The 133,578-nt window shown below is 36.5% G+C and overlaps 3 protein-coding genes and 1 long non-coding RNA gene across 12 annotated transcripts; 3 read left to right on the forward strand and 1 right to left on the reverse strand.

Moving 5' to 3' along the window:
* Window positions 1-2,643: 2,643 nt before the first annotated feature.
* Window positions 2,644-19,337, forward strand: LOC131165737 (uncharacterized). Of its 3 annotated transcripts, XR_009139637.1 has the most exons (5): window positions 2,644-3,328; window positions 15,237-16,089; window positions 17,194-17,563; window positions 18,556-18,949; window positions 19,055-19,337. XR_009139637.1 is itself a non-coding variant. In XM_058123759.1 (4 exons), exons 1-4 carry the CDS (start codon window positions 3,034-3,036, stop codon window positions 18,604-18,606), a joined length of 1,569 nt encoding a protein of 522 aa, XP_057979742.1. In that variant the 5' UTR covers window positions 2,802-3,033; the 3' UTR covers window positions 18,607-19,337. The 3 variants fall into 3 exon arrangements, 2 of the variants coding, with proteins under 2 accessions (XP_057979741.1, XP_057979742.1); XM_058123759.1 differs by having other exon boundaries at window positions 2,802-3,328; window positions 18,556-19,337; XM_058123758.1 differs by lacking the exons at window positions 18,556-18,949; window positions 19,055-19,337 and having other exon boundaries at window positions 17,194-17,847.
* Window positions 19,338-39,302: 19,965 nt separating this feature from the next.
* On the forward strand, window positions 39,303-40,463 carry LOC131166384 (uncharacterized). The gene is made up of 2 exons (XR_009139826.1): window positions 39,303-39,485; window positions 40,061-40,463. It is a non-coding gene; the product is annotated as an uncharacterized LOC131166384 (long non-coding RNA).
* LOC131166383 (probable aspartyl aminopeptidase) lies at window positions 39,935-90,776 on the reverse strand. 7 transcript variants are annotated; one of them, XM_058124889.1, is made up of 10 exons: window positions 90,515-90,776; window positions 90,328-90,415; window positions 78,880-79,015; window positions 78,184-78,456; window positions 68,664-68,811; window positions 60,668-60,907; window positions 58,418-58,550; window positions 57,148-57,329; window positions 50,402-50,514; window positions 39,935-40,637 (listed from the first exon to the last, which is right to left on the reverse strand). In XM_058124889.1, the coding sequence occupies exons 1-10, from the start codon at window positions 90,686-90,688 to the stop codon at window positions 40,532-40,534; spliced, it is 1,593 nt and encodes a 530-aa protein (XP_057980872.1). In that variant the 5' UTR covers window positions 90,689-90,776; the 3' UTR covers window positions 39,935-40,531. The 7 variants fall into 7 exon arrangements, with proteins under 7 accessions (XP_057980872.1, XP_057980876.1, XP_057980873.1 ...); XM_058124893.1 differs by having other exon boundaries at window positions 57,148-57,320; window positions 58,460-58,550; window positions 90,515-90,753; XM_058124890.1 differs by having other exon boundaries at window positions 57,148-57,320; window positions 90,515-90,753.
* Window positions 90,777-124,445: 33,669 nt separating this feature from the next.
* LOC131165943 (uncharacterized) lies at window positions 124,446-125,801 on the forward strand. The gene has a single exon (XM_058124122.1). It carries the CDS (start codon window positions 124,825-124,827, stop codon window positions 125,578-125,580), a length of 756 nt encoding a protein of 251 aa, XP_057980105.1. The 5' UTR covers window positions 124,446-124,824; the 3' UTR covers window positions 125,581-125,801.
* Window positions 125,802-133,578: the final 7,777 nt, after the last annotated feature.

Consider the following 133,578-nt stretch of genomic DNA (forward strand, 5'->3'; position numbering starts at 1 on the left):
ACTATTTTCTTTTAAAAACAAATAACTAGGTGAATGATCAATAGATAACCACCAATGGTTAGCCTCATTTTTAAATAGAAAACTTGCAATAATGACTCATACTCATCAAGGACCATACTTGCCGGGACACGCCAGACTAGGATGTGTAGTCATTAGCCTATGAGATGAAATGCATAAAAGCACTTTAAACTCTCATCATAACTTGTGATTCATTTGAGTAAAAATTATATAAGCTTCTAAACATTCTCTTAAATTCTAATTACCTAATTCCCTTTTAATGTCAAACTAATACATAGGCTTGCACTTTTAAATCAGAGCAACGTATCATTTTCCTACTAAATTGGTTTCTAAATTTTTCTTGCTTCCAACAGTTTTAAGATTTAACTTTTAGCCTATGTTGGCAAACATTGAATATCAAAGTATAGTTGGAAAATTTCCTCAATGAAAAGTAAGGATTGCAATTATGGTAAGTCTAAGTCCTGGTATACTGACTTCAAGTCAACCATTACCTCGTTCTATTGATTGGACAAATATGCAATAAACACGTACCTTGGTTTTTGGTACAAAATACAATACTAATGAAGTTGTTTAGTCAACTATGATTAGTGATCGGACATTGTCTGACAGCATAAATCTCGTGTGAAATAGACTAGGAAGGATAAGGTGATATTCATTTGTATTAGAGAGTTGCTAATGGTAGAAGGATTAGATTATGAAAATGGCTTCAAAAGCCACAATCAATTGTAGGCAACAATAGAAGATTTCACATTAGACTGTATACGAATAAAATCCCAACCAGACCAATGCCTAAATGGTTAAATTGGTGTTCCATTTCCAAGTAGGATCCGCATAGGATAGAGTGAAAAGATAAAGCTCTAGGTCCTAGTATGTATGGTTTTCCTTTTGGATAATAAATTGCTAAAGGTCCGAGTATCAGCATGATTTTTTTCTAGGTAAGTTGCTAAAGATGATTATGTTAGGTGTTATTTGATTCACAGGATCTTTCGGAAGACTTGGCAATGTGATGCCCATGACATCTTGTTCTCATAGTTGGTTTCAGGTTATTATGATAACCCCACTTCCCAGGGAATAAAGAATTTCCACAGAACATAGGAGTCCAATTGTTGTCCACTTAGTATCTTACATTCTCATGGGCATCTTAATTTTAGGATTAAACTGTCCCTACTATTTTGGCCGACTTATGGAAATATGAAAATATGTAGCCGATGCACATTCTCATCTACCCATATTTCTCTTCCCTAAACAATACCGGCGCTCCTCAGGCGACACATTGGCCGAATAAACTCCTTATCCAACAGTTTCTATAACTGTTCCTTCAACTCTTTTAGTGCTGTTGGTGCCATTCTATACGGCGCTTTAGAAATTAGTGTTGTCCTCATAACTACATCAATAACAAATTCTACCTCACGATCAGGAGGTAGTTCCGACAAATCCTCAGGGAATACATCAGGAAAATCTCTCACTACTGGAATATCCTAAATTTCCCCTTCTAATACTTGATTTTCTTGCTTAACAAGTTGCACGTTATGTAAAAGTCTACATGTTTGGTCGATGGTTGTAGAAGTAATCTTTCAAGATATATATATACACATAAATAAATAAATAAATAAAAATATATATATATATATATATATATATATATATATATATATGTACACATATTTGTCATGGGCATGAATTATGTGAAATAATGAATACTTGCCACGATTTTTAAAAAGTCGCAAACAAGTGCCAAATTTATGTGATCTTTTATTTTTTCAATCTTTGGCCATAATTTTTTGGACTTGTCAGACAACTATCGTCTTTTTCTTACTATATATTTAAAGGAGTGATGAAAAAAAAAATTGTGTCATTATTTTGTAATGTCATTGAAAATTGTGATAAAACGTATTTAATATATTTAATAATTTCACATGTTTAATTATTAGTTTATATGGCAATGCAAGAAGTGGTCCTGTTGCCCCTTCTGGTCAAAAATCCCAAACCACTCACCCCTCTTTGTTTTTTGTAAGCCAAATAATATCCCAATCTCTCTCTCTCTCTCTCTCTCTCTCTCACACACACACACACACACACAAATACAAATGGCAAAAGATCCATGAAATAAATGGGATATGCTTTCTTATTTAGGATTTTTGATTTTCTATAAGACTAAAATTTATAATCAAGAAAGATCTGTTATCTTTCAAAAACTCATGCACGATTCTTCCATATAAGAAAATAATTATCTAATTCAAAATAAAATGTCCATTTTAGACGCATATAAATCACGTGCATAAGTAATCAACGCTCAAAAAGTAATATGTTTAAATTGCGAGCATATTTGACTGGAAAGTTATTGACAATTAATGCTATATTTATAAATATTGTTGTTATAATTTGCCGTTACGATTGAATTTTTTTATTTGAAAAAATGTTAGAATTCAAATTTGTTAGACTATTACTAATTAATGAATCTTTACCATTTCAAATCATAACCATTTTTTCAATAGTAATGATTTCATATTTACTTAAAAATCACTAAACACTCAAAACTAATAAAATCCAAATCATATCCTACAAAAACTTTTCAAAAATAAGTGATAAATCGGCTACAAATAGCATTATAGCAGCTTCTCATGTAAGCTCTCCACCCGGATCCTCCCCACTGGTTCACCTGCCCGGTTCAGCCTTCACCGACCCACCCGTTTCCCCTGTACCCGATTACCCAAAAAGGATATCAGAATCAGAATAGCTTAAACAGCGAAGTGCTTCCGCACGTGTGACAGCAACGCCACACGCTTTAACGCCTCTCCTTGTCAAACCCTATCTCTCACTCTCTCATCCCTTCCGTGCCCTAATCAATCTCTCCCCCGTCTCTCTCCTCCCTTCGCCCCAAACCCCTAACCCTCCGATTCACGTCTCCTCGTCTCCGATGAAAATTGAGCTATGCACACCTAGGGTTTTGATCGCAGGCACAAGCTTTCGTGGATGATCTCCTCTTAACGCAAACCCTAGAACTTTCCCCTTGCCATGGAGGGCTCTGCGGAGGACATCGGAGCCCCCGAGTCGTGGGAGGTGGCTGACCTTGACGAGAGCATGAACCGGCTTATGCTCAAGGCCTCGAAGCCCCCTTCGTCTTCGTCTTCGTCTTCTTCTTCCGACCGCGTCGATGCTTCGGTTTCAGCTTCGGCTCCAGCTTCCGGCTCGTCGTCTTCATCTTCTTCTGTTGGTGGTGAGAAGGGTGGGAGTGTTTCCGAGGACGCTCTTAGCCAGGTTGATCTGTTTCTTCGTGAAGCTTTGCAGAACCCTCGCGAGCGGCTTTCGAGTATGCTTTTTTCCTTCTAATTTTTGGTTTTTTTGTTTGCTTTAAATATTTTTAGATAACAAAAATTTCATTGATGCAAGAAGGAAGCGAAAATTTATTTGCTTTTGATTTTGGTTTATTAATTTCTTTTTTCTTTGTTCAAGGATTTGTGACGATAGGTTTATTTTATTTTATTTTTTGTTTATTAAGTTGGATGAATGGATAATCTTGTGATGAAATAAGGAAAATATATCTCTATTGTGAATCCTGGGAAAAAATAATTTTAGAATTTTTATTTTTGCCTCAACAGTGAGTGTTCATTTTATTTCTACAGTCTTCGTTATTTTTTTTTTTTCTAAAAAAGAAAATAGTTGCACACGTTAAAAGGTTGTGTCTGAATAAGCCTACAGGCCTACAACTCATCCTGAAAACCTTGAGGTGCCTCCTTTGACAATGATACTTGGTATCTTTCAACTTGGCACTATACAGTTGCAACTTGTATGAATCTATGCTGTTAAATTCTCACTAAAATTATGCCCTCTAATGGGTTTTTATCGGGAACATAAATGTGCCTAAAATAAGCTTGCTTGTTGCTGACTGCTTGTAAAAAAATCTACTTTGTTTTCTTATTATAGTATTTAATTTTAGCTAAATTTTGAAAAAAATGATGACTGCTGGAAACCATGTTACAATTCACAATGTTTTGAGAAATAATATGGATATAGGATTGTTAAATCTGAGAGCAAATGTTTGTTTCGTTTGGTTCAGTTTGTTGAATTTGGTTCTCATTACTATTTGGATGAAGTTCTTTGATCTACTTCCATTTCCAACAATTTTTTTTTTGTTTTATACTTACACTTGTTACTGTGTCCCCAATCACAAGCTGGCATAAACTATTTTTCCTCAGGATCAGGCTCTTTATCTTCTTTGTCTATTTCTTTTAGGGTGATAAATAGATATTGGTTGGTTGATAATTTTTTGTGATACTAACTGTTTCTGGTTTATTTATCTTTTCTATTTGGTGAACTAAATAACTGATCCAGATGAACCTGGGGATTGCTTCAGTTCCATGTAGGTTTACTTAGCAGTATTTTTAATTTTTGTGGGACAGTATTGATTGGTCCAGTTTTGGGCTATCAATCCAAGCAAATCCTAACTTTGTGCACCAATATTCAAACTTTATCAAATGAAGTTCTCCTCCTCCATGATGCACATCATGTTCTAAGGCAGGCTTGTTACTTGATGAGTTCAAATTTTTATCTTTTCATGCTGTTATTGTATGGATATCTAATGAAAGTGTTAGATAGAAATTTATGCAAGGTGTAGTTGTTTTAAGTGGGCATAACCTAGGACAATTCTAAGGGGAAAGACAAAATGTGCTGCATTATGGGGACTGTCAAACAATTATCAGGATTGACAACCCATTGCATGCCTCATATTTATATTGAAAACAACGGTGTGGACATCCATTTACCGAGGTGTCAACATGTATGGACCATGGATCTGGTGTTTTGATGAGGGGAATAATGAATTGATTATGGTGAGTAATGGGTCACAATCCATTACTCATCATATGTATGGTTAGGTCACTTAATTGCTGCCGTTTTAAGCGAACCTAGATTAGGCCTAAAGTGAATGTATAAAAGGTAGATGGTGTGGTTTATGAGTTGAGTTTGGGAGTACATTTATGTGCGGGGAAGACCTATGCACCCATTTCATGAATGGTACCTAGTACCTACTTAATCATATCCAATCACCCAAATCAAACTAACAGTTCTTAGCTTCTTTTATCCTCTATTTTATCATTGAATCCCCTTGCGCCTTTTCACGGTAGTCTTGATTAGGTATGCAAAGGAGCATCTCACCTTAGGACCTTGGGATAGCTCTAGTGCACCCAAATATAGCATATAAGGATCAATGTTTCAGTCGCCCCTGTAGAATTACCCTCCAATTAATATTGAGGCACCTTATGCTCTTCATGGTAGTGCTATTTGTGGTAGTATTATCTTGCAAGCAAGGATTCGGAGAGCACTAGTGCCCTCTCTTTGCGTATTCGATGCCGGATTGATTTGGTCAAGAGTTTTCAATAAATCTACTTCTAAAAAAAAAGGAGATGAAGTAATAAATCATAGAGCACATGACAAAAATCTAACGCAGAGTTAAAAGTGCCAAATTGCCAATCAAGAAATGAAGATTTAACAAACAAGCCATTCTCTTATTTTTTAATTTTTATTTGATTCATTTTTTATTATTTTTCAAAAATGTCACCTGAGCAAAAATAAACAAAAAAAATTAGGAGTTGATTTTATTAAAGAACAAGAAATATAATAAATATAATAGGAAAGGAAATAAATGAATAATTATAAAAGGTTTGAACCAGGCTGAACTTGCTCAGTAGGTCAGATTGGCAGAACTGGTCTTAAAAAAGGGAATCAAAGGTTCCGATCATGACAAGTTAACAGCCTCCCCACCTGATAGATCTAAACGCATTCACTCAGGGGGTGTCAAAGGCTTATTTTGCTTCCAAAGGAGACATATAGGAGGATGAGAACTCCCTGTTTGATGCACAAAGAAGCCGAGCCTCCAGGGGAGGCTCCTATTGCCAGCGATCGTATCAGATGCAATCTGTTTCTTGCTTTCTGATGGATTTAGGTTCTTCCCTTGTATATTTTCTCCTTTTTTTAACTATTTTACAATGAAACTAATGGGGTTACACCTCCAAAATCATTATTATATGAAATTCATTGCATTTCTTGATTTGGGTATGGGCTAATTCGAATTCAAATATTCTCAACCAGGTCATCCCGTACTCCACAGAATCTACAAACTTGTTCATGTTGATCCTGGTCTAGATACCTTAACCTTGTCAAATGGGATCTCAATACTGAGTTGGGTAGACCTAGATACAAATTTCTCAACTGGAATAGTAGTAACAGAGCAGTCAGAGGCGCGAGGTGAGTTGAGGCGCAAAGGGTCTTTGAAGCCGAGGCACGAGGCGAAGGCGCGCGCCTCATGAAGGTGAGGTGCACAAATATTAAAATGGTGTAAGATGTCTATTTGGGGTAATTGATATATGAACATATGAATATCTAGTAATATTAGAATTTAAAATGCCAAAACATTCAATAACAAAATTGAAAATTTAATAAAATTGCTAGGACGAAGCCCAAAAGCATAAACAATTCAACATTGTTCAACATCAAAGGAAAAGAGTACAATAAAAGATTTCTAAGTATAAAATCTAAAAATCCTCCTCAATCATCAGTCATCACATCCAAAATCCATTTAAGATTTTAGACTTGGTATCCTAACTAAAAAAACAATGTATCAATGTATCATATATTTCAGGAAAATTAGGCAATAACTTATTTTGTATTAGTAGCTAATAGCGTAATACAAGCAATAACCCATTTAAAATTTAAGACTTATATAATGCATTTCCAAACAAATTAAAAAATAGTAGCTAAATTTCAGTAAAAAGAATATTATGTATTAGTTATAAACTGATAATATATAAACTTACATTAAACTAAATATTTAATTAGTAATTACATATAATATTATAACAAGCAGGCAGCGGATGAATTTTCATTTCATTTCACTCTCATCTCATGGCAATTCAGTGTACTAAATATTGAATAAATTTAATGAGATGTGTGAGTGTGACTACTAAAACTTATTTTGGTTGAATTTAACCACTTACAAACTGAAAAATAAAAAAGTTATAGCAAAAGGAATTGAGTGTTTTGTATTTCTATTAATGCCAAAAGGTTAGGAACTTTGGCTTGTATTTCAACTGACCCATTTATGCAGCACCAAAATCTTATATGTTTCCTTTGATATAGAACCATAAAGATTTTCATGAAATAGTATTTATGAAACCTCCATTTCAAGGTTTTGCTCTGTTTCTTCATGTGTACAACTTCCATTAGAAGAGAAAATTTGATGAATAATAAATGAGATCAACAGTAGGCAGCGGAAAGAATAAGAAGAAGAAGGAGGAGGAGGCGGAGGAAGAAGAAGAAGAACTGAAAAATAAGAAGAAGAAGAAGAGAAGCAGCAGGCAGCAGGACGCAAGCAGCAGGATGCAGCATGCAGGCAGCAGAAAGAAGAAGAAGAAGACTTACAAAGGTTTGAAGGCTCAAAGATGAGCTCGCTGCTGGTTCGAAATGTCAAAGACGATGTAATGAACTCACGGCTGGTTCGAAGGCTGGAAGATGAACTCGAGAGGCCCCTTGCTGGTTTGAAATGAAGTCGCGAAGGATCGTGCTTCTTCGAAATGTCGAAGACGAACTCATGATCCTGGTTCAAAGCTTGAAGACGAGGTCGCGAAGGCCTCTGGCTGGTTTGAAGGCTCGCAGATGAACCCACGCTGCTGGTTCGAAGGATCACGAAGGCTCCTGTGTTGGTTCGAATGTGCAAGACGAACTCGCGAAGGTCGTGGGGCTTCGAAGGGCCGAAAGGGGCTAGGGCTCCTGTTCGTTCTAGTCGAATGAGTGCTACGACTTTGGCCGTGGCTATTTCTCTCATTTAAAAGGCTAAAAATTTACAAGGTGCGACTCACTGCCCCTCGCATCGCCTCTTGCTGGTCGCCTCGCCCCTCATGGTTTGAGGCGCAATCCTCTTTACCTCACTGCACCTTGTGCCTAGGAGGCACGCTTTTAACTACTATGAGTAGTAGTCAAAGGCGCAAGGCACACCAAGGCGCAAAGGGTACTTGGAGCTGAGGCGTCAGGCGACCTTGCGAAGGTGAGGCGCACAATTATTAGAATTGTGTACAATGCCTATTTGGTGGGTAATTGATATAAAAACACATCAATAGTTATATTAGAATTTAAAAGGCCAAAACATTCAATAGTAATTATGACAAGTACCAAGTTCCAAGTGAAACAAACATAGTTCAACATAAGTAATTATGCATGCACGAGTTCAAGCTTCAAATTAGAAATGAAATGAAATTGCCAGGCCGAAGACCCAAAAGCATCTTCAATATCAAAAGAAAAGAGTACAATAAAACAGCTGCTAAATTCAGTAAAAAATTTTATATATTAATATATTTCAGGAAAAATGTATAGTTTGTGTACTGCATTTCCCAACAAACTACAAAACAGCAGCTAAATTCAGGAAAAATGTTATATGTTAATTATAAAGTATAAACATGCATTAAACAACATAATTCATTACACATTATATAATATTAATTTAGAGGCTTAATGCAAGTTAATATAAGAAGAAGCAGCCACAGGCGGCAGCAGAACTGAATAAGAACTGAAAAAAAAAGAAGCAGAAGAACTGAAAAAGAAGCAGAAGCAGAAGCAGAAGCTGAAGAAGAATGTTTGAAGGGTCGAAGACGAAAGTATCGTGCTGGTTCAAACTTCAAAGGGTTAAAGATGAAGGGCTCCTTCTGGTTTCATACTGATTCGAATAGTCAATTGGTCGAAGACGAACGGCTCTTGCTGGTTTCGTGCTGCTTCAAAGGGTCAAGACGAAGGGCTACAGCTGGTGCGAGTTTATTGTTGAAGACTGGATTGTTGGAAGAAGGCTAGGGCTGGTCGTGGCTACATTTTATTTCTTAACAGCTTAAAAAATTTCAAGGTGCAACTCGCTGCGCCTGGAGAATCAGTGTGCTTCAGTGCGCCTATCTGCAGCTCTTAAAGGTCGCATCGCCTGAAGAGGAATGAGGTGCTAGCTTGGTCGCCTCACTGTGCCTCATGCCTAGGTGCGCCTCAGACATGCTTTTAACTACCATGTCAACTGAGTCAACTCTGATTCATAAATGGTTTGGGTAGGCCCAGTTCCAAACAGCTCAACTGGGCCAACCAGTATTTACAATTTACAAATCAGTTCAGGTAGACCCATACCTGAAAAATCCCCTAGATGTAAAAATTTTGTATAACACAACCCTAATTTCTCAGGAAGCAAACAGCAGTCTTGTCTCATGGGGTTTGATTATAACAACTGGTTCTTGTACTCTTTGTGACATCACCCCATCAATACCTTTCCTCTGTGTCTCCATCTCGAGCATTTTAACTTCCTGTGTTGATAACTCAGATTTTGAGATCAATTTGCAAATTGAGGCTTGAAAATTGGCGTGTAAGTCTCCATGAGCAGATTGTGGACACTTGAATATCAATAGTAGATTCCAATTTTGAGAGTAATGAGACTGACAACTAGAATTGAGAGAAATCAGGTGGTGAGTTTGATTGAAGCAAGGTGTTTTTGTGGGCAGATGGGTTGTGAGGGTAGCTTTTCATTGAAGGAAAGAAATTGGATGATGAATTGGGGGAGAGTGAGTCAAATAATGAGTTGTGTGTGATGACGACTTATTATTAGACGAGTTTTGTGAACATAGTTTGGGTCTGGACTCTTTGGAAGTTGTAGATGATGTCTTCCTTGTGTGGTACTCTGACTCCTACATTGCCTTGGGTTCCTGGAATGACGTTGAGGTTGGAATGGAGTCAAAACAGGAAAGGGGATCAAGGTAAGAATGGGATTGAAGTTCAAATTCAATTGCTATGTTTGGATGAAACACTTGGAGTAGCTATAAGTTTATTTGGAAGACATCCCTAAATAAAAAACATGAATTACACATATTTTTATATTGCCAAACAGAATTTATAAAATTAAATTTATTTTGTATTACATAGCATGACTTGGGGTGAGTGTTGATGCTGCTGTTGTAAAATAATGAATGATGGAAAAAGAAGGAAAAATGGACCATGAGGCACATGTCTAGCGACTGCAGCTGTTAGCATCACATGATCGTCTTCCAATTACTTAACAACTTTAATTTGAACATGTAAAAGAAAAAAAATATATGGTGAAACAGTTTCTGGTTATGGAGGATCAGATCACTAATGGTGAAAACAAGTTTTTACAGATTAGCAAGGTTACAGATTCCTCTCTTGCCTGAAACAATTTCTGGTGGAGGAGGAGGAGATCACTAATGGTGAAAACAAATTTGCACAGATTAGCAAGGTTACAAATTCTCTTGCCCTTGTATTTCAGATTTCACATTTAAGATTTTCCTCTTACATACATCAGCAGATAATTTTTCAGATCTGGAAAAAAAGGCAATCGCCATAGATGCCGGCTTCCATGTCCAGTAATCCCATGGTTCGTGACGACCGTAAGTCAGTTCGAAGATGGAGATTCATTTAGCAGCTTTGGAAGAAATCAGTGAGCAGCTGGGAGAGATGGAGTGGAAGAGGTAGGGGTATCAAGTCTATTTTTGTCATGTAAAAAATAGGCTGGAATGGAATGGGATTTCTCTATGTGAGAGGCGGAATTGGAATCCATTAAATGGGTGAATCAGCATTCCTGGTGGTATGTGACTCTGCTGTCATTTATGAAAACCAAGCAATGGAACGGGAATCATGGCTTGAATTTTCATTCGATTCTGGCCCTCATTCTGCAAATCAAATGCCATGCTAACATTGGTTTGGGAGGGGTATATACTTCTAGGTAGGATGAAATCAATAAATCATGTAGTGGTTTAGTTGAGAAGCAGGTGGCTGAATCAAAAGCCAATGATATTTTACCTTTGCCTGTTTTTCAGAGGCTATGGAAAGGTTATGAAAGCTTAAGAAGTCCTAGGTAAGATGGGCATGTGGTTGTCAGCTCCAATAGCAAAGGAGTTAGGATGTATTGCAAGAAAAGCGTCAAAGAGAATCAGCAAATTTGAAGTGTTCTAATTTTGATAGATACCGTTTGAACATAATATCCAAAAAGTAAAAGTTGCCGAGATGAGGATGCTTAGATGGATGAGTGGTATAACATTGAAAGATAAATTAAGGAATGAACATATTCGTGGTAAGTTAGGTGTAGCTCCTATAGAAGATAAGATAAGGGAAGGATGACTCAGATGGTATGGACACTTGCAACGTAGGCCTTATAGTGCACCTATGAGGAAGAGTGACTTAGTTACTGTGGGGGACAATAGAAGGGGTAGGGGTAGACCTAAAATAACTTGGGAGGAGATAGTAAGAATTTAATATCTTTGAATCTATCAAAAGAAATGGTCCATGATCGCATAAATTGGCGGAAAAGGATTCATATAGCCGACCCCACTTAGTGGGACTAAGGCTTGGTTTTGTTGTTGTTGTTGTACCGTTTGAAAAAAAAAGGTTTCTTGTATTAGTTTCTTTAGGAATTCCTTTTAGAATTGTTTCGCTTTCTTTTTCATTTTTTGAGGTTGTCATGACTCCTTACCTCCCTTATCTTGTTCTTCTTTCCTCAATGAAATTCGTTTTCTACCTATTTTTGGTGATTTGAAGGATGAATTATAGTCAATTGTTATTTGATTTAAGGATCAAATTTGTTCAAGTAGATTTTTGATTTGTTTTTGTTTTGGAAATGTAATCAAATAGGTTACCGATTTTTACTTTTCTTTTTATTTTTTTTAGTTGTCCTTTCTGGTTTCTTCGTTTTCATAATTTTGAATGTCCCTCCAAATGAAACCATTTCTTAGCTTTTCACTTTGAATTTATTGAGAGGTAAGGTTACTTGAAATGTGGGACAAGGATGTAACTAGCGAGAGGGCTAGCAAAGGTAAGGAGAAGAAGAAAGGTGGGATTTCTCAGATAATGATAGTGACATCCTTAATGATTTTGATTGTGATGAGGGGTTGCTGTTGGATGAGATTTGGGAACAATATTGATATGATTTTGACCATTCAGATTTACTTGTGGATTTATCATATGTGCCTCCATCTCTGATGAAAGGGTTGGAAGGGGTTTCTATTTTTGAGGGGGTGGATCGGTTAAATAAGCAAGTATAGGGATGGAATTCTGCCAATTCCTGTGAATTAGGTTAGAAGCTTAGCAATTAATAAATAAGATGGGTTACAGCAAAGTGTGTTTGATGAAGGTAACAGTAAGGTGGAGAAGTGCTGAAGAGAACTTGCTAATTTGAAGTGCTTGGCAAACTATGATGGAACAGGATCAAAGAGGGGGATTAAAGAGAGGGTTTCTTTTGAGAGCCATTGAAAGTGCATTTCTCAGATTTACCCCGTAACACCAACTTTATTGTGGGTAATGGGAACCTGTTAATATTTGGGAAGACATTTGGGTGGGTTTTGTTGCACTTTGCTATTCATTTCCTTGTTTGTATGGGCTGTTCCCTTTGCATAAAGGAACTATTTCTTCCTTTTATATTTCAATGGGGTATGAGTTTTCTTGGGACTTTATTGTGTTGGTCCCTTGATGATAGGGAGGTGTTGGAGCTCTCTTTGTTGTGCTCATTGAAGGGTAGCAGTCCTTCCAGGAGGATGGACCATTGGTCATGGGTTCTTGATTCTTCGGATGAGTAGTCATTTGTAGGTCATTTTTTGAGTTTTTGATCCAAGTAATTCTGTCTTTTTTGCTTCATTGTTCTATTTGGAAGGCCAAAGTCTCCTCTGAGATTAAGGCTAAGGTTTTTATTGGGTTAGTTGTTCTTAATTGTCTACAAACTGTCTGTTGCAGAATAGGAGGGCACTCAAGGCCTTATCTTTGGATTTTTGTTGTTTATATTATGAAAGCTGAGGATCTGCTTCTCACCTGATTTTTCATTTTTTTTTTTTCATGACTTGTCTTGTGCAAAATATTTGGAATATTTGGATAGAATTGTGTCTGTCCAGAGTCCATGGAGGATTTTAACTTTTTGTTTTGGAGGTTTTGGAAGAAGTAGAGATAGAATTCACTGTATGCATTGTCGTGGGCGTTCACAGTTAGTTGTTTGAGGGGTTGTATTTTTCTGAATTTCAGTGTGATTGAATGGCAGATTGGCAGTATTGTTTTGATGTTTTCTCTCTCTTTTCTTTTTGGTCCCCCCCCCTTTTTTGTCTAAGGAGGATCCCTTAAGACCCTTCTTGCATTCTCTTCTCTTAAAATTTTTTTTCCTCTATAATTTTTTTTAAAAAATTTGAAGACTTGTTGTCCTTGCGATTAGGGCGAGAAGCCTGTATTTAGATGGAGCATTTCTACCCAGTTTGGAGGCCTATGTCAAAGAAGAATATCAATGGATTATTGGGTCCTAAACCCAACTGTGCTTAGTTAATTAGTTGTTTATTATGTGTTTTTAGTTTGCTTATAGTCGGATTATGTCTTAGGGCCTTGTTCTTAACATATGTATTTAGGGGTGTGTTTGCAATTTCTTGTAGTTTTAGGGGATTTTTTTCATTTCATGTGTTATTAGCTTTCTTATAAGTACTAAATAGCACGGGAAAGCTATGTAGAAGGTAGTTACTATTAAATTTTGTATTAAAAAGTGAAGGTGTGATTCCCCCCTTGTATTTTTTTCTTCCTTCATCCATCCTCTTCCCTTCTCTCCTACATTCTGTCATGGCTGCAAATTGTTGATGCTGTCCCACATCACCTTACTTAGGTTGGAATGACTCTTTTTGCTAACTAATGTATCTTCTTTTATTATTAAAAAAAGAAAAATTTGAACCAGAGTGCGAACATAGAAAAGCATGGAATGTTACACTATGGCGGTAGGCTTCCTTCAGTGTGCATTGTCTAAATTTGTAAACTGAATCTGCTATAAAGTGTAAAAAAGAGGCAATTACAGTGTAATGATGTTAGATAATTACTAAAATTAAGAATTTTATATTTCCACTCTTTATCTTATTTAATTGGTCAATGAACAATGTTATATATTTGGCATTTGTTGATGGCAATTATGGCACTCTTAATTGTGTATTTAATGTTGAATAAAATTGAGGATTTTCTTTTTGCACTCTTTACCTTATTTAATTGGTCAGCCATCCACAGACCAATGTTATGTATCATGCATTTGTATACAGTTGATGGTGATATTTGCACATCTTAATTGTATATTTAATGTCTTAAGGGCCTTGGCCCATTTACATGGTATAAAGCTGGCCGTCCTCCCCATGGGCTAGGACTAGGCACAGTAAAAGGATTAGACTGACTTCCCTTTTTTTTTTTTTTGGTTGTATTCTTTTCATTAATGGTGTTTTGAATGATTAGCTTATCCTTCAAAGCCAGCTCATTCCAGTAATATTTAGTTCAATCCAGTCCCTAAACGTTGGTCATCGACATGAACTCACCCTCGATGATAACAAATTATGGCAACTCTGTTGAAAAGAAAAGATGTTGCATATCTAGCAGGGAGAAATTTCACTCAAGTGATTCTCTTATGCTTCTTGGTTCTCACTAACCATCGACTCCCATATAATTCATATGCAGCAGTAAAAATATAAAACTACCCACACTTCTTATCAGTTTTTGGATGGTAAGTTCTATAATATGAAAAGCCTTTTTTTTTTCCCTTTTAATAATAGTAATAATTATTATTTATCTTTAAAATTTAAACACTTTTATTCATAGAAGAACAGTGCAGCTCTGGGCACCTAACTGTCTGCTACTGTTTTATCTAGTTTCTAGTATGCTTAGTGTCATATTTGTCATAATTAGCTACTTAAGGAATTAAAATACAATGCATGTGTTAAGATTTTGTGTTATTTATTGTTATTTTTAAAGCTTGATATACATTGTTGGCCCACAACCTAACAACTTAAGCTATTAGGTAAAGTGGTAATCTAACATGGTATCAGGGCTGGTTGCTAGGAGGTCTTGGGTTCTAGTCGTGTTGCCTGTGTTTATTGTGTGGTGTTAAAAAAAATAGTGTTCCCTATCATGGGTGTTATTTATCATGTGTTTATCTCTACACGTGCTGCCAGGCTGCATGTGCAGGGGAGTTTTAAATCTTTATATACATTGTTGGCCCACAACCTAACAACTTAAGTTTTTAAGTGAAGTGGTAATCTAACAGTTATTTTGGGTATTATAATTATTGCCTTTTAACACGATAATCAGCGTTATGCTATTTTTAATATGGTTCATATGTGATATAAGTATATTAATCTGTTAGTTATCTTTTGTTTCTTTTTGTGCAAATGAAAATTGTTGTCTCTTTTATTTAGTTTTACGAATGGAGCAAGACGTTGAGAAATTCATCCGTGATCCTACTCAACAGCAACTTGAGTTTCAGCAGCTGCCTACTTCCTATTTACGGTTGGCTGCCCACCGCGTAGCTCAGCATTACTCACTCCAGTCAATGGTTTTGTTAGACAATAGTTTGCCTGATGGTTCTGGTTCCAGAATTATTGTTCGCAAGACTTCTGATTGCCGTCTTCCTCTGATTCGCCTGGCGGACATTCCTGTGAACTTACCAATGGAAGATGGTGGTAGTGTCAAGTTTGCAATTAAACAGAGGCCACCGAAACGGTCACAGATTGTGAATAATTCAACTTCACATTCTTTAAGGGCAAATATTTCCAAGACTGTTGAGGAAAGAAAGGAGGAGTATAACAGGGCTCGAGCGAGGATATTTAACTCTAGTAGTTCTAGTTCTAGTGCTAGTGCTAGTGCCAGTGCCAGTGCCAGTGCCAGTGCTAGTGCGAGTGCTAGTGCTAGTGCTAGTGTTAGTGCCAGTGCCAGTGCCATTGCCAATGCCAGTGCTAGTGCTAGTGCTAGTGCTAGTGTTATTGCAATTGCTAGTGCAGGTGGGAAACCAGAGAGTGAACCAAGATTGCAGGATGCCATACAGCATGGTTCATTGGGGATATCAAAAATAGAAGAGAAATCTGTTTCAGGGGGGTCTGATATGATTGCTCCTAGGGGTTTCGTCGATTCTGCTATGAGTAGCAGTAGATCAGCTAGAAATAGAATAGAGAAAGAGCCAGTTGGTAGATACAAAGCCAATAATAGAGTGGCTATCTTTCGAGACCGTGAGGTTGACCGTAAGGACCCTGATTATGACAGGAGCTATGAAAGGTATGCTATTTGCCTTATTCATCTCCTACTATTCCTATTGTTGTGTTTATCCCTTGAGATATTTTAGGATGTTTCTTTTACTTCTTTTTCACATCTTTTTCAGAAGGGGGAGATAGTATCCCTCTTCGTTTGGAACAATTTTTTGGATGCAGTATTCTAGCTTAACAAATGCCTCTAAATTTCATCTTTTGTATTTATTATGAAGGCTAATTCTGAATTACACAGCCTGTCGGCCTTCAAGCACCTATTATTCTTGCTTTCCCTCTTTAAGTTTTTAAAATAAATTTTAGAATAAAAGACACCGATCTCCCCTAAGGTTAGGCAAAAAGATGGACCTCCCCCAAAAACTAAAAATTTCTTGAGATTTCAAAAAATCCAGTACTTCTGAGATTTGAGAAAAAACGCCAACCTCCCCTCAGGTTTCTGAAAACCCCACGGAACTCCCTTGACATTTGATTTTTTCAGACACTTATACACACTCACCTGGCTTGTCTTTTTGCCAAAAATTAAGGGAGGTCTTTGTTTTTTGCCAAACCTCAGGGCTGATCCTTGATATTTTCAAAACTTTAGGGGATGTCCTGTGTCTTTTTTTCAAGCTTGAAGCAAGATTCGTGGGGTATTTGAAACCTCAAGGGAGGTCTGCATCTTTTCACCAAGCCTCAAGGGAAATCGGTGCCTTTTGCCCTCAATTTGATTTCCATATGTACATTTTTTCTTGCTGGTTATCTTGCTGCATTCATTTCTGCTATAATTAATGAAATATTTGGGGTCATTGATCAGGTTTAGTCCTTTTAAGTTTTATGCAAGCCCTAATTGATTTGACTAATGACTTCCTATGCAAGTGGTAGTAAGATGTAGTGTCTCGTTGCACTATGAGTTTTTTCTTTGATAATTGTGACTAGACAGTTCTGAATTTGATGGTTCGAAATTGCACACTAAAGATTGATTGCTTTTTAACTATACAATCTAGTCTGGATTTTCAAATGTTTTATTGTCTTGCTTGTTTGGAATGTTGACTGGCCCATTATGCAACTATTTGCCTCCCTCCCCCCCCCCCCCCCTTTTTTTCCTCTTTAGTAAGCATTGATGATAAATTTTGTTTAGGTACATGCAACGGTTTGATCCTGGGTTTGGGTTCAATGGAGGACCGTACACCATGCAGCCTTTGTATTCACCTGCATTGAACTACAACACTGAATTCCCACAACTGGGATCAGCTCACAGGCCTCAGATTTCTACAGAGCATCAACCTCGGCCAATCCCTCAGCATCTACCTGGTCCATGGGCCGCACCATCGACTGCTCCAGGGATTGGGTACGGTCATCCTGAGACCATAATGACACCATTTAATCCCAATCATGTTGGTGCACGCTCCACCTCGTCCATATACCTGCATTCCTCTCAGTATCCTTGTCAGCGACCTGGAATGCCTTTCATCCATTCTCATGAACATGTTCACCAACCTTTTTCACAGGTATGGCAACTTAATAGGTTTCCTACCCTAATCTATTATTTTTATGAGTTAAGTGTGTGTTTTGGCTTCACACTGCAAACATTAAACAAGGTCAGTGAGTACCTTTTGTTAAGTCTTGAGTAAATTCTTACTCAACGTTGAGACTTTATTGGGTTTAAAGCTGTAATTTGAAGAGTTACAGTAAATCTCTTTCCCTAAAATCTCTATGGAGCTCATGAATGTTATAACATTTCTTTTCCTAAGTCTGTTAATGGAATCCATGAATGCTAACATCTCTCTCTCTCTCTCTCTCATGCAAGCACAAATAAATTGAGACCTTTGTCGAAGGCCTTCTTAGAATCATGGGCTTTACCTTCTTTTATTTTTTTATTTATTAATTTTTTTTTATAAAAAATTTTCTTTGAATTGGGAAGAAATTTTTTATTTTATTTTATTTTATTTATTTATTTTTGTGGTTTTTAAAGCAATTGGTTTGGCAATATCAATGTTCTCCGATGTTAATAAATTATCAACTAGTCATGTTAAGCAAACAATGGACATTGTTCAGCCTGCCTTTTTTAGCCTCCAATTTGGCATGTTTCTAGCATGTCTGCTTTATTCAAACTTGACTGTTGACAAAAGCTGCTCCCTTAAGAAGTTCTAATCTATATTTTTCTTCTCCTGCCTGAGGTTTTTTGTATAGGCTGGAATCACACTAATCTCTATGGTAAACAAATATATTTTCCTAGATGAGTGCATGGAATGCGCAAGAATTTCTTCTCATTTGCATTATGGTGAAACAAACTCATCTCCCCCCCCCCCCCCACATCTCTCTCAAAAAGCAAAAAGAAAAGGTATACCACATTTTTAACCCTCGACCAAAAAAAAAAAAAATAGAAGTGCACCTTGATGACATAGAGACACCAGTTAGCAGGTTTTTCTTCTGCATGTCTCGTCTTATTTTGCTGTTTGAATTGCTATGTGACTGTGATTTGTTGTATGTGTTTATGCAGTCTCACCAGCAGCAACCTGAACCGAGTTTTGGATTAGCCCGGCCCCGGTAAGGGGCCTGGGCCATGCCTGCACCCTGCCAGCCGGAGTCGAAGTTTTAAATACAGCAGGCTGCTACAGCAGCATATGTTGTCTCAAATGGCAGGTGTGCAGGCATAAAAGCCAGGGGTGGACTGGAGTGCAAAATTTGGTCTTTATGGGTAATCTTTGGATTCATTCCCCCACCCTCGGTTTCAGTTAAAGCTTCTTGCGTCTTTGAAGAAGCTTGCTGGTTTTTAATGGTGTTCTGATGTTGGACGAGCTCTCTGAGAGTTATGTTTTGCCACTGATGATGAAGAATGGAAATAGGAGAAGAATTAGCAGAGCTGGGAATGCTTGTTCGTGGGTCAGATGAAGGTATGCTGAACATTCAAGTCCAATTTTATGTACTTTGTTGCATAGGCATATTGCTGGCCTTTAGTATATCTGACCGAGAAGTAATCTTCGCTTGTTCTTGTCCAGCACCTTATGCAGCCAGCCAAGGAAGACAAGGATTGAAAGGATGTATATGTAGGGGTCTGGTATGGCCTGTGGAGTATTTGGTGTTGACCAACCTCGTTTGACAGCTCTGGTTTTTATGCTTTTAGGGACACTTTTGTCTGCAGAGACGAGATAACAAGATGTAACATATGACCTTTCCTTTTGGTCCGCAATTTCTTCTCTCTTTTTTACATCTCATTTCAAATACTGCAATTAACATTTTCTTTGGACAAAGTACACTCATATGCACTGCAGTTGCATGAAATGCTTTGCACATACTCAAAACGTGTTTTTGAGCTAAGTTGGTACACTAAAATCTAAGTTGGTAGAGTGGAATGTACCAGGAAGCTTCACGATCAATTTTAAACAGATATTGGAAATAGGCTGGGCTGGTGGTGCTGTGAACCTTTCAACCCAAATCCATTGTGGACTGTTTAAACTGTTCCAAGTGAGGATTGCCAAACAAGCCCTTAGGGGGTGGGCGTGGAGGTCTGGCTTCTGTTTGTTTGCACGCCCAAGTCCTAAATGGTTGCTTCCCTCAGAAATCCTATTACAATCACATTGGCAATAAAATTTTCCCACCCATATAAAAGCTTACTTTCCTTTAGGTTTCAAAAACTTTGTGAATCTTATATGAAGTCTTAAGATTTTTGTAGGCCTCTCCTAACATTCTTTGAAAGGGCACAAATAACTTTTATTTTATTTTATCTTTTTATTTCTTACAAATAGATTTTTTGTTTTGGGGGGGGGGGGGGTTGGGGTTTGTAAATATTTTAATAATTAAATGTTGAGGGGTAGTTGAAATTTCTGTGTTTCTTTTATGTTAGTGGCTTTTACTTCAAAAAATAAATGAAAAATGGTTATTCATTTCTCCTTGCTAGAAAAGAAAATGAGGGGAAGGGTAATTGATATGTGGGAGCCCTCCTTCAAGTTTGGACCATCCAAGTTAATATTTAGTTGGGAACTGTTGCCAAGAGGGACCTAGATGGTTGTGGTGGGTGAAGAGTGTAAATTTTTTAGAATTTACATACTTTTAAACAGAGGTAATAGCATATTCTCGATCTATGCAAATAATTTAGATCAATGTTTTTGAATTACTCATTATTCAACGTGTTAAGAAAAGTTAGTAAATCTTTTCAATGGCATCTTGTTTGCCTTGAGAGAGAGATTAAATTAAGAGCCCAAGTTAAATAAAGTTTTTCTTAATTCCACTTAAGTTCTGTTTTTGTAGCTTAACAAAGTAATTATTATTTCCTTAGTAAGTTACATAGCTAAGTATCTTATATTTTATTATGTTTGTAATTACTTGATTAGTAATTATGGTTCAGGGGCCTAAAAAAGAGAATGATGATTAATAGAAGCATTTCTAGTTGTAATATTTTTTTAATAAATATTTTTAAAAATGAATTAGTGATTACTCTTATTTTCTTCTCTTTTTGGTTGTGTTTAATTTTGAAAGTTTTTCTTCTTGCACCTTTTCCCTCCCATTTCACTTGTTACTGAAGCTAGTGTTATTGTCTTGGTTTGTTCCTTTATTTTTTTTCACATTAAGGCAAGATATAAAGAAATTTAAGTTACGATTAGTTAAACAACTTATCATTCAAGAAGCTCAAAATAAGTATCATTTAAACCATGTTTACTCTAGTGATAAGGTTGAAAACAAAAATTCCTTTAACCATCATCAAGCTAAAGGGGAGTGGATGGGCATTTTTCTTTGGCTGAATGCATTAGAATTGATTTCTTAGAATTTCATGGTTTGCACGCAAAAGAGTTCCTTAAATGATTTGATACCAAAAATTCTTTGACTATAAGAAAAACCAAAAATTAGCAAGTGAAATTAGTTGCAATAAGAATGGTTGTTATGCCTCATCATGGTACAACAAGGTGTGAGAGATGGGTCTTCTCAAGAGAAAGTTAGTCACTGAGCAAAGACAAAAGTTCGCCTGAAAAAGAAATTTCTTCTTTTAAATTTTTCTCATAATGTATTTTCTTAATTCAACAATCTTTGCAAATATGATAAGAATGCAAACAACAATTATATTATGATATCCAAGAGTGTGAGGGATAATGTGCGGCCCAATATATCAATGGGTTGAAGTTTCTAATTTAAGATGAGGTTGAGATGCATTATTTATGGAAATTGAGTTATGCTTACCAACTAGCCTTAAAGGCCAGAGCAAAGATCTCCAAGCTTGGTGTTAAGAAATATGTTGATGTTTGAAATCTCTAACCTTCTTCTAAGGGAGAGACTTATCATGGTGATCAACTCAAAAGTTCTAACAAAGGAGTAAATAAGTCACCTTTTATAGTTGAAGTTGAAACCCACAATAATCACTAGTCCACTTATTTCAAGTGAAATAAATTCAGTCACCCAATGAATGGCCAAAGGATGAACTTTACTAAATATCATAAAGAAAAATTCTTTGACGACTTTTATGAATATATTTGGTGATGAGGAGAGTGATCAAATTCAAAGAATATGAAATCTTGACAAGTCAAAGACACCTCTATCTACTTACAAAGTTAATTCACAGACTCCAACACATTTGTAACTTGTTGTAAATTTCATGAAAGTTTGCATACTTGTCATGGATGGTGGGAGTCATGGGAGTATTGATTCTTAAGAGATGGTGAAGTTATCATGTGTGACATACTTATGAGAAGACCTTGATCATATGGTAAGCATGTAATTCATGATAATCATGGGAATACTTGCACCTTAAAAATACATAGTGTGACAACCCGAATAAAATGGAATTTGAATAATTAAGAGGGAGAGAAATAGAAACAGAAACAGAAGGAGGCCGTAAACTTCGTCGACGACATTGCATTTGGGGGATAAAAATGATTTCAAGAGATTGCCTGGGTTCGTCGACGAATACAGGGGTTCGTCGATGAGTACAGAAGATAATTCGTCGACGAATACAGGGCCTCGTCGATGAGAAAATACTGAAAGGGATTCTGAGACAGCCTGAATTTCGTCGACGAATACAAGGTCTCGTCGACGAATTTGACCCTATATATATATATATATATCAAAAATCCGATTTTTATCTTCATTCTTAAGCCATCTTCGCCCTCTCTCTCTCTCTCTCTCTCTCTCTCTCTATATATATATATATATATACATCATTTTTGGGTCGGATATACGTCGAATCGACAATTCGAAGTCACCATGACGCTCCTGGCGAAGTTCTCTCCAAATCTATTGGAGCGGATCGCTGGTGAAAACTAGTTGGAAATCATCCCTAAGTTGAGGTAAGGCTTTTTAAGCCAAATTAGACTTTATGGTAGTTATAGGAAATGATATACGCATGAAAATACTGATGTTTAATATTGTGAGTTTTGAGTTTCAGGGTATTGATTAGGATATCATACGGGAGTTAGCCTAAGATATTTTGGGGGCTTTCTCAGTAGTCAGGTAAGGGAATAAAATAAAACAGTTAATTTTCATGTAAATTATGATTAATTATGAGTAAATTTATTTTCAGAAAAGTATATGCTATATTTGTATATCACATATGAAATGTATGTTTGGAAAATACTACCAATATGATTAAAATGTATATGTATGTATGAGATGCCATAAATGATGATTTTAGAACATGAAGTATGACTTTAACGACACATGTGTGGCATGAACATTATTTTTATGTGAAGCGAATCATGATATGAATGATTTTACAAGCAAAGCATATTTTCAGGTATTTTGAAAGACGAGTAATGTTATTTTGAGTTTGCCGAATATATGATAAATGAGTTATTTTCAGAATGTAAACACCTGAACGATTCTGGCGCGAGACCATATTTACGTTATCGGCGCGAGGCCGTATTTATTATTTCGGCACAAGGCCGTATTTACTATGAGTTCGACACGAGGTTGTATTTATGAAATTATGTACTATATGTTATCAGAACCCGGATGTTAGTTTAGTTCAGTTCAGGAGCTCGATACCGTAACTATATGTGTAGATCAGATATCTACGTCAGATTGGTGCTAACCATCCCACGAGGGGATGAGATATGGATAGTCGATGTGGCTTTTAGTAGAGTGTGGACGTCCACTTGACAGTCCGGACCAGGGTGTGGCGGGTCCATCGTACTTACAGACATATTTGACTCGATAGTGGTCGGCCAACCATTATCGGGTCCCGCCTTCAGGCTGCACAACCCGTCATGGGGGGTAATACATGACACCAGTTAGCTATTCATCCTGAGTATATTTTCAGTACTATTCAGTTATAACAGATATTTTATGTATGATATGACTTATTAGAAAATATGAAAGCATGTGATTATTCAGTATGATATGATGAATTTTTATGAAAATATGAAATGTACTGTATATGTAGAATTGTCTTAAATGTTCATGTTGCCACACGGCTGTATTTAGTTTATTTTCCCTTATTGAGAAGTGTCTCACCCCCAAACTTAATTCATTTTTCAGGAGCCCCTGAGAGATCGGTGGGTCAAGGCCGCCATTGAGCTAGTAAGATTACCCTGTGAGGATGGTAAGATTTTGTAATAGGGTTAGTGTTATTTTGTGTTTGACCCTAGAGACATTTTGACGTGTAATGTTATAGAAAGCTCTGGTATTATGCTTTATTGATGGATGTTTGGATTTTATGTTTACTGCTGCTTAGGTTTCCGCTATGATTGACAGGTGTCCTCGTTACCCATGGGTTCGGGTCGACTTTTCATTCATTATATTGCATTTTATGTTAAGAAATTTAGGGTCGCTACATTTGGTATCAAAGCCTAGGTTGCTAGGTTTTGTAGACTTTAGAATGTAGTAGAAATAATACCATAGTATAGGATAAGGGGATTTGAGGTCTAGTTTTGTAGTCTAGATGGAGGACTTGGTTTGTGTGATTTTCCTGGGGTGACGATTTTAGGAAATTCATTGTAAACTATCGTCGGGTTGGGTATCTAGGTTGCAAGATTGAACCTTGAATTAAGATCAGGAGAGATGAATTCAATAGGAGAATATACCATATGAGTTGAGTGATATGTATAGTGAAGAGGGTTTTGAGTTAAGTTACATGTTTTTCAGGATGGACCTAGACTTGGAAGGGAGTAGTTAACACGATTAGTGTAGATCATTGTGTTAACTGTATATGTTGGAGGGATATTGATAGATTCCTATTGTGTTGCAGAATGGAGTCCAAGGGTAATGACTTGGGAAGTGGCTTCGAGGAGACTGCGAGTGATAAGTCTCCTTCTGTGCCTTGAGGTTTGATAAGGCAAGTATTACGGGAGATCGGGCGGAGTGTGAGGAGACGTGAGCGCTCTCCTATTGGTGCAGGGTGCACCATTGAGAGGTTCACACGCATGCATCATCTGACATTCTCTTGAGGACCCCTGACCCAACGACAGTAGAGGATTGGATGGATAAGACTGAAAGAATTTTGGAAGTCTTGCATTGCACGGATAGGCAACGAGTCCTCTATGCTACTTTCCAGCTGTCTGGGGAGGCGGGTCTGTAACGCCCCAACCTAGGTCTGCCAAGGAGCACTGCGTCTCTCCTCCTCCACTTGGACCAGACAATAGGGGGCGGACCTTATCGGACTAATGACTGGCCCCACAAACCAATACGTGTTCTTTTTTGTGTGTTTTGTCCTCACTCACACACTTCCTGAGAAAACTTCCCAGGTGGTCATCCATCCCAAGATTGCTCCAGGCCAAGCACGCTTAACTATGGAGTTCTTATGGGAAAGCTCCCGAAAAGAAAGGTGCACCTTGTTGATATGGGTAGTAACATCTAATATTTTAAGTCTTCCATCCATGGGGTATCATAGAGTCGATGGTGGACTGCGGTGAGTCTGCTGGAGAAGTAGAGAGCCGGTCTTGAGGAGTTGACGTGGAGCCGTTTCAAGGAAGTATTCTTCGACAGATACTTTTCGGCTTCCGTACGTGATGCGAAGGCAGATGAGTTTTCTGCTTTGACTCAGGGGAGTTTGACGGTGCAGGGGTATGCGGCTCGGTACATGGAGCTGTCCTGCTTTGCACCATGTATGATCTCGAGCGAGTATGAGAAAACTGGGAGGTTCGAGAAGGGTTTGAGGAAGGATATCTGCAAACTAGTGGGTATGCTTCAGATCCGTGAGTTCTCGGTATTGGTGGATAAAGCTACAGTAATCGAGACTGGTATCCGAGAGGACGAGGTGGATCAGGAATCAAGGAAGAGGACAGTACCTTCTAGTTCTCAGACAGGATCTTGTTAGGGATAGTGGAAGAAGAGGAGTAAGGGCTCGGGTTATCGTCAGAATACCGAACACTAGGATTCTCAGATGAGCCAGACTGGTGGTTGTTGTACCAGGTGCTTTAGATGACATGAGGGTGAGTGTCGGTCTTTTGATGGTAACTGCTATAACTGTGGTAGACTTGGTCACATGGCTCGTGATTGTCATGCACCGAGGTGAGACGTGCCTACATTCAGTGGGGATCGGGGAAGCAATCAGATAGCTCGGGGAACCGTTCAGACGAATACAGCTCCGACCAGAGTATACTCTTTTACTCCAGCAGACGCTAAGCATGCAGGTAACGTGGTGACAGGTACCTTATTATTGCTTTCGAATAAAGCTTCTGTTTTGTTTGATTCGGGTGCAACCCATTCCTTTGTGTCTGTGAATTTTGTGGGACGGTGTGGGGTTGAGACTTGAGACATGAATGAGGTGTTATTTGTTACTACACCATCTGGGAGTGTATCTTCCTGTAGGAAGATATTGGGTAGACTGCCCAGTGGAAATTCAGGAAAAGCTACTGCGGGTGAATCTTGTGGTATACGACATGTCGGGGTTTGATGTCATTCTGGGGATGGATTGGTTGTTCTCTAGTTATGTTGTGATTGAATCTCGTAGGAAGGTGGTAGTTTTCAGACCTCTTAGAGAGCAGGAGTATGAATTCGTGGGATCGTGTGTGCGTTCAGCGCCACAGATTCTGTCGGCACTACAGGCGAGGAGGCTACTCTTGAACGGATGTCAAGGGTACCTAGTTTGTATGAAGGAACCACCGCAGGATGAGTTGAGACTCGAGGACATTCGGGTAGTCAACGAATTTTCGGATGTGTTTTCAGATGATTTACCTGGTTTACCTCCAGATCGTGAGGTAGAGTTTGCGATAGAGTTGCTTCCTGGTAAGGCACCGATCTCTAAAGCTCTGTACCGGATGACTCTAGCAAAACTTCGAGAGTTGAAGGAGCAGTTACAGGAATTATTGGATAGGGGATTCATTCGAACTATTGTTTCGCCTTGGGGAGCTCCACTACTGTTTGTGAAGAAAAAGGACGGGTCGGTGCGAATGTGCATTGATTACCGTGAGATTAACAAGGCAACTGTGAAAAATCGCTATCCTTTACCTTGTATAGATGATCTTTTTGACCAGTTATAGGAAACGCGGGTCTTTTCGAAGATCGACTTGCGGCCAGGATATCATCAGGTGAGGGTTAGAATGAAGGATGTAGCGAAGACTGCTTTCCGAACTAGATATGGCCATTATGAGTTCTTAGTCATGCCTTTTGGGTTGACGAATGCTCCGGCGGTGTTCATGGATATGATGAATAGGGTTTTCCATGAGTACCTAGATCGGTTTGTGGTGGTGTTTATTGATGACATTCTGGTATACTCGAGGAGTACGGAAGAGCATGTGGAACATTTGAGGTTAGTGCTATAGATTCTGCGGGAGAAGAAGTTGTATGCTAGATTGAAGAAATGTGAATTCTGGTTGGGTCATATTGCGTTCTTAGGCCATGTGGTTATTGGGGATGGTATATCAGTTGATCCTAGTAAGATTGAAGTTGTGGTAAATTGGGTAAGGCCGAAGAATGTGCAGGAGGTTTGGAGTTTTCTGGGATTGGCGAGTTACTATCGTCGATTCGTATAGGGTTTCTTTAAACTGTCTAGACCTCTTAATCGATTGACCAGGAAAGGAGTACAGTTTGAGTGGACTAGTGATTGCGAGCAGTGCTTTCAGGAGTTGAAGCATCGGTTGGTTACTGCTTTAGTGTTAACCATTCCTTTGGGGGATGGTAGGTTTGTGATTTATAGCGACGCGTCTCTGAAAGGTCTGGGATGTGTGCTCATGCAGCAAGGTAAGATAGTGACGTATGCTTCTCGGCAATTGAAAGAGTATGAGAAGAACTACCCTATGCATGATTTGGAATTGGTTGCTGTGGTATATGCATTGAAGATCTGACGAAACTATCTGTACGGGATCCAGTGTGAGATCTTTACTGACCATAAGAGCCTCAAGTATTTCTTCACACAGAAGGAGTTGAACATAAGGTAAAGGCGGTGGCTAGAGTTGATTAAGGACTACGATTGCACGATCAGTTATCACCAAGGGAAGGCTAATGTGGTAGCTGATGCGTTGAGTCGAAAGTCAGGGCCTACGGCTGTATCTGCGATTGTAACTTAGTGTCACATCAGACAGGATTTGGAGAGCTTGGGTGTAGAGTTTGTGTTTGGTGATCATCAGGATTTCATTGCTAGTTTGTTGATCCAATCGACCTTGTTTAAGCGTGTAAAAGCCGCACAAGTTAGTGATGCAGAGTTGGTAGAGGTTAGGGAAAATGTACAGCAAGGACTGACTATGAAGTTTACCATCTCTGAAGGAGGTGTGTTGAGGTTTGGGACTAGACTATGTGTTCCGAACGATGATGAGATCAGAAGGACGATTCTAGAGGAGGCGCATCATTCTATGTATATGGTACATCTTGGTAGTACAAAGATGTATCAGGACTTGCGCGAGACCTTATGATGGTTTGGTATGAAGAAGCAGATTACTCAGTTCGTGGAGCAGTGTCTGACGTGTCAGCAGGTGAAAGCTGAACATCAGAGGCCGGCAAGGCCGTTGCAGCCTTTGCCTATTTCAGTGTGGAAATGAGAGCATATTTCCATGGATTTTGTGACTGGATTACCGCCAGCGTTTCACAGGTAGAATGCTATTTAGGTGATCGTGGATAGATTGACGAAATTTGCTCATTTCATACCGATGAAAGTTGGCTATCCTTTGAGTAGGCTAACAGATTTGTATGTGCAGGAGATTGTGAGAATGCACAGGGTACCCATGTCCATTGTGTCAGATCGAGATCCGAGGTTTACTTCTCGATTCTGGACGAGTTTACAGGAGGCACTGGGGACGAAGCTTACTTTTAGTACAACGTTCCACCCCCAGACTGATGGAAAGTCGGAAAGGATGATACAAATATTGGAAGATATGCTGCGAGCTTGTGTGTTAGACTTCGGGGGTAGCTGGATATAGTTTATGCCACTTGTAGAGTTCGCTTATAATAACAGCTTCCAGTCTAGTATCGGGATGACATCGTTCGAGGCTTTGTATGGTCGGAGGTGTCAATTTCCTTTGTGTTGGGATGAGGTTGGTGAACGTCAGGTTTTAGGACCTGAACTTGTGCAGCAGGCGTCTAAGAAGGTGGGTTTGATCCAGGAGAGGATTAGATCAGCTCAGAGTTGGCAGAAGAGTTATGCAGATGTTCGCCGCCGTGATTTAGAGTTCGAAGTGGGAGGTAAGGTATTTTTGCGTATTGCTTCGATGAAAGGGTGATGAGATTTGGGAAGAACGGTAAGTTGAGTTCGAGGTATATCGGACCATTTACGATACTTAAGCGAGTAGGTCCGGTAGTCTACAGGATTGCATTACCTCCAGCACTTTCAAGGGTCCACGATGTGTTTCACGTATCCATGTTGAGAGGTACGTGTTGGATCCTTTACATGTTATTAGTTATGATGAGTTGGAAATTGGGGATACTTTAGCGTATGAGGAGATACCTGTTCAGGTTCTGGACCGTAAAGTTTAGAAGCTTCATACCAAAGAGATATCGTTAGTGAAGGTATTGTGGCGAAATCACGAGGTTGAGGAAGCTTCTTGGGAACTGAAAACGGAAATACGCCGGAAGTATCCACAGTTGTTTTGAGCATTTGTACATGATCCAACTGTGGGTTAGGATAGGTGGTTAGTCGTCTGGAGTGCGTGAGTATTGTGAACTCCTAAGACAGTGGTATATGTAACCACGCTATTCCTTCGCCATAAGTGAGGGTATGTATGTGTATGTGTATGATGGGATTGCACTGTAGTAGTCGCCAGTTTCTTGTTGGTAGTTCGTATATGTGTATTCTGGGTATGACTTTGTAAATGAGAGATGGCTTCGAGGACGAAATTTTTGTAAGGAGGGGAGATTGTAAGAACCCGAATTGTGATAACTGGGTTTAAATAAACAAGAGAGGGACATTTTGGTAAAAGAGCAAGCCTCGTCGACGAGGCCAGATTTTGTCGACGAAGCCTTTGTTCTTCTCGTCGATGAAATTCAGAGACTCATCGACGAGGAGAAGCCGAGGAGTCTCGGAAAAATCGGAGATCCCAGATTCGTCGACGAGGCCACCGATTCATCGACGAAGGTAGTGAAAGATTCGTCGACGAGAACACCATTTCGTCGACGAGTTGGACCGGGTCAAAGGGGTATAAATAGGGATTTTCATTACTTCCTCACTAAGAAAACTCAAATTTTATCTCTCTCTCTCTCTCTCTCTCTCTCTCTCTCTCTCTCTCTTTCCCTACTCTCTCTTTCAAGATTTCTTTGCCGATCGTTGATGGAATCGGAAATATGAAATTACCAAAAGGATCGTGGAAGGATTCTCTATAATTTCTATGGATCGAAATCTCGTTTTGGAGATTTTCGGGTTGGTGAAAAATCGAGGTAAGGCTCAGTTTTCATTTCTGATCTTGTAGTTTTGTAGGAAACTGTCTTGTGAGCATATTTTGTACTATGACTTGTAAGTTTTGGAACGTGGTTCGCTGTTTAGGGACCTTGGAGTTCGGGATTTGCTATTCAGGGAAAAGGTAAGGGGAACTATGTTTATATTGGTTATTTTTGAAATCGGACTTGGTGGAACTGTGGTTCACGGTCCTGTGTGTGTTTTGTCTACTTATTTGGGGGGGATCTAACGGATAAAATTATGGGTTTTTCATTATTACAGTTTTGGGAAAAAGGGGGCGACGGGCTGCATCCCTGGTTTTGTTAAAAACCGAGCGTATATGGTGATTTATACTGTGTTATTGGGATGGTCGTGCCTTGACTTGTTTAAAATGTATTTGTTTGGAAAAACATGATTTAGATTACCAAATGGGTGTGGTTTGTTTGGTTATATGAGCATGCATGTGTGTGTGATATGTTGAAATGCTAGTAGGAACAGGGTTCCGAAATTATTCCAGGTACTGAGAGTGTCCGGCTCTATATCCGAGGGAGTGTGTTTATCGCCTGCCATGTAGGCAAGAGTGTCCGGCTCTATATCTGAGGGCGTGAGCCTATACCAGTAGATCAGGGCAAAGGGTGTGGATCCACCAGTTTAGCGCTGGTACGATGCCATGGGAGTCGGGGACTAGCTGTAACGACCCGCACAATAATGGTATTTAAATAATAAAAGAAAAGGAAATGGAAACTGGAAATAGAAGGAGGCAGGCGTTTGTCAATAACATTACATTTTGGAAAGGATAAATCCCGAAGAATTTTTTAGCTCCTTGTCAACGAATATAGTGGACTCATCGACAAGGTTATAACAGGAGCTCGTCGACGAGGGTTGGAGTTCATTGACGAACTTTCTACAGGACTCGTCAACGAGGTGACGTGGCTCGTCGACGAGGAAATACTGAGAGGGTGATTTTAGGGTTTCTGAATTTCATCGATGAAGGGGAGAGTTCGTCGATGAATTTTGTATTGACCTCGTCGACAAGATGACGTGGCTCATCGACGAAGGCCACAGTTTAAATAGGCCTAAAGTTCATTTTTGGACAAATTTTCTACGCAAATCTTCTCTCTCTCCTACCCTTCGGTCCTTCCTCTTTCTCTCTTCGATTTCGGGCCGAATTTCTGTCGATTTGACGATCTGAAGCCACCACGACGCTCCTGGGAAAGTTCTCTACAAGTCTGCCGGAGCAGGTCGTCGGTGGGGCTGAAGTGGAAACCATCCCAAATCCAGGGTAAGGCTTTCTACTCAATATTTGGATTTTTGACAGTTGTAGAAAGTGTTATACGCATAGAAATACTGAATTTTAGTTCTAGAGAATGTTGTTTTTAGGGTGTTGAGTTGGGAACTCTGCGGGTGTGGGGTAGATTTTCTTAGAAGCTTTTCAGGAATCAGGTAAGGGGATAAATTAAGTTAGTTCTTTTTAAGAAAATGTATGCATATATAGAATTTGATTTCAGGAAAATAAGTATGTTCATATATATGATTTATATTTGAGAAAATACTGTTAAAAATGATCGTATGTTGAATATGTGGAAAATCTGTTCGTGTGGCATGAGTATAAAATGTTATGAAATACTGTTTTCTAGAAATGTGATTATGATTCGAATTTATATAATGGAAAACCGGTGTACGGACCGAGATTTTTATATATATTCGCCGGCGTACGGGTCGAGTTATGTGTATGATTTGCCAGCGTACAGGCTGAGCTATGTATATGATTTGCCGGCGTACAGGCCGAGCTATGGATGTGATTTGCCAGCGTACGGGTTGTGCTATGATATGATTTTTCGGTGTACGGGCCGAGCTATGGATGTGATTTGCCAGTGTACGGGCTGTGCTGTGATTTGCCGGCGTATGGGCTGAGCTATGATAAAATATGTAATACCGGCGTACGAGCCGATGATTTTCATGACATACATATATATGCAAAATGATATGATTAATTTGATAATTAATGATATGAGATATCCATGTATCACAGTTTCAGTATATGTTATATAATATCAGAACCTGGTTGGCTTGGTCTAGGCTAGCACTTGCATGGTACCGTTGCTATGTGTCCATGGTCTTCGTGATCATGATATTTGTGTTAAAACCGTTGTACGGAGTGGTGTGAGATTGGATGGTCGATGTGGTTTTTAAGAAGTGTGTGAGCGCTCCTGGTGTACGGACCAGGTCTGGCAGACCCATTAGACATATAGACTATACTTTTGACTTGGCAGTGGTCGGCCAATCATTGTCAGGTCCCGCCTTCGGGCCAGACAACCCAATCATGTGGGGGTAATACATGACAACAATCAGCTAACCTACCGAAAATGTTTTTGTGTTATTATTATTACATGAGATAAGATATGTTTATGAAAATGCAATATGTTCTGCCATGTTTTGATGATATATATATGTTTTCCCAGATTTGATATAACAGCTACTGAATATGTTCTGTATGATGTATATATAACACGGAATACTCATGTTGCCACACACTAGTATTAGTTTATTTTCCTTACTGAGAGGTGCCTCACCCCAAATTTTTGTAAACTTTTCAGGAGCCCCAGATAGGAGAGCGGGAAAAGCCCCGTTGATCTAAAGCTGTTGTCTGCCCTTTTTGAAGGGTAAGTTTTAGTAGGGACAGTTGGATTTTGTGGGAAATGTCCCTAGATTTTGTTTTTGGGATGTATATACTGGAATACAGTGGATGTAGTGACTTTGGTATTTATAGTAATGTAATGGATGTTTTGTATTTATAATATTGTGATTATATGTTTCCTGCTACTTAAGCTTCCGTTATGTGTTCTGATGTATCCCTGGTACCTACGGGTCTAGGTGGATTATGATCTGCTGATATAGAATTTGTGATATTGATTTTATAAAAAAAAATTGTGGAAATTAAGTAGGTCGTCACACTAGCCATGTGCCGGTGGCGCCGTGTTCGCGGGTTGGCTACGGGCCAATGCCGTATATCACGAGTCGACTTCGGGCCAAAGGGTGTGACGACACCAGGATTGCTGATCATGTGTATGTGTATGCGTGCGTGTATGCACTGTGGAAACTAGTACTGGATTGCATTTAACTGCATGTATGTTGTATCATGATAATACTCAAATACCACACACCGATATAACCTGTGTTCTTCCTTACTGAGAGGTGTCACCGGTTCTTCGAGTAACCGAAACTAGCGACCTGGTGTAGGAGCGTAGTGGCTGGTGTACTTCGTTTAGCCCTTGGGTAAGTGCTAGGACTGTATTTTGATGGGTTGCCATTTTGGGATGTGTTGGGCACCTAGTTTGTACTTTTTTTATAGAGCCATGTTCTGCTCTTGTATAGACTCTAGTATGGTACTGTATACGTTGATGTAGAATGACCTTTTTTGCTGCATATATGATTGTAATTGGATGTGTTTAGGGTGCCTGGGAACCCCACGGGGTCGGACCCTCATCCATTGTACTGTATCTTTGGATGTTTTATCAGATACAGGGATAGGTTAGATTATATTTTCACCCTTGGGTCCCATTTTGGGGTTCGGGGCGTGACAAGAAGGCCATCTACTTGACTTCTCGTAAGAAAAAGATAAGAAAATACTGCAAATTAGAAAATGTTTCAAGGCATGTTACAATGTCGTTTTCCTTAAAACGTTATTTGCACTCACTAGATTAATGTGTATTGACTCAGCAAATACGTTTTTAGGATACAATGAAACCTAAAATATAATCTAATATCAATTTGCATTATACACAAATGAAAACTGATCACAAACACCCTTAAAATAATCTGAACAAATTTTATGGAATTTATTTCTGTAGAAAATAGAATCCAGATTTGAAAAAAATATAATTTGTGGAAACTTTATGTAAGAAAGAGAAGGAGAGAATGACAAATTTTCTATATAATTTGTGGAGTTAATTCTGTCTTTAAATATAGAGAATTGTACCTTTTTTTGAAAGGTTGCATCTGTTCAAGTCACGAAGCAGATTCGACTTGATCACACCCTGGTCGAGACACTCTGAAAAATCAATTATTCATTCATGTTCAGTCGATGGTATCGTTGACCAAGTCGCACCTAGTCTTTTGGTCGCACCACTTGATCTTAAAAAATATAAGATTAATTTTAAGTCATCCGATCATGATCAATGGTCACGATCTCGTGACGATGCACACGTGCTAAGTGCTTGTGCGCCAACTAAATGCGCTATTAGCACCTTATAGCCTATGCCGCGCGCACGCAAGTGCGTGTGCGGACGGTGGTGCACTAGAGTACACACTAGCATTTTCTCATAACCAACTTTAAGAGATTATTCCACCTAATCATTTATTAATGACTTTTCCTTTTCCACTCTTTCTAATGTGGGACAAACCCACATAGCTTTAAATGCTTATTTTAGAAAATATTTCAACACTTCTTTAGTGAGAAGCTTTATAAAGTTGGGAAGTAGTACATAACCTATGATGCGAAGTTTATGCAATTAGCTAAGTTTTACAATTTTTCAGTCTTATCTCGCTCAAAGAGAATTCTTCCTACACTCTAATCATAAAGCTCTCAAGCACATAATTGAAGAAACATAAGATGATAACATATTAAATTGACGCTTGGCTCTTTTCTAATACCATAAGTGTTCAACTTGAAAAATTTTATATTAAGAATCTTTTGAAATGGTCATGAAGACTTCGGTGAAATTTGTAATCGTTGCAAAAAAGGGTGTCATAGAGAGTATCTCGTCTAAAAAGACCTTTTTAATGGGAATCCCTTGTGCATCCCTAAACATTGTCTTAGAGAGCACATCATCAAGAACTTCATTCCCCGGGCTTTGGTAAAGATTTCAAAAGGGACAAGACCATCATACTTGTGACAACCTGACTATTTTAACAATTTTTTTTACATTTAATATAATGATCTTCATAAAACATAATCAACCTGGACCCATGGGTACCAGAGATATACCTGAAATACAACACTGCTACCTAAGCAGCGGAAAACGTAAAATCATATACATTTCAAGTCATTCAACCAAGACAATACCAGAGTTTTATTACAACTGTTATATACATACACACATCCTAAAATAACCAAAAGTGCCCTAGGGTCACAACCCAAAAATCCATCAAACCCTAGCAAAATGACTTACCCTTCAGACAGGGTAGAACAATTGAACTCTAATGCTGCGGAGATCTATCCGCTCTTCTATCTGGAGCTCCTGAAATGTTTATATAGCTGAGGTAAGACATCTCTCAGTAAGGGAAATAAACTAATATTAGTATGTGGCAATATGAGTATTTTCGTGTTTATACATATAACAGTACATAAAACATATTTGACAAAACCGTCAGTATCATATCTAGATAAAACATAATTTATAATAAGATGGAATAGCATATTGAGTTTCTATACATGAAATCATCATATATAATTGTACATGAAATAACACCCTGGATGGATAACTGGCTGATGTCATGTCTTACCCCCATATGATTAGGTTGTGCGGCCCGAAGGTGGGATGTAGCAATGGCTGGCCGACCACACTAGATCAACATAAGTCTATAAGTATGATGGGTCTACCCCTCCTGGTCCGGATGCCAGGGGGACGCCTGCACTACCATAAAACCACATCGACTGCCGATCTCCCACTGCCCCTTACGACAAGTGTTTGTACTAACATATACATGATGTGATCATATAGCTACGGTATCGTGCTTCATGAAAGCCTAAACCAAGTCATTCGGGTTCTGATAACATATAGTATATTTCTAAATAATGATACATGACTATTTCATAATAATAATTGTCATGATAATATTTTCATAAAATTTTGCATAACATATCATATAAAATTCATAACCCTTACGCCGGCATAGCATGTCATATAAAAGCCACGACCCTTATGTCAACATATCATATAAAACCACGGCCCTTATGCCGACATATCATATAAAATCATGGCCTTTACGCCGGCATATCATATAAAATTTATAGTTTGAAATCTCTGTACCATTTTAAATATCTTCCTGAAAAACAGTAATAACATGCTTATTCTGAAAACATAATATTATGATATTACATAAAATCATATAATTTCATACTCATACCACACAAAATGAATATTATTCTATTCATACGCATGAAATCATATTCCCTGCTGAACTGTAAAAATCATTTTCCTGTTAACATCGGTATTTCCAAACTCAGTTATATAACATACATAATTTCCTTGAAAATAAAAGCCAAATATTAACAAATAATTTCATGGAAATACTGACTTAGTTTTTCCCTTTACTTGATTTATGAAAAAACCTACAAATTACTCCAAAATCACACTCGTGTGTTCCCCAGTTCAACACCCTGAAATTTGCATTTTCCTCAGCAAAACTTCAGTATAAATTCATCTAATACCTTCTTCAACCAGAAATACCAAATACGTTAATAAATATTAAAATAATCAACTTACCCAAATTTTGGGATGGTTCCCAAGTTAGCCTGACCTACAAATCACTCCAACAAATGTGAAAAGAATCTTCGCAGGAGTGATGTGGTAGCTTCGGATCTTCGAATCGGTGAAGAACTAGCCCAAAATCCTAGAGAGAAGGTGTGGAGACCGAAGTGAGAGAGAGAAGAGAGATTTGCATGCTATTTTCTCGCTGAAAAACTGAGTTAGTGCTATTATACACCTGCTTTCGTCAACGAGACACGTCACTTCATCAACAAGACCAAGTAAAGTGTTCATCGACGAACACTTATTCATTGCCGACGAACTTCAGGCCCTGCAAAATAGCCCTCTCGGTAGTTTCTTGTCGACGAGACACATGTCCTCGTCGTCGATCCCAATAAGCCGCTTTGTCGATGAATGCGATCCTGCTGTGATCCCCTTTAAAATTTCCTTTTCTCCCTCTTTATTATTTAAATACTACAATTCTTCAGGTCTTTACAATACTTGTGAAAGAAATATATTGTTGGCTTACTATCTTTCAAGATTAACGTTATCATTTTATTATAAGGTCCATGATTTGTCAAACTTCTAAAGAAAAAACTCAAAGGTATTGGATCCTTTTACCCATTCCTAAAGCTTGAGAGGGATGTTTGTATATTTTATGGTTGGCCTACTAAGAACTATTAGGTGTTGATTCTATTTTTGATTGTTAGGGAAAAATGGCTCACTTTATTTCGTATAGAAAGACTTTGGATGCTTCTTATTTAGTTAACAATTATTTCAATGAATTGTTAAGCATCGCGATGTTCTGAAGTCCATTGTTGGGACCAAAATATCAAAATTCTAGGCATTTTTTGGAGAGTTTGGAGAAGAGAATTGGAAGTTTGTTTTATTTTATTGCCTATAACCCTCAATTAGATGGATGAACTAAAGTAGTTAATTGAATGTTAGGAAACTCTAGAACTTTGCAGAAAATAGGCCTAAACATGTAATTCCTTCTGAAACTCATTCTAAATTTGCTTGTAATTATGTGGGGAATCATTCAATCGAGAAAAACCATTTTAGAAAAAATTATGAGCATAGTATGAGGCACTATTAACTCCAATTCCAAAATTGCCTTATCCAGTAGAAAAACAGAGGAATTTTCTTAAATAATGACAAAAATTTGATGAAACAATGAGAGAATTAAAACTTGAAGAAAGCTATGAGAAATACAAATTAGCTATGAATTTTAGGGGAAAATGAAGACATTCAAAGGAGATGACCATGTGTGTGTAGTTAGAAGTGTATTCGAGTTGAGCCGAGTTGATATAGTTAGATACTTGAACTCAACTCAATTCGAAAATGTTAAGCTTGAAACTTGACTAGAGATGGATCAATCCAAAAATTGTGAAACTCAAACTCGACTCGAATACAAGTTCTTAAAAGTCAAGCTCGGTTTGATTAAGTTCGGCTCAATTATAAATTAATATTTAAACATGTATAAATATATATAATGTACATATAATATAAATTATATTTATAAATTCTAAGTCATATAAAGATAGTAAATTTAAAAGCTCGATTAGGCTTGAGATTCCAATCGAGCTCGATTGATCTCAAAACTATTAAAGTCAAACTCGACTTGGCTTCAAGTTCTTAAAACTCAAGCTCGATTCGATTAAGCTCAACTTGATTATAAATTGATATTAAACACATCAAGAAATATATATAATGTAACTAATTACACTTATAAATATATATTATATGACTTATATAATATAAAGATAATAAAATTTAAAAGCCCAAGTCGAGTGGTATTACCAAACTCGAACTTGAGTAGTGGAGTTAGTGGGTGAGTTGAGTACGGATAACTTGTGAGTAGACTTGACTCATTTACACCCGTGTGTGTATTGAATAAAGAAATTTGATTCCTAATTTGCTTTTATGGTAGGCTTAAGAAAAAAGGAGATTGGACTGTATCGAACGATGAAGAAAATCAATGGTCGTACAAAGTTTATCTTCACACTCGTCCTACTCTGAATTTTTGAGATTTATCAGAATCTCAAAAAGAGCTGTAAGAAGAAAAGTCGTGGGCAAGCTCATTCACCCATGGGGAAAATGATCAAAATTTCAACCAGCTATGACTTTCAAGATGAGTATCAACACGTTTTGGGTTTTTGCTTCTATGTATTTGCCAATTTACTCGTTTACTCTTTGGCTGAAAATTTTATTTTATTTTTCTGATATCGGGAGAAAAGAAAAAGGAAATAAGATGAGGCGCGACATAACATATGAAGTGCTACGTCAATGGCGAGCAAACCTTCCAATGGATTAAGAAAAATATTTTGATTATAAATTTTTTTTTTAAAAAGGAATCATTTTTCAAATGAATCTGTGCTGCAGATAGAAATGAACTACCTTGTGTCTTGTAGCTTATTATTATTTAATTTTTTTTTCACTGTAGATTCTTTGAAAGAATAAAAAAATGATTAAGACTGGAACCGAGCCCTCTTTAATTAAAAAAAAAATACCAAAAAAGTCATGAATTACATGGAAATCTATTCTAACGAATCCCGGAAGTTTACATTTACAGAATTCACACCCAAAATGCATATCTTCTTCCTACTCGCCCCAAAAAAGCAAAGCACACGCAGTTTTATTTCTCATCTCACTCCGTTGCTTTGCTTTTCTTTTCTTTTCTTTCTTTTTGATTGAAGCTGTAGGAAGGGAATGCATGACAAGCAAGGCGCATGCAGTGCCATCATTGCCCCCAACACCAAGAACTCGCCACCACCACCTTGCCGTCCTCCGTGCTCACTGCTCAGTGCTCACAGCCCTGACCCCTGCCATGCCATCATCATTGTTTCTGCCAAAACCCACAATCAAACCTGTCCTGTCTGCCTTTATTTTTTATTTGCTTTTTTTTCTCTTCTCTCTCTTCACAATTCCAGCGGCTCTGCCATGCTCCCTGGCACGTATCTCTTTCTGCTGTCTTTTGCTAACCTGCCCTCACGTGCAAAGACCTACCAATATTCTAAGTTGCCCTGAAAACAATACAATAAAGCCACAAAATCTCTCTCTCTCTCTCTCTCTCTCTCTCTCTCTCTCTCTCTCTCGTTTTTGACGGTTAAAGTTATGTACAATCAAGTACGTGCACAAGGGAAGACAAGGCTGAACAAACCATATAAATCTGGCCATTGCGAGCCAATTCACTGTACCCTCAACCGCAAGCACAAGCTCGGCTTAATTACAAACGTACACCTCTCTCTCTCTCTCTCTCAATTTTTTTTTTGGGGTTCAGTGTAGGTTAAACTTCCAGTTTATGGCCATTCCCTTGTTGCACTGAGAAAACCTGGCAATTGTTTTGCTGGGTTTTTAAAGCTTTTCTATTACTAATTTTGTCTGTTGCAGATTCTATAAGAAATCATTAGAGTTCCTTCTTTTGATGTAAACTAGAACAGCAATCTATATCTAAACTCCATTAATGGCAAGCGTTAGAAGAAGTGTATTGACCTGGCACACACACACACATATATATATATATATATATGCACAGAATTTTTCTGCTTTCTTGCCCTCGTCCAATTGCATTAAAGCTCCCTCTCCCTCTCTCTCTCTCTCTCTCTCTCTCTCTCTCATGGTTATCATGCTGCCTATCCTGCATGATCCTCATACTTCATACACTTGATTTTATAGTATTCGCATTCAAAAAATTATTTTTTTTTCAGCTGGGAATACTTCCCATATTTATTATTTAATAAGTTCCTTCATAGCAATGAAGATGAAATGATATGAAGTTCTGATGCGGTCTGTGTCAAGTTTGATTGCAGGGGCAACAGAGGTACAAAGTATGGATAAGGAAAACACACACCTGTACTACAAAAACTGCAAAATAATGCAAGAGAACGAGAGGCTGAGGAAGATAGCTGAGCAACTCCAGAAGGAGAATGAGGAACTGTACTCTGAGCTGCAGCAGAGACGCATGAAAAGATCAGCGTCCAACCCAAACCCTAAAGCTGACCCCGATGGTGGCTCCTCTTCAACCTCCAATCCCAGCAAACCCTGATTATATCGATATGGTTATCTCAATGAGCCCTTCTGCCTATTGCCTCTCTGGTATACAGATAAAATTTACCAGCGTATGTTCTTTCACCACCGCACTTGTTACCCACTAGTACTTATCTTTCAGAAATCCCAACTTTCAAAGCAAAAGGAACTTATTAATTATATAAACATCTCTCTCTCTCTCTCTCTCTCTCTAGACAAAAAGATAATCATGAATGGGTTTAAGTTGAGCCTCATTAATCTACATTTAGCCTTCTGTCTATGCTTGAGAATGTTTGGTAGAATGCCTTAAAATGCTTGTAAGCAATGTCCACATCTTCCTTCCCGCATATTTCTCTTACACTGCAATTTAAGAGTAGAGAAAAATAATCATAACAGTTAATATGCTATATCACTGTGAACTAGATCGCTTGCTGAATATTAAAAAGGAAGCAGCAATAAAAAATAAAAAATAAAAAATAAAAAAACACATGCAAATAACAAGTTCCTCTTAATGTATGGCATATTGGAATAGTGTTCAAACAAGAAGAGAAAATTAATGAGGCTGTGAGTAATCCTGAATGCATTAATGTAATTGACTGGGAGAAATAGAATCACAATAGCGTTCCCTGAACATTAAAAAACCTAACTTTGAAGCTTGCAAGTGAGTGAACAATGGTTGCAGCAATCATTTTTTTCAGTGAACAAAACTGCATGGAATATCACGAGTAGATTAACCTCAGCCTTGCAGGGAGGCTTCTAGTGCTGTAACTCTAGATAATGAGTTGATAGCAGTTGTCACTTGTCAGATATAAAAAAATAGGAAGCAGCTTTACATTCACGGGTACATCAATCACTAAGATCCAAGAATCAAGGAATTCTTGCCGCTAAAGGTCATGAGAAGTTAAAAAAATTCCTCCATCAATCATGTTAGAATGTTTAAACATATAGAATGCGATGCTTGCATAGAGGGGACATCTTTACCCAAAAACACACATAGAGCTGACTTAATTTGGCCACTAGAGTTCAAACGTACCTAGTCGGGCAGAGTGGCCAGAAAAGAAACATACCTAAATTCAAAACTGGCGTCCCCAGTTGTCTTCTGGACATTGGTAGAACAAATTAAACCCAAGTTGAATAGTAAAAAACCCATAACCAAGGTCTGCCCTTCAAGAGAATTTTTTTTACATGTCCTGCAAATCTGTAACGTATAAATCACTTGGATTCAAACTGATGATAAGTATTAGACCCTCAAGGTGCTCCTCATCCCATTAAACAGTTAGATTCACCAATTTACAATTTCCCCATAATCTCCAATTAATCCCAATTCAGGCTTACTTTGAGGCAATTATTCTGTGTTAAAAGTTTAATATAAATAGTTGAACAGCTTCAGTTTTTAGGTAAAGTGGTGGTCCAGCATTCTTACTTTATAAAAAAGAAGAACACTTAATAAATTTCAAGAGTGGGCATAATAAAAAAAAGGCAAATAGATTTCTTCTTAATTAGGAACAAGGATCGTCTATCTTGTAAAGATTGTAAAATTATCTCAAGTGAAAGTTTGGCTACACAACATAGAGTCCTAGTATTAGATATACAAATTAAAAACTGGAAGAAAAAAAGTAACATAAATCAACACAAGAGGACTAGATGGTACAGCTTGAAGGGAGATAATCCAGTAAAATTCAAAGATAAATTGATTAAAGAGTGTAATTGGACTGTAGGAGATAAGATAGATGCAAATACTATTTGAAATAAAATGGCCAATTTTATTATAAGAATAAAAAAATATGTTTTAGGTGAGTCCAAAGGAAGACACTTGGGTAGTAAAGAAAGTTTGTGGTGGGATCAAGAAGTCTAAAAAACCGTTTAAGACAAAAAGAAATCGGAATAAAATATGAAAAAATTGTAGAAATATAGAAAATTTTGAAAAATATAAAGAGACGATAAAAAATGCAAATATATATATATATATATATATATATATATATATATTAGTGAAGCTAACAAAGAGCTTATGATACTTTATATACTAGACAAGATACAAAAGAAGAAAAGAAAGACATTTATAAACTTTCTAAAGTTAGAGAAAGAAAATGCAAAAATTTAGGTGATGTAAAATGTATAAAGGACGAGAATAATAATGTCTTAATTAAAGAAGAAGACATAAAAAAAAAGGTGGCAAAGATACTTTGGCAAGTTGTTTAACAAAAACTAAAATGAAATATTGTACTTGGAAGTGACAAATGAGGAGAAGATTAAAAATAGGAGATTTATTCACAAAATTAGAGTTCTTGAAAATGAAAAGCGGGAAATCAGTAGGACCAGATAAAATACCAACTGAAGTTTGGAAATGTTTAGAGGATAAAAGAAATATTTGGTTAACTAATTTATTCAACATTATTATAAAAACCAAGAAAATGCCAGAAGAATGGAGGAAAGGTGCGTTAGTACCTTCATACAAAAACAAAGGCGATATTCAAAACTATAATAACTATCATGGAATTAAGATTATGCATCATATGATAAAATTATAGGATAGGATAATTGAACATATAATAAGACTAGAAACAAGGATTTCAGAAAATCAATTTGATTTTATGCGGAGATCAACAACGAAAGCTATTTATCCTTTAAGAAGTTTAATGGAAAAGTTTAGGGAGAAGAAAAGGGACTTGCATATGGTTTTATTGACCTAGAGAAAGTTTATGATAGCTTATGATAGAGTACTTAGGCCCGTTCTTTGATAGGTCTTAGAAAACAAAGAGGTTTGCAATAGGCATACTGAGGTCATTAAGGATATTATGATAGAGTAGTGACTAGCGTTAGCATTGTAGGAGGGGAATCTAGGGATTTTCCAATCCAAATAGGTGTACATCAAAATTCTACTTTGAGTCCTTATATTTTTACTTTGGTGATTGATGAACTTTATCCAAAATGAGATCCCTTGGTGTGTGTTGTTTGCAGATGATATGGTGCTGATTTATGACAATAGGAATGAAGTGGAATCTAAAGTAGAACTTTGGAAAGCCACATTAGAGTCTAAAGGATTTAGGATAAGTAAGAATAATACAAAATATATGAAATATAATTTCAATAATGTAAGGAGTAGTAGTGGAGAGAAGATTAAATTTGATAATCAAGAGATTATAGCACTAATAGATGTAGATACCTAGGATCTATTATGCAAGCGGAAGGGGAAATTGAAGAAGATATAGTAAATAGAATTAAAACAAGTTGGGTAAAATGGAGGAGTGCATTAGGTGTGTTGTATGACCATAGAATACCTTTAAAGTTAAAAGGAAAGTTTTATAAGAAGTCTATAAGGCTGACTATGAGAAAAAAATATGTACCAAAAGTATAAGTTGCTGAAATGTGAATGTTAAGGTGGAGTTGTATAACATTAAAAAATAAATTAAAAAATGAGCATATATGCAATAATTTAGGCATAGCATCAATTGTAGACAAGATAAGGGAGGGGCGGCTTATATGGTTTGGGCATTTGAAACGCAGACCTAGTAGAGCACGTGAGAAGAAGTGAGTTAGTTATTGTTTTTGGCATAAAAGGGGTAGAGGTAGGCCTAAAATAACTTGGAATAAGGTAGTGACGAAGGATCAAATAGCCCTTAATCTAATAGAGAGAAAAAACTATCGATTGGGTGAATTGGCAAAAAAGGTTTCATGTAACCGACCCACCTAGTGGGACTTAAGGCCTGTTAGTTTTTTTTTTTTTGTTGTTTGTGGTGCAATTACCTCTTTTTTATGCCCCTGAAAGAAGCCAGACCCACTCAATGTGCACCCAAGATTGATCATAGAATACAATGGTAGGTTGCTCCTTGTATGTCTTAAGAGTTTCAGTTTGGTGGGCTTGAACCTACATGCGTCAAAAGAGGCCCAACCCCCTTAACCTTTCTTTAGGTTGCTCAAGCCTTCGCCATGTGACATGTGCAACGTAAGTCCCCCACTCCCTTGCTCTTCTAGAACCCAGCCATGTGCCATAACTAATTGGGCTTACAAATCCTCTTTTCTCATTGGTCATACCAATAATGGGGCACCCTCTTATAGGATGATGACACGCTCCTTGACTATAAATAGGAACATATTTTATCGACACCATTCACTATCACATTGTACAGAATCTTCACACATACCCTTTTTCTTAAAATTGCATTTAGTTGGTTGTGTCAAGATTCCAGATGGTGGAGAGAACTGGTAATATATGGTGGCAATAGATTGCAGTGATATAACATTGTTGCTGTAAGTACCCCTTCCCTTGCTGCCCTTGGTTAACCTTTTAAATTTCAAGAGCTAATGTAATATTCTCTCTCTAGAAACCACAAAAACTTTCCCTAGAATCCAGAATCCCCTGATCTACTACCAAATGCTCGGCCTTCTTAAAGGTCATCAGGGTCTCCTTTTGAGGCCCTCTCATTTCATCCTGTTACTAGTGTTGGCGCCATATCTCCTCCCATATCCAAGAATCCCATCCACAAATAGTATCCTGAATCTATCAATTAGATATTCAAAATTACAATATGGTACAAATGTGGAAAAGTTCTAACAAGACCTATCATCAAAGGCTTGTTGTGATCAAGAAACTTCCACAAATTTTGAGGGCTTGAGCAAATATTCAAATGTATTGAGATCATAAGGTATTGCAAATGTGACTAGTGAAACAAAGACACAAAATTGTAGGGATACTTTTGCAAAATTTAATTGACCACTAGGTTGCATTTAAAACTAATTCAGTGAAAAAATGTAAATCCCATCTTGGGATTTTGATGGGGTTAGATTTACCCAAATAATAATGGATAAAAGGAATAAAGAGCCATAAGACTACAAGAGCAACCGACAATTATGATGGGTAACAAGTTTGAGCATTGAAAATGCTAGGTTCAAATGAAAGACTGGTTTTCTTTGTAAATAAAAGAGGGATTTAAAAACATTACTTCAAAAAGCAAATTCTATTCTACTTTTAAGGGAAAGAGCTATCATGTTAGGTTTCAATTCATTACCTTTACCAGCTTCATGTGGAAAACAAAAAATAATGTTTTAAAAACAAAACAATACATTAAGGAAGAAAATTTTCTGAATGGTCAACACCGTGAAAAGATAGTACAATTCAAATCATGGATGAATATGGCACAAGCTTCTTTGGGTAGCCCTTTTTTCTTTTTTATATAAACACGAGGAGAGTAAGGCTTTCCTCCAACAACTCATATGACTAACAATAGTAAGAAAAAAGTAGCTTAAGCTATAACTTAACTCTTGTGCAGCAAAACAATCCATCCTCTCTGCAAATCATTGAGAGGAAAACACATGAAGAGACCATTTTCTGAACAGCAAAGAGATTCAAGAAAAATCACTCAGACTCGCACCAAATTATTTGATATAACAGACCCTAAAAGCTTCTCTTCAATCAAACAGAACAAAGAACGGCAAACACTGTACTCCACAAAGCTTTCCTCCTTTCCCTTCCCAAAACCTCAGAAATTAGAAGCACGAAAATCAGCTTCCTCTGGTAACCATGGTTCAAGGCTTTTTATGAACAACAGAAGCTTCTCATATTGCACTTTAAGATATCAAGAGTACAGTAGGTTTCTTTGGCTAGTGATCACATGATGACCAATGATTACAGATTCTCCCAACTTTCTGCCATAGTATACATCAGCCCAAATGGTCGGTAGTAGGGATGAGCATTATTCAGTTTTAACCGAATTAATTGACCAAATTTGGTTGGTTCGGTTCGGTTTTATAATTTGGTAAATTTGATGATTCGGTTTTTGGTTTGGTTATGGAGAAAGTGAATTTCGGTTCACTGATTTAACCAAATTATGTACTTAATTAATAATTAAATATAAATTATATAATTTAGGGTTCCCACAATTCCCTAAATCCATAAAATTCCCAAATTATCTAATTAATTAATTATGTAATTAATTAATAATTAAATATAAATTATTAAGTTGAATTTTGAAAGCATACAAATTATACAATCATATTTTTTTTCCATAATTAATTATAATTTGATTCAGTTAAATTCGGTTAACCGAATTAACCGAAAATTTGGTTCAGTAGGATACAGTTCGGCTAAGGAGTGTAATTTGGTCGGTTCAATTATAATAGAGAGTTAACCGAAAAAATGTTAATTCAGTTAATTGGCCGAACCGACGGATTGCACACCCCTAGTCAGCAGTGCCATCAAGTTGGGTCACTCAAAATCCTCGAGTGTTTCCTTTGCAATAGCCACCGCAAACAACAATCCACTGCTACCATCAACCTTGAAATGGGTACATAAGAAAATAATTAATAGAAATTGAAAAGGATTCACCCAACTCAGTACCTCATAAAGCAAAATAGGCACATACTAAGTTGTGCGGATGCAGGTGAGGTCTATTGCAGTGTAGCACTGTAGCACCTGGCTTCAGCCTTCTTGCCTAGTTTCGCTTTAGATATTTTCAGTCTCTAATTTGTTACCTCCTTCCACCAAATTTCATGCTGCTCACTTCTCTTTTTTTCATTGAGCTAGCTTTCTTTCATGATCTTCCTCTCCTGGTGGTTGAGCTGGTTTTGCTTCTCTTTTTAAAGAAACTAAGAAAAAGAGAATATAAACAGAAGCCAAATACTTTTAAAGGAGGGTAATCAGGGGTGCTCTTGGCAAGAACTTAGATGGTAAGCAATTTGATCAAGGTGTGGTGAACACAACTGTTGCCAAAACAAGGTACATTCACAATTCATCCCAAACATCATGGCTCTAACCATTCCCAATGAGTATCTGTTTTCCTCTCAGCTATTCCAGGAGAATACACTAAAGCTCTCTGATGAATAGTACCTCTGGAAATAAGACATTGAGAGAATTTTGTCGACATGTATTCTCCTTCAGAATCAGATAGATATTTTTTTCATTCTAATTTGTTAATTTTGTGTTGTTCACTCCAACATGACCAAAATTGCATAAATGGAGTGAAGAGTTGAAGTGCTTCTTGATGGGCTAGAAATGTTGGATAATTTTGAGTGGTGCAGAGGCAGAACCTGGGGATGTGGTAAGAAGATATTTTCAAGTTGCTTTGGTCTGGTAGAGCTATGCATGCAATCATAGCATCAGTAGCTGTTGAGATGTGCAGCATGTGCCCCATTTGTGAGTACATTACATACCCAAAAGGCATGGATTCCTTTGGGCGGAGTTAATAAACGGAATACTGTAAGTAAAAATCAACTACATCGCCTGAATCAGGGTAGTTGCGGCTCTTCCTTGGAATTGTGTTAAGGTGAAGAAACTTTGTGATCAGCTGGAGGCTTTTGATAAGAAAAAATATGACACTAGTAAAATCTTAATCAGATAAGGGTGAAATTAAAGAAAAAAAATGATGGGATAACCTGACCTTATTAACTGCAAAAGGGCAAATATAACCCTTATTTTCTTAATGCAAATGTGCATGAGATATATATGTGAAGGAGAATGAAGAGTCTGAGCCTATCTGGACAAAGTGTAGATCCTAATCCTAGGGATTCACTTCTACACCCAAATTTTTTTAAGGGCAAGGCCAAAAAAGCAGCACCAGGAGCTCTTCCAAGAACAGTAAGTGGAAGCTGGGGTGAGTGTCTTCACTTTCTTCATGAGGTGGGGGTCTTCACTTTCTTCAATGGAACAGCAGCATAGTCATTTAGTACTTGACATGGTTGATCCTGGGAGTTTCAATTCTGCAGAACCTATTGGAGCAATAGATGGAGTTGAGTGTGATATGGCTTTTAGTGAGGTGTGAAGCAGTAGCAGTAGCAATCTTAAGTTCTCCTGTTACAGAACCGGCTCTAAGGTTATGTTTGGTTCGTGGAATATCTACTCATATGAATAAAATGGAATGATACAGAAATTGAATAAAATTGTATAAGGATATAATAATTTCAAAAATAAAAAAATCCACTTATGCAAAATGTTTTAGGACAGTCATAGACATTCCCATAGTGAAATTTGGAAATAGGAATTCCTTGTATGTCACATCAATGAATTAATAAAATTTTACATTGTCATTTGCACTATAAAGGGCGTCCCAGGCCACAAGGCTCCCTGCTTTGCGAGGGTAGGGGATGGGTTGTCACAGTGTACTCAATCTTACCCCTACTTTCACACAGAGGGACTCTTTCCTTGGACTTGAACCTGTGAACAACTGGTCACAAAGGAGCAACCTTACCGTCGATCCATGGTCCGCTCTCAAAGCAGCCTTACCCCTGCTTTTGCTCTATATGATGACAGCATATTTCATTTTCTAAGCTTTCAAAAAATATATTATGACCTTTCTGTTTCGAGGAATTGACATTCTGGAAACTAAATGTAACCTAAACACTGTTGTAAGAGAGAAAAGAACATCAATCTTTGAGTCAGTTTTCTCTTTCAACTGTTCTTGCGAAGCTCTGAGGTAAGGTTTTATTCTTTCAGGAGTGAAGGCAAGATCCACTTTCAATTGAGGGAATAGCATTAGCAGGCTTGCAGTTGAATTGAGATCTGATTAGTACAAGATCAAAAGTCTATCACTCTCTCACGGTCACAGCTTGTGCTTTAAATCAAACAATGGAACTAAAGGTTGACTAAACTTATACTTTATTACCTCTTATTCCTCTATGCTTCAATAGAGAGAATGTTCCAGCTAGAATAGCAGTAGGATATAGGAGAGAGTAAGGAATGGTTGGCCTTAGCAATGTTTCACTCCTTATTCATAGCTAACCAAGAGTCAGCTCATTCAAGATGATAAGAGAATGGTGGACAATGCAACAAAAGCAGAGACTCGTGCAGCAGCAAGCACGGACATCCCCAAAGACTAGCACAGTCTTCACTTATTCCTTAAAAGATGAAAAGAGGTAATCCCATAAGTCACTTCCTTTTATGCCTAACACTAATGATTTTATTGAACAGTGCGTAGCCAGCAGAGGTGTGAAGGCCAAGACCCTCACCCAAGTGAGAGGGCAGAAACATACTTGAAATGAGAGATGAATTAACAACACAAACAGTTCTGTCTACAGATACCAAAGAGTAGCCCAACTTAGAATAGTGAACCTAGTGACAGGCTGACAGCAGAATCATTAAATTATTTCTTAGACTGACCGCATAAATCTTTCCCGATGTGCATGTTGTTAGCCGTTCATTTATATTTAAACTTTTTTCGCTTATCCATTGTTCCTAATTAACTTGTGTTTAACATGGTTTAACAAATAGTAGAATTTCAGCATAACCATATATTTATCATAAATTCGTCAATAATCTTATTTTTCATTGGATCTGCGAGTTATCTTGGCACTTGCTTTTCCACTAGGTCAATAAAACTATATGTTAAAAAAATCTCATTAATGCAAATAAAATACAATGTAAGAAATGAGCTCATAATTCGTATTTGACAATATATTAGGAAAAAAATATGGATGTGCAAAACATTTTTCATTTCTTTTAATGTTATAGCATAGATGTAATATAGCAACATAAGGGGGAGGAAAAAAGAAGAAACCTTTCAGGTCTCTAGAATATCCATGAATGTAAATGTGCTAACTCTTTTTACATATCTGTAACAGATAATAAAATATATCTATTTCTTATTATTTTTTTTGCCCCCATTTGCTTGAAGATGTTAGATCCCTGGATCTGCCCCTGTTGTCTACAATCAGATAAAATATAGTTGATTTGAAGAGTATTGAAAATTGTTCGATTCCCACTAGTTACACAATCACATGAATTCAGTAACAATAAATAAAAATAAGATATTACATGCCCTGTGTTCTGTGAAGTATGATCACTAAATTGGCCATCTGCAACATGGTGGGGATGCAGAAATGCAGGAATTGTACGCCTTAGGTCCCAGTGTGGACGTTTAAGCTAGGGCACCATCATGTTATAGAACTAAACTCCATAGATAATGTTTCCTTTCCCACGAGCTATAGGACATCAGAAGTTACTTACAATCCATCCAATAGTATATATATTACTGATTTCAAAAGAAGAATCAAAATGAATAATGGATTCCCTGAGAAACATCCCCATGAACATGCATTGTTAATGTGTTGTACCACCAAGAGACTTAAAAAAGCTTACAACTGGGAAACAATATTTAAGTTCAAGAAAGCAAAGTATTGTACTAGGGTAATACCTGTGCATGGAAAGCTGAGCAATGCCACAATCAACAGTACGGATACCAACCCCTGAAGCGAGTATGGGACCTATGGTTGATCCACATCCCATATCATTTCTCACCACGAATTCCTACATAGAAATTATGAGTAAGAAAACTTCCTTTTTTCCTTAAATGTTCTTTGATTCACATGAAGCATGTCCAATTATGTTTCATTAGCCATTGTCCCATGACAGCATAAATTTATTAGTTTTTTTCCTATGCACGGAAGAGATATTCTCAAAGAATAATAAATGTTTAGATCCATTTCAAATCTTTTGTATTCAACAGTTGCTGATACATGGGAGCAAGAATACATATCTCACCTGCATTCAATGATTCATTGATGAGGAATTCAGGGCCAAAACAAAGAACACAACCCACTGGCCCAGCAAAAATATAAAGTAAAAAGAACAACTCACTTACTGAGACCTCACCCAATCCATTTATAAGTTTCAGCTTTGATAATCAGAGTGCAGGCTATGGTGTGCTCAAGGAAAAGCAATTTTGAAGATCAAAGCCTCCAAGGCATAGGGTTAAATTTGATGTGGAGCTTACTTTGGACCTTTCACAGTCTAGCCTACTATGATCAGGTCCTAGTTTAGGTGTGTAATTTATGTTAGTAAGTTGCTTATCTTATTTTGTTCAGATCTTTCTTAATTTTATGTAGGGATATTTCAGGAATTTATATTTGATGCATATGCTCTCTAACATAATCACCCGAAAATGCTAACAGCCTAGCCAACCATGAATTGGTATGAACTTTCCACAATGTGGTAAATTTTTGTTCCAGAATCTTTAATTCAATATTTTTTCCACATTGTACTTTTTTATTAGTTAAAGCAGGGAACCATCACATTGTTTTTTTTTAATCAGTAAAGATTGTATATATTAAAGGGCATCAAAGGGAAGAGAATCTGAAGTACAGGAAATTAATCACCCAGAGGGTCTCACAAAAATCGAAAATTACATTGAATTCATTTGCCACAAGTCCATATGCCAACTAGTAACTGCGGTAAACACTGCTCTTTGCTGAACTGAAGCATTGAGATTGAATTTTGGTAAACACTTCTTTTCCTCTCTATTTTCAGTCATTATCAATCTATTTCACAAAATAAAATCTCTTCCACATTTAGAAACACCTCAACATCCTCACCAAAATATGCAAGTGTCACTATACATTTTTTCGCCAGTATACCTATAAAAGTATAACACTAATGTTCCACATTTTAGAGCATATGCCGTAGCACTGCAAACCCCGTTCCATGTTCTAGGTAACATTGGTTTTAAATTTGTGTAGGGATCTTTGTTATTAACGTTTGGGCTAGCTAGGTTATAGGAATCTTATATGTGGCATTCAGTAGGATTATGTTGTGTTTGACAAGTCAATTTTGGTTGCTTCCTATTTTGGATATCAATTCCTAATAGGAAATGATTTACTAGAATCCATATATGAACATGAAACTTCTTTCAACAAAGAAGGAATTATGAGAATCCTAGAGCATGCTTTTAGGATTGTATGGAAAAATTTTAAGCTAGGAGAAATGCCTGTGGATTTTGGGTGTGATTTCCAAAAAATTCTAGATGGGATACTTAAAGACAGCCTCTTTTCATCTTTCTTTAATTTCCCACATTTTCATCAAAATTCATTCATAAACAACCTTTCTTTCATGTCCAAAAAACCCTCAATTTCTAACCTTTGAAACCCAAACCATTTTTCTTTCAATTAGAATTAAGAGATCTAAAATCCACAGAGTATTCATGAAGTTACCAGTCACAGGTACCATTCATAATATGAAGGCAACATCTAACAACATCCTAAACCCTTGACTTCTTCATCCAATCTTAACCCTGTACCAAACTCCTCTGCAAACCCCAATTGCTCACATATTTTCCTACTATTTTCCCTCAAATAATGCTAGATATTAGCCTCCAAAACCATTCTTCCGTCACTGTCCTGCATCATAGACCTAGCCAGTTGCTACTTCACATCATGTGGAGACCTGTCAAACCAGAAACTCCCTGGATGCCTGTATAACAGCATGATTTCAAAATGCATTTGAGAAAAAAAAAAAAAAATTCAAGGCAGCTTGATGCTTTTTTTATGCTCTCTAGATCCATGCAAATCATAAATTGGATATAATTTTCTATTATTATTGTTAGATTACCACTTTATTAGAAAGATTAAGCTGTTAGGTACTTAGGTTGTGGCACGTCTTTTTCCAGAAGTTTCTTTCCAAAACCAGAATGATGGAACATTAGAGCAGGGGCCAAGCAATCAGTCAAGAGACTCAATGCTGATACACCAGGTACAAATAATGATCAGGATACTGAATCTGAATTAAAATTGAAAGATCATAGTGCTTGTGTTGTCGACTCGTCCATAATTTTTTTAATTAAGTGGTTAATAATTATGGGAATTGGCAGCAATGGGAGTTTGGTTAAGGGTGGGGAGGATCAGAGTAGTACCAAAAAGATGGATACTCTGGGTTATAATGGTGGGAATAAGATTGTTAGTGGTGGAGAAAAGCCTTATATGGCTTGGTCTATCTTGATGGGTGGTACTGAAGGAGGGAGTTATGGTGACTCTGTTGTAAATGAAGTAATCATGAGGGTTATGTTGATGAAACTCCGAAGGAATTGATGCTGAAATTGGGTGAGAAGGAGAGTTACCGCGGTCACATTAAGGATAAAAAACAAATGGGGTGATAAATCTGATAATGGAAGTCATCTTGATAGTGATTTTGCATGCGATGGTGGCATATTATCATGAATTTAGTGAGCATTATGGGTATGTTTCAAACTCCTCAGATTTAGTAGGAGACTTTTCATAGGTGCAGGCAAGTTCGCCTAAAGGCTTAGAAGCTGTTTATCTCTTCGAAGATGATGTTACAGGTATAGGGCAGCAGGTGGCTGAACTGGGTAGGGGTGGAATTTCACCCATCTTTATTTCTCCTTGGGGGAGGTTAATGAAAGGATATTGAAGCTCAATAATGATTGGACAAGATGGGCAAAAGTTAAATCTTTCTGATGGGGACTTGTGATTGTGGACCTTTGCTTGCAAATCTCCTTGGCTGTAAGCTCGGAACCTTTTCTATTACCTATCTTGGCCTCCCCTTAGGAGCCAAGTTTAAGGGTGTTTGGGACCCCATTATTGGCAGGTTTGAAATGAAACTCGCTAGTTGGAAAAAGAACTTTTTGGTCGAAAGAAAATTCCTATGGGAGAACACGGGCAAGGTCTTCAAATATCATCTTCTTAAATGGGGTCTTCGCAAAAGGGCAGCCTTGGTCTCAGATCCCTTACCATATTTATTAAGGCCCTTTTAGGGAAATGGATTTGGAGATTCATTTTTGTTTTGTTGGTTTTTCTTTTTTTGATAGAATGGATTTGGAGATTCATGACAGACAAAAACCACTTCTGGAGAGATATCATAGCTATTAAGTATGGTCTCCATCATAATAGTCGGAATACTCCCTTGAATAGAAATGCTTTCAATTGGGAGCATGATACTTTACTGATTTTTTTAGCAGTCTATAGCATTCAGTGTCAGGCCACTTCTAATGAGCCTAAATGGGTTTTGAGCAAGGATGGAAACTTCATGGTCAGCTCATTCTACAAACACCTTAGCTCCCCGGCTGAGAGCAACACCAACCTCCCTTGGAAACTAATTTGGAAAGCTGCAGCCCCTACTAAGGTTGGCTTTTTTCACATTGGAAGCAACTCTTGGGAGGATCCTTACTATGGACAATCTTCAAAGAAAAGGCTCTTCTTTTGTCAATAGATACATTTTATGCCTGCAGCAGGCAGAAACGGTAGATCAAGTCCTTCTGCATTGTTCAACGACAAAGAAAATGTGGAACTTAGCCATCTCCATAGTCAAACAGAAGTGGGTCACTGCAGCCACGGTGGAAGGTGAACCCTGTGCTTGGAAAGGGATCAGATCAAATATGGAAGGAAGAAAGTCTCTCTCCATCATTCTCCTTGCAATTTTTTGGGTGGGGTATGGAGAGAAAGGAATAAAAGAGCCTTCAAAGGAACTACTCTCCCATTGAGGCTGCCATGGACCATTGGATTGCTATGATCTCTGGCAGGCATTCCACGCTGTTGGGAGGGAATCCTTTGTAATCCTTGACTTTCTTGATACTTTTTAGTAAGGAATGTTTCTTTCTTGTTGTTTCCTTTGTACTTGGGTTGCATCTCCTTGATGCCTCTTTTCAATAAAATATCTATTTTCTGATTAAAAAAATGATTGGACAAGATGGATTATTGTTGACTAATCCTAGAGGGAAGGAAGTTCACTTAGATTGAGGTAAAATCATGGGGAGAAAAGGACAGCATAGGTTTGCTAATTTGAAGTCTTCTATCAATTACAATGGAAAGGGCTTAAGAAAGGGCTTTCTTATTTGATTGTGTTAGGTATTTTTATTTGCCTTCTTTGTAATTTTTTTAATTATTTCATTTTTTTTTCTTGAGGATTTCTGGTCCTCCTTTAGCTTGTAATTCTTCTTCTCCTCACTTAATATATTTATTTTCTTATAAAAAAATAAAAAAGCACAAAACTAGTGTTGGAGATGCACACTCCCTCCATCAGGTTGACTGCTTTCTCTCCTCTGTTCTCTTTCTTTTTCTTATTCTTCTTCTTTCCCTAACCCTATTTTGGTTGCAAGGCTAACAACTAACTCTTTTCCACTTGTGTCACAGTATCAGAGCAGGTTATTGTTTACAATTATAGTTTGTAGTTCCAATTCACATTGTTCATGGCTACTGTTTGCATTACTGTTCATTGCTGCTGTTCATCGTTGCTTCTTTATTCTCTCTCTCTAACCTAGTTGATTCTTAGATCAAAATTGTTCTCCAGTTTGAGAGTCGTTCCAGACACCATGTTGGCTTGTTCCTTCTTGGTTTTTGTTGTGTGCACCTTGTGTTGGATGCATTGTGTGGCTGTGACACACTCTCGATATGAAGCCAATTCTTTCATAATATTAGTGGGCTCCGGGTACTATTTTTGTCATGCACCACTGTTGCTTGTGATCATTGTTGGCTTTTCTTGAAGTTTCTAGCATGGTTTTCTTCTTGCTTGTTATTTGTTTCAAGTTGCTGTAGCCTGTAGTCACTGGTTTGGCATTGCCTTGCTCTGTTGTGGTCGTGCTGGTTGTTATGGTTTCTTTCATGCCTAAGGTTCCTCTTAAGGTTTCTGTAGCCACTAGTCTGTAATTTCTGCTGCCTTCTTGTGGTCACGGCTGATATCTGAAGCTCTAGAGTGCCTGCTCCATGTCAGTAATTTCTATCAAATAGCTGATCTCTTTCTGCACTGTATAAAACCCCGACTATTCAGTACCCTACTGACTTGGTCTGTATGTGCTGCTTACTGCTGGTTTGGGCTCTAGACTGCTCTGTTCCCTGCCTGTTTTGGTTTGTGCTGTTTTGTGCTGGCCTGTGCTGCCAATATTCTGCATATGTGTATTCTACTCTGTTTATGGCTTCTAGCCTTCAACAGATGAGGGTTTCGATACTAAGGTCAAAATGCAGAGCACATCCACAAAATTGGCTGGTTCTTCCAATTTTCTTAAACATTTCATATGCTTGGACCCAACCAACAAAATTCATTGCCACCCCCCACCCCTCCAAATCTTTGTGGAACACATTAGTAAAGAACAAAACCTAAATATACATCTCAAACTGAATTAAAAAAGATTGAACTCATCATACTTAATCTTGTGCCTTAATCGGTGAACAATTGCACCTCAGCAATGGTGCATGATATTTTTTGTGGAGTTTGGGGAAGAAATATGAAAGCTCAAAGAACATGCTTTTTGACAGCCAAGAAGCGTCGATTATTTGGGCTTCAAAAATTGCAAATTTGTAAATTTGCAATTCAGTCATTGGGGAGGTTTGCCTTCTAGACAACCATTTGAAGAGATTAATCCCAAGTTCATTGCAAACGTGAAATAAATAGCAAATGTCCAAATTTCTGTCCAAATTTCCACAAATCATCCAAAATTTATCAAAATATTGAAATTTCAGCAAAATTTGTGAAAATTTTAATTATAGGAATCCATGAAACTAAAATTTGATATTCAAAACCATTTTCTCTTAATTTATCTTCTTTTAAAAATAAAAAAAAAATATTATTACAAGAAGGGTTTGGATTATAGCTTTCAGCAAGAAAAACCAAACTTAGATATTAGCTACAACATCTTATTTGACCTTTTATGTCTAAATTATCCATGTTTATATAATAAATGATATTTTTTAATTAATTGTGAATTTCATTTATGTTAATTACATATGTCTAATATGATTATTATATAATTATATAATTTATATTACAATTATTGAACGTTATACCCCACAATCGTATAATTGTCCTTGATGTATTTTATTTATATTATTTTAGTTCTAAATCATGCATTAATATGTGTATTAATAGTTTCTAAAGATTCAAAAAAGAATTTCATGCTTTACTACTAATTTCCGTTGTTTTTTAAAATTGAAACCGAAATTGACATCAACATCAACATCAAATTTTCCACAGGAATTTCCATACTTTTGAAGCCTTAAAACTTGAGACGAAAATCGATTAAAACCTTGGCAATGACCCAATATAACTGAATTGCCTTGCCATTCTTTTTGCTGCCAAATAGACCTCATTTCAAGAATGAATAAATTAGAAGGCCAATATGTCCAATGTTCACAATAAAATGTCATTTCAAATGGCAACTACCTGAATTGGGAGATCATGAACTTTTGCGACTTCTTTGAAAAGAAAAGCTGTAACACAGCTGGTGGCGTAGCGTTGGTTTGCATTGTGCTTGATAACTAGTCCCTTCTGCAATTCTGGACGATGATGTTCTTCATGCTTATCCATAAAATTAGGGTGAACTCCATGAGCCATGTCTGCAGATACTTTAAAAAGCATTTGAAAAAGAACTTCAGAAATTCTGTTATAGAATAAACTGCAGAGTGTGAGACAAAAGGTGAATATTTTACTTCAGCTATGAGCAAGACCACTCCTACTTATTGTTCCAGGTCAGGCTACGTTGCTACCAGACACTGGTTTCTTAAAATCACCATTTGGAACCTTCTATATTTGGACACCATTGACTTTTTTCCTTGTTTTTTTTTTTTTTTTTGCGATAAGATCTCTGCCCTCATCATGAAAAAATCAAGGAATCGTCCATGAAAGTTATTGTAGCACATAAAAAATACATCAGTTGAAATGAAACCTATTAAAAGGAAAGAACCTAGGGTTAGTCCTACTATCCTGGGGGGGGCTCAAGATACAGTCCTAAAACCCATAACCTAACATTTTTAGATTAGGTAGTCCCTCTAACCAAACACACTTGCACTTGACAGCCCAAGACTTCCCCAACAAGACACCATAATTTTCCATTCCATTCTAAAAACTGCAGGAACAAGGAAAGAATAAAGCCATTAGATTTATGTTCTACCTGAATATTTAGAATCATATTCAACTACATGTTTCTTATGTCTAGAATTACTTCTGTCTCTGCTTCCCCAGATTGGGAAACTTATCTAGAAGGCTATTTCTTCACCGCCTAACAGTCATCTATATGAAACATACCAAGTCTTCTTGTCTTTTCAAATTCACATTTATTTAAAAACCACCCCAACTAGAGCCACAATCACTCGCTCCTTCAGAATGATTTAGTCAAGGTCTTGAGATATCTCCTACCAAAAAATTTAACCATCAAATATACATTAAATTACTTTATACTAACAATATAATTAGCATGTACTATGTACAGTACATGCCTATCTGTACATGCGTTTTGATACAAATTATCTGAAAATGCAAAAGTAACTCCAATTTTGCAAATGTTTTACTCATTTAGGCTCAATTGCTAGCACTGCTGCAAAGCCGCCAATTCATACAGCTAGCATAGGAATAATATAAAATTAAAATATTAAATAACGTTAAGCAACACAAACAGGAAGCAACAAAGAAGAGATTCCAACTCAAGCATATATACCAAGAAAAGATCGGCAAATTGCACGCTGAAAAGCACCCTCACCAACATACTCATGAGATAGGCAACCAGCTATGCGTTTCATAGCCTGAAACATGGTAGGTGCACCTGCTCCCTGAGGTGAATTTGAACCCACCTGTAACAGAAATAAGAAAACGAACCTTTTGAGCTGGTTCCAACAGTTAGAGAAAATGTAAATTAAAGACTCCCAGCATTATGCATAGAAAATAAAATGCTCATGCCAAGTTGAGCTTGAAAAATAGAAGTGCTTCTTTTAAAAAAGTTGGAAGATTTCTGAACGACATGCAGCTGAAAAGCAGTGTCTGTTTAAGGTTCACTGTCATCCACATGAGGGTTCGACTTGTGGGAAGGATCATGCAACAAAATTAAAGGATGTGCAAGTGGAGATGCATCAACCTGCTGGTGATCCGGGTTGAGCCAGCCAAGGCATGCATACAGAGGCATATTGTAAGTTGGGGGCTGTGAGGGAAGATTTAATGCTGGTAAGGCGTGTGCAAAGACTGATTACTAAGGTGTATTCTTGTCAGACTGTAGGGCAGGAGGGGCTAAAGAACAAAAGTTCTCTTGTGCATGTAAGTTTTTAAAAGGAAAACAGATGGTAATTTTTATATTGAGGAAGGGTAGAAATATTCAATGTTGGGTTGGATAACAATGAAACAAATTGTAATGAGAAAAAAAAATGGGGAGATGAATTGGAGAACACTGATTTTGATAGTGATTTTGTTTGTGACGGTGGACTTTTACTGGATGAGACAAATTCGGTATGATTTATTCTTTTCTGATTTACAGTTCTTGTGTGCCACGATCTCAAATTGAAAGATTTAAAGGGGGTTTATATTTTTGAGGAGGATGGATTCAATAAAAGAGTGCTGGAAAGTAATCAAGGTAGTGATGGTCCTTTGCCCATCCTTGTGGTGGAGATTAGCAGGAAGGGTATTGAAACTCAACAGCTGATGAATAAGTAGGAATTTTGGATGTCTAATCCTGTAGGAAAAGAAGTTTTCATGGATGGCTGTAAAACTATAGAAGTAAAGTGACAAAAGGCCGGCAATGAGAAAATTTAGAGTGTTCTGCAAATTATGACAGCAAGGAAATAAAGAGGGGCTTTCTTAACTAGGATGTGTCAGTTCTTTTTTCCTCTTAATATTTTTTGGAGTTCCATTTTGTTATTTTCGCCTGAGGATTGTTAGATTACCACTTTACCTAAAAGCTTAAACTATTAGGTTGTGGGCCAACAATGTATATCAAGCCTTAACACTCCCCTGCACGCACAGCCCGACAGCGCGCAGAGAGATAAACACACGATAGATACCACCTATTACAGGGAAGAAAATAATTTTTTAAACACCATATAATAAGCTTGGAAAACAAGACTAGAACCCAAGACCTACTAGTAACCAGCTATGATACCATGTTAGATTACCACTTTACCTAAAGCTTAAGGTATTAGGTTGTGGGCCAATGATGTATATCAAGCCTTAACAAGGATTTCTTGTCCACCCTTAAATTGTAATTGCTCTCCTTTCTTCCTGAACAGATTTTATTTTAGGAAAAAGACACTAACTTCCCCCCTGATGTTTGACAAAAAGACAAGGACCTCCCTTGAAGTTTCAAAAATCTCAAGGACCTACCATGATATCTCAAAAATTCCGACCACCCCTAAAATTTAGTAAAAAGACACATAGATCCTTATATTTGGCAAAAAGATAAATTTTTTAGGGGTATAAGTGTCCTAAAAACCAAATATTACAGGAGGTCAGTGGGATTTTTTTAAACCTCGGGGAGGTCCATGTCTTTTTACCAAACCTTAGGGGAGGTTAGTGCCTTTTGTCCTTTCTTTTATTATAAAAATAAATAAATAAAACAAAAAATCAGTGTATGATAACCATGAAAACAACAATAATTTACAATAAAGAAGGCCATTCAAGAGAGAATAGTCTCAATAAAATTATTAAATCTCTTACATATTACTATTTTCTTTTCCCTCAATTGCACCAGTGTGTGCCTACCTTTGGGGGTTGGGAGGTTGAGAAAATAGATTCCAACATTAAATCTAAAATTCATTAGCCAATATAGTCCAAAGGAACATAAAAGCAATGAAAAATTAAACTACTAAGACCACTTAGTCCAAAAAATATATCTTTTTTCAACATGATAAAAAAGCTAACCAAATTTTGGAGAAATTCAGTCCTGCCACACAAAAAGGTTACAGTTTGTGAAAGAAAAAGTTACCTCTTCATTATCAAATAGAGCAACCATCCGAATAGCATCTTCACTTGATAAATCTCCATGTGATTCACATGAATCAATAAGAGCTCTCAATGCGCAATAACTCGAAGCAAGATTATCTAATCTTCCAGAAAATATAAATTCATTGTTTCCACCTCCAAGGCAACTAGGTTGAGTGTCACAAATGTTCAACTCAATACTCAATATGTCATCAATACCACAACTCAGCTCATCTGACAAAACCTGACAATAGTAGTACTTAAATTATAAGAACGGTGCTTTAAAATCAATACTAATGGACACATTAGAAAAAATAACAAAAACAGTAGAAAATGGTTACCATGCAATAAGGGATATCGTTGACCTTTGCGTATACCAGGTATATTATAAATACAGTGAGAGACCTAATCATTAGTAAGAAGTTCCTAGAAACTTCCTTCCCTCTATTCTATTCTCCACCTTGCATTATTTGTTGGTGATTCTTGATTCTTGGTGCTGTGTTGTTTTTAATTTTAATTTTCCTGTGATTGGATTCCATGAAGCCTAATAACTTGGATATCGGAGAATTCCTTAATTGTCTCATCAACATGGAATTCCATGGAACCTCAATTTTTAGAATGCATATGCATCTTGGTGCATAATGGAGATATGGGATTATATCAAACCCAGGTATTATACAATTTGTCATGCATGCATGATCTTTCCTCAGAGCATTTTCAACTGCAGCAGGGGGTAAAAGAGTGTTACTGAGTATTTTGTAGAGATGCAGCAGTTAAAGTCGTGCAACCCAGCAGCCCATAATTGCCCATGTCCATGAGATGAAGAAACAGGGGGAACGGATGACAGTTCAAGTTTTAGCCAGCTTGAAGCCTGAATTTAACTAGTTCAGTCACTGATTAATAGTCCAGAACTAGCTTCCTTTGCTGCAGTTTATTCTGCTCCTTATCTCTTAAACAGTTGCAGGAACAGAAAATTGTGCTTGAGAATGAATATTTTCAATTTTATGGTATCAGGCTTCTTGAAGAGCATCTCTTCCTATTGCATCCCTTTCTCAGTTAGGTAAAACTAAAGCTTGTCTTAAATCCAAAACTTTTCTTCTAGACCTTGGGTTATACATTCTGCTGTCATCAATCATATGGCAGGTATACCAAGTCTCTTCTCCAAACTCCACCACCCTAATGTATTGCCTTGTGTGTCCTTGCTAATGGGTCTGCTACAGCAGTTTGTGGGATAGGGATTAGGGACAATAGAACCTGCTTTTTCTGTTTCCCTTTCCTCTGTTTTCTATATTCCAAACCAATGTTTTAAAAGACAAAGGCACAAGTTGAGGCATTTTAATCCACAAGAGGCAACGTGTAAGCCTTTAGCCATTAAGGCAGAAACCTTACAAGAATTTTATTTTTAGATAAATATATGTAAATAAATTAGAAACAAATAAAATGTTTTAAAAAATCAAATATAATTTGTAAACTACATGTTGAACATTTAAAATTGCTAGCTTGAATTCATTATGTATATCATGACAAGCGATAGCCATAACATTACAAAGTTCAAATTATTTTCAAGATCTAAGATAGAACTCTCAATTATTTAGGAAATGTTGAGGTTCAAGAGTTTTAGAAATTAACTCATATCACCACATTCCTATTATATAAACATGTAGTTAAAATTTTCTATCCCCTTGATGCCTTTCTTAATAAAGTCCTTTTACTGATATATATATATATACACACACATATATATTCTGCAAAAATCTAACTTGAGAATCACGCTCCCAAAATGCATACGCCTCTAATAGCGCAAAAGGTGTGCCTTTTGTACAAATGCAGAAGCCTTAGCATGTAATGTGTATCCTTTTAAGGATTTGATGTTTTAGATTGAACCTCAAGGTGTTTAGGCAAGCCTCGATTGAGCCTTTTAAAAGATTGTTCCTAACTTTCTTTTTAACCATATGACCATTAGAAAACTTACAAAATCCTTAAACTGAATTCCCTTTTCCTTGATTTATTTAGGATTTAAAGATGAGGATGACGATTAGTGGAGGACATGTTGCAGGAGATCTCTACTGCTTTCTTCGATTCATTGACATTTTCTACTGCATGTTCTGTTACCCCCCATTTGGTTTGCGGAATCAGACCTAGAATGGAATCAAATCTCAAAAATGGAATCACATTCCTGCACTTGGCTTGCAGAATCAAGGACGAAACAGCATTCGGACTAGAATATGATTCCTGCAAATGGGGGACTCACAATTCCATTCTAAATAGGATGCAATCAATCTTCATTCCATGGAATCAAACTCATTTTATACTAAAAAATATTCTAAAAACAACAACTAATTAATTATTACTACTATAATATAAATAATAACATCTAATGACAATTGCAATAACAATAAATAATATTTATTATTGTAAAATAATAATAACAACAAGAGCAATAATAATTAAAAAGTAAAAAATTATTATTATTATTATTATTTTAAGGATAACAATTTTTATAAAAATATTTAAAATAGTAATAAAAATAATAAATAATAATAATTACACTAATAAAAATAACTATTATGAAAATAATTAAAAAATTACAATAAAAAAAACAACAAACAATATTAATTTTTATTATTATTATGAAAAAATAACAATTAATAATAATTACAATAACAGTAATAACAACTAATAATAATATTTATTACTACTAAACTAATAATTATAAATAATAATAACAACAAGAACAATATTAATAATAAAAAAGGCCAAAATAATTATTATTATTATTTTAAGGATAATAATTATTATAAAAATAAAAAAATAATAATAACAACTAATAATAACTATAATAAAAAAAATATTTATTATTTTATTAATAACAACAAGAAAAATAATAATAAAAAAGGGTAAAAATAATTATTATTATTTCAAGGATAATAATATTATAAAGATAACAAAAAATAGTAACAAAAACAATAAAAAATAATAATTACACAATCACTATTATGAAAATAATAAAAAAATAATAATCAAAAAACAACAACAAATAATAATGCTATTGTTATTATAATTATAAAAACAATAACAATTAATAATAATTACAAAACAATATTAACAACTAATAATACTTATTTACTATTGAAATAATAATAACAACAACGACAATAATAATAAAAAATGCAAAAATAACAATAATAATAATTACTATTTTAAGGACAATAATTATTTCAAAATTAATAAAAAATAATAATAACAACTAATAATAATAATTACAATGGCAATAATAAATATTACTATTAAATAATCTATAATAAAAAAAATTAATAATAATATTAAAAAGAAAAAAAATTATTATTATTTTAAAGATAATAAATTAGTATAAAAAAATAAAAATAACAAAAATAAAAAAAAATAGCATTAAAACTAATAAAAATCACCATTATAAAATAAAAAATAATAATACAAAAGTAAATAATTAAGTATTAGAGATTTTTAATAAAAATTTATCTATTTTTTATTCTATTATTGAAGTCATTGAAGAATACCAAATGTTTGAAAGAAATTGAAACTAGATTCTTACAACCATTCCATGTTACTAACCAAATGTAATAATTGCATTCTAAAAGCAATTCCATTTCTACCTTGATTCCATTCCTCTCTCGATTCCTGTCCTACTTCAATTTCATTCCACAAACCAAATGGAGGGTTGGGATTACACCTCTTTAGATTTATTGTCTGTGCTTGGTCATCCCTCCTTGGAAAAGTTAAAGCAGCTCATTCCTAGCAACAGTCATGCGTCCAATCTAGGGTGTGAATCAATTTAGTAAGAAAAGCATCATTGCGTCCCTTTCACTTCCAAAATCAATAAATGGGCAGTAAGTCCTTTCTTGTTTGTCCATTAAGATTGTTAGATAATCACTTTCCCTAAAAGCTAAAGTTGTTATGTTGTGGGCCAACAATGTATATCAAGTTTCAACACTCCCCCACATGTACAACCAAATAGCACGTGGAAAGATAAACATACGATAAATAGCATCCATTATAAGGAATATAATAATTTTTTAAACACCACATAATAAATGCGGGCAATGAGACTAGAACCCAAAACCTCCTAGTAACCAGTTCTGATACCATGTTAGATTACCACTTTACCTAAAAGTTTAAACTGTTAGGATGCAGGTCAACAATGTATATCAAGCTTCAACAAAGATGTTTGGGGTCCTAGTTGTGTTTTCTCTAAATCGACTTTTTGTTAATTTGTTGCCTTTGTTTACTGTTATTTGAGGATGACTTGGTTTAATGAAAGATCATTCTATGCTATTCACTGTATTTTGTGTCTTTTGTTTTGAGATTAAAACTCAATATAATGCATATGTTCTCATTCTTCATGTGAAAATGCAAACGTATGTTTCAGTACCCAATTCACTACCTATATGATATAATGCACATGTTCTCATTTTTCATGTGAATTTTCAGTACCCAATTCACTACCTATATGGCTAACTCAGGCATATCCACTTGCCACCTTGCGCTCATGCTTCAAAACAAAATGGACTTGTAGAAAGAAAAAAAAAAAATAAAAGGCATATTCAGACTTTTTCCTTGGGAAACATTCTTTCCTTTACAGAATTGGCTGTATGTCCTTTATTCACCAGTCAACTCCTGGTGTTGATAAACTGGATCTCTCGGAAGAGTATTTTTCTGGGGAATTCTTATTCTGAAAACAGTTTGTTGGAAGTTCTGAATTTTCTTTAAATTCCTTTGATAGAACCAAAGATAGAAACATGTTTGGTTCAATAAGTGGGGAATCCATAGGTCTCTTTTCCAATTTTATCCCTTATAAAAATGAAAATGAAAGAAAAAAAATCAATACCCAAGTTATTAAAATTAAAATAATAATTTTTTTGTAGAACAATATAATTATATTATTTTTATTTGTAATTATTAATTAAATATATGACAAGAAAATATTATTTATGTTAAATTAAAAATTTTAGTTTATGTAATTGCTTGTTAATATTATCAAATATTTATGCTCTTCAAAATTGGTAAGGTTAAAATTGAAAAATAACACATTTAGATATTAGATACCAAACAGCTAAAATAATTCAGATTTTAGATCAATGACCGATTCAAGTTCAATTCAAAATTAGTTCACAAAATCATCTTTGAATATAGTGTTCAGTACTTAATATTAAACTTTATCAAATACCCCCCTAAGAGCCAAACCTCTATACTCAATTAAGTGCAAAAAATAAAAGGCATAACTGGCTAACTCTATGTTTTATGATTCCTCGTCTTATTCCTACTAATTTTTTGCTACCACATTGTCAACCATCTCCGTTCCAATATTTGTATCTCAAGCTTTATCTCTCTCCAATACCAAGGGGGAAGGGCGTGGAAGAGCTATAATGGAAGAAGAGAAGTATGTTTATAGCCAAATGATACATGGGAGCTTGTAAAAATTTATAACAAAAAGTCTACTCGTTGGCTATCGTGGAGTGCATGCTCAGAAGATGAACTCAAATGGTTCTGTTAACAAGTTGAAGACTGGATTAGCAGCTAAAGACCAGACTCACCACAGTCAGACATATGGCTTAGATTATTCCAACACATTCTCAACAGTGGCTAAAATTGCACTAGTACATCTGTTTATCTCTCTTTCTGCCATTGTTCATTGGCCTTTCCACCAGTTAGATGTTAAGAATGCCTTTTTACATGGTGAACACTACAAGGAAGTTTGTTGCCCATGGGGAGTTGAAGCTAGTGTGTCATCTAAAATAATTTTTCTATGGCTCAAAACACTCCCAGTGTGTGGCTTGGGAGAAAGAGAACTTGTGGTTGATTTTGGTCTTTGGTGATGGGATATAGATCATTTTGTATCCTATGATTCTATCATACTAATGCTGGAAAAATGGCTGCTTATGTGGATGATATTGTAATAACAGGTGATGATTTTCAAGGCATAGAGCATCTAAAGAAATTCTAGCAGACAAAGTTCCAAACTAAATATTTAGGACCATTGAATTACTTCTTGGGAATTGAGGTAGTCCAATATCATATGAGAATACAAAGGAAATATTTTCTTGATTTGTGGAATGAAGACACTTTTGTTGACATCCAAAGGTATTACTACTCCTACAGATTCTAATAGTAAATTAAAACCAGATGGAGGTAAATTGTTGGTTAAGCCATACACCAGAGATTAATTGCAAAGTTCAGTTATCATATAATCATGGGGGACAATTTTTTTTTTTTTTTTGCAACTAGTTTCATTAGTTCAAAAAATAAAAAGATGCTACGGTGGACAAGTGTTATAATCCTAAGAATCATACTAAGGAATGAACACATCTTTCATAAGATAGGTATAGCACAAATAGGAGATAAAACAACAGAAGGACGTTATCATGGTCTGGGCAGTTGCAAAGTAGGCCAAATACCGCATCAGTGAAAGGAGTGAGCTACTTAACGTTACAGGCAGTAGGAGGTGGAGGGATGGGCCTAGAATAACTTAGACCGAGATAGTAAGGATTTGACAGCACTCCCAACTTATGGAGGATATTACCCTAGATCATGTAGAACAGCAGAAGAGGATTCATGCAGCCAACCCAACCTAATGGGACTTAAAGCTTGGTTGCTATCTTAAACCAGTGTTGTTAGTTGGTTCCTGAACTCTCCTCAAACTAGTCATTGGGATGTTGTTATCCAAATTTTGAGATATCTCAAAAGGGCACCTGATAGAGGCCTTCTGTTTCAGGATCATGATCATATTATGTTCACAAGTATAGATACAGACTGGGAGGGTCTCCTGCTGGCGGAAAATCCACAAGTACTGTGTGTTAGCAAATGGAATCATTGTGTCTTAAAAAGCAAACAATAATTGCAAGATTTGGTGCAGAATCTAAGTGCAAGGCCATGGCTCATACCATCTCTTAACTGATTTGGTTAAACAATATGTTGGAATAACACGGGTAAAAACACTGCCAGTCTCAGGAGTTGATGTTTAATAAGCAAGCAGTTGTTCATATTGCTTCAAATTTAGTTTTTCATAATAAGGACTAAGCACATTGAAGATGATTGTCTTTTTGTTAAGAAAAGCTTTTGCAGAGGGCATTTTTTATATTAAAAATAAATTAATTAAGAGAGAATAATGTACAAAGAGGATGAGAAATACTCACAAGTCCCAACAATAAAATAAAAGAATAATAAGCAAAGAAGAAAACAATCTAATAGGAAAACAAAATTAAGCTAAAGCCAACCAATCCTGCGATATACCTGAAAACTGCAGAGCTAATCAAAACCACTGACGTGAAACCAATTATCAATTAGCTGATTTGTTCACAGAGTTCTTTGGGAGTGCCCACTGCCCAGGTTAAGTTCATTTGTCACAAGCTGCGAGCATATGATATATATGTTCCAGCTTGAGGAGAGAGTTGCATTGTTACCATGCATGGTGCATTAAGGGGTATTATTGACCTTTTGTGTATGAGGTATATTATAAATACAGTAGCATACCTAATCATTTGTGGGTTCTCTTGTTCCTAGAAACTTCCTTCACTACTAACAACATACAGGAGATGCTGCACTGTGTGCAGGAGTGGACCAACCATTGATTGCTCACAAGTTACAACCGCACACCATAACTATTTAACCTAACCACAAAACTCAAAGATAATAGAAATTCTTTATCTAAGCTTTAATGAATGAAGCTGTTGCACTTTATTCTAGACTGCAGGGGAGCCTATTTTTCAAAATAAAACTTCAGGTGTACTGAATACTTTCAATTTTTTATAAAATAGCATGGTTTCTGTTCATCTTATTTAGCTTTTTCTCATAGCAACTGTATTATGACTACTAAATATCCACCAAAAAAGGAAGAAAAAAAAAAAGAAGTTGGACTTAATTCCCAATGTGCATGAAATTATATCATTAATAATCTGCCTACAGCAAACACTACAAAGACGCCTCAGGTTTGCCTCCCAATTGACTAAAAAATCACAATGAATTACCTGCATAAGCAAAGGATGATGAGCAGCTTTTGAAGACAATTTAGCACTTTTCTCCTTGGATTCCGTTGAAGTTTCCTCAATTTTTGTTGCAAGTAAAGGAATGAGGTGAGTCTCCAGATTTGGTCTAAACCCATCTTTGTTCACTGTGCTAAACAACCAAAGAACAACACATGTGGCGTGCACACACAAAAGAAAAAAAGCACATAACATCAATGATCAAGTGGATTGCAGACAATACATCAGATAATTTTGTGTCTTGAGCTAGTCAATTCCAGAATTTATCAGTTGATCAAAGCCACCAGACATACCAAAACTCATGAAATGCCACCAATTTCTTTATTTCCCAAAGAGTAATATTTTCCCAAATTTGATAAAATGATTGTTAAACCGTTGTGCAAATTGGAAGAACCTAATCACAGCAATAGGTTTCCCACTCTATATTTATAATATAGCCAAGTACATCATGATGACCGCAATTCTCTCACTAACTCTTAGTTACTAATGTAGGTATTAATACTAAATAAGTAATAACCAATAATACTCCCCCTCAAGGTGGGGCATATATATCATATGCTCCTAGCTTGTTACAAAACAATCTAACCCGTGCACCCCCTAAAGCTTTAGTGAACATATCAGGTGTTTGGACTTCACATGAGTGGTTTCAATGAGCTTCTGCACAAGTTTTCCAGGACAAAATGACAGTCAACTTCGATGAGCTTCGTTCTCTCATGGAAGTCTAGATTGGAAGCAATGTGAATAGCAGCCTAATTGACACACATTGATTCCATAGGTTGAGACTGTGGAAACTCAAGTTCTTCCAACATGTTCTTTAGCTAAACCAATGCACATGTAGTGTGCGTCATGGCTTTATATTCAACTCCGCACTTAATCAGGCCACAACAGTTTGTTTCTTGTTCTTCTAGTTCTAGGATACTAAGTTCCCACCAACAAACACATGGCACCTAGTAGAGGTTGACCCAGCCCAATCTGCATCTGTACAACCCTAAATACAAGTGTGACCTCAATACTAATACAAGAGACCACTTCCTAACGCACCTTCAATGTATTGCAAGATATGAATGATAGCATCCCAATGGATCTTTCTTGGAGAATCTAGAAACTGAGTCACAACACTTGTTGCAAAAGATATTTCTGATCGTGTGACTAAGGTAATTTAACTTCCCAAAAAATCTCTGATTACGGGATCAGCCAACCAATCACCCTCATATAATTTCCTATAACTGGTTTGGATCCCAAGAACCCAATTTCATCTAGAAAATTAGAACATAGTTCCTCTTTGATGAAACGGTCCCTTTATGAGATCTAGATATGTCCACACCGAAGTACTTTAACAACCCAAATCTTTAGTTTAAAACTTTTTTTAGAGAAACCACTTCAAACTCCACCAAATACCCCTTATCATCATTTACAACGTCATCTACATACAAAATCAGCAAAATCTTACCAATGGCAATATGGCAATACTACATATTGCTCAAGGCAAACTCAGGCACAACCGCATTGAACATACCAAACCATGCTCTAGGAGATTGCTTCAAACCATATAAGGATTTCATTAGGCAACACAGAACTTCTGATTCTGCTTAGTGACAAGAGACGCAAGTTTGGCGACCAGGGGTTTCTTTAGATGACACGCCGAGGCTGTTGCACCATATAGACATCCTCCTAATAATACCATTAAGGAATTCATTATGAAAAGGCCAATGATGTAATGGATAAGGAGATGAATAAACAAAGAAATGAAAGTTTGGTGATCAGGGAGAACGTGTCAAAGTAATCCAAATCGCACACCTAAGTGTACCAACAAGACCGGCCTTCACATGATCAATGAAACCATAAGATTGACCTTCACGGTATCCACCTAATGAAAGCAAACCACAAACTTATCAGCAAGAAGAGGTGTCGATTCCCAAGATGCATTATCATGTAATGCATGCATGATGCATCTCTTCAACCATTGCATTCATACACCCAAAATGGATAAGGAAGACAAATTTTGGAAGAGCAACCAAAAAAAAAGAGCACTAAAAAAAATGAGGGTGACAAGAAATCATAGCAAATGAAATTAGAGATTGGATGCTGGGTAGAGGTGCATTCACCTTTCCAGACAACAAGAAGAAGATCCAATAAGGAAACCAAAGGTGTAGTGATTACGCGTCAAAGTTGCGTAATTAAGTATTTAAATGCATTAATTAAGTGTTATTATTTTAATTAAATACTTAATTATGTCCAATATTTTAATCATTGAGCCCATTTGATAATTTTGAGATAATTATCCGATTTTTTCCATAAATTTACGAATATTCATGTTTAATTATTACAAGATAATTTTCAAAAGTCGAGCCACATAGGAAATTTGGAGAGCCATGAATAAAAGAAGGTCGTGTGCATGAGGGGTTTAATGTATTGGGCTCCATGCACGTGAAAAAAGGAAGTTGTGTGTGCTTGTGTGTGAGAAGACTACGTGGGCTTCATGCACGTGAATCTGTTTCATGCGATGAAAAGAGGGTCATGTATTGATGCACGTAGGTCGTGTACAAGCATTCAAGAAGACATAGCTGGGCCGTGTGCATTGAATGAAGCCATCCATGCATGCAAACACGTGAAGAAGCTGGGTCTCGGGGAAAAGGAGAATCCGAGAGCTGGGGCTTTAACTAAAGAGCTGGGCCATGATGCATGAAGTCGTGGGAAGCTGAAGGAATAAAGGAGAGGCCGTGCCCACGTAGGCTGTCTGCATGGATGAGAATTTAAAGCTCATGCGTGAACAACGAGCAGCTGGGACGTGTGGGGTTGGACGTGCAGGGCCACGCACATAGGCCCATGCGTGAACAAGGGCTGACCATGTGAGCTGGGAGCAATAACAACAAAAAGGGGGCTGCCATGAGCATTTAATGAAGGCCCATGCAAGAACGTGAAAAGGCCATGCGGGCACATGGGCTGGGCTTGACACGACTCTATGAAGGAGCCATGCACGAGAATGAAGGGGGTCTATCTCTTGTGCTGGGCACCGAATTGCAAAGGGACCAGATCATCGTTGGGCCATGCGTTGACAAGTTGTGTGCAGTGTCGACATTCGGATTGCCATCGTTGGGCTATGCGTTGACATGCTGTGTGCAGTGTCGACATTCAGATTGCCATAGTTGGGCTATGCGTTGACATGCTGTGTGCAGTGTCGACATTCGGATTGCCATCATTGGTCCATGCATTAACATGATGCGTTGACATGTCAGCATTGATCACCAGAGGACTTTAATTAAAAAGTGAGGCTAGGCTTTTGAGGTTTGGCCTTTTAGGGTTTGAGGGTTTAAAAGAGCAGCGGGGGTCTTCTTTTCCTGGGGGTTTGCGCCGCAACAGAGAGCAGCCTTGCTGCTGTGTGCATCTCCTCACCTCATGGCCTGCCTCTCTCTCTCTCTCTCTCCCTCTCTCTCTTTGTGTTATTTTAATATTTGTTTGAGTATTATTAAATTCAGTTGTCTTTTTTTATTTAACGTCATTGTTGGAATGAATTCTTGTTTGGGTTATTTTCATTATTAAGTTCAGTTTTTTTTTAAGTTAAAGTTATTGCTGGAGTTGATATTTGTTTGAGCACTTCTATTATTTAGTTTACCTTGCTTTTAATTAAAGTTAATGTTGAAATCAAATATTTGTTTAAGCTAATTAGTGTGTTAGTTTATTTCATTGTTGAAGAATTTCTTTTTTTTATTAGCTTAATTTTTGTTTTAGTTCTCTCACTCTCTCTCTTATTCTCTTGTCTCTTTAATTAATTAGCTTGCTTAAATTTCAATGTCACTTCAATATTTAATGGAACTTATTATTGTTGGTTTAATTTTCATTTGAGCTCATTTTTAATGTGGATTTAATTTGTTTAAGTTTTTGGTTAAGTTTAAGACTTTGTGTAGGTTAGTTTATTTTTGTTTAAGCCTTTGTTTAAGTGTAGTTTATTTTTGTTTTAAGACTCTATTCATGTTGAGTTTATTTTTGTTTAGGACTTTGTTTAGGTGTAGTTTATTTTTGTTTAGGCCTTTGTTTAAGTTTAGTTCATTTGCTTGTTTTAATTTCGTCACAAATTTTCAAAAACCCCAAGAATTCGAATTTGAACTATGTTCAGTAAACTGCTTTCTTATTTCCTTCTTTCTGTTTTACAGGAGTCTGAAACTGATCTGCATTGAGGAGACGATCTAGCCTTTTGGGCTAATTATTACACGACATAACTCCTATACTTAGGATAGCCTTTGCACTGCTCATTTCAGAGTGAGTCACGTAGTAGTAGAAAAGGCTTGAGAAAGGCTCTCCTCCCTTGAGTAATGAGTCGTTGTTGTGTGTGCACCTGCATATTAGAATGATATGGGCAACTAGAAGGACTCAAGATAGATGAAAATGCAAGAGGATGACAAGGTAGAGATAATAAGCCAGAATCTCGCACTTTGGACTCAAAGAAGTAACATCAGCACAAATAAAAAATCGACGCAAGGTAGAATTTTAGCAGCAATATCCCTTTTGACAACACGAGTAGCACAAAAGATATACTTGAAATTAACTGATGATAGTGGCAAAGACCTTCTACCCAGGTGTACTCATTGTGGACAAAGAGGTCATACAATTAACATGGTTTGGCTTCATAGTAAACTTCCACATATTGCCAATGCAGCCACTATAGATCCCATTCTTCCTGGGTCCACTTGTACCGTTATTATTGAACCGCTACTAATCATTTCCACGCTTGCTAATGGGTACACTTGTACCATTAAGGGAATAAGATGATAAATCCAACTCTAATACCATGTTAAAGTGTTGTCAAAATTGGAAGATCTAATCACAGCAATAGATCTCCTCCTCTATTAATTAAATGCCAAGGACATCATAATGACCATAATACCCTCAATAACTCTTATTTATACAATAAAAATGGACATTTTAGTCATACATAAAATTTGCTCCAATAACATGCAACCACACCCAAAAGGGGGCCCTAAAAAGTAATATTTTAATTCACTTGTTGATAGTATTCCTCAAGAGAATGGGAGCTTATGCGCAACAATAAGGTTGTCGCCGTGTGACCTAGAGGTCACAGGTTCAAGGCGTGGAAACAGCCTCTTGCAAAAATGCAAGGTAAGGCTGTGTACTATAGACCATTGTGGTCTGCCCCTTCCCCAGACTCTGCATACACAGGAGCTTTGTGCACCAGGCTACCATTTTATAGTATTCCCCAAGACACTAAACTTGTGACATTCTTAGCTTTAAATAAAACGTATTCTACTTTAATTGAATGAACTTCCAAGCCCATACTTTTGTTTTATTTCTCAAATACATCAAAATTTACCAGCTTTATTAGCAACAAAGAGTAGAAATGTTCAAAAGCACAAAAATTTCCACATCTTACCTACGCAAGAAAAGAAGGCTAGTTTGGGTTTACATTCCATGTTGAGTGCATTATCTAAAACTCAAGCTAATGGGTTTACTTCAACTTATTACTATTATAACTGCTATAATTTCCATAACCTGATTGATCTTTGAAGCCCATGCTTATTTAGTTTTCCAGATACATCATAATTTATTTGATTTATTAGCAACAAAGAGTTAAGTGCTTTAAAACTAAGTGATTGATATAACCCAGTCTAGGATTTATATTCTAGATTAAGAGATTATTTATAATTAAGTTTCTTCTATCATTTCTAGATGAAAACGAAAAGGGCTTAGGTCAATGTTTTAACAAGCTACCTGATATATTACAACAACAACAACAACAACAAACCAAGCTTTAAGTCCCACTTGGTGGGGTCAGCTATATGAATCTTTTTCCGTCAATTTATGCAATCATGGATAATTTCTTTTGACAGATTCAAAGATATTAAATCCTTACTTACTATCTCCTCCCAAGTTATTTTAGGTCTACCCTTACCCCTTCTACTGCCCCCCACAATAACTAACTCACTCATCCTCACTGGCGCACTATGTGACCTACGTTGCAAATGTCCATACCATCTGAGTCGTCCCTCCCTTATCTTATCTTCTATAGGAGCTACACCTAACTTACCGTGAATATGTTCATTCCTTAATTTATCTTTCAATGTTATACCACTCATCCATCTAAGTCTTCTCATCTCGACAACTTTTACTTTTTGGATATTCTATTTCTTCATCGCCCAACATTATGATCCATATAGCATAGTTGGTATTATAACTATTCTATAAAACTTCCCTTTTAATTTTAAGGGTATTCTACAATCACAGAGCACACTTGAAGCACTTCTCCAATTTACCCAACCTGCTTTAATTCTATGCATTACATCATCTTCAATTTCTCCTTCAGCTTGCATAATAGATCCAAGGTTTCAAAATCTACAAGTGCTATTTATTTCTTCATCATCAAGTTTGACTTTGTCTCCAATATTCCTCCTATCATTAGTAAAATTATATTTCATATATTCTGTCTTATTTCTACTTATCCTAAGGCCTATAGATTCGAAAGCTTCTCTCCATGATTCTAACTCAGCCCCAACTTCGGCCCTAGTTTCATCAATTAATACAATATCATCTGCAAACAACATACACCATGGAACCTCCTTTTGAAGACTCTTAGTCAGTTGGTCCATCATTAAAACAAAAAGATAAAGACTCAAAGCAAATCTTTGATGTACACCTATGGGGATTAGAAATTCTCTAGTTTCTCCATTTATAGTCCTTACACCAGTCATTACTCCATCGTACATATCCTTAATGACATCAGTATACCTACTACATACACCTTTTTTTTTTCTAAAACCCACCATAGAACTTCCCTAGGTATCCTATTATATGCTTTCTTTAGGTCAATAAATATCACATGCAAGTTCCTCTTCTTTTCCCTAAAACTTTCCATTAATCTTCTTAAAAGATATATAGCTTCTATGGTAGATCTCCCAAGCATAAAACCAAATTGATTTTCTGAGACCTTCGTTTCTAACCTTAATCTTTGTTCAACTACCATTTCTCATAGTTTCATTGTATGACTCATAAGTTTAATTCCACGATAGTTATTACAATTTTGAATATCTCCTTTATTTTTTTATATAGGTATTAAAGTGCTTTTCCTCCATTCATCTGGCATTTTTTTAGTTTTTATAATTGTATTAAATAAATTAGTTAGCCATATAATTCCGTTATCACCTAAGCATTTCCAAACTTCAATTGGGATGTTATCTAGGTCCTATAGCTTTCCCATTTTTCATCTTTTTTAGTGCAAACTTAACTTCATTAACTCTAATTTTGCGGATAAATCTCATATTTTTAGTCTTTTCCTCATTTGACAATTCTAAGTTTAAGTCTTCTATTTGGTTTTCATTAAACAACTTACTAAAGTAACTTCGCCATCTTTCTTTAATATCTTCGTCCTTAACCAAGACAATATCATCCTCACTTTTTATATATTTTACATTTCCTAAGTCCTTACTCTTCCTTTCTCTAACTTTAGCAAGTTTAAATATATCTTTTTCCCCTTCTTTTGCATATTATCTATCATACAAACTATTAAATGATATGTATTTAGCTTCACTAATGGCCTTTTTTGCATCTTTTCTTGCCTCCTTATACTTTTCAAAGTTATCCCTGTTTCTACATTTTTGCCACGTTTTATACCAAATTCTTTTTGTCTTTACGGCTTTTTGTACATCTTTATCCCACCACCAACTTTCTTTGCTATTTGAGAATCTTCCCCTTAATTCACCTAAAATCTCTTTTGTTATCTTTTTAATAGAGCTAACTAATCTACTCCAAATAGTATTTGTATCTATCCCATCCTCTATAGTTCAATCCCCATCTTTGATCATTTTATCTTTAAATATTATTATATTTTTCTCCTTTAAGGTTGTCGCTACCTGATATACCATATCTCTAAAATCAATTTTTTTTCCATATTAAAATTAAAAATATATATTTATAAACAATATCATCAATACCTCAAGAGACTTACTCTCATGAGATATGGACATGTCAAAATAAGTCACAAAAATTGCATGGATTACAACATAATTATGTCGTGCAAACACATTTCATACAAGTGGGACCCATTTATATACACACTTTATGTAAGATGTAAGTAGGACCTACATTATCCTGTAAATAGGTCCCGCTTGCATGAAAAATGTCAACGCAGCACAACAGAATAGATGTGCTGTGAATCCTGCATGATGCCCCTGTTCCATAAGTTATTCTCAAACTAAACCACATTTAAAACACAAATATATATATATATATATATATATAAGAGGAAAAAAAATAAGGGATAACAATAAAGCTACCATACCAATCATTGTCCAAACCACCTCTTGTACTTATGCATGTGTGCATGCATGTATGTATGTGAATGTATATGTCTTTACATTAGACAATACATCAACATTCTTGTTCAAATGTGAGCTAGAATCAAATAAAAATGGCAGAAAATTTGCTAGTGTAGAGCCCACTCAGAAACTTTTGTGGTACATAAAACTTTCCCAGCTCACTATTGGATTACATACTTCCATGTCTGTCATGCTTGCCAGAGGTAAAGCTGATTAAAAATAAGATTTGTTCCATAAAGTGGTATAAGTTAAAAAAAAAAAAATTTAAAAACTTATGAAAAGAAAATTTGATTTAATGAGCCTTCCAAGTTCCAACTGACCAGATATTTAGCACACATGATATCAATGGAAGAGTTACAAATGCAATCCAACAATGGTCATTGCAAAAAAATAGGTCCCACAAAAGAAATGCACATGCACACAGTTGCCCGCTTTGCCACCCAACACTCGAGAAAATAAGGAAAAACTTCCTGCTCCATTAATATCCATCAATCAAGTCAAAGGTCATCCTGGTTGGGACACACCACAGTGCAAGAAGGTCAGACATGCCACCATAATAATAAACACTATCTGACACTACATTTATAAGTTTCCATTATAGATGAACTCTAGAATCTCTCACGAATAGTATCACATGAAGTACCTAGCACCTCTTTAAGACCTGACATACGTTGTTGGTCCACAAGCTAACAATTAAAGCTTTCTTGTCAGGTGGTAATTTACCATGATATTAGAGCCAATGCTGCCAAGGGGTCCTAGGTTCTATTCTTGCTGCCCCCTCTTTTGTCAATTCATGAAATCCCTGGACTGATTACTCACATGCTGCTTCATTACCCTTACCATCACCCACAAAACAGGAACACCTTCTAAACTTTCAAGTGGCTGGCGGCACATGGAAAACAACTCCAATTAAGAAGCATAAGCTTCATTCAAGTCCCACAATAAAATAATGACTCAAAAAAGTAGCATTGGAAGGTATCATTGTGACCTAAGAGTAAATTGCAGTCAATTATTGCATTAAAAAACCATCACCGTCAACATGCAATGCTCATGCCTCATAATAATTCAGAAAAGAACAACAAATCTCATGCCTGTTTCTCTATAGCTATCATGAACCATGTGGATCTAATAATGAGCATATGTTGCAAAGAAATTGAATCTTTAGGGAAACAGCTACAAACCGGTCAAGATGAATAGCCAGAGTTGGCACTCGTAATAGAGGTCTTTTAACTTTCACAAGCTTCTGCAAAAAGGCACCATCAGTGCCTCTCACAATGACCCTTCCTGCAACACTCAAGTCTCTATCGAACCAAGTATGCCATAAGCCACCCCCGTACGTTTGCACATTGACCATAAGATAGCCAGACTTGGATGATGCAGACTTTGGTTTTAGTTTCAGACAGGGGCTGTCAGTGTGTGCAGCAATCACATGAAAACCATTTCCAACATTATACCTGCAAATCCAGCAGAAAAGTTTTTATTCAACAAGTGGCAATGTTCATGTGTAATAAATGAAGAAAATAAACAGAAAAAAAAAACTTGAAACTCATTGATTATGAACACAACTATAGAAAGTAAAAACTAGAGAGCATAAACCATTTTTAGGACAAAAAAGGGAAATAAAGGATACGAAATTCACAAACAAGGAGAAAGAAAGGAAAGAAATTAAGGAAGTGCTCTAAAAGCAGTGCAGCAGGCGAATATGATGGCAATGGCGCATAAAAATGTAGATTACAAAATGGACGGTGAATGCAACTACCTCATATATTTTTTGTCAGTATATCTACTTGAAGAATAGAAATCCCAATCAATAATAGTATAATTAAATTCATGCTTTATAAGCTCAGTTTCTTCGCAGACAGGATTTTTCCACTCACTTTTCTCCAATAGCAAAAGCAACCAAACAAGACATATTCCGTGTAAAGAAGTACCGCCCACCAGGTTTGAGGTCCCACTCATCATTCTCATTTAGCAGATGAAAACCAGCAGCAATTAATTCTCGCTTTGCTTCGGCTGCAAAGAAATAAAGAAAGAAATTGAGTACAAAACAAGATCGTATTTCCCTACTAAAACATCAATTTAAAGCTCACATTGCGATTCTTCCTCAAAATTGGCCCACCAACATCCAGCATCAGTACAATGCAGTCTATGCAAAAATTTTCAAACCCCTCCATGCTTCCAACATCCTCCCCATGTAGCCCCAAAAAAATAAACATGCACTCAAAACCAAAAATGGCCTACATAAAGAGAAGATCATTTAGTAATCAACTGACAGTATAACACAACGAGGCATAACTCCCTTGTCATGCAGCATTATCCTTAAATGATCTCCAAGTCCAGGATTTTATGGCAGCATTATTTTTAGTTCTGCTACCATTGAATCCAGGTTGTGGGTAACAGTTTAAGCTATTCCCCCATATATTGTCAAGGATTGAATTTACTCTTGTCTGAATCTGACTTCTGAGCAATTACTAAACTAGTTCAATAGGGTCCACCATCTATCTTCATTTTTCAAAATTTCTATTATCTCCTAGAGGATTTCTTATCATCCATTCTTTGTAATTATTCTTTTCATTAATAGATCCTTTTTTCTATAAAAAAAATTCCATTTTCTGGCTTTTTCTTTTGGCAACCATATGAGCTTCACACATGCTTTTTTGAATGTAGCTAGGTCAATCATATTTTTTTACACTATTAACACTTCGCATCTGTTACTGCCACCAAATTCACTGCAGAGACAGCCATAGCACAAAACAAATAGCAATCTTTGCAGGCTGCAAATTGCAATGTTCTTCTAGTTATCAGTGATTGGCTTGGTGGATGCTTGCCAACACAACAGTTCCAAGTGTACAGCATTATTTCAGATACCATAAAAAAAGTATCAAATATAGCCTCTAACGGACTGGAAAGATATATGAATGTGTGCCTGTGTGTGTACACATATACACTTTATCATGATAGTCCCACATGGGGGTGGCCACGGGCAGGGCCAGAATTAAAATTTGACCAAATTTTATTGGCTCAAACTAAGCCCAGCCCAGCCCAGCCTGACATAAGACACATATTTTTCCCCACATTGAAATTTGATGAAAAACAGGACTGAGCTGGCCTGCCCACTGGTGTACACAGCTCCCAAGATATGTGGTGGTGAGATGGCATTTACACAAGTACCTCTATTCAAAACATCAATAGTTTTCTGATTAAAGTTTCTGAATTTGATCTCATGCTTTTCATTAAGTTACATCCTTTGTGTTGTTGTGATTCCTCTCTTTTTTTTTTTAATGAAATCTCCATTCTTACCATTTACCAGTTGCTCTATTTCCTGTTCACCTATTGGGCTATTTCCCTCTTTCACCCCTTTCTTTCCTTGTAAGCTTGTGCTATTCATTCAAATCATTTACATATACATACGGTGCCCAACAGAACATACAAACCTAAGACAAGAGAGCAGGTAGCAGAGATAGCAAAAAGAGGGACATGAGGAGGTAAAGGGAGAGACGACGATTGCTGTTGGTGCTTTAGGAATAGGTTAATGTGGGTCCTCACTTAGTGGCTTAATTTAAGCTTTTAGGTTGAATGCTTCTATCAGCAAAGTATCAAAGCATGAAATCCTACGTCCAAACCATCACACCTCCCAAAATTTATTAGAAAGATATGAACATGAATATCCAATCCAAAAAGAGGCTACATGTGATGGGGAGTGTAAGAATGAAATAAAAACACTTTTCTCTACAAGCTTGAAGTATTAGAACAAAGAGCTGTTCCAAAATTGTCAAAGCCACTCTCTAATAGTCCAAAATTCAAATGCTGGTTGTCTCGTTCTTATAATTAAATTTCAACACAAAATAAAATGATGGCCACATGCTTTGTCCACCCATTTAAGCCCAACAGACATCCCTGCATGGGGCAGTCCTCAACTAACACATTAAGCTTTAGGTTAAGTGGTTCATCAATAGAAAGAGAGTGAGGACAAGGAGATGGAAAGATTGAGGTAATCCAAAAGGCTAGCGTTCAAAACCTATTCTTGTTCCTCATCTAACAGATTAAGCTTTTAGGTTGAGTGGTTCCTTCAGTCATAAGGCTAGAGGACATTGATGAGAGACCGCCCGCGGGGGGGGTGGGTGTGTGGACTTTTACAATGTCTAAAAAAAGAAGCCCACAATCCCACAGGGCTACACAACTTATCACTTTTGTATGGCAAAACCAAGCTAGGCAGACATGGCTACTCCTACTCTCACAGTCCCACCATGGCCCATGGGTATGGGTGCATTAGTCTTGCAGGTAAGGTTTTGTATGACTGGACTGAATACTGGTTATGATAATTATCTATCTCACATTTATATGAAGGACAGGATATAGACATGGGTGGAATTTTTCTTTTTTCTTTTGGGGGGGGGGGGGGGGGGTGACGGGTGTGAGTGACCCAGCTATAGTCCATGTGCATGGACTAAGCTGTCAGCAGCATTTTAATCTGCCACCCATTCAGTTAGAAGCTTGATGAATGCTGCTCATTACCACCATAAACAGATTAAGCTGTTAGTCACCCTTTAACTTGCTGTTGGTGGATTTGATTCCCACGAGTTACACTTGCCAAGAATATCAAACCCAGCCTTCACTGGGTTTTGCCTGTCTGCCAGGACCAACCATGAGTCCATGACCATACCCAGCTAATAATACACTGGATGACTATAAACCTTATTTTTAAGCCCATGTCAAATGACAGAACCAATTTGAAAATAGTCTAATAAGATAAAATAGGGGGATTACATCACTATCCCAAGTCCATATTCAACTCAGACCCAAATCAACTAGAAATATTTCTAAGAAAAATTCATTATCACCAGTCGTTGGACAATCCAGACAAAGATTGCCACCCTAAATCATACTTTAAACGTACTTCTTCTCTCTCTCGGCTTTTTCTTTTCTAAACTTGTGTCGGTAAATTTGTGATTTACTGCTGGTTTATTTAATGATGATTACTAAAGAACAATAAATTTTCCAAGATAATTTAGGCTATGTTCTTCATTACATCAAAATTTAAGACCAATCCTTTTAAGCTGATTCCACCTTGCTTTACACACATTTTTTGGCAAGGATCTAAATGCTTGATCAGAAAAATTTTCAAAAGTCAATCAATAAATGTTTTTACCCTTTTGTGCTTTTGATGTTCTATTTTAGCATGAGTTCAATTACAATGTATCCTCAAGTGACCACTTATGAATCCAGCAACCTGATAGGCTATAATGTGATAGACCATATCAATCTTTGACACAAAATGCAAAACTGTTGTATAGCCATTGCCAAAGAACTGGGGCTTTGTTGAGTTCAGTTTGTACCTGGTGATCACAGAATCAAAATAGCATGTACATATCAAAATATCAAACTATAAACAAGATGCACAATTTATGGAGCATGCATGCTCTGTCATATTCTCCGTGCAACTGAATCAGTTCGTCACAAACTGCTTTACCACCAATATTGACAACTCTTTTGTTTTGATTTATTTTCATTTAGCACTCTTGAGATGAAGAATAAATCACCTCAATGAATTCAGAGCAGTCTTAAAATTGTATTATCTAATGATAGTGAATGAATAGCACCTCATGGTAGTCATTTTATGAAAAAAAGATAGCAGAAGATCTCATGGTACTTCCCATCATGATCTTAAATTTTTACAAGATTCCCACAGTTCCTAATTTCCATCACCTTCAAAATCAAAATGGCAGTCATTTCCATCTTACAAAATTTCCATCGAAATTTCATCGTATCATGCAAAATTTATCAAATTCTCAAAACTTCAGTCAAAATTTTAACTATAGAATGAAATTTCTATGAATTCAAATGTGAGATTTAGTGCAAAGTCAAATTCCTCTTTTAATTTATCTTATTTTTTTATTGAAGCCAAAGATTATCACAAGGGCTTTTGAAATTATGTGAAAATTTTTAAACTTAGATATCAGCAACAACATTTTTTTTAACTATTTTTCTCTAAATTATCATTATCTGTATAAAGGTAATATTTAACTGATTAATGAATTTCATTTATGTTAACTGAAATGTTTAATACAAGTATTATATTACAGCTACTGCACCTCATACACAACATACCTGTCCTTGATGCATTAAATTTATAATAAGTTAGTTCTAATACCTGCACCATTATGTCTATTAAACATTTCCGAAGTTTCAAAAAAGAATTTCATGTTTACTATTAAGTTTCATCATTTTTTAAAATCAAAATTTACATTGACATCAAGATTTTTGTACTTTTGAAGCTTCAAAATTATACTCGAAATCAAAATTTGAGCTCGGTTCCATCAACTTTTATGTCGAGTTCACAGGATTATGGTTAATTATAATTCTGTTGTTCATGCTTACTCATTTTCCATGCTTCATGTATACTTGTGGCTGAACCATTTCTAACTTATGTTCCAGTTGCTTGCCTAGAAAATGCTCAAAGAGAGAAATAGAGGCTTTTTTTTGTTGGGGAGTGGAGATCAAAAAAGAAAGAGATTTCATTCAAGAACAAAGAAATTACAAAAAAAAAAAGCATAAGAAATCCTCCTTAAAAGAGTTGAAAACAAAGAAGAAAAAGGTAAAGTAAAATCAAACTGACACTGCCAGCCAATCACACTGTAAATCTGAAAAGCATATCACTTTGAAACAACCAAGACGTCCTCTTATATGAGCATTTCTTTCCAATCCAACACCCCATAAAACAGTGAAAAACCACACTTCCACAAAGCCAAACCATTTCGTCTGCTGTCAAATCCGGTAAAAGAAATAGCCAACAACTTCTCCACTGACTCTGGACAAACCCAACTCTCTCCCAATAACCCCAACAACTTATTCCAAACCCTCCAGGAAAAGGAACAATGCAGGAAAAGATAAGACACAGATTCGGCACTGTCAAAGCAAAGAACACACAAATTGAAGATAGAGCCTTAAAAGGCCTCGTACTCTGCAAATAAGTGGTATTTGGATATCACTTTTATTATACACGCTATATGAATTTATATTGTTATATTTCATCAAAAATTATAAAATAAAATAATATATGATTATCTTAAAATATATTTTAATATTTTATAATTAATAATTACGTTAATTATTTTTAATTAATATTTAAATATTTTCTATTTAGCAAAATAATATAAGATTATTATTTCAAATTAACAATAATCTAGTTATTAATGTATATTTATAACATATGACTATTACATTAATTTAAGTTAAAAATAATATTATTAATTAAATTAAAATTTTTAACTTATTTAATGTTAATTTAAATTAATAGATGGTTCTTTTTACTCATTCCAAAATTGAATCATATTTCATCAATCATTAATATGTTATAATACATAAATAAATATTATGAGGAAAATTATGCCTAAAATTATGTTGTCACAATTATAGCTAGAATTATGTTGACACAATTATGCCTAGAATTATGTTGACACCCTCCTCAAACTCAAGGTGGGAGATGAGAAGCCAACTTGAGTTTGGAAAGTAGGCGAAGTGTCCTAGGTGATGAGCTTTGTTGAAAACATCAGGCTGATCCAAAGAAAGGGAGTAGTGAAGGCATTGTCCCACATGTAATATGGTGTTGAATGAAATGATAATCAATCTTAATGTGTTTGGTGCATACGAAACACATGGTTGTGGGCAATGTGAATAGCACCCTAATTGTTGCAATAAATATTGGTGGCTGAAGAATGAGGAATGCCAATGGATTCTAATAACCAATGAAGCCAAAGAAGCTCCTGGGCTGTGTGAGCAGGAGTACGATATTCAGCTTCAGTACTGGATCAAGAGGTACTGCACCATGAAATCAGAGTCCCCAAGAAAGAAACAATAGCCAATGGTAAAGCGTCAGTCATTAGGATCTCGACCCCAGTCAGCATTAGACTAGCTGCGCAAGATAAGAGGATAAGCAATAGGAAAATGAAGACCATAAAACATGGTCCCTTGAATCTAGCAAAGGATATGAAGGACAGTCACATAATGTGTGGTGCAAGGAGTAGACATAAATTGACTAACAATTAGGGCTGTGCATTTGGTTGGTTCAATCAGTTCAGGTGGGAAACATTAAGAACCGAAACTTTTCAGTTTAAAGGGGGAGCAAACTGAACCAAACGGAACCGAACTGACGAAAATTTTCTAATATCAAATAAAAACCGAACCAAACAAAGTGTGCATGAGGAAAAGCAAACTGACAGAACCAATCTTCCACCTAATGCATGGCTTTTCTGCTGGTAACTAGTTGAGGATACAATGAATGGTAAGGAAATCACCATAGCACCAATTGTGAAATATTCGTCTTCAAGGCAGTTGATTTTTGGTATATTGCAAAAGATAGTTTGGTCATTAGAAGTCACCTGGAGCTAAGATTTTTGCTCAGCATGCTTTTTCTCTTTATGAACAGCAACTTCAGTCTTAAAATCCTTAAATTGTTGGATGTCATGCCTGTAAATTATGACATTAATGTCAAATGAAACTAATTGGTAAAAATTATTTGTTTCTTGATGTTCAAATGCCAGCATTCTTCAAATGCAAGCCAGTCAATCCAAATGGTTTATTTGCAGATTAAGATACGGACAACTAGCGTCTCCTCATAATCATTTCCATATTCTTGACTGAAGCCTTTGGCAACTAACTGGGCATTATAATGCTCAATGAAACTATTTGGCCGAGTCTTAATTTTGTACACCCACTAAAACCAATAGCAAATTTTCCAGAGGCAAATCAACAAGATCCCAAGTGTGGTTATTAATTAAAGCCTACAATTCCTCTATCGTTGTTTGTTGCCAAAGAGGATTAATACTAGCTTCTTGATAAGTTCAAGATTCATGTAAAGATGCAACGCATGGTAACAATAATAATCTCAAAGCTGGGCAGGAGGGTTTCTTACGTGAGTGGAGTGACAGAGAGGCTCAGGATTAGGATTCACAGTTGGAGCACAGTGGAGAAATGGCTATGATTGGATCACTGGTCAAGCTGGCAGAGGAGTTAGATGAGGAATCTACAACAGAAGAGTGAGGAGGAAGTGTAGAAGAACTTGCATCAGAATCATCAAAGAAACAAATAAAGAGGAAGGTTTGTAAAGAACAAAATACTCGCAAGAGAGATGCGGAATGGTGATAGAGAAGAGAACATTTTATGTTCCCAGAATTTAGCATGACAAGAGATTCTAAGTCATTTAGAAACAGTATCCCAATATTTATACCTCTTTTGTTCAATACCATATCAAAGAAAACAATAGAGACGGGCATGGGGCTCTAATTTAGTATGCTCCTGGGGGCAAAAAAGAACAAAACAGACACAACCAAAGAAGGTTTAGGAGAGGTACCATGCAGTGGAGATAGATTATTGACAAGAGGAGATAGGACAAAATTTATTGCATAGATGGAAATTAGAGTGGCTTCATCCTAGAAACACTCAGGACAAAAGGCATAAATAAGCAAGCATGAACTGTGTTTAAGATATGTCGGTGCTTGCATTTTGCACGTCGATTATGGGCGAATGCTGAACAAGAGTCCTATTATGTGAAAGGTACAGAGAAAGTTTGTCTCTTTTTAGTTTTGAGCATTATCAGTTTAAAGAATTTTGATGGTGCATGAAAATTGGTTTTTGACCATAGCAAGAGATTTTTGATAAATAGCACATAATTCAGAGTGATGTTGAGTGAGATAAAGCTAAGTGTATCTAGAATAATCATTGTTAACATTTAAATAGTGCTGAGAACCACCCATAGTTGTTGTGGAGGAAGGTTCCCAAATACCAAAATGCACCAAGTCAAAAGGAGCCAGTGGCACAAAATTTCTATTATTAAAGGGGAGAGAATAATATTGAGCAAGCTAACGTGATACATATCATCCCTAATTGTTCCTAGGAGACCTTTGGAAATTAAAGGATGCAAACAAGAAAAGGAAGTATGTTCGACACACAAATGCCAAATGTTAGAAGATGCTGAAGCAGCAATTTGAGAAGAAGACTTGGAAGAAATTTGAAGTGAGGTCAACTCAAACAGTCGTCCAATTTTATGGATGATCCCAATCTATCCCATCTGCAGATCCTGTACAAGACAACCATTGGGAGAGAAATGTAAGTGAAAATCAAGTTTACAAAGTTGTCCAAATGAGGTTAGATTTAAGGAAGGTTTAGGGACAAAAGAAAAACATTAGATGAGGATACTGTGTTTGTGGTAACATGATTGGTGTGGCTACCATGCATAGAAGAATTATTGGCTGTATGGATAACAATAGCATTACAAACAACGATTTTGGATTGGAGTAGTTGGTAAAGCAGAAGAAGAAGGCCCAAAAGAATTGGAAGTATATAACCTGTTTGAGCAGAGACGCAAGATCATTCAATGAAAAAGGACTAGAGTATTGTCAAAGGAAAGGAGTCCTCAGTAATAGCAGCAGCAAAAGGGAGCAGCAACGGAAGTGTTGCTAGTTGAAAACCCCCCATGGATCTATGGGTTGGCGTAGGTGGTGACTTACATGGTGGCCTAGTGGGACAAGCTAAGATGTGATGGCCAAGCTTTTTACAATAGCTGCAAAAGACCTTGCGTTTAGATGGAGTGAAAGGGGTTGTCAATGCAACTAAGAACAGATTGCTGAGACTGAAGAGTAGTGAATCTAATCTCTTCAGGGTTCAGCAACAGCCTTTTCCAATGTAGGAAATGGATCATGATGCAAAAGGGATTCTCGAACAGGTTCAAACTCGCTACAAAGAGCCATAAGAAACTGATAGATTTGTTGGCGATCTTGATAATCCTGGAATTTAACAATATCATTAGCATGTTCTAGTTCCAATTTATTGAGGGCCAAATGATCCCAAATATTTTGCATCTCAACAAGAAAATTATTAATAGATTGCACTGTCTTTTCCTTCAGTCAAGAAAGATCGGTAAAGAGTTTGTACCAGTAGTGTTAGAAGATGAATAAAGTTAGGCTGAAAGATCCCACACCTCTTTGGCAGTCGTGATACACTCAATACTGTCGCTTGATAGCAGGAGCACAAGTATTACGAAACCAAGTAAGAGTGCGATGATTCTTGGAATCCGAATCTGAAGACATTCACAAAGGCACTAGTATCCTCCTCCTTATGCTGGACACTGTAAAAACTAGAAACATAGCCCTATAGTCTTTGTCCCTTTAGGATACTCAGATTTCTTGCTACCAAAGTAGATAATTGGACTCACCAAATATTGTGTGGCTGAGTAAGGAGGCAACAGGTTTGTCTACCAAAGGTGGTAAAATTGGAAGGGCAGAAATGCCTTCAACGAAAGCTTAGCTTCCATTTGGCTTGTACTTTAATAAGTACTTATTGCAAAAAGTGCTTTTCTATAACCACTATTTTTAGAACTTTTTGAGTGAATTTTGAGAAGTAATGAAAGATAATTTTTTTGTCCACTTATAAGTAGCACGGTTTATAGGCGGGGTCAATTTCGTAAATATAATAAATTTTGGTAGCAATTTTGTAATTTTAAAAATATATTATAAAATAGTCATATATTATTTTATTGTGTATTATAGCATATTAATTATGATGAAACGTAATTCAATTTTGGAATGAAGAAGAAGAATCATCTACAACAACGACAACAAAACCAAGCCTTAAGTCCCACTAGGTGGGACTAGCTATATGAATCCTTTTCTGTCAATTTATACGATCATGGACCATTTTTTTTGACAAATTCAGGGCTATTAAATCCATATTCACTATCTCATTCCAAATTATTCTAAGTCTACCCCTACCTTTTCTACTGTCTCCCATAGTAACTAACTCACTCTTCTTTACTGGCGCACCATGTGGTCTACGTTGCAAGTGCCCAAAGCATCTGAGTCATCCCTCCCTTATCTTATCTTCTATGAGAGCTACACCTAAACTTACCGCAAATATATCCATTCCTTAATTTATCTTTCAGTCATACCATTCATCCATCTAAGCATTCTCATCTCAGCAACTTTTACTTTTTGGTTATTCTGTTTCTTCGTCGTCTAACATTCTGATCCATATAGCATAACTGATCTTATAGTCGTCCTATAAAATTTGCCTTTTAATTTTAAGGGTATTCTACTATCACAAAGCACACTTGAAGCATTTCTCCATTTTACCAAACCTACTTTAACTTTATGCATTATATCATTTTCAATTTTTCCTTCAACTTGCATAATAGATCCAAGGTATCAAAATCTACAAATGTTACTTATTTCTTCATCATCAAGTTTAACTTTGTCTCCAATATTCCTCTTACCATTACTAAAATTACATCTCATATATTCTATCTTATTTCTACTTATCCTTAAACCTTTGGATTCCAAAACTTCTCTCCATAATTCTAACTTGACCTCTACTCCAACCCTAATTTCATCAATTAATACAATATTATTTGCAAACAACATACACCATGCAACCTCATTTTGAATGCTCTTAGTAAGTTGGTCCATCACTAAAGCAAAAAGATAAGGGCTCAAAGCAAATCCTTGATGTACACCTATGGTGACTGAAAAATCTCTAGTTTCTTCATCCATAGTCCTTACACTAGTCATTACTTCAGCGTACATATCCTTAATGATATCAGTATACCTACTACATACACCTTTTTTTCAATAATATTATTTTAAAATAAATTACTATGACAATCATATGTTACAAATGTACATTAAGAACAAGATTATTGTTGATTAAAAAATATTATTATATTATTTTTACTTTTCAAAAGTATTTAAATATTATAAAAAATAATTATTAATTAAATTGTTAATTAGAAAATATTACTAGTTTTAGATGCTTGTTCAGGCATGATTTAAGGTTTTGCTTAATGGTGTAGAGTTCATACAATGCATAAATATCCTCATTGTGTTGACTTTGCGTATATAAGAAACATATGAGTCGCAAGTTTCTCTCTTATCCCTTTTTTTCTTCTTACATTCTAATAAGTGTTAACTCTATTGAGAACAGCTAACCAAATAAAAACCTTAAATCTTAGAGGGGATTTTAGCCTTCCAAATGTTTATCTCCAGTTTCATCATCTAGAACACCATCACACCACTCACTTAAGCTTCTTAAACAAACCATCAACTTGGCTGAGGTGGTATCCCTACTGAAAAGTAAGAGGTCATAAAGCATGGCACTCAAATTTTGATTTTCTTCCTTTCCCCGGATTATCTCTGCAAATAAGCATAATCCAACACATACTCGCCCCTGAATTCAAAATGCGCACACAATACGAACGAGACTGAAGGGAAAAATATATATATATATATATATATATATATATATATATATATATATAGTAATATATAAATTCATACCTGTGGCGTGAAATTGAGTCCAAGATTCGTTTAGATAGTCCAAAAGATCCCCAACAATAGACGCACCCGAGCCAGGAGTTGCAGAACCCTGCTTTCACACCCCAATTATCACACACACACATGCACATACATATATACATACAAAGAGAGAGAGAGAGACAGAGAGAGAGAGAGAGAGAGAGAGAACCTGGAGAGTTTGGTCTGAATTGGAGCAGAGGGATGGGCCGATTGAGAATTTACGGGCGCCGGTCCGACGGAGAACAGATGAGGAAGAGGGAGGAGAAGGGCGTTTGCGTAAGAGTAGAGAAGCTTTAAGGATTGGGGAAGGCTGGAGGAGCTGCAGCCGAGCTATCGTCGCCATGCGCTATCGTGTCTCAGGAGTCTCACTCTACAACGATTTCAAATGAAATTTAGAGGGTACGCAAAGTGGGAGCCGCGAGCTGTTTTCCCATAACCACTGGAAAGGCACGTGCGGAACAAATTTATGTTTTTCAAGTCTAATTTTGATGGATTAAATGACAAATTTATTTGTTAATTTTTATCTTAGAAGTAAAAAGGTCAGAGACAAAATAGATAATTATTATATTATGAAAAAAATAAAAAAAAATTAATAAACGATATTAATTTTTCTTAAGGCTAGTAAAAGTAGAAAAAATTTTCCTAAGGTTTCAAAAAATTATTGACCTATCTTGATATTTAAAAAATGTTACTGACCTCCTTCAAGACTAAATTGTTAATTTTCTGTTGTCTTGCTTCATTGGTTGTTAATGAAATTAATTTGTTAATAATTTTAATAAAATATTCTTCATCTTTCTCAATTGATCCTTTATGCTTAATAATTTGGCTTTCGAACTTTGTCATTTTTCAAATTTTATTTGAATCTTGACTTGGTAAACTTTTACCATTCCAATTTGATAATCTTCTTTCAATTTTGCCAAGTGATATTTGTAATTATTTCTTATCAGATTTTTTACTTGTTTCTTCTTGTTTATACTTAACTTCTTTTAAGAATTTTCCTTTGTTCATGATACTTTGAACTAATTTATCCATATTCTTTCTTGGTTTTCAATAGAATATGTTTTGAGGTTTTCCTAATCGAGAACGGCACCGGGACCACCCTATACGCTCTCCTGGCTTCGGCGGGCTGACCAACGGATTTTCACTGCTTTACCAATGCTTAGCAAAAATCAAAAACATACACCAAAATGAAAACTTTTGAAAGAGCAATGAATAAAACTGGTTCAAAGTATCATGAACAAAGGAAAATTCTTAAAAGAAGTTAAGTATAAACAAGAAGAAACAAGCAAAATATCTGATAAGAAAGAATTACAAATATCACTTGGTAAAATTGAAAGAAGATTATCAAATTGGAATGGTAAAAGTTTACCAAGTCAAGATTCAAATAAAATTTGAAAAATGACAAAGTCCGAAAGCCAAATTATTAAGCATAAAGGATCAATTGAGAAAGATTAAGAATATTTTATTAAAATTATTAACAAATCAATTTCATTAACAACCAGTGAAGTAAGACAACAGAAAAGACTTTTTAGTCTTGAAGATCTAAAATCCCTTAGATCAAAATATGATAGACTTCATATTGGATTGGTTCAAGTCGGATTATTCCCTTTAACAAGAGCAGGACTTAACAAACCAGTTTGTGTTGTTCTTCGTGATGTCAGGCATCGTGAATTTAATGACACCCTTTTAGGAATGTCAGAATCTAATATTGCTGAAGGTCCGATTTATTTTGAATGTTATCCAAATATTAGAGCAAATCTGAATGATGAATCATTATACAAACTATTAACATTAGACATTCAAACTAAAGGTTATGATATGGATTCAAGAAGTTCAAATCTTGAACTTATTTATCAAATTTATTATAAAGCAACAACTTCAACAATATTACCAAATTCAATTCAAACAAGTGAAAAAAGAGAAACTCTCATGTTAAAAGCCAATTATAATAGAAAATCATTTGCCTCTCATCCCAAGAAACTTCTATGGAATGAGATTCAGGGCGAGGGAGAGTGGGAATTCACAAACTTAAATGAAACAAATCATCAAATTATTCCTGAAACACAAAAGACAGTTGCCACAAAAATTATTAAAGATCAAGAAGGAAATGTTAAAATCAACTTTCAACCCTTACTCACAAGAAGTCACAGCTTAGGACAAACTTCTAGACAACCAATCGATTTAGGCAGAAAGAGTATTTCAAGCCTCTACACTTATGTTGAACCAAATCAAACAAATCTTAAGTTAAAAGGAGTTGATTTTGGTCCTAAAATACCTCAAGGATATTATCAAGAAATTCCTGAATCAAGCTCTCCAACTGAATCACAAATTTTAACAGAGGAACAAAGAGAAAATCTTTATGAAGAAAGTCAAAGGAAAAATGTTATGGTTATCAATAAAGAATTCAAACCAAATATGGAAATGATTAATAGACTATTATCATGAACTTAATGAGAAAAACTGAAAGTTATTTCTCAAAAAATATAATCATACAGAAAGAGAACAAATTAAGACGGAATGGTTTAAAAAGATGGAACAGATAAAAGAAAATATTCCTTTCTTTAAATTTGTCAAAGATAGACAAACGATTAATGTAATTCAAAATCCTGTTAAAAATTGGAAAACTACTGATAATTATTTTGTCAAATCGATTCATCCTCCAAAGAACTCAATCAAGTTTTATTACAAAGGAAACAAAATCTTAGCCTCGCCCTTTAAAGAATCAAAAGGTAAAGGTGAAGTTGATCAGTTAATTGGTCAAAATAATTATACAAATTAAATGCTAAGATCAATAGCTACCCAATCAACAAGAATTGAAGAACAACTTGAAAGTCTTGTTGAGATAAAAATTAATAGTACTTATGAAAAAGGTGAATCAAGTAAATCAAAAGAAAGACTTGAAGAACCAATTAAATTTAACATAGTTGATCATAATCTTAAGAATTTTAACTTTGACAAACAAAATGAATTACTTATCAAAAGAATTGATGAATTGGTTAGTCAAACTTCAAACCTTAAAATCAATACAATAACCAAAGAAAAAGCAATTAATGCTCGAGTCAAATTTTACGAGAAAGCTTTGACATAAATAAAATCAAAGACTAGAAAAGTCAAAGTCAAAGAACTTATTACAAGAAACCAACACTGCCAAGTCTTTTATCAGAAGAATCAAATGATCTTCTTCCTCAAATAAACTTTCAAGGAAATGAAATCCATGAATGGAGAATTGATGGCTTAACAGAACATCAATTTCATTCATTTTTACATCAAATGGCTATGGCAGCAACTGCCTATAGACTTCATTCAAACAGAGCCAGTGAGGAACAAATAGTTTCTCTCCTTACTTATGGTTTTACTGGAACCCTTAGAGAATAGTGGGATCATTATCTCACTGCCTTTGAAAAAAGACAAATTTACGAATCAAAGAAAGTTAAGAAAGAAAATGGAGTTCCTACGCAAGAAAGTGATGCTGTTGCAGCACTTATTTGGTCAATCTTTAGACAATTTATTGGTGAACAAAGTAGTCAACATGAAAAGAATAGTGTTATTCTTCTCAACCTTACTTGTCCAAAATTATCAGACTTTCAATGGTACAAAGATATTTTTATTACCAAAGTTATGGGCAGACCAGATGGAAGGTATGGATGCTGGAAAGAAAAATTCATTAGTGGATTACCAAAACTCTTTGCTCAAAGAGTGAGAGATCGTGTTAAAGAAACTTTAGACACAAATTATGAATCAATTACTTATGGTCAAATTGTGTGTACAATTAATCATGAAGGTCTTAAATTATGCAATAAACTCAAAATTCAATCCCAGATGAAAACTCAGTTCAAAAGAAACAAAGGTGAACTTGGAGATTTCTGTGCTCAATATGGGTATGAGAAGATTCAAGCACCTTTAAGAAAATATCTTAAGAAAGTTCATAAAAAATATAAACCATCCAAAAAATATTATAAAAATTACGATAAAAAATATTATAAGAAAAAGAAGAAAAGATCTGAAGAAACCTCAAAGCCTCGGAGAGGAGAAAAACTTCAAAAGTTTAAGAGTCAAAAAACTTATTTCAAATGTGGTAAAAAATGACATTATGCAAGAGACTGTAGAGTTAAACAAGAAATAAAAGAACTTAACATTGGGAAAAAATTAAAAAGACAAATGCTTAAGTTAATCATTAATAGTGAATCAGAAGACTCTGAAATTCTTACTCAAAGCTCATCTGATAAAGAATTTATTAATGAAATTAATACAAGTTCTGATTTGTCAAGTCAAAGTATATCTTTAGAAGAATCTTGTCAAGAAGATCTAGGATTTTGTTTGTGTAACAAATGCTCAAAATCTGTTAATGTTATTTCAAAGACAAATGAAATTATTCTTGAAATGATTGAACATATTCAAGAACCATAAATCAAAAATAAGTATTTACAAAAATTAAAAAGAAATTTAGAAAAGGATAAACTTCCCAAAATTGATAAAGGTTATAATCTTGAAGAAATATTTAACAGATTTAGCGATAAAGAAATTTTACCAAAAGAAAATATATCTATTCAAGATTTACAAAGAGAAGTTCATCAAATTAAAGAAGAAATAAAAAAGTTGAAAGAACAAAGTGAAGAATTTAGAAAAGAAATGCTTCATTTGAATTCAAAAGTTGAAAAATTAATAATGAAGGAAAAGAGAAAATCAATTCAGAAGATGAAGATGATTTTCAAATTAATCAAGGATTTCTTCATTATTTATCAAAGTTCAATATTCATAAATAGTACTCAGAAATTAAGATTGTTATTAACAAAGACTTTATTCTTAAAGGTTGTGGCCTGTTAGATTTAGGAGCAGATTTAAATTGTATCCAAGAAGGACTTATTCCTACCTGTTATTACGAAAAAACAAAGGTACAATTATTCAGTGCAACAAACTCTACACTCAAAATACAATACAAAATTTTTAATGCTCATATTTGTAAAGATAACATTTGTCTCAAAACTACTTTTGTACTTGTCAAAAATATGCAACAAGAAATTATTCTTGGAACACCCTTCTTTACGATGATATACCCTTTCACAGTAAATGAAAAAGGAATTTTTACTTCAATCAGTAATCAAGAAATTATGTTTGAGTTTATTGACAAAATGCATAAAAAAGAAATTAATACACTCAAGAATTTAGGAATAAGTAAAATAAATCTTATTCAAAATAAACAAAAGCATATTAAATCTTTATCAAGAGAAATTTATCATAAAAAGATAGAAGAACTGTAAAAATCCCAAAAAGATAAATAAAAGATTGGCGGATTGATTTCAAAAAAAAAAAAAAAAATTAAAAAAAATTAAATTAAAAAATTTAAAAAAAAATATTAATTAATTAATCAGATTTTAAAAGAAAAAGAAAAAAATAATTAATTAAAATTTATTTTTATTTTATTAATAAAATATATTATTATTAATATTAATTAAATATATTATTATTATTATTATTATTATAATCACCTGAAGCTTCAAAGAAGCTTCTTGAAGCTTCAGGTGACTTCTCAAATATGATTCACGCCCCCCCCACCTTTCTTCTTCTCCATTCTGTTCTTTTCTTTTCTTTTCTTTTCTTTCTCTGTAACTCTCTAAGCTCTCTCTCTCTCCTCTCATTCTCTCTCCCTCTCTCCTCGATTTTGCGACGGATTTTCGCCCGATTGAAAATCCGAAGATACCACTGGACTCCATTCGCTGCTGCCGTCATTTCTACTAGAGCGGATCGATGGTAGGAGCGGCGTAGGCATATTCCCTGGGGTAAGCCATTTTCCCCTTTTTCTTTAATTTCTTGCAAAATATAAGCCCAATTGACGAACGGACACCACCACGAGAATCTAGGGATGATTCTCTACAAGTCTAGTGGGACGGAATTCTCGTGGGGGTGTCGGGCCAAAACTCCAAATTTGGGGTGCGGCGATTATTAAGGGGCTTATTTTTAATTAATTAGCATTAATTTAGAAATGCTAAAATATTAAGCATCTGTGACTGAAATAGGATTTCTGAAATTTAGGGCTCGGGTGAGCGCCGCCGGTGTAATTTTGGGACCCGCAGGCAAAATTTGAAAAATTAAGTAGGGATATTAAATAATAGTTTAAATATTAATTTGAGGTATATGGAGCCTAAGGAAGGCTAGATGAGTATTATTTTGGAGAAATAGATTAATAAATTTGGGGAAAAATGTAAATTGCAGGAATTAGATTTCGGGCGCCAAGGGCGTGAAATTTTGGGTTCTAAGGAATTTCTCAATAGTCAGGTAAGGGAATAAACTAAAGCAGTAATTTTTCATACAAATTATTATTGATTATGAGTAAATTTATTTTCAGAAAAGCATATGTTATATTGTGTATTACGCATGAAATGTACGATTGGGAAAATACTGCTATAATGATTAAAATGTATATGTATGTATGAGATGTAAATAATTCACGTTTTTAGAATATGAAGTATGACTTTTAACAGCATATGTGTGGCATGAATATTATTTTATGTGAAATGTATTATGATGTGAAAGATTTTACGAACCAAGCATGATTTCAGGCATTTATGAAAATATGAGTTATGTTGTGATGGTTTTGACGATTGTGTGATAAATGAGATATTTTCAGTATATATATACCTGAAACAATTTTGGCGCGAGGCCATATATTTATGTTATCGGCACGAGGCCGTATTTATGTTTTTGGCGCGAGGCCATATATTTATGTTATCGGCACGAGGCCGTATTTATGTTATCGGCACGAGGCCGTATTTATGTTATTGGCGCGAGGCCACGTATTTATATTTTCGGCACGAGGCCGTATCTATGTTTTCGGCACGAGGCCGTAATGATGTTACGTATGATCATGTATTATATGTTTTCACAACCAGGATGTTAGTTTAGTTCAGACCAGGAGCTCGGTACCGTAGCTATGGGTTCATTTTGGCACGAGGCCTTATTAGTGCTACCGTCCCACAAGGGGATGGGAGATGGATAGTCGATGTGGCTTTCAGTAGAGTGTGGACGTCCACCTGGCAGTCCGGACCAGGGTGTGGCGGGCTCATCATACTTACAGACATATTTGATTTGGCAGTGGTCGGCCAGCCATTGTCGGGTCCCGCCTTCGGGCTGCACAACCCGTCATGGGGGGGTAATACATGACACCAGCTAGCTAGTCATCCTGGGTTTGTTTTCAGTACTACAGTTATAACAGATGATTTTATGTATGATATGATTTGTTAACAGATGTGAAAATATATGTTTACGCAGTACGATATGATTATGTTTATAGAATTATGAAATGTACTGTATACGTACAAATGCATTAAATATTCATGTTGCCACACAGCTGTATTTAGTTTATTTTCCCTTACTGAGAAGTGTCTCACCCCCAATATTATTACATTTTTCAGGAGTCCCTGAGAGACCGGCCGGTCAAGGCCGCCGTTGAGATTAGTGAGATTACCCCGTGAGGAGGGTAAGATTTTGTACTAGGGTTAGAATTATTTTGTGTTTGACCCTAGAGATATTTGGATGTATATGAGGATGTATAGTAGTACAGTATCATAATGTTATAGAAAGCTCTGGTATTATATTTTATGACTGGATGTTTGAGATTTTATGTGTACTGCTGCTAGGTTTTCCGCTGTGTATGACAGGTGTCCCCGCTACCCACGGGTTCGGGTCGACCATTTTATTTATTATGTGATATTTTATGTTAAGTAATTGAGGGACGTTACATTTGGTATCAGAGCCTACGATACTAGGTTCTGTAGACTCTAGAGTGCAGCAGTAATAATACCAGAGTATAGGATAAGAGGATTTGAGGTCTGGTTTTGTAGTCTAGATGCAGGACTTCCGTGTTGGTTTGTATGATTTTCCTGGGGTGACGATTTCAGGAAATTCATTGTAAACTATCGTCGGGTTGGGTATCTAGGTTGCAGGATTGAACCTTGAATTAAGATCAAGAGTGACGAGTTAATTAGGAAAATATACCATACGAGCTGAGTGATATGTATAGAGAATGAGGTTTTGAGTTAAGTTATTTCTTCTTTCAGGATGGACCACGGTGGAAATAGTGCCCACGCCAGTGGGAGTGAGGGTGCTGGACCCTCAGGCGCTGCGGGTAGTGATTCAGATGCAGTCTTACGCAGCGTAGCACAGCAGGTTATGGCAGAAATTGCCAGGAGTTCGAGAGAACAGGGTGGTCCGTCTGTAGGCCACGGTTGTACGATTGAGAAGTTCATAAAGATGAATTCTCCAGCTTTCTCAGGAGGAACAGATCCTGCAGTCGCTGAGAATTGGGTGTAGGAGATGGAGAAAATATTTGCAGTACTGCAGTGTTCAGAGGAGCAGAAGGTGCTGTTTGCCACCTACAGACTGATTGGAGAGGCCGAGAGATGGTGGTCAGTAGTGAGATTATTAGAGCAGCAGAGGACTATACTTGTAGAGATGACTTGGGAGCGATTTAGAGAGATATTCTTCGACAGGTATTTTCCAGCCTCTTCCAGGGAGGCTAAGATTACGGAGTTCCTGAATCTGAAGCAGGGACAGCTGTCAGTACAACAGTACGCGGCGAGGTTCATCGAGCTATCTCGCTTCGCCCCGTACATTATTCCAGATGAGACAAAGAAGGTACGACAGTTTGAAAGAGGCTTGAGGAGAGAAATTTACAAGCCGGTATCGATATTGAAGTTGCAGGACTTCACCGAGTTGGTTGACCGAGCCACTATAGCAGAGATTGGTGAGCGATTGGAGGCTGAGGAGCAGAGGCAGAAGAAGAGATCCATACCTTCTGATTTTCAGCAGGGAGCTGACCGTGCTGCGTGGAAGAGGTGGCTATTATAGGGATCGGAGACAGAGGACAGGGAATCGCGGTTTCCAGGGTGCACAGCCATCTCCCGCTTGCCCTTCTTGCGGGAAGAGACACTTGGGAGAGTGTCGTGCTGGGCGAGGTGTCTGCTACAGGTGCGGGGAGCCAGGACATATGATGAGGGAGTGTCCGACACAGATTGGTACTGTTCCTAGACCTGCACGAGGAGGTTACCAAGCACCACGAGGAGGCTAGCAGAGGAATACGGCCCCAGCCAGAGTTTTTGCTTTGACACCGGGCGACGCTGAGGCGGCAGGAGATGTGGTGACAGGTACTGTTTCAATACTGTCATTTAAAGCTACTGTTTTGTTTGATTCTGGGGCGACGCATTCATTTATCGCCTGGGATTATGTTAAATTGTGTGGGTTTGAGCCTCAGCAGTTAGAAATTAGTTTGTCTGTTGCTACGCCAACTGGGACCGTAGGGGTGTGTACGAAGGTACTCAGGGACTGTCCAGTGGATATTCAAGGGAGGTATTTGTTAGCTAATCTGGTGATTTTAGACATGCATGGGTTTGAGGTGATCTTGGGCATGGATTGGCTAGCTGCCCACTATGCTAGCATTGATTGCCGTCAGAGAGTGGTAGTGTTTAGACCTCTAGAGGGACAGGAGTACAGATTTGTGGGATCACATGTGCGCACCCCACCTCAGTTATTATCGGCTATTCGGGCGTGTAGATTGCTATCAGAAGGTTGTCAGGGATATTTAGCCTATGTGAAGGCTGTATCAGAAGGCGAACTGAGGGTGGAGGATATCCCAGTGGTGAGAGATTTCCCTGATGTATTTCCAGAGGATTTGCCGGGACTACCTCCTGATCGTGAGGTAGAGTTTGTTATTGATCTGGTTCCGGGGACAACACCGATTTCAAAGGCGCCGTATAGAATGGCACCGGCAGAGCTAAAAGAATTGAAAGAGCAGTTGTAGGAGCTGTTAGATAAGGGGTTCATTCGCCCCAGTGTGTCACCCTGGGGAGCACCAGTTTTGTTTGTGAGGAAGAAGGATGGCTCGATGAGATTGTGCATCGACTATCGAGAAATAAATAAAGTAACTATCAAGAATAAATACCCGCTCCCGCATATTGATGATTTGTTTGACCAGTTACAGGGGACACAGATCTTTTCGAAGATAGATTTACGCTCCGGGTACCATCAGGTAAAAGTCAGGGCGGAAGATGTTCTGAAGACGGCATTTAGAACACGGTATGGTCACTATGAATTTCTAGTTATGCCGTTTGGGTTGACGAATGCTCCTGCAGTGTTTATGGATCTTATGAACAGGGTTTTTCACCAGTATTTGGATCAGTTTGTGGTAGTATTTATTGATGATATACTGGTATATTCGAAGAGTGCAGAGGAGCATGAGGAGCATTTGAGTATAGTGTTGCAGGTGCTGCGAGAGAAGAAGCTATATGCAAAACTCAAGAAGTGTGAGTTCTAGCTGGAACAGGTTACCTTCCTTGGACACGTTGTATCCAAGGGTGGTATTTCTGTTGATCCGAGTAAGATTGAGGCGGTAGTTGACTGGGTACGACCAAAGAACGTGCATGAGATAAGGAGTTTCCTAGGATTGGCTGGGTACTACCGCAGGTTTGTTGAGGGCTTTTCTCGATTGTCAGGCCCGTTGACCAGATTGACTAGGAAAGGAGCGAAGTTTGAGTGGTCTGATGAATGTGAGCAGAGCTTCCAGGAGTTGAAGCAGCGACTCATCACTGCGCCTGTGTTGACGATTCCTTCAGGAGAAGAGGGGTTCGTAATTTACAGTGATGCGTCCCATAAAGGGCTCGGATGCGTGTTGATGCAGCGGGGGAGAGTGATAGCCTATGCCTCACGACAGTTGAAAGAATATGAGAAGAACTGCCCTACCCACGATCTGGAGTTGGCGGCGGTTGTTTACGCGTTGAAGATTTGGAGGCATTATCTATATGGGGGTAGGTGTGAGATATTTACTGACCATAAGAGTTTAAAGTATTTCTTCACGCAGAAGGAATTGAATATGAGGCAGAGGAGATGGTTGGAGCTAATAAAGGATTATGACTGCACTATTAGCTACCACCCGGGAAAGGCTAATGTGGTTGCTGATGCTTTGAGTCGGAAATCAGTGGAATCATCTGTATCTGCAATGGAGATTCAGCATCCGATTCAGATGGATTTGGAGAGGCTTGGTGTGGAGCTGGTAGAGGGCGATCACCAGGTGTTCATTGCTGACTTGGTTTTGCAGCCGACTCTACAGGAGAGGATTAAAGCAGCTTAGAGGAATGATGCAGAACTAGTAGAGCTTATGCGAAAGGTACAGGATGGTCAGGAACCAGAGTTCAGCATTTCAGATGATGGAGCTCTGAGGTTCCATACCAGGTTATGTGTTCCTGCCGATCCTGAGATCAAGAAGGTCATTCTAGAGGAAGCACATCAATCCCTATATACTGTACATCCGGGTAGCACTAAAATGTACAGGGATCTCCGAGATTCCTTCTGGTGGAGCAACATGAAGAGGGAGATAGCTCAGTTTGTGGGTCAGTGTTTGACGTGCCAGCAAGTGAAGGCTGAGCATCAGAGACCGGCGGGATCGTTGCAGCCACTCCACATTCCTGAGTGGAAGTGGGAGCATATAGCGATGGATTTCGTCTCAGGATTACCGCCAGCATTGCATGGACAGGACGCTATTTTGGGTAGTGTTGGATCGTTGACGAAGACTGCCCACTTTTTGCCGATTAGAGTTAGCTACTCCATGGACAGATTGGCTGAGTTATACATCCAAGAGATAGTTAGACTCCACGGCGTCCCAGTGTCCATAGTTTCAATAGAGACCCACGTTACATCTCGTTTTTGGAAGAGTCTGCAAGGGGCCATGGTTCTCATCGTTGTCGTTCAGCAGTAGCTTTTCATCCTCAGACAGGATGGAAGACAGAGGAGGACGATACGATTTTGGAGGATATGCTGCGACATGTGTGCTGGATTTTGGCGGTCGTTGGATGCAGTATTTGCCATTAGTTGAGTTTGCGTAGAACAACAGCTACCAGGCCATCATTGGGATGGCACCATATAAGGCCTGTATGGCAGGAGTTTGTCGATCCCCATTGTACTGGGATGCGGTTTGGTGAGAGACAGGTATTGGGGCCAAGCTGACACAGCAGACTCAGGATAAAGTCAGATCTCATAGACAGGATCAGGACAAGCGCAGAGCCGGCAGAAAAGTTATGCTGATACTCGTCGTCGAGAAATTGGAGTTTGACATAGGAGATCACGTGTTTTCCTGAAGGTCACCGCTGAGGGTGGTTTATGAGGTTCGGGAGGAAGGGTAATCTGAGCCCTAGGTATATTTGGACCATCGAGATTCTTGAGAAGGGTCCATGTTGCCTATCGTTTGGCATTCCACCGGTCCTATCTAGGATCCATGACGTATTCCACGTTTCTATGCTGAGGAAATACGTCCCAGACCTCTCCCATTGATAGAATATGACTCACTTGGAGTTGGGTGATACTTTAACTTATGAGGAAGTGCCAGTGCCGATTCTTGACTGGAAGGAACAGGAGCCTACGCACGAAGAAGATTCCACTGGTAAAAGTTCTGTGGCGCAACCATGCCTTGAGGAGGCTTCTTGGGAATAAGAATCAAATGCGCCAGAGATATCCGCACTATTCGGTGGAATTAGAGCGAGCCAGTCAAGTGAATGGAATGTGTTGTTTTTTTTTTATTTGCATATGTAACGTGAGATAGCCAGAGTTTTTAGTTTTGAAACGTGAATGGTTTTGAGCGATTTTGATAGTTGTAATCTCTCAGAGCCTCGTTTGTATCCAAGTATTCCTCCGCCATAAGTGAGGGTTTAATAAAAATAAGAAGTGTTTTCGCTAAGGAAGGGAAATAGAGGAATGGCAATTTCGAGGACGAAATTTTATAAGAGGGAGAATGTAAAATCCCAAAAAGATAATAAAGATTGCGGATGATTTCTCAAAAAAAAAAAAAATTTAAAAAATTAAATTAAAAATTATAAAAAAATATTATTAATTTAATCAGATTTTTAAAAGAAAAAGAAAAAAAAATAATTAAGTAAAATTTTTGTTATTTATTATAAAATATTTATTATTAATATTAAATTAAATATTATTATTATTATTATTATAATCAACCTGAACTCAAAGAAGCGTCAGGTGACTTCTCAATATGATTCACGCCCCCCCCACCTTTCTTCTTCCTCCATTCTGTTCTTTTCTTTTCTTTTCTTTTCTTTCTCTGTAACTCCCGAGCTCTCTCTCCTCTCTCCTCCCTTATCTCTCCTCCCTCTCTCCTCGATTTTTGCGAACGGATTTTTCGCCCGATTGAAAACCGAATATACCACTGGACTCCATTCGCTGCTGCCGTCATTTCTACTATAGCGGACGATGGTAGAGTCGTCGTCGGCATATTCCCTGGGGTAAGCCATTTCCCCTTTTTCTTTAATTTCTTGCAAAATATAAGCCCAATTGACGAACGGACACACCACTAGAAGCTAGGATGAATTCTCTACAATCTAGTGGGACTGAATTCTCGTGGGGGTTGTCGGGCAAAAATCCAAATTTGGGGGCGGCGATTATGTAATGGGCGTATTTTACTTATTAGGCATTATTTAGAAATGCTAAATTAAGCATCTGTTACTGAAATAGGATTTCTGAAATTTAGGGCTCGGGTGAGCGCCGCCGGTGTAAATTTTGGGACCCGTCAGGCAAATTTGAAAAATTAAGTAGGGATATTAAATAAGAGTTTAAATCTTAATTTGAGGTAGATGGAGCCCTAAGGAGGCTAGAATGAGTATTATTTTGAGAAAATAGATAATAAATATTTGGGGAAATGTAAATTGCAGGAATTAGATTTCGGTCGCCACGGGCTGAAATTTTGGGTTCTCATGAATTTCTCAATGTCGTAAGGGAATAAACGAAAGCATAATTTTTTCATACAAATATTAATTGATTGATTAGTAATTTATTTCGAAAGCATATGTTTATATTGTGTATTACGCATGAAATGTACGATTGGGAAAATACGCTATAATGATTAAAATGTATATTATGTATGAGATTTAAATAATTCACGTTTTTAGACTATGAAGTATGACTTGTAACAGTCATAATTTTTGGCATGATATTATTTTATGTGGAAATGTATTATGATGTGAAGATTTTAACGAACCAGCATGATTTCAGGCATTTATGAAATAGATTTAGTTGTATGGTTTTGACTTGTGTGATACTTAGATTTTCAGTATATATATACCTGAAACCTTTGGCGCGAGCCATATATTTATGTTCATCGGCACGAGGCCGTATTATGTTTTGGCGCGAGGCCATATATTTCAAGTTATCGGCACGAGGCGTATTATGTTATCGGCCGATGCCGTATTTATGTTTATTGGCGCGAGGCCACGTATTTATATTTTCGGCACGAGGCCGTATCGATGTTTTCCGGCCGAGGCGTAATGATGTTACGTATGATCATATGGGTATTATATGTTTTCACACAAACAGGATGTTAGTTTAGTTTCAGACCGGAGCTCGGGACCGGAGCTATGGGTTCTTTTTGGCAGCGAGGCCCTTATTTTGTTATTGCTACCGTCCCCAGGGGATGGGAGATGGATAGTCCGATGTGGCTTTCAGTAGAGTGTGGACGTCCACCTGTCCGTCCGGACCAGGTGTTGCGGGCTCATCATACTTACACATAATTTGATTTGGCAGTGGTCTGCCAGCCATTGTCGGGTCCCGCTTCGGCTTGCCAACCCGTCATGGGGTGGTAATACATGACACCATCTAGCTATTTCATCCTGGGTTTGTTTTCAGTACTACATTTTGTTTTTATAACGATGATTTTAATTATGATATGATTGGTTACAGATTGAAATATTATTTACGCAGTACTGATATGTTTATTTTTATAGAATTATTAAATGTACTGTATACGTACAATGCCTTAAATATTCTGTTGCCACACAGCTGTATTTAGATTTTTATTTTCCTTACTGAGAAGTGCTCACCCCCAATATATTACATTTTTTCAGGATCCCCTTAGAGACGCGGTTCAATGCCGCCGTGAGATTTAGTGAGATTACCCCTGAGGAGGGTACTAAATTTTGTACTAGGGTAGAATTATTTTGTGTTTGACCCTGATATATTTGGATGTATATGCAGGTGTCTAGTAGTACAGTATCATAAGTTTAGAAAGCGCTGGTATTATATTTTATGACTGGATGTTTGAGATTTTATGTGTACTGCTGCTAGGTTTTTCGCTGTGTATGACAGGTGTCCCCACTACCCACGGGTTCGGGTCGACCATTTTATTTATTATGTGATATTTTATGTTATGTAATTGAGGGACGTTACAAGAACAAATTCAAAACGCAGAGATCAAAGAACAAATTAGTTTATTCAAAGAAAAACTTGAAAAGGAAGTATGTTCGGATCTCCCAAATGCTTTTTGGGATAGAAAGAAACATTCTATCAAAATTTACCTATTTAAGAACGTTGTGGAATACAAATACCTACAAAAGCAAGACCACTAGCAATGAAATAGAGAACTACTTGAGTATTTAAAAAAAGAAAATTCAAGAATTACTCAATCAAAACTGATTAGAGCAAAGCAATCTCCTGGAGTTTGGTCACTTCTACGTTAGAATCAGTTGACATAGAAAGAGGAGCCTCAAGACTGTTATTAATTATAAAACCTTTAATCAAGCTTTACAATGGATTAGGTATCCAATTACCTAACAAAGAGATTTTACTCAACAAACTTAATACTGCCACAATATCTTCAAAATTTGATATGAAGTCAGGATTTTGGCAGTACAGATTGCTGAAGAGGTAAGACAAACCGCAAATTTACAATCCCATTTGGACATTATGAATGAATGTAATGCCTTTTGGGCTTAAAAATGCCCCTTCAGAATTCCAAGATATTTTATGATTTTTATAACTAACCCATTTCGCTATGTATACATCACGAGTCCTTGTATTCTCTGAGTCAATAGTCAACATTTTAAGCATCTAACATATTCTACAATATTGTAAGAGAAAACGGTTTAGGTCGTTTCCTAAACCAAAAATCAAGTTATTCCAAACTAATATTAATTTCTTTGACATCAAATTTATCAAAATAAAATCACCAACAATCCAAAGCTCGTTTTAGAATTTGCTGACCAATTCCCAATGAAATTACCAATAAAAATCAATTACAAGATCTTAAGATGTCTAAATTACTTTGCAGATTTATTCTCAAATATAAGAATCTTATCAAACCACTATTTAAAAGGACTTAAGAAAAATTCCCAATTTGGAATAAAGAATGTACTCACATTATCAATAAAGTTACAACCCTTGTAAATCATACCATGCCTTGTTTTTTCCTGACCCTGGAGCATTTATGATTGTTGAAAACGATGCCTCTAATGATGGATTCGGAGTATCCTAACAACAAATTGAATTCGAACGAAACCTTAGTCAGATTTCAGCTCAGAGCCTAGTTGGGTCCTCAATTTAATACTCCCCATTTAAAAAGGAAATGCTTTATCTTTTTTGTGTATTCAAACTTTCAAGATGATTACTGATTACAAATTTTTTACTTCGAATTGATTGTGCTAGTTGCAAAAAATATTATTGAAAAAATGTTAAAAACCTTGTTTCAAACAGATTTTTGCAAGATGGCAATTTCCATTCTTTCGGTTTTTGATTTTCAAATTGAATTTATCCAAGGGACTTCAAACTCAATTCCTGATTTCTTAACAAGAGAATTCCTACAGGGAAATCATGGCCAGAAGACAAACTGCAAGTGATCTTTACTCCAAAGCCTCTTCTTCAAAAGCCCCAGAAAGAATCCCATTAACAAATAGATATTCTCCACTTGAGAGACCTTCAAAACCTCGTGCCCCCAATTTCAAAGATATTATGGAAGGAAGAGTGTCTTCCCCTCGTCCTTCTCCATCAAAAGATTCTCCAAAGGGTTACTTTACTAAAAATGTTTATGAAGACCTATTTCCCATTGAAGTCGAATGAGATACCTCTCAACCATTCGAAGTTGTCAAAAAATGCTTTTTTAAAGGATGTCATTTTGACACTTCTAACATTATCAAAGACAGAAGGTTTTACGAATTAATCTTTATTGAAACAAATTCAATTATCATTGATCATACATATGATCTTCAAGAGCCTCAGAAAATAAATTTTTTAAAATTGAAAATTATTAAAGTTATTTCTCATTCCGTTTGGGGACAACATCCTCGAACTTCAAAAGAATTTAAAGGAGTTTTTATTCCTCAAACTTATAATTATCAAGATTACCAAAAAGCCTGGTATTATGTTTTTTATGTAAGAAATTTTACTCACTCCTGGTTCGTTCATTTTGATAAAAAAATTATAAAAAATTTTCCAAAATGGTTTCTCACCTGATTTTCTTACTTCGGAGCAGAAGCAGGTATCTTCCCAAAAGAAATTCAAAATGATTTTGAATTATTTAGAAAAAATTTTAAACTTACTCTTGATTATTCCAAAGGACGTCTTGAAGAGACTGCAAGCCTCCTCTTCTTTTGTTCATTTTTTATGATCACCTAGATATTCTGTTGGGATTATGTTCTGGTTTCTCCAGCAGACAGTTCTTTTGGTTACTCAAAAACTTTACGAAGGATCTTCAAAATCCGTTGGTGGGATAAATTCATTATGCCAAAAGGCAAAGTTCGAGCCTGGCTTTCAAAATCTCATTGTCCAGAGATTCCTGTTGCTAAAAAAGAAAAGAAAAATTTTCTTGATGAAGACGACGTCATGTCTACAGTTTCGTCAAGGAAGTCAAGATCTTCAACAAAATCAAAATTACTCAAGATGATTGCCCAACTTAATTCGGATGATTCAGGGTCCGAACCCGACTCGCCAATTGCTCCGAATTTCAATTTACTGGGATCTGACATGGACTCCTGGTATAAATTTATTCATGACCCCGAGGATCAGAAATTCAGAATTATCAATTTATCCAATAAGTATGCTTTGCACTTGCGACTCTGTTCGATCTTGTGCATCAGAAAAATTGTTTTAATTATTTTATTATTTTATTCTCAAAGATTGCTCAAGGGTTATCTGTTAAGCCTGACCCGATTAGTTAAACAGACATAATAGCCAGTCCCCCCAGCGGACTCTTAGTCATCCCTTAAATCTTGAGAAGGTAATTTACTTTCAATTTATGCAATTTACGATGCTTATGTCCTTTTGCTTTTGAATTGTTTAAAATTTCGTTGTTTTAAGAGTGATCTAGGCGAGAGTGGGAATCCTTTTCTTTCAAAAGACTTTTATTTTTGAAAAAAAAAACAGAAAATATTAATATATTTTTTAATAAACTTTATAAAAGGGACCTAAAATTCTTAAAATTTTGGGGTGGTCTTGAAATTTTTATAATCTCATGAGAGGTTAATATCTTTTTACCGAACCTCATGAGAAGTTAGTATCTTTTGTTCTAAAAGTAAATGTAAAAAATTAAATATTATTTTTTGGAAAGTTTATGACTTTTTCTTGGATAAATAATATTTGATTTTACAAAAAAAATTGAACACAATGACAAAGGAGAATATATTGAATATATGATAATTATAAAAATAAATAAATTAAGTAAAATCATCGAAGCCTGTAATAATAGAATTGCACACGCTTGTCTTAAAATCAAATTTATCTGTTATACCTAACATATAATTTAAAGATCTGATACAAAAAGAAATATAAAATAAATAAATAAACCTATAATATAACTCTAATTTATCATTAAATTTGAATAATCATTGTAGTAAAATAAAATCATAAAATAATTTTCTTAAAAATAAAGTTGTAAAACCCATAACTTGAAAAGTTTTGATTGTCCTTTGATATTAACAAAAATTGTAAAATAGTGTTGGAAAGTTGAAACTTTTAAACCCATCCCACCAAAAAATAAATAAATACTCGAGCTCTAGAATTTAAAAGTCAAAACCAAACGTTACTTCAATATAAAATGCTTCAATTGTTTGCTCAAAAGAAAAAATGAAAAAGTCCAAAAGCAAAATAAAAATCAAGATCCATGCGTAAAAGATACGATAAATTGGAACAATTCCTATAAATACCATAGTATAAAACTCGGTCTCTAGCCAAATAAAGAACTCCTAGGTAGGATTACACACAACTCCAACAGTTATTTTCACAACATGGGTGTGTAAAATATTAAAGTATAATAGTTGTACAAAAATGATAGTTATTCTTAATGGTATATGCATTGGGTCTTTGGTAAGCAATTTCATAACCATGTGTGTGTATTAATGTTGAAACATAATTTCAGATTGAGTGACCAAAGCAAAACAAAATCTGTACAAAAACTCATTGAAACTCCTAGTTTGTAACAAAATTTTTTTTTAAAAAAATACATATATAGATTTGTAAAAAAAGGAAAAAAAAAATAATAAAAAAATTATCTTGCAGTATTTGGAACTTGAAAGCTCTGAACTTTAAAAGCAAGTTACTTTGAAGAAATTAAAAAAAAAAAAAACTCGAAAAGTTCAATCTTTCTAGTTTTCTGATTAGATACTAAACTTTTATTTTGATACGTTGAAATGCAATAAAAAAAAATATCTATTGAAAATCCAAAAACCATTATATAATATTCCATTCTTTTGTATTAAAATGGTCCATTGCAATGAAAATGGGCAAAACTTTTTTACCTTGATTGTAGGAAGTAGCTCACACTCGCTTTATTATTTTCTTACTAACATAATAACATGATGAATTTGAATTTGTTCTCCCTCTCTCTCTCATTCATTGTCTCTCTCACTTTGTGTGTGTTTAAAGATTAAGTAGTCATTCATTGCACTAAAATAAATGTTGAGTATCAATGACATTCTTTTTAGTGTCAATCATGCCTCCTTGTATTAATCGAGTCCAAAAGAAAAAAAATAAAGATAATGATATAGCAAACAAGAAAAAATGCATCACGTTGAATGAAAAAAGAAACAAGAAGGATATAATCGAATTCTAAAAAATAAACTCATAAAAAAAAACCTTTATTAAGCAAAGGTATGTTTGAAGTACGAATTTTAGTAATGTATTAAATTTGAATTTATATTAACTTTAACAAAATTTTGTTCATTTTATGATATTTTATTTAAGTCTAGACAAGTCTAAAACCAATATTCATACTCATACTCTCATAACTTATAAGAGAGCTCAAATATATCATTTGTCACCTTATTTGTTAGAGTAGGCGACAATCATTGCACCTTGACATTAGCATCACCTCATGTTTTAAGCCTTTAAAAATGTGCAAATTTGAAAAAAAAAAATTCTACAAAAATAAATATAGTAGGTGTACCTACATTATGTTACACACAATATAGGGAGAAAGAGACTATGAAATAAAGCATCGAATAAACAAACTCTTCCATGTACCCGTGTACCTAGTGCGTAGATGTTTGCCATGGATATGAAAATGAGTCATACTTTCAAGATTCTTTTGATCTTGTCTTATCATTAGTCTTAATTTGGGATTTTGGCAAGATAAAATAAAATTTGGGGATGAGTATAAAATTAATAGCTCATTTGGTTCAGCAAAATAGTTATTTATTGAAATAAAATAAGATATTATTTTAATTTTAAAAATTAAGAGAATAATTATCTATTACATATTATTAATCATCCCATTCAACATGTAATAAGAAATGAATAAACAATCCTATAAAAAGAAATTGTGTAGTTTTCCAGCCAACCATTGAAGGTTTTAATATACCCTTTGACGGTTGCTTCGATGGTTTTAGACAGAAAGTTTTATAGGAGAAAACTATTAACGGTTTCCTGAAATCGTCGATGGTTCTGCCAGTTGTTGAATTATCGATAATCCTTATAGTTGAATAATGGTTGATATCTGATAGTCTGCGATAACTTGAGATTCTTCAATTGTATTACTTGAATATTTGTTTGTATTTGATAGTATAGGATATTTTATTTTGGTATTTAAATACTTTTGAATTTGTAACAACTATACATTGTACAAGTCCTATATATAGGACATCTCTACATCAATGAATGTGTTCAGCATTTTTCAATATGGTATCAGAGCTTTTTCTCTATTGAGATTTTTTTTTTCTCCTCATGGTCGTTTCCTCTGAGTCCGTTATTGTTGACACTCTCGAGCTTCCTTGCAGTGGCAACTCTCTTCTTATTTCCATCAATACCGGCTCCTAGCTTTATTTGAAGTTGAACCCTTCCAACTTCCCTTCTTGGCGCCCCCAACTAACGTCATTGTTCATTGGCTATGATCTCTAGGGCTATCTTGACGGTACCACCATATGTCTGTCATGAACCCCTTCTACCAGCACCTCCTCTGCTGGTTCATCTTCTACAGGTGTCTCCAATTCGGCTTTCTAGCGCTGGCTTCGACAATATAAGTTGATCCTTCACGCCATCTTTGCATTTGTCTCCGAACCAATTATGCCGCTCATTGCTGCTTCAGCCACTACTCATGATGCTTGGTCAAAGTTGCAACGATTGTATGTCAATCATTCACGCACTCGTGTTATGCAAAGAAGGAGTTGACTTTCATTCGGTGAGAGTCTTGCTCAGTCTCGGAGTATCTCCATGCCATCGAGGTTTTAGTTAATGAAATTGTTATGATTGACTCTCTCGTCTCAGCGGATGACATTATTGTGATACCCCGTGGAATAAAAGCTTAAAAAGGATTTAATGTTACTACTCATATCAACAAGGTGCACCTTTCTTTTCGAGAGTCTTCCCATAAGAATTCCACGGTTAAGCATGTTTGGCTTTGAGTAATCTTGGGATGGGTAACCTTCTGGGAAGTTTTCTCATGAAGTGTGTGAGTGAGGACAAAACATACTGAAAATGACATGTGTTTGTCTATGGGGCCAGTCATTAGTCCGATAAGGCCTGCCCCCCTATTGTCTGGTCCAGGTGGAAGAAGAGAGACGCAGTGCTCCCTGGTAGACCCAGGTTGAGGCGTTACAAAATGGTATCAGAGTCATTACCCAACCGGAAGTGTGATGAAATTCACATCTCCTGAGTTTGGAAATGTGGGTTCGCAACGAGGACGTTGCATTCTGTAAGTGGGGAAGAATGTGAAACCCCGTGAAAGAAAGGCTTAAAAAGGATTTGATGTTACTACTCATATCAACAAGATGCACCTTTCTTTTCGAGAGCCTTCCCATAAGAACTCCACGGTTAAGCATGCTTGGCTTGGAGTAATCTTAGGATGGGTGATATTCTGGGAAGTTTTCTCATAAAGTATATGAGTGAAAACTAAACACATTAAAAAGGACGTGTGTTGGTATGTGGGGCTAGTCATTAGTCCGATAAGGCCCGCCCCCTATTGTTTGGTCCAGGTGGAGTAAAAGATACGCAGTGCTCCCTCGCAGACCCAGGTTGGAGTGTAAGAATTACTATGTATGTTCTCAATGGTCTTGGTCCTGAATTTCGTGAGATTGCAACGCCTATTCAAGCACGTGAGACTTCTCTTATGTTTGAGGAGCTTTATGGCATGTAGATTGGCCATGAAAGTTACGTGCGACGTATTTATGCTTCTAATTCCGCCTTGGTTGCCACTATGAATACCACTTAACGCCACCCTATCACTGCCACATTCAACCGCAACCAACGTTCCAACATTTATTCCTATGGCCAGCATCGCCCTAGCTCTAGTCGCTATAATCATCAAGAACAGTCGGGTAAGCCCTGGATTATTTGTTAGCTATGCGATAAAATGGGACACTCAGCCAAGATTTATCACTCGGTTTCAGGAGTGAAGTTTGTAAATTATGCTACTACCAATGCGTCCACCAACAAAAAGCGACTTGTGGATTCCGCTGCTTCTCACGACATCGCTTGTTGACCTAATTGTTCATATCCCATTTTGATAATAACAAATGCACTTAGTATTGATGTTTGTACTAAGCTTACATGTAGGTTCACTTTATGCATTGAATTGAAAATAATGCTAATGCATGATGGCGTATGGTGATCTTACAGAAGATTGAAGAATATTGTGCCTTGTTTGTATTTGTATTTGTATATTCTTCGTTATGGGTTGTAATTCATAATTGTACTATAACGCTATAAGGTCTGTAATAATTTGCATCGTGCATTATAAGACTGTATGCTCATATGGCCTTAGATTGACCTTAGGTTCCCATACTTAGTGCACAAGACACCATTATAATTCATATGTCATCAGGGGTAAAATAAAATAAAGTAGTGGACCATAGGGTAAAAAACGTAAGGACTTCGGGCGACCGAACCTAGCAAGTCAAATTGTCTTGGTCGATCGAACCATGGACCGGTCAAAAAGTTGACCAGGATTCAGGCAACCGAAATCAAATGACTTAAGTGTCCATGATCGACCGAACTTGTACCATGTACTTTTCCATCATCCCTGGGCGCTCAAACTTATAGTTCATTTTATCCTCAGGTGACTAAACTTGGAAGTTCGGTAAGTTGAACTTTGGTTCAGGCAATCGAACCTTAGACAGAATAGAAAATCGCCTCGGTCGGCAAATCAAACCATCATTCAGGCACCCAAATTTCAAAATTCACTTTTTCCTGTTGTGTTTGTTTAGGCGACCGAACCTATGGCTCGGTCGACCGAAACTCTTGGGTTGGCCAAATTTTTACCATAGTTAATTTGGGTAAAATAGGGTTAATTTCTTAAACACATTTAAAATATTTTTAATAATTCCTTGTATGTCCCAAACAGTTATAATTTTAGCCTCCTCTACATATATGGGTTCATTTTCAAAAATTAAGAAACATTAGCAATATCAATTGGCCAAAAATCATATGTATTTTCAAGATCATATTTTTCATATTCCAAGCCCATACACTATTTGCTTGTTATTCTTTTGAGAAATCTAACTTCCTAAGAGTGTTATTGAGTGATTCAAGTTGCTTAAACTCTCATTGTTCTAGATTGATCGAGTATTTTTATAAAGAGTTTTAGCTAGGGTTTTTCCCCCGATTTAATCAATAAATCTTTGTGTGGGAAAACCCTTGTAGCTAGTCAGTCTTTGCATCTTTGTTGCAAAATTCATCAAGCTTGTAGTTTTTAATTTGCGAAATATTTTTCACAAGCTTACGTAATTTTCAAATATCTTTTGAGGTAATTATTTTGAGAAAATCATATTTGAGATATTTTGAATATTCTAGTTGGCATTCTTTGAAACTTATGGTGATTGATTTACATTGATACTTTGTTTAAAGATTGTGTGAAAATACACTTTAGGTTTTGATTGCACATTAACATCTACTTGAGTGTTTAGCACACGTTATTGACATTGAACATATTTACTATCATCTATGCTTGCATATTATCTGGACTGTATTGTGGTACATGTTTGCTTGTTAAGAAGCACTTTACTTGTACGTCAAATTTATATCGATTATTGCATTCCAGGCGTGGGCCTGAAGAGGTAGATTTGCCCTAGTAAAAGTTCCGGATGGACTTAGACCTGGTTAGGAGAGTTAGGTGCATTATCTTGGTAAGGTGTAATTGTAGGTTGAGCTCAGCCCCGTTAATTGACCTTGTTGTATACAATATCGCTCCACCCTTGAAGTGAGCCTTTAGTGGAATCCTCGTGCTTGTGAGTCAAGGCGGGGACGTAGGCACTTTGACCGAACCCCGATAACATATCATGTGTGTAATTTATATTTTCGCAATTTATTTACTGCACTTGTATGTTTTATTGTGAATGATTGGATTTATAATTGCATAGACAGACACTAGGTTGCGTAATACTATTGTTAGACTGGTTGACCAAGGAGGAAACTTTTGAATCTCCAATTCACCCCGCCTTTGGGATTGCACCAAAGTCAACATTGCCTCTGATATTGCTAATCTCTCTGTTCACTCAGAGTATGATGGCACGGATGCGATCGTCATTAGCGATGGCTCAGGTTTGTGAGTTACACATGTTGGTTCCATGACCATTCCCTCTTCCTCAAAGCCTTTTCAATTAACTAATACTTTTTGTGTTCCTAATATTCCCAATAACTTAATCTTCATTCATAATTTCACTCGTTCCAATAATGTCTTTCTTGAGTTTCACCCATTTTATTTTCTTGTGAATGATCAAAGCACAAGGACGACTCTTCTTCGTGGTAAATGTCATGATAGTGTCTATCCCACGTCGATGACTTATTTTTCTACCAAGTCTTCTGTATTAGCATTTGTTGGTGAACGCACAACCTTTGATATTTGGCATAGATGACTTGGGCATCCATCTAATAAGATTGTTGATTTTGTTATTTGTACTTTTTACCTTCCAGTTGTAGTGTCTTGCGTCTCCTCATCATTTATTTGTAATGCTTGTAAATGCAATGAAAGTCACAAATTTCCTTTTTCATCCTCTTGAATATATTTATACAGATGTTCGGGGACCTACGACTTCCACTTCACTTGATGGGTTTTGATTTTATGTCTTCTTTGTTGATCACTTTACTAAGTATTATTGATTGTTTTCCATCCGTAGAAAGAGTGATGTTTGCTCAATTTTCTGTCAGTTGAAAGGGTTACTTGAAAAATAATTTAGTTTTCACATCAAACACTTGTACTACAATAATGGGGGCGAATATCATGCTCTTCGTCATTTTCTCTTCTCTAATCCTATTAGTTGGCTGACCACTACTCCTCGTACAGCTCAGCAGAATGGTACAAGTGAACGCTGACATCGACACATTGCCGAAACCGGTCTCACTTGTTAAGTCAAGCACATCTTCATCCTTCTTATTAGTCCTATGCAATTCAGAAAGCGATTTATTTGATAAATCGTATGCCACTCCTTGCTATGACGACCCGAAAAAATTTCACTTAAAAATTATCTGATACCACCTGTAATAATATTTTCATATAGCGGAATACCTCCATAATAATTACCAAAGTACTAGTTAACCTAATATAATAATATCATTTCCAATATCACAATTACACCCCTAAAATTATAAATACATCAAGACATAATTTAATAAATATCTATTCTAAATAAAACCTTCTATCTCACCCACGCTTCATTGCGTTATTCTGATCACTGTTATTCTCCATATAGCATCTGAAAAATATTGGATAATCATGGGGCGAGACACCTCTCGGATGGAATAAATTAGTGTCAGTGTGTGGCAATGAATTTATATATACGTATGGATCATCTCTTAATTACTTAAATGAAATAACAATTTAAACTATATACTCATACCCACACAATTTCATATCACATAGTATTTTTCAATTCATAACCTGACTTAAAAGCCCCATACATATAAATTACCAGATACATGATATGTACACATATAAATCATTTGCTGAGATTGAGGCCTTTCGTACCGTCGTCCCCCAATCAGCCATTAATATTTGGTTAATAGTTCGGCTCAAAAGCTTTATATATATATAAAAACCACAAGTTACATATTATGCACACATATCAAACATTGACTTTATGATTGAGGCGTTTTGTTCTGTCGTCCCTCAATCAGCTATTTATACAAAAATTTACCATGATTGAGGCATTTCGTACCGCCGTCCTTTAATTAACTATTCATAACAACCATTTACTGTATGATTGAGGCGTTTTATGCCGCTGTCCCTCAATCAACTATTCATACTATACCCTCGTTGAGTTTAAGGCATTTCGTGCCGCCGTCCCCCAAACCAGTCATTCATACCATCACTTTAACACACACCAGTATGTTTCAGTGAGCATTTTCGTCGTGTAGTTTTATTTGCATGTTTCAGTTATCCTAAGCATGATTTGTGTGTTATCTTGATTATTAAATATATGTTTCATTATTTAAAATTATATGTTTCATGTTTTATAATTTGTCTGATTTATGTTATACAATTTGCAAGTAAGGTGAGAGTTTCTAAATATATTCGTAAGTGGTAGAGGTACTGTGTCCAATCATTCACGTGAACACAGTATACTATCATATTATAGTTTTGTATGTAAAAACACTATCATTCATAACAAATTACCATATCTATCTAACGTTCCCTAAGTTGTATATAACATACTTTGTCCTATATTATCACAAAATGTTCTATTAGGCTTACTTATGCTGTAGCACAGTTATTTCTCATGCTCCACAATTTAGATGTTAATTCATACTATAACTTATGCACCATTCCATATCATTATTGTTTTGTTTTAATCTCATGCCACACAATTTAAATAATAATTTATAATACAAAAATACGTTTGGGATAACAATATTTTTTTGTTGAAAAAAATGGTACAACAAACTCTAGGGTTTTACTCAATCTCAAAATACCTATTTCCCAAAAATATACCTATAACAATAATTATCCAAAATTCCCATATACTAACCATTCAAAAAATCACGTAAAACATTTATATACTTAAAATCTCAGTTTTAAGCTATTAAATTTAAGAAAACAAGTTGACCTAATTTATTCCCCTTACATGATTACTGAAAATGTTCTTGCAAGATCCTAAACCGACGTCAGCGACATTCAGAACACAAAATCCTGTAATCATATATTTTAGTTTAATTAACTAAATCCCAGAATAATTACTATCCTAACATCCTATAAATTTAATATAATCAAATCCCCGCACTTTAATTTAATTCCAAAATATTTCCAAAAATCTAATTTAATCAAATCTCTGCAGTTTAATTTAATTCTAAAAATATTTCCAAATATCTAATTTAATCAAATCCTTACAGGTTAATTTAATTCAAAAATATTCCAAAAATCTAATTTAATCAAACATTACAATTTAATTGGTTAATTTTTGTTTGAAAATGATTGATATAATTTATTCCCTTTAATTTATCTCATGAGTGGTGTCTATGACGTCCCAATGACAAATCCACTCCGGTTAAAACGTTCGTTGCTGAAATTGGAACTTAAGGATATTTTTCGTTCTTCAATCGGCGCACAATTCGCCAAAAAAATTGAGGAGAGAGAGAGAGAGAGTTGGGAGAGAGAGTGTGTTAGAAATTGAATTTCAAAGCGAGTCGTGGGGAGGGGACTGGAATGTTGAATTGGAAATTGGAAAATCCAAGCTTCAAGATGTTAATTATATAATATTTATTTGATTAATTTAATATAATAATAATAATATTATTATTATTATTATTATTTTTAATACACTTACACGCATATTATTTTTGGGGTCGTTACACCTGTTTTAAAAAATAAAAGTTTATTAGAGTGTTTACTTGGTTGTCACCCCGATTACAAAAAAGTTGCGCATTTTTTATTGTTAGTGTTACCCATGGCTCAAACCTTATACCATAGGTAAACTTCAACCCAAATCAACGCCTTGTCTCTTTCTCGGTTACTCGAGTTCCCATAGTGCCTATAAGTGTATAGACCTTGTTACATCCCGCATCTATGTGTATAGTCATGTGGTATTTGATGAGTGTGTTTTCCTTTTTTTTTTTTTCCTCTGCACATGTCGTTGTGCCTTCTCTGTTAGTTTCAGGCGCTAACATATAGGATATTGCCATACCAGCGGTGCCTTCCATTGGACAAATACCCTCATCTCCTACCACAATGACAGACAACACTTATGCAGTTCCAACTTCACCTTCATGGTCTCCATCATCCTCACCTGCACATTCTTAGCCTTAGGTAATTCCTTCACCTACCACACCTGCATCTCCAACTCGGTCCACCTATACTCATGCTATGACTACCCGGTCTATGAATAATATTTATAGCCTAAACATCTCTACCTTGCCACTAGCCACCCTCTCCCTCAACTTGTAGAGCCCACATATGTGTCTCAGGCCCTGAATGATCCCAAGTGGCGGCATGCTATGTCCGAAGAGTTCACTGCTTTGACTAAACACGACACATAGGAGCTGGTTCCATTGCGCTCCACCATCAAATCCGTTGGCTACAAATGGGTTTTTCGTATCAAACGAAGTCCTGATGGTAGTACTTCTCGCTATAAAGCATGGTTAGTGGCCAAAGGTTTTCATCGACAACCTGGTTTTGATTATAATGAGACGTTTAGCAATGTTGTGAAACCAGTGACTATTCGAGTTGTCATCTCCATTGTTGTTTAGAAAAAATTGGTCACTTTGACAGCTAGATGTTAATAATGCGTTTTTGCATAACCGACTTCAAAAAGATGTATTCATGATTCAACCTCTGGGTTTTGTTGATCCTAATCAACTTTCTCATGCTTGCAAGTTAAAAAGGTATTTGTATGGCTTGAAACAAGCACCTCGTGCTTGGTATCAAGAACTGAGTGTTTGCCTTCTTTAGTTGGGATTTCAGTTGTCCAAATCTAATTCTTCTTTATTTATATACAATTGTGATGATATTACCTTCTATTTTCTGGTATATGTGGATAATCTTTTACTCACTGGAAGTAATTCCGCTACTCTCTCTAAAGTAGTTCAACAACTTGGTCATTGGTTTTTTTTTTAGGATCTTGGTCCCTTGAAATAATTTCTTAGTGTTAAGGTGATTTCTGTTACCTGTGGTTTGTTCCTCTCCTAACAAAAATACATTCGGGATCTCCTTTCTCGCACCAAGATGGACGGTGCTATGGTTCTGATGACTCTACTTGCCACAAAGGATCTTCTTCAGCTTCAGGATGGCTCTTCTCCTACCGATATGATTGAGTACCGCCTAGTTATAGGGGCTCTCCAATATCTCTATTTTACTCGATCCAACATTGCCTTTCCGGTCAATAAGTTGGGGTAGTTCATGCATAAACCGTCTCAACTTTATTGGACCGTTGTCGAACGCGTTATGCGTTACTTGAAGGGCACTATTCATCATGACATTCTCCTCATGCGCACTAGGAATCCCACTCTTCAAGGGTTCTCTGATGCAGATTGGGCCGGTGATAGGGATACCTGATCCTCCACCTCTACCTATCTCATTTTTATGGGTGATTGTCCCATTTCCTGGAGCACCCGCAAACAACGTGCTGTGGCTCGTTCCTCCACTGAGACTGAATAGCAGGCTATTGCTTCAGCCACCTCTGAGCTTGTTTGGATTCACTTATTGTTTCATGAACTCAGTATTCCGATTACTAAACCCCCGCATTTATTTTGTGATAACATTGGTGCTACTCAGTTGAGTTTTAATCCTGTTATGCATTCACGGATGAAGCATAGTGCTATTGATTTTCATTTTGTTTATGATTTGGTCACCAAAGGTATGCGCAAGTATCTCGTGTTAGCACCCATGATCAGCTTGCCGACCTCTTGACTAAGACTTTATCTGTGACAACTCGAATAAAAATGGAATTTGAATAATTAAGAGGGAGAGAAAATAGGAACAAAAACAAAAGGAGGCCGCAGACTTGCGTTCGTCGACGACATTGTATTTTGGAGAATGTAAATAAATTCAAGAAATTGCCAGGACTCGTCGACGAATACAGGGCCTCGTCGACGAGTGCATAAGAAATCTACGAATACAGGGAAAATTCGTCAACGAATACAGGGCTTCGTCGACGAGAAAATACCGAGCGGGGTTTTTTACGCTCTGAATTTCGTCGACGAATGCAGGGTTTTGTCGAAAAATTTAATGAAGGACTCGTCGACGAGGTGACGTGGCTCGTCGACGAATCCTCTGCTCTATATATATCAAAATCCGGATTTAAACTTCATTATTAAGCAAGCTTCACTCCTCTCTCTCCTCCCTTCGATTTTCTTTCTCTCTCTCTCTCTCTCTCTCTTCGATTCCGGGCCAGTTTTATGCCGGATCGACAAACTGAAGTCACCACGACGCTCTTGGGGAAGTTCTCTCCAAATCTGCTAGACCGAATCGTTGGTGGAAGCGAGTTAGAAATCATCCCTGAATTGAGATAAGGTTTTTGAAGTCATATTTGGTCTTGCGATAGTTATAGGAAATGATGTACGCATGGAAATACTAAAGTTTAATACTAGGAATTTTCAGTTTCAAGGTATTGGTCAGGAAATCCTACGGGGGTTAAATTAGATTGTTTTGGGGGCTTTCTCAGTAGTCAGGTAAGGGGATAAACTAAACTAGTTCCTTTTGAGAAAAAGTATGAATATATATATATATATATATAACATCTGATTCCTGAAAAAATAAATATATTTATATATGATATATGATTTATATTTGGGAAATATTGTTGAATATGATCGTATGTTAAATATAGAAAACTTGTTTAGTGTGGCATGAGTAGAAATGACTATGAGATATTGTTTTCTAGAAATGTGATTAAGATATAGATTTTTATATATGTTTTCCGACATACGGGCCAGACTATGATGTGATTTTCCAGCGTACAGGCTGTGCTATGATATGTTTGCCGGTGTACGGGCCGTGCTATGATGTGGTTTGCCAGTGTACGAGCTGTGCTATGATATGTTTACCAGCATACGGGCCAGGCTATGATGTGATTTGCCAGCGTACGGGCTGTGCTATGATTTGCTGGCATACGGGCCGAGCTATAATAAAATGTGTAATACCGGCGTACGGGCCGATGATTTTCATGATACGTGTATATATGTAAAATGATATGATTGATGTGAAAATAAACGATATGAGAAATCTATATATCACAGTTTTAGTATATGTTATATGGTATCAGAACCTGGTTGGCTTGATCTAGGCTAGCATTTGCACGGTACCGTTACTATGTGTCCATGGTCTTCGTGATCATGATATTTGTGTTAACGCTGCTGTACGGAGTGGTGCGAGATTGGATGGTCGATGTGGCTTTTAAGAAGTGTGTGTGATCGCACTTGGTGTACGGACCAGGTCAGGTAGGCCCATCGGACTTACAGACTATATGTTTGACTTGATAGTGGTCGGCCAACCATTGTCATGTCCCGCCTTCGGGCCACACAACCCATTCATGTGGGGGTAATACATGACAACAGCCAGCTAACCTACCAGGAATGTTTTATGTTATTATTATTATTTTATGAGATGAGACTTGTTTATGAAAATACAGTATGTTCTACCATGATTTGAGGTATATATATGTTTTCCCATATTTGATGAAACAGTTACTGAGTATGTTATGTATGATATAAATAGAACACAGAATACTCATGTTGTACACACTGATATTAGTTTATTACCCTTATTGAGAGGTGTCTCACCCTTAAATTTTATGAACTTTTCATGGGCCCCAGATAGGAAAGCGGGAAAAGGCCTACTGAGCTGAGTTGTTTATCTGCCCTTTAGGGACAGTTAGATTTTGGGGAAATGTCCCTAGACCTTATTTTTGGGTTGTATATTTATGGAAATACTATGGATATAGTAACTCTAGTATTTGTAATAACATGATGGATGTTTGTATTTACAACTTTGTAAATATATGTTTCCTACTGTTCAGGCTTCCGTGTTGTGCTTTGATTTATCCTTAGTACTCATGGGTTCAGGTGTATCATGACCTGCTAAGCTGGGAATTGTGATACTGAATATATAAATATATATATATAATAAAAAAATAAAAATGAGCAAAACAAGTAGGTCGTGACATTATCTCACTAGAAATTTCACTCCCTGTGCTCCATGATCGGCTTAACTGATGGCACACCTATCTTGAGGGGGCGTATAAGGAAATTGTGTAGTTTTCTAGCCAACCGTTGACGGTTTCAATATACCCTTCAATGGTTCCTTCGAAGGTTTCAGACAAAAAGTTTTTTAGGAGAAAATCGTCGACGGTTCTGCCGGTTGTTGAATTGCCGAGAATTCTTACAATCAAAGAATTGTTGATATTCGATAATTTGCGATAACTTGAGATTATTCAGTTGTATTACTTGGATATTTGTTTGTATTTGATAGCATAAACTCTTCTTATTTTGGTATTTAAATACTTCTAAATTTGTAACAACCATACCTTATACAAGTCTTATATATAAGACATCTCTACATTAATGAATGTGTTCTACATTTTCTATCAATCCAATGATGAAATTTAGAAATAGTTATTTCTTATATATTATTTATTGTAAGCTCATAAAATGTTTCACACTATTATTTGTTTTATAGTAACAATATAATTTATTGTGTAACTAATTATAATTAATCTATTAAAATTAATATATTATTGGGAATAAACAATTTTGCCAATAGTTTAGAAAATACTAATATAACTTATTCGTATACAATTATTGCGAGAATAGAGTTTCCTATAAAGTTTTCAGTGGAAGGGAATTGTCCATGTGTTTATGAAATTATAAATTTATATAAATTTAGATACTTTTAATACAAAATTATGTTATTATTAGGGGTGGCAAACGGGCGGGTGGGTCGGGTTTGGGTGGTTCGTCAACGGGTCGGGTCATAAACGGGCTGGGTCATAAATGGGTTAACATTAAATGGGTCACACACATCTCAACCCTAACCAGCCCGTTTAATAAATGGGCGGGTCACGGGTCAACCGTTTAATAAATAATTATATATTTTAATTTTTTAAATTTATTTTTTATTTTTAAAAATACTTATTTTATTTATTGAATCGTAAAAAAAAAAAAAAAAAGATGAAATGGGAAAAGAAAGATGCAGATCGCCAGATTGGGGTCTGATTGATTGAGAGAACCGAGAGAGGGAGATTGACCGTTGATGTTGTCACACCAAACTAAGAGTGAGAGGGAGAGTTGAGATCGTGAGAGGGAGGGGGACGGGCTGTATAGGCACTTAGGCAGACAGCGTGCAGCGTGGGCAAGGACGTGCGGCATAGGTGACAGCAACGACGTGTGGCATAGGTGACAGTGACGACGTGCGGTGTGGGCAACGGCAACGGCAATGGCGTGCGGCGTAGGTGACGGTGATGGCGTGCGTGCAGTGTGGGCGACGGCGATGGCTAGGCTGCTAGAACCGAGAGGAGAGGACTGAGATGAGAGGTTGAGAGAGTGAGAGAGGCTGAGAGAGTGAGAGCCGAGAGGCTGAGAGCCAGAGGAGAGCGAAGTTGAAGCACCGAAAGGTGAAGGCCGAGAAGAGCCAGAGGAGAGTGAAGCGTAGAAGACCGAAGGCTCCAAGAGATTAGGGTTTTTTTGGTTAGGGTGGACAGTGAGTGATGTATATGATATAAAGGGTCCAAATTAACGGGTGACCCGCCCAAACCTGATTGAACTAGGTTATAAACGTGTCAACCCATGACCCGTCCAATTATTATACGGGTCAATTTTTTTTAAACCCGAACCCATTTTAAATGGGTGGATCCGAGTGACCCAACGGATTATGACCCGTTTTGACAGGCCTAGTTATTATTTAAAAAAAATTCAACCACATTTTATTTGGAAGGGGGTGGGGAACAGAACCGTAAGAGGAAAATAACAGGGAGAGATAGGGACACGGCTTCACTGCCATAGCGTGCAGAGGTTCATAACATAGGCGAACCCTTTTTACAGTCCAGTTTTCACTACTATCAAGGTATTGTTGTATATAAGTATTCCGTCACTCGTCGGGAATCGGAGCATTTTAGCCATGCTTTCACGCGGTCTCTCGACCCCGATCAGATCGTTCATCGATCCAGGTGATAATCAGTGATTCAGTAGCGGCGAACTCTTCCCCACTACAATTCGTCGCCAAACTCCTCTCCCATTTTTTCTCTGTTTCCTTCTGATTTTCCCAGAAAAAGAAAAAAATCACCCGACGAAACATATTCTGAGAAATCTACGACCATGTCGAAGGAATTCAACGTCCCGCCGGTGGTCTTTCCCTCCGGCGGAAACCCAGGGCCCTCCGCACAGACTCGCCGACCCACGGCGCCGTTCCAGCCGCCGCGTTCCGCCAGCCCTAGCATCCCTTTCATGTCCTTTGACGTGGGCTCAGCCGCCGCCGCCGCCGCCTCCGCCACGTCCACCTCCTTCTCCGCCCCGCAGTATGGCGGCCCCGGCATCGGCGTTGGCGTCTTCGAGGACGAGCCTCCGCTTCTCGAAGAGCTTGGGATCAACACGAAGCAAATCTGGAACAAAACTATCTCGATCTTGATTCCCTTTCGCCTAAACCCTAATCTCCACGAGGACGCCGATCTTTCCGGTCCGTTCTTGCTGATCATGGCCTTTGGATTATTTCAGTTACTCGCAGGGAAGATCCATTTCGGGATTATTTTGGGTTGGGTGACAGTGGCGGCGATGTTTCTCTACGCTGTCTTCAATATGTTGGCGGGGCGGAACGGAAATCTCGATCTGTATAGGTGTTTGAGCTTAATTGGGTACTGTATGTTGCCCATGGTGATTCTATCGGCTTTCTCGCTCTTCGTTCCGCAGGGTGGTGTGGTGATTTTTACCGTGGCGGCGGTTTTTGTGATATGGTCAACGCGGGTTTGCACGAGGCTGTTGGTTGAGCTTGCTTCGTGTGGGGACGAGCATCGTGGGTTGATTGCGTATGCATGTTTCTTGATTTACACACTGTTTTCGTTGTTGGTAATATTTTGAACAGAATTGATGGTATTGCTTGTGGGTTGAATTGCGTTTTTAGGTTCACCATAGTTTGCTGTGTCTTACCATGTCACCTCAGATCAGTCTTAATAGCTTCTTGTTTGCCATGAAGCTCATGCAAATGCAACTTTTTCTTTAGTAATTTTCTGGATTATTAGACCCATACCTTAGTGAATCATTTTAGCGGGTTCTCTTACAAATGAAAATTACTTTCAGAATCTTTTTGCACTTGTATTGCATTGTTTTGACGTTTATTAATTCTTCTGTTTTTCAAGTACTTGAATTTGATGTTTATGGGAAGGTATGTTTTTTGTTTTTTGTGTGTGTGGGTTGGGGGTGTCGCTGCTGGTGTTCTGGTGGCTTGTTTACATGACAAATAGTTTGAGTGCTGAAATTCTAGATTTCAGCATCATAATAGAGGGTTCAGGCATGTTCTCTTAGTGGCTGCGTTTTATATGTCAATTGCATTGTTTACTAGAAGAATGTAGCGAGAGATTGTGATAGATAATGAGGAATAGAAAGACTGGAGTTGGTGTAATTGATGGAGAATGGGAATTGTAATAATAGAAGTGTTTGTGTTCGATTACAAGTCTGCGGGCTTATTGATTTTTACATCTGACATCAGCATGGCCATTGTCACATGTACTCTCTGCAAGCAACTCCTGATTTGTTCCCATGGTTTTGAAAGCCTTTTGTTATTATTCGTATCTTTTAAGTGCTTGTTTTTTGTTTTAAAGGACTGCAGATTGTCACAATGAGTGTTGAGACACTTGGTTCCATGCTCCCTTATTCTGCTATGTCTCCAGTTTCCTCATTCCCAAAATCATTGCAAGTTGAGGAATTTGTAATGTGCAGGGGAAGAGTTTGATATTATATAATAGAAAATAAGCTAGTCTATTTGTTAGTTTCTTCTCATTTAAAAGAACTCGTCTAATATGACATTCTTCTCTAGTGTTTTTTATTGCGGTTCTAGGTGAAACATCACTGATTTTATAGATGTCTAATACTCCACTCGAGTCTTCACATCCTCTTTTTATTGGCTGTGATTAGAGGCTAAATGTCTTGTGATTCTTTTGATGTACCTCTAGGTTTAGCGGAATGTCATTCTATTGAAACGGAGATGGAGGCGACCCAGGATGGTTGGCAAAGATTTATGTTAAATTGGAAAATGTGGAACAAGAATGAGGTGTAGTCCTTTTACCATCAGAAAGAGGTTTAGTAAAAATTATGTACAAATATTGTCAAGATATTGGAAGCAGTTTACTTTTGAGATTTCCTTGTTGGGAATATCATTTGTTTGGACATAAATAGAAGCAAGTGGGTTGATGTTTTTTCCTCATCAAGAAATTGAACACGAGGTTGATGAAAAGTTGATGGGGCACTGTTTCAAGTTTTGATTCCTAAAAAATGCATTGAAGGTAGTTGGCATAGTTGTCAAGCGGAGATTTGAATCGTGAATCAAACTCGAATTTTAGCAATCAAGAATTGAATCACGATGAATACAATTTTCCAAAATTGATTCTAGATGACATGCGTATTGATAGATGTACAACAAACAAAATATAAAATTACTATTTTCAGCGAGAATGGAGGATCTTTTGCTCTGATTATTGTGTGTGTGTGTGTGTGTTTTTTTTTTCTAGTTTTTGTCTTTTGAGTTTATTTTTCCTGGATTTTTTAAAGAATTTTGATGAGAGAAGTCTTTTTATCATTTTTTGTAAATTCTCCTATTATCAATGAAATCTCTTCTTTTGCTATATATTAAAAAAAAAAAATTTACAATTAAATTTTGTCAATGAAAAAAACCATATTTCATATGTATGCTCTAAACAATAAAAATTAAGGGGATGAGTCTAGAAAAATCCATAAGAATTGAACTTTATGTTTTTAAGGGAAGGAATCAAGAAATTAAACTTTTGATGTTCCTCAACAACAAAAAATCATACTTCATGCATATGCATTCTCTACTTAAAAAGAAAAAAATTTAAAAAGTAACTTTAACAAAACCAATAAATAATTGAGCAAGCTGCTAAAAAAATCAACCTTTCAATCTTAACACCAAAGCCGAAATGTGAGTACCACCTTAGCACGCCAGTGTTATGCCCCCTTTTTTTTCCAATAACAAAATTCCATGATTCTCCAAGAGTGAAGAATTGTTTTGTAAGGCAGGACACCAAGTTTCTCCTCTTTTTCAGACAAAACCTAGTGAAGGAATGAATGACAATCATGTAAAAGAAAAGCAATTACAATAAAAAAGAAAGACTAGGTTCAGAATCATGTGAATGGATGGCTCAGAGTCTTGTGAATGGATGGTCCAGAATTGTGTGTTCGATTCTGATTGACTTGCTAGGTTCAGGTGGCAAATTGATATATTTGGCAACAATTCGGTTGCATTTTGATTCTCAAGTAAGATCTGAATCAGTTTGATGTGGCATTGATACATATAATAAGATTGGAATTGCAAATCATAAGATTCTAGCAAATATGGTAATAGGCAATTCATTTATTATAGATTGTCTTTGTATGAGCTGTGATCTTGATATGCGTCTCATGTGTGGGAATAGCTTTGAGGATGCATCTAACTTGTTCCTACACTTTTCATTTTCTTGGACTTGTGGAATACTCTTTTTTTGGAGTTTTTGGTGAAGTGTGGGTTTCTCCAAAACTGGTGGAGTAGTTCTTGATTATTTCATTTACTGGTCTTGGGAAAGGCAAGGATGTTGAGAGGTTGTGGAGTTGTGCCTTTGTGCTGTGTGATGGGGAATTTTGCTGGGAAGGAATGCTAGAATTTTTTGGGGAAGAGATTATCGGTGGAGAGGAACGCTGTCTTATGTGCTGTTTGGTTGAAGATGAATGCTCATATTTTCTCAGGGAAGAGGATGACTTGTTCTTCTCTTAGGGGATAAAATTCACTGTTGGCATCACTGTGGGCTTTCACAGTTGGTTGTTTTATGGAGTCACCTTTTTCTTATCTTCAGTGTGATTGGCTGGCAGTACTGTTTTGTTGTTTTCTCTGTTTTTGCCTTTTGGTTTCCCCCTTCTCCAAGGAAGGTTATTTCTTATCTTCTTTGTTGTATTTTCTCTTCTCAGCAAAATGCTTTTTTTTTTTAAAAGAAAAAAAACAGTGGAGCTTCTTTGGTATAGGGTGAGGTATTTGACTTCTTTCTGGGCTTATAGCTGAGGCTGCTTTTAAGGGATGCTGTTTTTCAAGATGTCAACCGAGACTGGATGGCTTTATTAAATTGATGTTGTTTTTTCTTTTCTCTGTTTCTTGAATGAAGATTTCTTGTTCTCCTTGTTTTGTATTTTTGTTTCTCCTTTAAAGCTTCTTTTTTAATAACGAGGGTTTACCTTGTGCTTTGGAATGAATTGGATTCAAGCAGTTTTATTGTTACAAAGGAGAAAATTTTGGATGCATAAATGTGACACCGAACCATAAGCATGTAATCCCTCTATTTTGTTTGGTTTTTAATTTTCATACTGTGTCTGGGATTTCCCCCTAATACACTGTAGGAATGGGAGTCTTATTGATGAACATCCCCATGGAGAGATATGGAATGAAATTTGGGCATGCATGCCTAATAAGAAGGCTCTAGGAAAGGGAGGTAGAAACTATATTCTTAGATTTGAAAATTTGAACCTTCTTGCTTGCTTGGATCATGTGACTTTGATATGTATTTATAGGTTTGGGTGGGTTGGTGTTCCTAGATTCTATATCACTTACTATGTATAAAGCATGGTTTTGACTATGCATATATATTCAAATTTTTTAGACTAGATGAATTTAGACAAAGCAATTCTAGATGATGCATGACCCATTAATATCCCGGAGAAACTTTATGGAAACAACTTAAATTAACAACAACAACAACAACTACAACAACAACAAAACTAAGCCTCAAGTCCCACTAGGGGTCAGCTACATGAATCCTTTTCCGCTAATTTATGTGATCATGGACCATTTCTTTTGATAGATTCAGGACTATTAAATCATTATTCATTATCTCATTCCAAGTTATTTTAAGTCTACCTCTATTCCTTCTACTACCTCCCATAGTAACTAACTTACTCTTCCTCATTGACGCATTATGTGGCTTACGTTGCAAGTGTCCATACTATCTGAGTCGTCTTTCCTGTATCTTATCTTGTATAGGAGTTACACCTAACTTACTGCGATTATGTTCATTCCTGAATTTGTCTTCCAGTGTTATACCACTCATCCATTTAAGAATTCTTATTTCGGTAACTTTTACTTTTTGGATATTTTATTTCTTCATCGCTCAACATTCTGATCCATATAGCATAACAGGTCTTATAGCCATTCTATAATTTTTATTTTTTTTAAAAATTTTAAGGGTATTCTATGATCACAAAGCACACTTGGAACACTTCTCCATTTTACCCAACTTGTTTTAACTCTATGCATTACATCATCTTCAATTCATGATCAAATTTAATCCTTTTTGCTTGCTTGGATCAAATGGCATTGATGTACATTTATGAGTGCATGTCATGTGTGGATGACTCTGAATTCTTCATTTAATACGTATAATGTGTCTCTTTTTGACTTTGCACATATATTTAAAATTTCTAAGCTACATGAAACTAGACAAAGATATTCTAGATGATGCTGCACTCATTAATATCCAAGAGAAACTTCATGAAAACCAGTTAAATTCACGATCAAACCAGCAATCATGTTTATTTTCACTCTCTCTCCTGCAAAATTTTTTTTTTGGAGGGGGAGGGGGAGGGTTGAGGTTGTTTTTGTAGGATTTGCAGCTTGTGAAGTGGGTCAAACTTGAGAGATTTGCTCTAGAAATTTGCAAATTAATCATGTCACAAACATGAATTGCTCTTTTTCATAGTGAGGCATCCTTTATGGAAATGATATCTTGTGTTTATAATCTTTGTGCATGCTTCAATTCTGATGCATGGTTTCTTTGTCATTCTTGGTGCTGATGTCACGTCAATAAGAAGTTTGAGTTGGTTCTTTTTGACTGAAAATAAGCTTCATGTGCAAGTTCAAGCCAAATACTATGTCTGAAGCAATTACAGTATCAGGGACCTGTTGTCCCATCTGCATTTTTCTCTGTTTACACCCCTTTGGCTACTATTTCCTTTTGGCTTCTAGGGAGAATTGCTTATTTCCATCTGTGTTTTCCACTCAGTAACTTTGATTTCTTCAGCCATGAAGGCATCTCTTGGTCGGTTTGCATTGGACTATCCAAGTATCCATCCCTTCCAAATTTATGGGCTCACAATCTGCAAAAGGAAGGAAAGCTGGACTGTTAAATCCTTTTTGTTATCTTTGTTTTTTTTTTTGCTATTTATCAAAAAAAATCTTTTTGTTACCGCCACAACTGCATTATAGATTTTTTGAACACTCATTATGTGTAGTGGTCTTTGAATTGAACTTTGCACAAAAGATGATGATGATGACAATGATTGACCTTGGCAAGCAGATGCTGGTGGAGATGGAGCTGGGTGAGGGTTTCGGTGTGCCTGGCTTGCTTCGTTTTCTTATGGATGAAGAGGAAATAAAAAACAGTCCTTCCCTTTTTGGATAGTCCAATCTCTTATTCCTTCTTTATCACATTCAAAATGTTTGCTCAAAATGACCTTGCTGGTGCTGTGATTGTAATGCTTAAGTTGATGAAAACGTTCTTCCCACTTCTAATAACCTAGCTTGGTTGCATTGTTTTTGATTTTGGTGTAGGGGCAAATGAATGCCCCCAAGCAATTGGAAGAGACTTTTGCTTAAGACATGGTAGGATGGTTTCATTTCAATGCCCCTGGTTTATGAAAGACAATTATGAACTAATTGGTGTATTAGAATGATGGCAATGCTCAGTCACAAGAAGCATGGAAAATTGTTGAGAAGGGTTATGGAAGACATGGTAGGATGGTTTCATTTCATTCTAATTGGTGCATTAGAATGAAGACTATGCTTAATCACAAGAAGTATGGAAAATTGCTGAGAAGGGTTATGGAGTTCGAAGAACCACAAAATTAAGGCCCTCCCTCTCTCTCTCTCTCTCTCTCTCTCTCTCTCTCTCTCTCTCTAGGATTTGTTATATAAGGCTTGAATGAAAGATCATTACGGCAAATAAATGCTTGAAAATTTGCAAATGCTACCACAACTAAGCAAGCGTGGGAGATTCTTCTAATTTTTTGTAAGGGGGTTGATAAGTTGAAAAAGGGTCATCTGTAAATTTTCAAGGGGAGTTTTGAAACCTTGCACATGAAGGGATCTGAATTGGTTTTAGATGTATTTTTTTAAAGAGTTTTTACCAATTTTAATTGATTGAAAACGTGTGGAGATCATTTAATGAGCTTAATTGGTAGAGAATATCGTCTAGTAATTAGTGTTAAATTTTGATTAAGGAGAAGTTCGTGTTAGTGGAGCAATTTTTTGAGTCAAATGTTTATTTTTTTTTTCAGAGTGAAAGACGTGAAGGAAGCCAAAGAGGTTTGAGGTCATGGTTAAGGTAGAGGAATAGGCTAATGGATAATAGTAAGTCATGCACCGGAGAGAAAGAAGGCATTCCTGTTGTTTAGAAGTGGCTAAAGAGATTATGACAATTCATCTAACCAAGAAGAAGAAGAAGAATATAAAGTTCCTGTGCACGACAAGTGAGGGGTGTAATTGAGGCTATGGTTTTTAAACTAGGACCGGACCAGATCGGACGGTCCGACTCGGTTTGACCAGAACTAGTCATCTTACTGGTTCGATCAGCATATAGAAACTGGATTTGTGTTGAGTTGGTACTGATTCGGTTGATTCGAATAGAACCGGCTTGAATCGGAGTTGGTGGTGAGTCAACCCGCCCATACAACATTTGTAACACCTCGACCCGCCCCGTGGGGCTCGGGGTGCTACTTTAGTGACGTCTACATACCTGATACCATATTCATTATATAAATGCAGTGGAAGTAAATAAAACGTTCTCCAAAATCCATTACCAGAGTTCTAAACTGCTAACATATATAAAAGTCTTCCAATATCCATATTACATTCCAACCAAAAGAAAGAAAACTAACTTAGTCCGAACGACCATATTACATATCGAGGAAAACTTCTCACATAACTTAAATACAGTAGAGTTCTTACAGACACTTACAAAAACCAAACTGGCTATCACCCTGCCTCGGAGATTGCTATACTCAACCTCGAGATGGTCCTGAAAAGATGATTTGTATATTAGGGTGAGATGCTTCTTAGTAAGGCATATTAAGTTAATATCAGTGTGTGGCCAATATGAGTTTTAGTGTATACTTTTACATTCCATTCTCCATTTAACTGAAAATAGCAGTTATATATTATATTCACTCTGCACAGTTGAAAATACCCTTTTCATTTCCACCGTATAAACCAGTTCAATAATTAGAGATACCATTTACATAAATTGGCATATATGCGTAAAAGACACTCCCTGGGACTAACGACATGCTTAACCCCCATGACAAGTTGTGGGGCCCGAAGGCTGGACTTAGCCCTCGGGGATCAACTCAGACAAAGTCAAAGTATCCATCTGCTAATACACCTGCAGGCATCCACAACCCAGTTGCAGGTCCGATTGCCTTACCACTTCCTGGTCTGAACCCTAGGGAAGGTACACCCTCTACTTAGGCTAATTGGCTGAAACCACCCTACACCTCTCAGTACAGTGTGTGCGCACATGGCCAAATGATAATTTCCAAGCAACGGTACCGTGCTCACAATACAACTGGTCCTCAGGGTTCCTAAAGCATATCATGCAATTTAAGTAATAAAACGGTAGTTTAAATCTCATTTTGTACAAAACCTGCCATTTAATAAAACTCGGCCCCTGACCGTCACATAATACCCGGCCCCCAACCATCGAATACCACTCAGCTCCCAGCTGTTAAACGAAAGCCCGGCCCTCGGCTGTCAAGTAAAACTTGGTCCCCGACCGTCACATGAAACCCGACTTGCAACCGTCATATCAAAACCCAACATTTCTCACAAAC

The sequence above is a fragment of the Malania oleifera genome, chromosome 10 (assembly GCF_029873635.1).
Source record: "Malania oleifera isolate guangnan ecotype guangnan chromosome 10, ASM2987363v1, whole genome shotgun sequence".
NCBI lineage: Eukaryota > Viridiplantae > Streptophyta > Magnoliopsida > Santalales > Ximeniaceae > Malania > Malania oleifera.

Excerpts from the sequence above, each read along its gene's own strand:
- LOC131165943 (XM_058124122.1), top strand. The coding sequence starts at position 124,825 with ATGTCGAAGGAATTCAACGTCCCGCCGGTGGTCTTTCCCTCCGGCGGA.
- LOC131166383 (XM_058124889.1), bottom strand. The coding sequence starts at position 90,688 with ATGGCGACGATAGCTCGGCTGCAGCTCCTCCAGCCTTCCCCAATCCTT. Across the intron at positions 78,457-78,879 it reads GCTTTTGCTATTGGAGAAAA|GTATAATGTTGGAAATGGTT; the intron begins GTGAGTGGAAAA and ends CTGGATTTGCAG. Across the intron at positions 58,551-60,667 it reads CTCTATTTGATAATGAAGAG|GTGGGTTCAAATTCACCTCA; the intron begins GTAACTTTTTCT and ends TTTCTGTTACAG.
- LOC131165737 (XM_058123758.1), top strand. The coding sequence starts at position 3,034 with ATGGAGGGCTCTGCGGAGGACATCGGAGCCCCCGAGTCGTGGGAGGTG. Across the intron at positions 3,329-15,236 it reads CCCTCGCGAGCGGCTTTCGA|TTTTACGAATGGAGCAAGAC; the intron begins GTATGCTTTTTT and ends TCTTTTATTTAG. Across the intron at positions 16,090-17,193 it reads TATGACAGGAGCTATGAAAG|GTACATGCAACGGTTTGATC; the intron begins GTATGCTATTTG and ends AATTTTGTTTAG.